Source organism: Microtus oregoni, unplaced genomic scaffold (genome assembly GCF_018167655.1).
Source record: "Microtus oregoni isolate MIOR12 unplaced genomic scaffold, Mior012 000012F_ref0000307, whole genome shotgun sequence".
NCBI classification, from domain to species: domain Eukaryota; kingdom Metazoa; phylum Chordata; class Mammalia; order Rodentia; family Cricetidae; genus Microtus; species Microtus oregoni.
Window position 1 is genome coordinate 26,543,711 of NW_024543071.1, and position 123,165 is coordinate 26,666,875.

At 42.3% G+C, this 123,165-nt stretch overlaps 2 protein-coding genes and 1 pseudogene across 2 annotated transcripts; 1 reads left to right on the forward strand and 2 right to left on the reverse strand.

The window, feature by feature from the left end:
• The first annotated feature begins 34,842 nt into the window (after positions 1 to 34,842).
• Positions 34,843 to 47,982, forward strand: Acta2 (actin alpha 2, smooth muscle). Its single transcript, XM_041660990.1, has 9 exons — positions 34,843 to 34,886; positions 37,624 to 37,775; positions 38,426 to 38,554; positions 41,044 to 41,154; positions 42,679 to 42,763; positions 43,180 to 43,341; positions 44,557 to 44,748; positions 46,100 to 46,281; positions 47,699 to 47,982. The coding sequence occupies exons 2-9, from the start codon at positions 37,647 to 37,649 to the stop codon at positions 47,840 to 47,842; spliced, it is 1,134 nt and encodes a 377-aa protein (XP_041516924.1). The 5' UTR covers positions 34,843 to 34,886; positions 37,624 to 37,646; the 3' UTR covers positions 47,843 to 47,982.
• Positions 47,983 to 49,140: 1,158 nt separating this feature from the next.
• Stambpl1 (STAM binding protein like 1) lies at positions 49,141 to 95,010 on the reverse strand. The gene is made up of 11 exons (XM_041661509.1): positions 94,587 to 95,010; positions 70,954 to 71,041; positions 64,133 to 64,350; positions 60,408 to 60,483; positions 59,031 to 59,126; positions 56,806 to 57,163; positions 55,766 to 55,890; positions 54,696 to 54,833; positions 51,134 to 51,246; positions 49,789 to 49,888; positions 49,141 to 49,453 (listed from the first exon to the last, which is right to left on the reverse strand). Exons 2-11 carry the CDS (start codon positions 70,981 to 70,983, stop codon positions 49,397 to 49,399), a joined length of 1,311 nt encoding a protein of 436 aa, XP_041517443.1. The 5' UTR covers positions 70,984 to 71,041; positions 94,587 to 95,010; the 3' UTR covers positions 49,141 to 49,396.
• A 15,151-nt stretch (positions 95,011 to 110,161) lies between these two features.
• Positions 110,162 to 110,598, reverse strand: LOC121454791 (annotated as a pseudogene).
• Positions 110,599 to 123,165: the final 12,567 nt, after the last annotated feature.

Consider the following 123,165-nt stretch of genomic DNA (forward strand, 5'->3'; position numbering starts at 1 on the left):
GGAGTGACAATCACCATATAGAAGGTAGAGATACTGGGCTGTGGGATCATGAGGGAAAGCCCATCTTGGTTGCATTTCCCAAGTGGAGAACAAACCTAGATGACTGATGGTCAATCACACAGCTGTGATTAAGACAATGATAACCAAACTGGAAGCCGTAGAGCCGCAGAGGTTAGGTATAGAGTGAGGGACTGGAGGCCAGGGGAGGGAGGATAGATCTTATCAGGAAAGAGAAATAGAACAGATAGTTATGGCTGGGCGGAGAGGGATCAAGTTGGGAGGGGAGAGAAGGAGAACTGAGGAAATAGAGAGGGAGACAGCTAAAATGAACTGCTATTTGGGAAGTGATATGAAAACTGGTAACAGAGGAAGCATCCTAACATATATATGCATATATAGATATAGCTATATAGACATACAAAATGGTGTTCTGCCTGCAAGATATACTGGTGGCACAAAGTTTGTGAGATTAACTAACCACTACCTGATTCAACTTTCGGCCCCTTCCACAAAATGAAACACGTATCTGACATTGCTTGGGTGACCAAGAGTCAGAGGCTAGACAGCCCAAGGACCTAGGGTAAAACCAAATACACAAATACACTGCTTTAAAAAAAGAAAGAAACGCTTCAATAAAATGACTCCCAACGCTATTCTGCTACACTCGTAGATCAGGGCCTTACTCAGTCATCATCAGAGAAGCTTCCTCCTGCAGCAGATGGGAGCAAATACAGAGCCCCACAGCCACAAGTGAAAGACCCAGGAACACTCATCTCTACATGAGCTGTCTCCACCAAGTCCCTCTCCTCAGAGCTCAGGGAACCCAGTGGAAGGGGAGGAAGAAGAGCCAGAAGGGATGGAGGACACAAAGAAAAGAAGATTCTCTAAGTCAACATGAGCAAAGCTCATATGCGCTCAGAGACAGAGGCCACATGCTCAGGGCCTGCTCGGGTCTGCATCAGGTCCTCTGCATACGGCTTCCAGTTTAGTGTCTGTATGGGTTTCCTGAGTGTGCAAATGACTTGGGCCTTTTCTTGGGGATTCTCTTAGGCCTTTTTCCTTCTGTTTGATTGTTTTGTTCAATTTCAGTGTGTTAGGTTTTGTTTTATCTTGTATTTCATTTTCTTATTATCCATTAGAACTCTGTTTGTTTTCTAATGATAGAAAGGGAGTGCCTGAATGGAAGGGGAGTTGGGGAGCAACTGAGGGAGGAGGAGACAAGGACTGGGGGGGATGGGCTGTAATCAGGATTAAGAGGGGAAAAAACCTCATACAGCTAGCTGTAGTACACATTGCTATTACTTCCTCATTTTGTCATTGATTATTTCCTGACAAATTTTCTTTGAAAAAAAATCAATTCTTGCCATTCTTTATTGTTCTAGTTAATTAACACAGCTCAAAGTCACTATTATTTTGGAAACATAGATAGCACTTTAGTGTTGTGTGAATGTTCTAGAACAGTAGTTCTCAAACTTCCTAATGCTTCTCGACCTTGTAATACAGTTCCTCACCTTGTGGTGACCTCCCAATCATCAAATTATTTCACTGCTACTTCATAACTGTAATTTTGCTACTGTTACATATTGTAATGTAAATACCTGATATGCAGGATATCTGCTATGTGACCCCACGGGGTCTCGACCCACAGTTATAAAGTAAGTTTGTTCAAGGGCAGCACGCAAAGGTCCTGGTCAGGAAGTGGTTCCTGGACCCCACTTCTACTGGTCAGAATGTTTGCAAAATCCCCTGAGTGCTCACCTCATATTTCCACCTCTTCTCTGGAGGATTCATTTAATTAAGAACACACACACACAAACGCACACGCACGCACACACACACACACACACACGTATACACGCACACGCAGACACACATGCATGTACGTACGCATGCACACACACACACACACGCATGCACACATGCATACATTGAGAGGAGGTGGGGGAAAACATCCTGCGGCATTTTCTTCTTAATTTGTTTTAGTGCTCTGAATCTGGGTTGCCAACCTCCTTCCTGTCTGTGTTCCTTCATTCTCTTTAGCAGGTGTCTCAGCATTCATACCCACACCCTACCCCTCCTCCCCCATCTTGCATCATCTTCCTGGAGGTTATCAATGCCCTGAAGATGCCTTAGGCTGTGCCCGCCTACCACTATTCTGAAAATGGAAGGAGGGAGAGAGCATTTGAAATAAAGCATTCCCTACAAAAACAAACGGGAAAGAGGAAAGAAGGGGAAGGGGAGAGGAAGGAGGAGAAGTAGAGGGGGTAACAGGGACGGGGTGGGTGGGGGTACGGCACGCTTTGTAAACTGGCACTTAATAAAACCACAGCCCTTGAGTATCAGTCAGCAACTTTCACTTTCGATTCCGTTTTTCTTAATACTTTACAGCTGGGCAGGGTGAGTGATTATAGAATTACTTTAAAGGTGCTGGCCAGGAAGGACAGACAACCTGAGGTTTATCCTCAGAACCCACACCTGAAGGTGAAAAGTAACTCTCAAAGGGTGTCATCAGACCTCCACATTTGGGAACCCTGACACTCAGATCATGCAAACACACAAAATAATAGTAAGGTAAAAAGGTGTTGAGAGTTTCTTAATCTGTGATTTCTCATAGTCTTTAATATTTTAATATATATCGTTATTGTCTAAGGAGTGATCATACCTTCTGTGCCCCAAGTTCTTCCTTATGGAACTTTTGAGGAGTATACATTAAATGAGTAATTCTTGAATGTTGATGTTCTGGGTGGAGTATTTTGGATATTTGCACTGGTTAATTTTTGTCAACTTGACACAAATAGAGTAACCTGGGAAAAGAGAGTCTCCTTTGAGGAACTGTCTCCATTAGATATCCTGTGGGCATGTCTGTGGGAGCACCTTCTTCATTGCTGACTGACATGGAGGGCCTAGCCCAATGTGGGCAGTGCCACCCTAGGCAGATGGCTCTGAGTTGTATAAGAAAGCAAACTAAGAAAGCCAGTAAGTAGTGCTCTTTCCTGGCCTCATAGGTTCTTGAACCGACTTACCCCACCGATGGATTGTGATTTGTGAGTGCAATATGTAAGATGAAGTAAACCCTATTCTCCCTAAATTGCTGTTGATCAACGTTTTATTTCAGCAACCGAAAGCAAGCTAAGACAGTCTTTCTAAAGGTTATTTCTATTCTGCCAGTACATTTTGGAGAGTCACCATGCCTTCAAGTGAAAAAAAAAAAAGGAATAAATAAATGATTTATGTGTATACAAATGTTACCCATGCATGTCACAGTGTCCTCTTTTACTCTCTGCCTTATTCCCCGAGACAGGTTGTCTCATTGATCCCGGAGCTTGATGTTCTATCACCTAGCCTGACTGGAGGCTCAGAAAAACCAAGAAATCTTATTTCTGTCCCCACCTCAACAAATCTGGAGTTACAGGAGGATGGCTATACTTGACTTTTCTGGTGGATGCTGGCGATCTAAACTTAGGGATTCATGCTTGCATTGCAAGCAATCTTACCCACTGAACTTTGTCCATACCTCTAACAAATGCACTCTGTAATATGGTTTCAGGCACTCTAGTGGATGTGGGGAGCATTTTGTACACTCATAGTGTCTTACTTGAGCCATGCCATGCAAGTTAAAGTACATTTTTACTGTAAGAATAACTGCTTCTAAATATTTTACATATCACTCACATATACATCTGCCTCCATAAAAAAACTTAATAGATAAAAACCCATCAGCTTTTACTGTGGGCAATATTTTTGTTCTCTCTTCAATGGAGAAAGTTTTAAAATTTTGTTGTTAGCCAAACTGCTTTGACTAATTAGCAATACATTGATTTAATAGTTTCCAACCATAGTGAACATCCTTGCCTATTTTTTTTTTCTTTTTTCACCCTACATCTCTTCTCCTCATTCCTAGTAACAGGATTTCCAAGGTGGTTCTGGAAAAGCTGCCCATCTCCCCTCTCTATGACTATCTAATAGGAGTGGTTGTTTCAGTCAGAGTCAGTGCTTTCCAGGGAGTGAGAAACAGAATCAACAGAATAGAGGATGGATGCATGGATGCATGGGTGCATGGATGCACAGGTGCATGGATGCATGGGTGCATGGATGGATGGATGCATGGATGGATGGATGCATGAATGCATGGACAGGTGAATAGACAGGTGATAAACGTATGATAGATCTTTAGTAATTAGTTCACATGATTGCAGGATCTGGTATGTCTAGAGTCTATAGTGTATGTCAGCCAGATTGAGACCCATGAAAGAGTTGTAGTTCAAATCCAAAGGCAGCCTGCTGGTGGGCTTCCCACTTTTTCAAACATGATCAATCTTTTTCATAAAACATTGAGCTTCTTGGCTAAGGCCTAGTCACAGTGTAAAGGGCTATAATTTTATTTTTTTAAAAAAAACCTATGGATTTTGATTTGAATTTTATCCAAAATAGAGTGTCTCAAAACATAAATATTATTTGACTAAATATATGGGTACCACAGTCTAGTCAGCAGGACAAAAAATATCAACCATCAAAGAAGAGCTGTCACCGGCTCTGGAATCAGGGCACATATGTGTGTTAGAAACTCCACTTGGCCAAAGAAAACACTGTATCATATTCAGTTGGAGTAAACCTTGGGGTCATTGGCTGGGAACAACTGAGCCACAAACTCTTTCTCACTGGCTTTGAAATGAAAATGAAGACATCTGTGAGATGTGCTATTGGTAGAGTTGGTTGTGGGAACAAACGTTCATAGTTTGACAGAACTAAAAGTGGAGTGCTCACACTGAAAGGAAGCCCTGGGGTTCCCCGGACTCCTGGATGACTTATCCTTAGGACTGAAACTTGGTTTCCCCACAACCGCTACCCTGTCAATTCTCAATTTAAATGTATGCCAAATTCTTGCAACTCTCAGGTTCTTCAGGTACCATTAAAGCTTAAAGTCAATATAAGAAATCCTTTCTTACCGATAATAATTGCTCAACATTAGCTATTCTGTTTTCAAACTTTAAAGAGAAAGATTACCTCCACACTCCCTTAGAGACCACCTGACATCCAAGGAGATGCTTCCTCTACTTCCTGTCACTAGAGGGCATCAGAGCTTACACTTACCAAATAACTGATCAAATTTTCTATCAACCAATAAAAATGTATTTCGGTTCGTAGACAGGGAAAAGGAAGAACTTTTAAGTTCACAAGTTACATGCAGTGCTGGTCATACAGAGATTTTCATGCCCCTAAACTATTTCTTACGGGTCGAGACTATGTTTACAAAATGCTTAGCACTCACAGAAGGCAGCTCCAAAGTACACATCGCTAGTCCCTAAGTGGTTTTGTTAGAGTCACAGACAAGATGAAAAGGAAGATCAACTATCTGGTATCTATTGTCCTTTCCTGAACTACATCCTGTACAAGCACGGACACATGCCTGAAGGAACAGCACTAAGAAAAAAGCCCCAGAGTCTAACTGATGAGGGTTGAATGCCTGGTCCCTGAGATGTGGAAGAAACTATAATCTTCAAAGTCTCCCACTATGAAAACTGGTATGCCACCAACATCCCTCTTGACCAATCACATGGAGATGATGATGTATTGAAGAGTATCCAGAAACTGTGAAGTTTTTTTGGCCTAATAATCCTCTCCGCCAATGCAATAATCCAAATCAAACCACATTAGAAAAAGGCCACGTTTAATGGATGCCAGTGCTCCCGGGTGGCCCTTCAAATACCGCTCCCCCCCCCCCCCCAAGAAAGACAGGGAAACCAGGAAGAGGGGAACGGAGAAACGGAAAACCACATGTTTGTTCTTTGGGGGGCAGTTTAAATAGCCTGTGGGAGTGATCTTGACCCTCTCTGGGGAGGGGTCACCATTTGTCAGGCTTTCTCGGAGGTGAAGTTTGAACTGAGGCAACTCCCAGGGGAGAAGGCATGAAATGGAGCTTTCCACCCAACATTCCAAAATGGATGCCAGGGTCTGGGGTGAAGCCCCCAGGCAAACATTCCGTACTTTTTTTGGTTAAAGATGTTAGGGGATGAGGGGACGCTTTCAACCAAACACTGAGATGCATTTATGGGGACCCGGATGGGGGGGGGGTGGGGACACTGGCGGCAGGTAGGTGGGGAAAATAGCTGATCAACAAACCCAGACATCGGGCTGGAGAGATGGCTCAGTGGTTAAGAGCATTGCCTGCTCTTCCAAAGGTCCTGAGTTCAATTCCCAGCAACCACATGGTGGCTCACAACCATCTGTAATGAGGTCTGGTGCCCTCTTCTGGCCATACACACAGACAGAATATTGTATACATAATAAATAAATAAATATTTTTAAAAAAAACAAACCCAGACATCAACACCCAAGTGAGCGTCCTTCCGCTGCCATTTCTGCATGTAGGGCTGCACCAAGTAGAGCCATTCCAGGACTGCAAGCATGACAAGCACACTTACAGCCAGGTTCTCAGAACTGACACACAGAGGGAACTTGTCTTCGGAAGTGTCAGAAGTGCTGACCTGGTGGTTGATGGGGTTTAGACTCAAGTGGGCTCCACTTAAGACAGTATTAGACATGATGAACTTGTACCATTTCTACACGGGGAAAGATGAGTAAGGGGCTGTAAATTACTCAGCATATCTCATCCTACTTCTGGGTGTGCCCGTCTGACAAGTGTGTCATTTTTCTATAATCAACAGGACACCTGGCTAAAACCGACCTCTGTGTTTGGGTGGAAGCACCACCCCAGCCCCTGGCATCTATATGTCCAAAGTGTTTGGAATGTTCGGGTAGATGCTCCACCCCAAGCCCCCTCCCCTGGAGTTGCCTCAGTCCGGACTCCGCCCCTGTGGAGTCACAATTAGTGACTCCACCCCCACCCCCCACCCCTGCAGGGTATTAAAAGCCCCCATCTCATAGTTTCCCCTCGTGGTCTTCTCAACTTTCCCTGGGGCCACCCAGGAATGCTGTGCTCAGAATAAACCTGAATTTATTGACTCAGTTTGATTGGCTTATTGCATTAGCAGTGACGGACTCCCATTAACCAGAAATTTAGCAATCTGCCCAACTCATGGCCAAATCAAAAATTCAACATCACTTAGATGATTATTATCACAGTGTGTTAGTCATTTCTTTCTTTTTTCTTTTTAGATTTGCTTTTTTTAAGTGTATGAGTGTTTTGTCTGAATATATATTCTGCATGTGGTTGCTGGAAACTGAACTCAGGACCTTAGGAAGACCGCTAAAGCATCTCTCCAGCCCCCTTCTGGATGTATATTCACCACGTGAGTGATACATATATATATATATATATATATATATATATATCACACATATATGTGTGTGTGTGTGTTTAAGCAAAATGTATTTTTAAAAATCAACTTACTTTGTTTCTTCAATCATTTTATTTTTAAAACAAGACATTACATGATAGTAAAAAATGGAAAATCAACATTCCTTACCAGAAATAGAAAATATCTATAAAAATAAATATCAAGTAAAATATTTGCCTGCATGCCACTAAAATTATTTCCCAGGTCATTACCAGTTAGAACCTTATAGCTCTGGAAGGGTTGGGATCAGGCAGGGTAGTGCCTACTCTCGGCCTTGTCCTGAGACTTGCCCCCCAAATGACAAACTAAGACTCTCAAACATGGCCTTTGGTTCTGGCAGAGAGATGATGTGAAAGAAAATACTGGGTCAGTGGGGTGCGAGTGGGTGGGGGTGGGTGAAGGAGTTTATCTCTGAAGGCCCATCTAGTTCTAGTGGAGTGGGATCAGAACCTCTGCTTGCAAGGCCCTTCCCTGTCGGCAGATGCTTTGGGGCAGTTAGAGGGAGACTATGTATAGGAAGACAGGAAGACCACAGTGAGCCCTGTGGAGCTAGAGAAAAATCATGAAGCTGAAGTTGGGAGAGAGAGGACAAGAGAGCCCAGGCTTCATTTAGAGTCTAGGGTGCTTGAGTCAAAGCAGCGCTAGGTGCATGGATGATTTCCTGGAAATGGGAGCTTTAGTCATTTATAGAGTAGAACTGCTGGCTGATACACTGCCAGCAAGGAAAAAGAATCTAGAAGGGCTGGTTTGTTAGACTGTGTCCCTGCTCAGGGAAGCTTTTCCTTTCTTGGGAAACTCCCCACTCGAGCAACTTACTGTGAAGAGCAGATGCCAGGGACTCATGCGTGCTCCAGTTCAGTTACTTCACCAGCTAAGCAGAATTTGACTCTTTCTCAGCCTGTTTTCTTGCTCAGTAAACAGAAGCCTACTAATAAAACTGACTTGCATGAGAATTTTCCTTATGTTCTGCCGTTTAATTATCATTTAACAAATGGCTTTCTCAGGACCTAGCCCTTTCTAGGTTACCTATAGTTACCAACACTGATACTAGCATTTAAATTTGTAGTTCAATTTTTTTCCAGTGCATGATCTTGGGGGACACATTCAAAACCCGAGCAAGAAGTGAAAAGAATCATTGGGTCAGGATCTTCATTCCCATGAGAATCTGTTGTTGCCTCTTATTACATCTCAAGATGAAATAAATCTCAATATCTTTCTTTCTCTCTCTCTCTCTCTCTCTCTCTCTCCCATTTCTTTGGCATTTAGCCAAGCAAAAATAACTGAACACAAGAACAAGATATTTTTTTTAGGTTGAGAGAATTTGGGCCACGTGGACTTTTGAAGTTCTTAGTATATTAAAGAACAACTATCAATAAAATTACTGAAATGGGATATCTTTAATGCTTCCATATGGCCCACTGATGCTTTTAATACTTAAAACTTAAATTCAGAATTTCATCTGTGTCACAATGCCATCTGACATTTAACATGTCAATATCCTGGTATCACTTGAGACTCTTTCTGACCTATGTAGTCAGAAAGTTGGAGAGAGCTGGTGGGTAGAGAAACTTGGAATCACGAAATTAATATTCAGCATTTCAAACCTGATTCTCCTTCCTATACTTCTGGGACCTGAGCGCCACTCTTGGCTTAAGTTTCCTCGCTAATAGAGGACCTTCCAGTGTTTAGAAATCTGCCTTGATTCTGTAACTTACTGTAGGTTGACAAAGTTTTGCTTGACATTCACAGTGCAAAGAGCAATACTTGTAAGCAAAGCTAAAATTGTTCCATATCAAAAATTGGTGATAGGGGAGTGGCAAGGAGGCTCAGTAGGTAAAGGCACAAGCCTGACAATCTGAGTAAAGCCACAGGACCCAGGTGGTGGGAGAGAAATGTAAGTCTGATATTCCCCCGACACACACACATGCACACACACATACGCACACACGCACACACATACACACGAGAGAGAGAGAGAGAGAGGGAGCTCCCTTTAACATGCACAATCCTGCACCTTAAGAATTTTTCATCCAGGCAAAAAGAACAACGAGGCAGCCTGACTTTCTAATTATAGTAAACTGGGGATAGCGGGAGCAATGGATATTCTTATAGCAGCTTCCACACTGAGTAAAGACCCTGCGACAGTATTCCTCAAGCTGGCAAGTCAACCAATGGATTTGAGTAGTTGGATTATATGTTGCGGAAGGGTGGTTTAAGGTGTCACTTTTATTCATGGCGTGTGACACTGACCTTGGCTTGACTGTGTGTGGAAGCTTTCCACAGTATCAGTCCTCTTAAGTTTCTCCTTTCCCTGGGAGGTCAGTCCTTGTCCAGGGTAATTCAGTGACTAGATGGGCTATAGCCGTGAACTTGTAAAGCCCAATTCCTTACAGCCCTGTTCTGTTGGTGTCCCCATGACCACGGACCTGCAAAACCTGGTTGTTTTGTTGTTTAGTCAAATACTTGGCTTCCTGCTGATTCATAGCATACCTTTGCCATATTCTTTTCTTAAATCTTCAACTTGCTTGGACTGCAAAGATGGCTCAGTGGTTAAGAGCATTGGCTGCTCTTTCAGAGGTCCTGAGTTCAATTCCCAGCACCCACGTGGTGAGTGCATCTACAGCTGTAGTCTCATGGAGTCAGACGACCTCTTCTACTGTGCAGAAAAATGTACACGCAGACAAAACATCCACATATGTAAAATAAATCAAACTTTCAAAAAGTGCTAGGCTTTGTTGACTAACATCGTAATATAGTGAACTAAGAACCTCTTCATTGCATTGAGTAAGACCTAGAGAAGGAAATTAGCTGTTTGTAACGATTCTTCTCTGTAAGAATGATAGCTTACAAAGCCACACAAACTAGATGGAAATACAGAATAATTAAGATGGTATGACCATAACTTCACACTCGAACTTCCTGATTTTCAAGTCTCAGCATAGAATAAACCACCTATAGCATTATTAAATGCAATCATACCTAGTGGTGCAGGCCTGGAATTCCAGCTACATAGAAGCTGAGGCAGGGGAACCACACCCAGCTTCTTAGGAGACTGAGCCCAGGGATCCCAAGTTCAAGGCTTTTTTGAGAAAATTGACAAGATGCCATTTCAAATTCAAAAAGGGTACAGAAGGCAGGAGATATAGCTCAGTGGTAGAGTGTGTATTTAGGGCATGTCGTGAGACCCTGAATTCCTTCCCCAGTACCACAAACATCATTGTTAAATTTGAAGCCTACTCCATTAAAGTCTGAGAAGGGTAAGTGGCTGGAGTCCCCCAGGCAGAAGGGATACAATGACCTGAAAGGACCCAAGACGTGGCAGGAGTGTAGCCAGTTCAGTCCATCAGTACGTGAGAACAAAGCCGCCTTTTCCTGCCTGGAACATTTTTTCAGTTGTATTATTTGACCATCTTCACAGTTGTGTTAGGGGAGAGGTGCAGGAAAGTTAGTGAACTCGATAGTCTCCTGCCAGGCCTGTTACTTAATTCTATTTACGATGGCTCCATATCGTAAAATGTGTCTCTGCTCCAGACACAAGTTTGCCTTGAATGCATAAACACATATTTTTCCTATCAAGAAAAAAAAAAAAAAGACCTTAGTTCCTTTCAAGCACACTGAGCTTTTCTGTGAACCGAAGGAAAATTGGCTGGATATCTGCTGTGTCCCTCGGCCAATCAGGAGAATGTGACCATAAATGTCCATGAATTGCCCCTTCTGGGAATCTCTGCTTTTTTTATTTCTGTCCTGGGGACTTGTATCTTACAGTTCTGAGCCACACCCTCTGCCTTTTAGTTCTGACCTTTTTTTTCGCTTCTGAAAAGATGTTTAAGTTCAGTGTGATTGCTCATTGAAAAATCCACTGCTTCTTACATGAAAAGTCCTTAACTTACTCGTGCAAAGGCGTTTCTTCTTCTTCTTCTTCTTCTTCTTCTTCTTCTTCTTCTTCTTCTTCTTCTTCTTCTTCTTCTTCTTCTTCATAATCATAACTAACCCAATAGGATCACTCAGTATGAAATAGGCACAATTGTAAGGGTTTTGTAAATATGGTTATTTTTCAGGGTCACAGAAGTTCCCATAATGCCCTGCTGCACAAGGAAAGTAGCAAAACAACCCAGTAGGAAGGCTCATGCATCCATCACAGAGAGTAAGTTACAGAGCTAGGATTTGAACAAAGGCAGTTGTTCCCAGAATTCTGCAATATGCTACCTTTATATGTCTTAGTTAATAATTGAGAATTCAAAAATATTCCAGACCCTTTCAGATATATATATTTTTAATTCTCAGGCTCATCTGATTCATATAAATGGGACAAATTCACATTCAGGTACATCTGAATAGGTACATCTAAATAAACTCTGTGGTTTGTACAACAGCAGGGCATCTCTTGTCTTATGGTGAATGAGACCATTTGCCTCATGTTTTGTTTTACTTTTTTTTTTTAAGAAAGAGTTGATCTTAAACTTTCCAATAGCCCATGCTCAGGCTAAAATACATAGTACTGGGGCCTGAGACACTTTTTCTGGAATGATCATTGCCTAGCATCCTCTCCACCTCTTTCTCATCTCTACTTCTCTATTTTCCTACTGATCTCAACACTCTCTCTTTATTGGGCATCATCCACCCATCTAGCTCTTTGTAACACTATTAGCAAAGTAGATATCAGAGGGCTGGAGGAAGGGCCGTAGTCAACCTTATCTTCACCCTTCCTTTTGTCTGAGGAACAGATTTCTCCATTTTGCATTCCTACCCTTGAATGCTAGTATAGTTCTCACTCAGTTCAGAGTTTATTCCCTGATTCTCACGTCGTGAACACAGCTAAAACCTGAAACGCCATAGCCCACCAGTGTTGGAGTGTAAGACATCCGCCAGTCCCCTTACAAGTAGGCATTCCTCTGTCTGCCCTGTGATTAATATGGGGTTAATACTTATCAAGAGCTTGATGGCACCAAACAATTGATATATACGCAGCCTTATCTCATCTTAACTTTATCTTAGTGTCTGTTCATGGATACGCAGCCTTATCTGATCTTAACGTTTGGTGTCTGTTCTTATTCTTGTTCTTCATATGGAGAAACCAAAGTCTGATTCAGTCTGTAGAATGAAAGTAAAATGGACATGGCTGGCTTGTACTAAAGCCTCCTCAGTTCACATTATCAAATGAGTCACTTCCTCTTTGATGTTACCATTCCCTAATTCTGAATTCCTAGCAGCTGGCCTCCCTGGGTTCTGTCCCCACCCTGTCACCCAAATATCTCTGCTAAAAGGACCCTCATTGAGCCTCACTCACTTCCCATATAAGGCAACCTTAAAGACTTGTAGCCTCTCCTGACTCACATTACCCAATCCTGACCTTTCCCAACTTAGAGCTTCCTTGGCGTGATTGAGGAACAAGTGAGAAGGTAGCAGTGAGGACTACAACTGTAGCTTCCTGTCTTTTAAAATGAATACTTGAAATCAATCTAGATTCCCCTGGAATTGCATTATTGTTCTTTTATTTATCAGTAGCTACTCGATCTTTCATGGTGCGTGACATGCTCCTCATTAGAATACAAGTACCTGAAAAGATGCTTTTTCGCCCTGTTTCTTTTCTAAAAATATTTTTCATTTTTGAGATTATAATATAATTATATCATTTCTACCTTCTCTTTCCTCCCTCAAGCCTTCCTGTTTATTTCCATGGAGACTTTGAGCTTAAATTTGGATTCCCAAGTCTTTCCCTAATTCTACAATTTCTAATAAGGGCCAACCTACTGTGGAGGTCCCACAGAACTTCAGGAGGCAGGCAGGATAAGGATGGTCCCAGGTTCATTTCACAGTCCTGCTCTGTAAGAATGGATGAGGATGACACATTCAAGGACATGTCATAGTCATCCGTGGCCTATCTGCACCTGTTTAGGGTCGATAGGACGCTTCAGTTCTCATCCTGCTCTGGATGTTGCTTTTCCTCTCACTGATATTGAGTTATGGCATCCTTCTGCAGCCTCTGGTACCTTCAGTTCTAATGTGAAACACCAACAGTCTCCTCTCTTAAGGATGTGCAAATCTATACCCAGCACTCTGGCTTCTTAACTTTATATTTCAAGTGTATTGTGCGCCATTTCCACTTATTTTTCTGCCCATTCTCTCACATTCTTCCTGTGCCTAAACTACACTCTTTCATTTACACCTAGGCCAGGAAACCAGAAGATTGTACACAGTAAAGCAAATAACTAAATCAACAATAAAATTCCTAAAGCAAAGAAGTTCGTTGACAGGTCTTTCAAAACACAATTTTCTCTTATAGACTTGGCTTCCTTTGTCTGTTGGCATCCAAAATTAGCTTGGTAGGGTCTTGACAACAGGCTATGTAGCCTAGGCTGGCTTTGAATTCACTCTAAAGCTCAGACTGGCCTCTTGCATGCCAGGATAACTGGCGTGCGCCATCACACCTGACCTCACATAGCCTGCTTTATGATAATGGTTTTAATGCTGCTTCTGATTTATTGATTACTAGCCACAGAGGAAAACACAACATGACTCTGTGACTACACATCAACACCATCGAATCAAAAGACGAAAGAGGAGCCACTGTGAAGCCCAGAACCTTCTGTACTTTCCTTTTTCTTTCTGAGATTTTAGTTTTCTGATCTATGAACTGAATGACAACAGAATGAACTTCCATTTACTATGAAGGTTAAAGGTGATGTTTCACATAAGTTATGTTTCACAGTGCCAGCTGTGCAGTAAGCCCTTAGGTAAAATTCTAGACATTAGAAAGGAGGGAGGGAGTGGGGCCGTGGTGATGCATGCCTTTAATCCCAGCACTCAGGAGGCAGAGGCAGGCGGATCTCTGTGAGTGAGTTTGTGTTCAGTCTGGTCTACAGAGGGAGTTCCAGGTCAGTCTGAGCTACACAGAGAGACCCTGCCTCGACAAACAACAAACAAAACAAAAATAAAAAAAGGAAGGGTCATATCTATCTTTGGGCATTACAGGAAACCTTTAAAGTAATCTTGCTTAGCTCTAACATGGGTTAGCAGCAGAGAAGATTGAGTTTAATAGCCCCCCCCCCTGCCCTTGGTATGTTCAGACAAAGAACCTCCCTTCCTTGGCGGGACCATGTATTGAGGATCTGGTGTCAATGGAGTTCCTTCTCTTGCATGGGCCTGCCTAATTGGCCTTTCTTCCTTTTCTTGAGATTGAGTTCGCATTGAGTAGAGCATCTTCCTACTCTTACCCTTTTCTTGAGAGGGAAGAGTAGGTGTGGTAGGCATTTGTGCTCAAAACAGGTACGTTAGTGTGTGGCTGAAACCCCATTGCAGAAGCCAGCAAACTCATGCGGAGATGCAGAGATGTTTCCTGCATTTTCTATGCTTGTGTGAAAAGAGGTAGCCAAGAGCTTATCCTGGCTTTTAAAATATTTGAACAGTTCTTGACAAGAGCAATAATTCATTAGGTACCAGAAGGGCAACCAACCAACCAATCAATCAGCTTCTATAACAGATCTCCAAGAGTTTTCTTTGGAGTTACACAAAGAAATATGGAGTGCACAGGCAAAAATCTCCTTATCCAGAGGGAAGCATTTCAAGCCCAGTGAAACTCCACTATAGGTATTGATTTTGGGTTAAGCCTCTGTGACAATTCAGTTACATTCAATGAAGGAATTATTGAATTCCGTTTGCAAACCTCATCTCTACCCAAACCCATACATTCATGCTTTGGTTTACTTAATGAAAAAACTTCCAACCCTCTGTTCGGCATTTTATTTCTTTCATGGCTTCAGATTGATTAGAAGTGCCATCGCTCTCAATACTCAGTGTGTTTTTTTTTTCTAAATCAACACTATCATTAGAGATCTACTCATATTCAAGACATATAACTGACATGTTAGTCATTTGCAAGTCACTGATGGGGAAGGAGGTTTAAATTCAAGAAATTTGAGATCAAATTATTTAAACTAGGTCAATGCAATATAATGGCTATTTAAATATGATGAACATCTTTCTCCATTTTACGTGATCTTTATGATGGACCAACATATTGTCCTTCATTCTCTCAATCTGTGTATTTGTGAATACATATTGTCTCTTGCTTTTACTGTCATGTGTGGTAGTGTAATTTGTTAATACATTATACATTATATAAGTGAAGATGAAGATTTTTCTCTGTCCTACCCACTCCACTGTACTGGTTTCTCTCCACCCACCTGGTCCCCACAGTTGCTTATAAAATAAGCACTCTGAGGTTTAATAACAGTTACAACTGTTTGGCAAATGGCCTCGACTTCTTACGGCTAGCTCTTTCTTCTAAATTAACCCATTTCTGTTACTCTATGTATCATCACATGGTAGTGGCTTACCCATGATGCCCTGGTATCTTGCTTCCCCGGTGGTTACATGGCATCTCCCTGACTTCACCTTTTCTTTCTCCTTATCTTTGTTTCAGTTTCCCAGCTATGTCTATATTCTGCCTGGCCATTGGCTGAAGCAGCTTTATTCATCAACCAATAAGAGAAACATATAGTCACAGCATACAGAAGGACATACCACATCATTTAATTGTTATAACTAATTAAGGATGATAGTCTGTAGTAGGATACTCATATAAAAGGAAATGTAAGATTCAGTGGTGGGACAATTCAATAAGGACTTTAAGTCTGAGGGGGAATTTGGATTTGGGTGGTAATTGATTGGGGAATCTTATGAAGTGGCTCCTGCTGAGACCTGCATCATAACATGCAAAGTTAAACCCCCAACTCCAGTTGTGTGACCCTGTGATTCAGACCAGCAGTCCTGTGTAGTAATTAGGGGCGGCGGGGCTGCGTTCCCAGCACCCCAGCCGCCTGCTCGGCTAGCTTATGCCCGAAATAACAACACACAAACTGTATTCATTTAAACACTGCTTGGCCCTTTAGCCCTAGCCCTTACTGGCTAATTCTGTTATCCCGATCAACCCATCTCTAATAATCGGTGAGCACCGGTCTTACCGGGAAAGGTTCAGCATGTCTAACCTGGCGGCTTGCTTCATGGCGTGTATCTGCCCGGGAGCCAGGAGCATGGCGTCTCCCTCAGGCGTCTGCTCCCTCACTTCCTCTTCCTCCCAGCGTTCTGTTCTGTTTACTCCTCCCACCTATCCTCTAACCAATAAAATGGGCCAAGGCAGTTCCTTTATTAGCCAATGACCTTCCTCCATCAGTCCTGGTCCAACATGCTAATTCTGCACTGCACACACCTCAAGGCTAAGGGAAAATGACAACTCCCACATACTTGAGGCTCCAAAGTTGTGGACTTCCAAGGAATTGCCCAGTCTTTTTCTACTCGGAGAGGATATTGTACCAGATTTTGACCATTCTTTGTTTGAGAATATTTATCAAGCACCCATTACATAGTGGCCCATCATGAGACTACAGCAATGAAGAAAAAAAAAGAGAGAAAAGTGTGTGAGATGGATCAGCCAACAAAGAACTTGCCAGCCACTTGAGTTCAATCCCAGGGTCTTACAAGGTGCTAGGAAAAAATGGAACTCTGCATGTTCTTCACACATGTGCTGTAGAATTCACATTGCTACACACACACACACACACACACGCACACACACAAATGTGTTGGGTTTTGTTTTGTTTTGCTTTAATTTCTTACCCCCATAGAATTTATAGTTTAGGAGAAAATCAGTCCAGGCCTGATTGGCTCATTCCAGAGTTCAAAGATATGCTTACTGGAAGTTCCTTCTGTCTGTCTCTAGATCCCTTCTTTTCTGGGCTTTTTTTCTTTGCATATTAAATTTCTGACCTATTAAGACACAGAGAATGGAGAAAGGGCAGAGATGTTATTTCTTCTGTCTGTTCTGCAACAAACACAACATAAATTCTTCTGGCAGTGTGTGTGTGTGTGTGTGTGTGTGTGTGTGTGTGTGTGTGTCAGAGAGAAAGAGAGCAAGCTTTTAAAAGATAATGGCTTCTGGGGGCAGAGACTCAGTTTTCTCCAAGGATGTGGCCCGTGATGCAGTGAGTGGCCCTTCAACCTCAGCCCTCCAGCTGTGTTACAGTGGGGTCCAGTGAAAAAGAAGATGTGAGTTAGGAAGCAGATAACGGAGTCTGAGAGAAGTTGGACATGGGAAGGGAGGCGTGATAAAAATACATTGCACACAAGTATACAATTCTCAGAATAAATAAATAAAATAATTTGGAAAACAGCAACATATTTCCTACTCTTTGGATTCCTAGCCTTTAATAGTTCCTGTTTTCGGTCCAGTGGAATGCCCTTTACCTGTTTCTGTCAATAACTGCAAACATTACTTAAACAGGGGACCACATGCCACAGATTTCCTGACCCCAGAACATTAGTACACTTGTCAAGTTCCAAAAACTGCTTCCTAATTAGGAGAAAAGAGATTTATTTTTACCAAACAAAGCTTAAAGTGACTTTGCCAAGGTCAATGGTCAGATGGAATTCGCAGAAATATTTTTATTACTTACTAACCATCAGCTGATCTATCTAGGTACTCAAGAAGAATGGCCCTTAATAAATTGTGTTCTGTGATGGGACTGCTTCACCCAAAATTTTCAACCCAATGGATAGGGCTTTGGTTTTGGTCTTCCCTTTAAAGCATGAAGCATGAATTTAAGGCGCAAGCCCTCCAAACATCTCTCTATGGAGAACTAGAATGGTCTTCTGTTTGCATTGGTTTCCTAGCAAAGGCTTAAGAACTTAATTGAATTCCCAGGTGACTAATTAAGTCCTGGGAACTTACTCCTTTGTCAAGTAGCCAAGCTGCCTTTTATCATTTTTTAAAAAAATCATTTATGATTCATCTCCGTGTTTGAGCTCTAATTTTAAAGTTTAATAGCTTGAGGCTCTGGGGCTGGTGATATGAGTCAGTGGTAAAAGCTCTTGCCTAGCAAGCCTGGGGTCCTGGGTTCAATCCCTGGGACCCTCTCAGCATTTTCAGGGTAAGATGGGAGGCAGAGACAGGACACAATCTCCACATCTTGCCAGCCAGTAGCATGCAGTATGCATGAAGGCAGAAACAAGGTCCTTTCTTAACAAGCTGCAAAGGGAGAGGTGACTCCTCAACGTGGCCCTCTGATCTCCACACACATACCATGGCACATGTGCAATGGTATTTACACATACACACCATACACATCATACAAATATCCCACATGTGATGATAATGATTAAAAATGAATGCTCTGAAGCCATATATGCTACTCTGCAACTGGCATCCACAGAGCAGCGTTTTGAGGGGCTTGCTCCCTAGCATCTTGTGTGATTTTGATGGCATCAGAGCCTCTAGGAGGTGAGACTTGGTGACAGAATAAGGGGAGGTCTTTGAAGCTTATGCCTGCCTCTGGTCTTGGATTTTTTTTTTTTTTTGATTATATAAGGAGCAGCTTTTTCTCAAGCCCCTAGTGATCTTTTTTTTTTTTGAAAAAAAATTTCTGACTCCTCCCAGCCTCCCATTTTCCTCCCCCTCCTCCCGCCCCTCTCCCCCTACCCCCACTCTACTCCACTCCCCCTCCCTCTCCAGTCCAAAGAGCTGTCAGGGTTCCCTGCCCTGTGGAAAGCCCAAGGTCCTTCCCCCTCCATCCAGGTCTAGGAAAGTGAACATCCAAACTGGCTAGGCTCCCACAAAGCCAGAACATGAAGTAGGAACAAAACCCCATGCCATTGTCCTGGCTTCTCATCAGCCCTCATTGTCTGCCATGTTCAGAGAGTCCGGTTTTATCCCATGCTTTTTCAGTCACAGTCCAGCTGGCCTTGGTGAGCTACTGAGACAGTGGTCTTGGATTTTTGTTTCAGGTCTGCTGTATGGGAAGCATCTCCACCACAAGCTCCTGTTGCTGGGAATTCCACCATGCCTTCTGGACCATGAGAGACGGCTCTCTAAAACCGTGGGCTAGAGATGATGGCTTAGCATTTGAGAATGCATACTGTTCTTGCAGGGGACCTAAGTTTGCTTCCCAGGACCGGCCCATGAAGATCTGACACCTTCTTCAGTTTACTTGGGCATCTGCATGTGTATGCAGTCAGCCACACACACAGACAGCAAGCATTTACATAATTCGGTGTTTTTAATTTTAAAAGATGTGAGCCAAACTGTTTCTCTTCCCTTGGACTGTGTCTGCTAGGTGTTCTGCCATTGTGATGCAAAAGTTATGAGTTCAGTACCCCATCCAGGGCTCTCTGTCAGTGCCTGGCCTTGATAAACTAATTGACAACCGAGGATGATGCAATTTAGCAAGGGGAAGGAAGGGACTATGACTAGTGAATTGTTTTCTTCATTGTGAATTGCATAGAAGGGTTTCACAGTTGTTGCCCTGGAAACTTCCGAGATTGCCCAATCACTTTCTCCATTAGTTCCTGCTTCTCTTCAAGACTTTCAGACAGGGCTCAGCACTTAAGAGAGCTGGCTGCTCTTTCAGAGAACCCCACCATAGTCCCTAGCACCCACACGGCAGCTCAAAACTGTTTGTAACTCCAGTTATGATTCTCGAGGTTCCACATGTGAAAGGAGGGGAGGCAAAGGACATGCCATGAGCGCTATGGCAAAATGACAGTAGAGAAATCAAACATAGAAATTAAAATCACTTTTAGAAAGACTAAGGATTTACAAGTTTGGGTTTTAAAATTCCATATCAGTTCAACTTTGATTTTATATTATTCAATGTTTTTTACCCTTAGGAACTCAATCCTGTATATAATTGTATGCACCTTCAGGCTTACAATTGTTAGACTGTCATCCAAAATACCTGAGACTGTTTCAGAACTACTTTTAGGATTCTCAGTTAGACAGCCCTTGGGTAACCAAATCAGAAACTCATTAAAGGGTAAATGTGCTTGCTTAGATGGTGTAGATGCAATATTGGAACCAATGGAGAGAATACTAAAGGAAAAGCTGTGTCACTGTGTGGGCTTGCTAGCAGTTTCTACATGAAGGAACATGTGGGCTAGCCTCTCAAGGGTTTTAATTATTCCTATCAGTAGGTAGTATTAACTCCAACCAGCGGTGACTGTTTAAACATGTATATTACAATCCTCCGAATAACTCCTTCAAAATTACAGAAGACACACGTAACAGGGTGATTCACAAATTAGTAAATATAGAAAATATTCAAATGCTATAAAAGAAGGTGGGGAGGAGAGAACAAAATAACAAAGGCAGCATATATGAGCTTGTCATAAAATGGCTGAGCTAATTTGATCATTTCAAATATTTTATTATTTGTTAATAGGCTAATTATAACAGAATATCAATCAGTTTCCTAAGCTTCTTTTGTGACATGTCATTACTGTACAAACAGTAACTCCTCTCTCACACTTTTGCAGTCCAAAGCCCAGACAACAACTAATTTTAAACTGATCTGTTCTTTTATTGGTGAGGACTTGGAGATTTTGTTTCATCTCATTTAAGATGGTCAATTAACAAGCATCCCCACGAGCTAGCAGTATTAAGGTTTTCTACCCTTTTCATGCACAGGCTGCCAAGAAACCAGGTGTGTTTGTGAACGCTCTATCAGAGCCCCATCCTGTGACCATTGGTTCTTGGCTGCTTTCTCAAGGAGAAGATGCTGCTGGCGCACATTATACAAATCGCCATGGTCACCCTCTCCTCATTCATATTCTAGATTTGCACTTTCAAATGGCATATCTTACTATCTTTGGAAATAAAAAGCAACTGTTCAAGTGATTGGCATTCATTTCTGGCAAACTAATAAGGAGGGAAAACCAAATTCAAATATTGAGAGAGGAGTTAGATGAGTAATACTTGGGTCTAGTCTTCATCAAGTGGTGTCTGAGAAATACAACTGCCACCATTCTTAGTTTATTTTATTTAATACTTCACACTTGGATCCTGACATGAATTTAAGTGTGTTGTGTAGACCAGGAGTGAGACAGCATCAGTTGGCTCCCTTTCACTGACACGTCTCACCAAACATCTTGCATGGACTTTGGGCATTGAAATTTATTTTAATTAATTAATTCTACATCTGTTATTAGTACTGTTGTTATATATTGTGATGTGTGTGTGTGAGTGTAAGCACGCACATACTACAGGGCACACACTAGAGTACAACATTGAAGTCAAATCTCTTCCACAGTGGATTCCACAGGTCAAAGTCAAATCATCAGGCTTGCATGAGAAGTACTTTTTCCTACTATACCATGTCCCTGGCTTGTGATTTGCCTGTTCTGTGATTATATTTGTCCTTAACTGTATTTATTTCATCAAGTTATGCTTTTGAAAATGGAAAATAAATACATTATCTATTATCATACCCGCTTGGTGTTGAGACACCCATTAAGTAGTGGAAATGTTGAACATCTGAAAAAGAAAAGCCAATGATATGCTCCCTCTTGTCCAATTCAGAAAAAATGCTTTCCAGTTCAAATCCACAACTGACTAAACAAGGCTTGAAGATTAGATTCTATTATTCAAGATGTCTCTTCAGCATGTTTCTTGTGGATTAAGGAAGAGGGAACAAACTGTTGCTGAGTGGTAGAATCCTAATGTCAGACAAGAGCACAGATGTATCTTTTTGCCATATTTTAGATGCATAACTATCAAGATGGGAATTTTATAGTTATGCTGACTGATTTCTGGACTTTCCCGATGTAACAGTAACACTCCGGTTTTTGCCATTCCTTGGCACTAACATGAACTGTGCTTAACTGGGCAAAGACTCCTTAAATGGTTCCAGGACTTCTCCACAGGTGCTCTCACTGGTGTTGCTCACCTGAGGAGCAGCAAGGGTGGAGGGAGATGGAGCTGGAAGTTGGAAAAAGGCTGAGCCCTTTTTACACTCAAAGAGAAGCAACAAAAAGGAAAGTTAGCTCAATCACACTGCCTGCTCATATCCTGAGGGAGGAAACTAATACTGGGGAGAGTTTTCTTGAAGAAACAAAGTCACATGAACATGGCAAAGACATTCCCTTGGGTAAAGAATGAATAGGTAGGTGCTTTGATGTGGGAACATAAAAACGAGTCGTTCCTAAGTATAAAAGCGTGAATTTCAGCATTAACCACAGGTTATATAGTGTCTGGATATCGAAAAGTATTCTTTTCTAGAAGCTTGTAAATTCGTGTTTCCTTCCAGTTTCAATCCAACTGTATATGAAGCTAATATCAGCACACTTTCCAAAGAGCACCTGTTTGTCACGCACTCATCATTAAAAGTCCAGGTAGAGTTTATAATTAAACAACATCTATGTGACCAATATTTACTGAGGACCTCCTATGCCAACACTGTGATAGACACTGGCATCTTATGCAGAATTAACATCTGTCAGAGTCCTTGATTTGGCTCAGGTAGGAAGGTGGATATTAATAAAGTCACATCATGCATAGATCTGCTGTTAGACTGTAGTAAGTACATGAGGAAAAGACAGTATACTGTTAAGCCTATAAGATGACCTAAACTTGGTATGGCAACATATATTGGAAATCCCAGCTAGTCGGGAAACTGAGGCAGGAGGATATCCTTGAGACTAGGTATATCCTTAGAATGTCGCCTCAACAGCATTATAAGATCAACTGTTTCTCAAAAACTAAAAGTGAAAAGATCTTATAGAGAGGATGAAAGGGATCACACACACACACCTGTAACTGGAAGTTTCTCTTTTGCCTGCCAGTCCCCAATTAACCACTCTAAGGCTTAATATTAACTACAAATTGTTGGGCCTATTAGCCCAGGCTTATTATTAACTAGATCCCAACTTAAATGGACCCATTTTTATCATTCTATATTTTACCACGAGGCTTGTGGCTTGTTACCTAATATCTTGCTTCCCCGATGGCCCCTGGTGTCTCTCAGACTCTGTCTTCTTTCTCCTTGTATCTCTATTTGGATTTCCAACCTGGCTCTATTTTTCCTGGCTTTTGGCTGAATCATCATCTTTATTAACCAATGGTAATAAAACATATTCATAGCATGCAGAGGGACATCCAACATCATACATCCTGCATCCCTCACACACATATACAAACACACTCGTTCACACAAACACATATATACACACACACATAAAATAAAACAAAATATTTATGAAATTTATTCAAAATGGGTCATCTGAGACCAAAGCTCCAAAACTCTTCTTGTGTCATGCAGGACATTCATGCTTTTTCTATGATTTTCAGGCTCTTTCAAAGAGAGATATCAAAGCTGAACAACTCATAGGTCTTATGAACATAGGTTTGGGCACATCTGATACCCAAGGCATAGCAGCAAGTGGAAATACTAATTTCTTTCAAAGAAGTTTGTATGTGGACTATTAATATCAAAATTATTTTTGAGAAATAAGACAAATAGCATTAGCTAGGCAGTAGAAGAATCAAGGCTAGCCATAAGAGAAAAGAATCTGGGTCCCCAATGCCCATCATTTAAGTAATGATCAATATCTTTGGTTCACCAATAAATATCTTATTTATAAAGATTCTTGTCATGAGTAGTATTTAAAATAGAAGAGGAGAAAAATGAAAAAAGTTCTCTTACAACCCAGAACAAAGCTTTCTACACATTCTACCCCCTACATCTTCCCAAGAACCTTTCCCTCAGGAAGATTTTCTTTCCAGGTGTATTTCTCATCTCTAGTCTGGAGCATCAGAATCAAAGCAGGCAATACTAAAACTCAGAGTTCCAGCAGAAAGTTCTAATTCTGGGAACTCCCCACCTAAATCTACTTTCCAAGAAGACCCGCAGAAGGGTGAGTGAGGTCTAAGGAACCTGGAGCATTCTTTCGGAACACACACATATAAGTTAGTAGAAAAGAAGAGAGAAATGTCTAAGTCAACAGTTGCCTGGGACATTTTTAGCAGAGGCTCATTCCAGGCCAGCCAGTGAGAACGGAGCAGCAAAGGCCTGTGACTCAGAAGCTGCCTTCCCTTATAAGGTCAAGGTTCTCCCGGGTGGTATTTTGACTACTTAGGGAGGAGGCATTCGCTTCTCTGAAGAAGCCAGAAATTTCTGTTCCTCTCTACCAAAAAAGTATGCCACTGACAAATCTGTGTTAAAAATGCAAAGCGTGCCTGCATTCTTTCAGGTTGGGGCAGTGCCCTTACTACCAACATTCACGGCAGAGTTTGGGGCTAAGTTATTGTTGTCATGGCTTCAGGAAAACAAACAGTTTTCAGTTGTTCCATCGTGAGTTTTAAATTCAAAACTGAACAAAAGCCGAACGAAGATTCATCAGGATTTTATCACTGAAAGGAATATTTTTATGACAAATCTCTGCTGTGAAGTAAGAGCATGCGCCGAGGCCATAGCTAGGACTACTTAGAAACATCGTACATGTTCTCATTAGTCAAATATTCTCATTAAATGAGAGCAGCTACACATAATTTGAAAAACTTCAATCCACATTAGTGTACAAAAATGCAAGATAAGTACAGATAATTATAACACAGTTATTCCTGAATTAGTTTACTTCTGAAAAAAAAGGTACACTCATGACGTACCTAACTCACAAGAAAAATTATTGTTGTCACAACTCCAATTATTGTTGCATGCAACAGCAAAAAATTTTTTATCTGAATAATATTGTTTGAATTATAGATAAAATATAACTGTAAAGCATGAGTATCATACTAGTACTCTCCAAAGATTTTATTCATGTGAAGGTTTAGATCTGTGAGAGATGACAGGGTGTTTTGTCTTGGTGTTTGACCATGCCTGGCAGTTTGCAGTTTCTTCACTTTCTTAACAGCTCAAAATGCCGATTTTCATGAAGACCCTGACTGGCAAGTGCATCACCCAGAGGTGGAGCCCAATGACATCTCCAGAATGTGAAAGCTAAGATCTATGATGCAGAAGGACGACAATCCCCAGACCAACTGAGGATCATCGTTGCAGCAGCTGGAGCATGGCCACATGTTTCTAATTATAATACCCAGAAAGAGTCAACCCTGCATCTGGATCTCCATCCGAGGGGGGTGGATAATTATTCTTCAGTCTGCATCCCTAGTGGGCCATGATGATATTGCCCTGCATTGTAGTCCTTTCACCAGATTTAAGTTTAAAAATCATAAGTTTCAGTAATAACTGTCTCTCTGTTAAAAATATTAATAAAAGTCTCGTTAAATGGGTAAAAAATAATAATAGATTTGTGCTTATTCCAACTTGCATCCTCAGAGGTGGGGAAAGGCAATGACTTCATTATCCACCCTCGAGTGAAACGGATTCCTGGGTGTGAACCATCATTGCTCCTGAACTGATGGAAGCCTCAAGTCTCAGCCTGCTTTTTTATTTTAATTGACCTTCTCAGGATTCAAATTTCAGAAAGAAAGAAAATCATAAAGCAAAATGTGGTGCTTCATCTGCTCATTCTTCATCTCAGGTGGCTTAGGAAATGACGGCCCTTGTTCTGAGTCTTGCTGCTGTTTGAAAGTTGTTGCCAGGTGTGCTCAAGTTAGCAGTGTGGACTGTCACAAAATACATGCAAGAGTGGAACAGTCCCAAGGATCATAATATTGTTACCAGAACCCAGCATTTCACCACACTGTTTGTCTTCCTGGCCATCCGCAAGAGAAAGAGCTGTGCCATTTCTGTTTCGCAGACAACAAAGCCAAGGAGATTCCAGGCCAGCAGGTTTGAAAGACTGATGAACCAATGATGCTTGATTCTAACCTAATTCCAAAGGCCCCACTTCAGCCTCTGTTTCATTTGTCATTTCTCATAGATAATAAGCATCTTGCCTGGCTCTAGCTATCTCAGTTTCCAGTCACACTTTCAAAGCAGGGGGGAGCTTGGCAGTATGGAATTACCCTATGGGGTCTCAAAGCTGTAGGCAAGGAAGGAAGATGTCTCAGATTTCAAGTTACAGCTTCTGACATTCTTGAAGCATCCAGAGATAGCTCACAGGGTCTTAACTGGCTGCTTTCTTTTCTGGGCCATAAAGTGTGTCTGATGCAGAGTTGCGTGAACTCCCAGAACGATCTTGGCTCAAAGCCATCTCTGTACTATTCAGGCCACTTTGCTCTTCCGGGAATGATCAAGTCTCAAGGTTCTCCGATGGAAACTTAAGTGTCTGCCTCTTCCTACATTACTCAACAACAAATACTTAGGTACCACCCAACAGCAAATCCTAAGCTTGAACAGCTTAGGTGACAACAGACAAAAGACTCCACAAATTGACATTTGACATTTTCCACAATTCTTGACCAGGACTGACAGTAGAGCCCAGTGGTCAGGGCTCTTATTTGGATTCCTCATGTGTGAAGTTTGAGGATAGTCCCCAGTACTGCAGACTTCACCAAAGCCGCTTAGCCATACTCTTGACCTAGCAGGCGTGCGTGGCTGTGGTGAAAACTGACCAGGAGGTGAGTTGCTGCTCTACTGAGAAGGGACAGCTTCTGCCTGTTAGTGATCGTATAGTGATGGTATCTGAGTTCCACTTCCCTTTTACGACGGTATCAGCTTCACTGGTAGATATCACGGATAAATAGAAGAATCCACACTTTCTCTTTAGCTTTTTCAAATTCGAAATTTGGATCAAAGATTATTAGAGGCAGAAATAGCGAAATAGCAGCAAGCAGTATAGCAGTAAGCATGAGACCAAAAGGCCTGAGCGTTCTGTGAACTGTTCAAAACCATACAGACAACTATCAGTCGCAAAACCTGACAGGAAATATTAGCTACTCATCTCCTTTCTGCTGTGCTGTCCTGTGGGCTTGTGCCTGCGGTGTGGCAGTCTCACAGGAGACTCTTACAGTACTGATATTATCATTATTTTTGTGTGCTTTTTTGTTTTGTTTTGGTTTGGTTTGGTTTGATTTGGTTTTTTGAGAGAAGGTTTCTCTGTAGCTTTGGAGTTTACACTGGAACTCACTTCATAGACCAAATTGATGTCAAGCTCACAGAGATCCAGCTGTGTCTGCCTCCCCAGTGCTGGGGTTAAAGGCGTGCGCCACCACCTCCTGACTGTATGCTTTGGTGTCACCCTCTCCTCCTGTTCTATGTCTCCGGCCTATTGAGTGGCTCTTGCTTTAATGCAGATCTGCATAAAAGACTCCACGTCAGAGAACCTGGCTCAAGGGAGGCCTAGGATGAAGGTGATAGGATAATATATGATATATCTTAATCTGCTGCCCAGTGATTTTGTTGATTATGGTTCTGGAAGTTTAGGCCATACTTTAGAAAATTTTGCTCACAGCGTTTGCAGGGACCCGGGTGGAAAAAATGATGGCAAATTATATTTAATAAGCAATTTGCTTTTTGGAAGGGCTGTCCCCAAATGAGCCATAATGTTCAGTTAACAGCAAATGTATTGCCAAGCCGATCCTTGAGGAAGGGTTTGTCTGAAGCTAAGGGATCTTGGGGAAAATCTGTGCCGTGTAGAAGAGGTGCAGAAGAGGCCTGACAGCCAGTGTTGGCCACTTTGCCTAATGACCTGATAGGCTAGTCTCTGTTCTCTGTGTGAGCTTTTGGTTATTTGATAATACTATTGTACCCAATGTTCTCAAACTCCTGAGCAAGAATTCTGGGCAGACACACCTTACATGTGGAAAACAGGGCCAAGCTCTCAGGTTGTAATAAATATGAAATTATACAAAAAAAAAAAAGCCTAGAATCACAGAACTCCTCTTATCTTATACATCTTATCTACTCTTTTCTTTAAATGAATTAGGTTACTGAAGATAAGTGTCTGAGATGTTCAGTATAGCTCTTTGAAAGCTGTGGAAAACAGGAAGTTGTGTAACTGCATTCCTGAGCAGGCTGGCCCAAGGGAATAACCAGCACACTGGTTCTCTTCAAATGTTTGCAACCCAATGGTTGAGTGTAGAAAAATGTGTCGAAAAGGTAAGAGTTGACAGAAGTTAATTATGTTGAGTGTGTCACTGCAATAATGGGAGCATTATATGAAGCTGTGGGGACAGGGTGCAGTTAGAGGAAGTAGGTCCTTGGAGGCACGCCCTTGGGGCTGTGTCTTGCCCAGACTCCTTGAGTTTCTGTCTCTACTTCCTAACCACCTGCTGTACTGTAACTGCTCTGCCCTTCCCTTCCCATGGTGGTGGATTGACGTCTTTAAACTGCATGCCAAAGTAAACCTGTGTCCCTTTAAGCTGTCTGTGTCCTATTTTGTCATGGTGGTGAGGACAGAAAATACCATACATCGGTACCAGGAAGGACAAGGATTCATTACCAGAGATGATCACAGTCACCTGCCTGAAGGCTGACATGGAGACAGCTAGGAAATAATTTACTACCAGCACCTGTTTGCCTTCTAATTGTTACACACTTTTACTTTTCCACAATTTGACACCGCTAGGGAAACAAACACATTTTTTACGTCTTTAAACCTCCAAACATTATTATTTAGAGTATTCATTTCTTTGTTGTTTCCCATGTGGATATAAAGTGTGTTTCTTAATAAACTTCCATTAGCTTTTCTGTTATTCAGCTCTTTTGTTGCAGTGATTTGAGAGCGGCACTCAGAAGGAAAGCGAGATTATTCTTTTTCTGCTGTATGATGCAAAAATATATGTGTCTGTGGTATATGAGTCCCAAGATGGGGCCTAGGCAATATAATGAGAATCAGAAATAAAGAGTTTGGTTAAATGAGCCGTTTAGGGTGAGCTAGAAGGTAACTAGAAATTGTAGCATTGTAATAAAGTATGGATATGCAGAGAAGGGAGAATAAGGGGGAACCTGCAAAAAGCTGGGGGCAGTGCTTCACACTTACAACCCTGCGCTTACAGGCTAAGGCCAGAAAATCACCATGAAATTAAAGCCAACCTGGTCCTCAAAAAGTTCCAGGGAAGTCTCAGAAAGAAAGAAACAGAGAGAGAAGGGCAGAGGGAGATGGCAAGAGGGAGGAAAGAATGAAGGAAGAAAAGGAAGGGTTAAAAAAAGAAAGCAAATTTGTGCAAATGTTTAGTTAAGAGTGTTTGCACAATTTAGTTCTTTACAAACTGGGTAAGGATATCAGTTTAACTGCTCTAGAATTACCTTCCTTTTTTATCTAGAATATCATTCTCCAAGTTAACCCTGTCACCTTCTTTATTGGCCTTTGATTAAAAAAAAATGGTGTTTTGCATCAGGTAGGTGATTTGCCAGCACTGAAGAAATCCAAAAGAATTTGCTGTTGTCTTAATCCATAGGTCCAGAGGACATGGAAAAGAAAATTCTAGAAATTCTAAGAGAATTTCTAGAGCGAGGTAACAGTAACTTGGCTATCTAAAGTCAGTTGACTGTAAAAAAAATTAAAATCCTTGGGTACTAATCATAATCCTCTAAGAATGTCAGAGGTGCTGTTTAAATCATTTACTGCCAAAGAAAGAAACTCATTCACCACACTACCCACACAGTAAGCACTATCCTTGGAGACATATTCAAGTCTTTCTCTTTTGTGAATTATTGGAAATGAAGACAGAACATTTAGGACATTACCAGGCCTTTGTTACAAATGTTGCATTCCTCAAAGGCTGATCAGATAGGTCTATGACAATAAAAGCTGTTTGAAGGGCTGGAGGCACGCTGAGTGGTTAGGAGAGCCTGATGTTCTTCTAGAAGACCTGATTTCAATCCTGGCTTGGATTCCAGCACCCAGGGAAGCATACATACATGTTCTCACTCTCTCTCTCTCTCTCTCTCTCTCTCTCTCTCTCTCTCTCTCTCTCTCACACACACACACACACACACACACACACAAACGTGCACACATTCACATGCACTAAAAATAAAAGTACTTTCCTTTTGGGAAGCTAGCTTCAGAAGCAGTCGACGGTATTCAGTAGCAACAAATGAATACCCTTTGTACCATACGCTCCGAGAAGTTGATCATGATAATAGTTGCCCCTTCTACTTCCTTACCTATACTTTTTCTCTAAAGTCAGTGACTTAGGGATGGTATCCTTTCCTACATTGCACAGCATGAGCCGGGGGCTTCTTTTCTGTTTCATACACCGTGCATCCTTCGGATATTGTTGGTGATGAACCACTCTTCTGTGAATTCAGCCAGCCTTTTTCTTTTCTTCAGCTATTTGTCCTCCAAATTGTATAGAACCAGGTCTAGCTCCTGTGCCTAGCTCATCGTGACTAAGTGTGATTAGGAAAAAGGTCCTCTAACACTGTCAGTCTTGGGTATTTACTTTATAAACTGGATCTACAGAAATTATGCTCAGTGCTGAGTGTAGGCTGTCCGTTTCACACTAACTGCATAGCTTGCCAATGTTGTGAATTATAACATGTGGCTCTACTGTGCTGTGCACTATGTGCTATGAATCGCTCATGGCTGTGGAGGTCCTCTGCACACTCTCTTATTTGCAGATATTCTCGGATCCTTCCCTTGGTCACATACCCTTTTCGTCAGCTGAAACTTAACTCTTCTTCACGTTTCTTCCAAGGTTCAAAGTTCTCTTTCTCTCTCCGTCTGTCTGCCTCTCTCTGTCTCTCTTTCTCTCTCTCTCTCTCTCTCTCTCTCTCTCTCTCTCTGTGTGTGTGTGTCTGTCTCTGTCTATCTCTCCCCTTGATATGCTTCCTTTCTTCTAGGGACCTAACTGCAAAACACACAATGGTGAAAACATCAACAATTCTGTTTTTGTTTGCTGTTTGGTGTCTATAAGAGCCATTTAGTTTGTGGACTAAACTGACTATTAACTAGTCCTGTTAAAACACACCCATCTGAGTGTCAGCCACACTCAGAGAATCAGAATCAGCTGGAAGAAACCCCAGGATTTCATTTGGTTTTTACCCTTTCAGCCATTTGTATGAACAATTCTTAAAGTTGAAGATGTTTACAAAATCAAATTTCTGTCTGGATACTCTATCCTAAGGAGGTAGAGTGTAGCCCTCCGTTCATTAAGCATGGTTTCTTATAATGGAACCCATGCAAAAAGTGCTGTTAAGAGTGGCTTAATGACAGGGTACCTTTACAGCAGAGAAGCCTAACAGATGCCAAGCAGGTGAAGAGATCAACACCAATAGTGCCAATCCATCTTGACATGAAGTAACAAGGGTACTTTGTCTAGCTATCCTTCTAAAATACAACCTGACTTAATCAGGAAAAACATGAGACAAATCTTAAGTGGTATTTTGCAAAGCATCTTACTTGTCTTCAAAGCTATCAAGGTCTTTAAAGTTGTTTCTTAGACTGTGGCATCTGAAAGGATCTTCAGATAACAGAACCAACTGCACTGTGAAGCTTGGTGGCATTGGATGTATGGCATGGGTTCCTAAAGCAGAAAGGTGGGCAATGAATCAAGTCTTCCTTTGCTTTCTATTGCTATGATAAACACCATGACCAAAGGCAATCTGGAAGTAAAGAGTTTATTTCAGTTTATTGCAGTCCATTATGAAGGAAGTTAGAGCAGGAGCTCAAGGCAGGAACCTGGAGGCAGGAACTGAAGACTACAGAGTAATGCTGCTTACTGGCTTGCTCCCCATGACTTGCTCAGCCTGCTTTTGAATACAATCCCGAACCACAAGGCCAGGGATGGTACTGCCTGCAGTGGGCTGGTTTCTCTCACATTAATCAGTAATTAAGAATGCCCCTTGAGCTTGCCGTCAGTTCAATCTGATGGAGTTATTTTCTCAGTTGAGGTTCCTTCTTTCCCTAAGTTGACAAAAAAAAACCCAATAAGCACAGGAAAGAGCTAAAGAAATGCTAGTGAAGGGTGGCCTTAGTTAATACTCCTGTGTCAACACTGGTTCAGCAATGTGATGAACGTACAAAAGCGCTGAAAGATGTCAATAGTGGAGACCACTTATAGGGCAGGCAGGAAAACTCTTCATTATTCTCTAAATCACAAAAGATATAGTATTTTCAACTGAAAAGTTTAAGAACGTTGAGGCCAGGGGTTATGGTTCAGGAGGTGATTGGGATGAGGGGCTCCAGTTTTGTAAATCACTAACATGGTGTCCTGTGGACTCTGATAAAGACAGGCCATGGGGTTTCCTCAGAGGAACCTTGGCTACTGTGAACATTCTCATCCTTGGTGATGGATTAGAACATGGGCCCTTGGATAAACCTTCTCTTTTACCCAATCTAGAAGTAGCCCAGACACTGGAATTTTCTAAGGCTTTTGCACAGCTTAGTGGTAAACTCACTATATCTGGGAATTCTAATATGGCAGTCTATGTGAACAGAAATTTAGCTAAGATTAAATGAAATAAGAGCAAGAGAGATGCTCCAAATGAGTAAAATGAATGCTGTACAAACATCAGGACTGGAATTCTGATCCCCAGCACCCATGTAAAATCCTGGTGGGTATGGGCTACCTAGAGCAAGCCAGCCAGTGAGTCAAGCGGGGTCAGTGAGTTCTGGGTTCAAGTTAGAGAGCCTGTCTAATAAATCATGTGGAAACAATCAAGGAATACATACACTATCAACCTCTGGCTTTCACAGACACACAAATGCACACACATGTGCCCACTCACATGGAAATATGTATACACAAAAGCATGCACACCCTACACACACACACCAAAACAAAGATTAAATGAAAATGTCAATTCTACACACTTCAGTGGTCAATAGTTGCATGTGGTTAGTGACTATTGCATCAGCATTGTTGATACTAAACATTCTCCTCAATGTTAGTGAGTACCATGCTAACTCAGCTCTGGATTGGTTCCCAGTGAGGAGGAATATGGTCTCCCATTCTCAAGAGTTGTACAGTAAATCATCACTAGGTCACATTACCAAGATGCCATGTGATGTCTGTAGAGTAATACAGCTAGAGAAAACTCTTGGGTGTGTGCCTATAGCTTGGATATATTTTATAGTTTCCCTGAACTGCATCCAAGTGGCCGGATGTTACTCTTTCCCTAAGCAGTCCATAACTCCCAGAATTCATGGCTGTCAACCCCGGGAGTTATCTAAGCTCTCTAGTAGAACTCCCCTTGTATACAGCTCACACACTGGTCCAGGGAGCTTTTTCTCACGTTAGAGGCTTGAGTTGGATATAAAATCTCAAACTCACCCAGTGAGACCATCGATTGCTTGCTCAGAAATTGATTTCCAGTTCCAGATCCTTTTTGGTTACTTCAGATTGTGTGTGTGTTTTTTAAAATTTTTAAAAATAAAGCTAAACCTTGAGTTATATTATAATTTCTCTTTTTTATGTCATAATATTCTGATTACTGACAAATACAACCACCATAAACAAAAAAAATATAAGATTATCAAAGCTTTTTTTTTCTTCGCCTTTAAAGGAGTGGCTGTCTCATAAAGTAATCAAGACACCATTCACTCATGAAACTAAACATCATCACAGACATCCATGTCAGGGAGTAAACTAGAGAAAATGTAGAAAATGTAAGCTTTCTGTGATGCCTGTGATGAAAGCCATCGGGTTGATCCTAAGTGTCCCATGCCGAGTCACATGATACGGTCTCTATACTTGAGCAGTCTGACAATTGTATTCCCTAGTTGATAGGGACAAGAAACAGGGTAGAAATCTCTCAAGCAACACAGAGGCATCCCATCATTATCTAGCAACTATGCAAACTCTTCTAAGAACCAGCAGCGCAGTTTCTCAAAGACAAATATGCATGCATGCATGTGGACAGCATAAATCAAACACACAAGACCTGGTTGTCTGAGAGGACAGTCGCTGTCATTCACCCTGGAGATTTCCTAATATGTGAACAGTTCGGAAGCACTCATAGAATCCATAAAAAATATTTTTATCATGAATGGAATTAGAATTTTGGCTTGAGGGGGGCGGGATACAGAAACGTAAAATGATTGACTCTGTCCATTGAAGCCCAAGAGCTGATGTCCCTAAAGAATGGAAGGGTCACCTGATCTCTACTTCTGTCCAATGGGCTCAGAGGCAGGGAGGAAGATCAGCAGGCTTCATTTCAACGTTTCAACTTTCTTTTACAAGTGATTTTGTATGACAGGGTGACAGGCCACCTCCACAGCCAAAGGACTGTTCTTATTCAGGCAGTCAAGGGCCAGTGACAAAGCAGCAGCCTGGACTGCACCTGAGGGCTAAAGCAGTTTGAGTGATGCTGACTTCTCAGCTCCTCTTTAGGCAACACAGACAGGCTCATCCTGTCTACATCCTGTCTTCACCTCCTCTTTTCCTTAGTGCTACACGCAGCCTCAATGGATAAACTGTGACTACCATAAAATGATCGCCCCTCTCCATATTTAGGAGTGCCCACTGTGTCTTTTGTGAGAGTGTTGCTGTAAACTCCCAGCTAGTCAGAGGCAGGCCCTTCCTGATCTCAGTTCCTTAGCAAATGGTCCAGAAAGGCCAGCTTAACAGTAGGCTGGTTTCTTCTGAGGAATGTGCAAACCATGCCTGCATCTGTTGCAGGACACTAACCCACTGTCTGGGCGGTTCAGCAGTTGTTCTGAGGGCTCAGGATGCTTATGCCCCCCCCCCCCCCCCCAAGAGCAGCTGAGCTGCCTCCTGTCGCAGGAGCAGAGCAGAGGAATGCTGTGGAAGAGACCCAGGCCTCTGGCCACCCAGATTAGAGAGTTTTGTGCTGAGGTCCCTATATGGTTGTGTTAGAGTGAACGGCCAGCTCCAGCCTGTCTCTGCTCCTTGTTTGGGAAGCAAGTGGGAGGGGATCGGACTAAGGGGCTATATAACCCTTCAGCATCCAGCTTCCCCAGACACCACCCACCCAGAGTGGAGAAGCCCAGCCAGTCACTATCAGGGTAAGTGGCACCAGCCCAGGGGTGTGACTGAGAGATTTCTTGGACTCTTAAGGCTCAGTGTAACCAGACAGTGTCTGTGCCCCTCTGGACGACTCTCACATTCTGCAGTTTTTGAATGAACATTTATACTATTAAAGTGGGTGTAGCTTTTGAGCTTGCATGAGTTTACATTCGAATTGAGCTAAAATGAAATTTGATTTAGTGGAGGAGTTTATGGAGAGAACTGAAATTTTGTTTATGCATGTCACCTGAAAAACCTGTTTATACTAAACTGATTGACTGTCCAGGTACTGCCGCCTACTCAAGCGGTGAAGTCTAGCTGAATATGGCAAATTATGTGTTTATTTCTGCTGGGATTGGAAGCTTGGATTTGTCTATGGTTCCTACTTAGATGGGAGACTGTACTTCTAGTGCAACTGGGGTAACTGGAAGTGGTTGTCAGGAGTGAACTGGGGCGTCCAGCCCTCTGGTTTCTGCTGAACGTATTCACTGCTTCTGGGTCTCCGTGGCTCTAACGTGGCGTCGTGTGTTGGAAATGTGTATCTTGTGAGTGTGCTGGTGTCCTTGCTGTTCAGACCTGTGTCATTGCTCATTTGTAGCCTAGCACAGCTTCTGTACTCTCTGCAAAGAAAGGAGGAAGTGTCTCATCCAGGGGAGGACTGCTTTGCATCTCTCTGCCCCAAGGGTCCCTCTGCCTTGGCAAGCAGCACCTCTGTGGAGTCAGCCTTGCCACCCGAGGCGAACCCCTGTAACTCGGGGTTTGATAGCTAAAGCCGGGAATGCGGTTTTCTCAGTAAGATTTTCCTCCCATTTTATGATTCATGACTAAATATGGTTTGTGTCTTGAGACCCACCAGCCGGGAATGGTACTGTCCTTGCCTCCTCCCCTCCCCACCCCTCCCTGACAATTCAGTTTTGGCACGAGATGCACTCCACTGTGCTGCACCGAACTCCCTGACCCGGGTGCAGTTCCAAAAGCAGTCGCTGAAGCCTGTGTGTTTTACCTAATTAGGAAATGCTCGGCTTCGCCCTGAGCCACTCATTCAGGTTAGATAAGAGCTGTAAATCACTGCAGCAGTTTCTCTGGGAACGCGCTGACTTCTTTTCTAGTGACAGTGCTCCTTTCGGGATTTATTAAGAAAGATTTTCTGCACATTTTTGGGTGAAACATAAATACATCTTTCCTGAATTTATGTAGTATTTTTTTTTCCATTTTTTTGGGGGGAGGTGCCAAGCAACTTATTTTTCTGATTATATTAAAGTCATCTCTATCCGACAAAAAGTTTAGGTGGTTTATCCTTCCTCATTTTGAGAGAGCTTCCTAATTCTAAGTGGTTTATCTTATTTGTAGACCTGCTGCTCAGTGGGGAAAACAGGCTTAGTATATGCACAGACCCCCTGCTGGTCCTTGCTGGTGGCTGCCTCTGTTAGTCAAGGCACTTCGACCTGGGTCTCTTTGTATTTACAAACTGTCTTCCAACTCCTCATTGACTACCAAAAAGGTAGCATCTGAAAGAAAAGGAGAAAGCAAGAAAGAAATCTTGAACAAGTCCTGTTTTCCATTCTCACGAGGGGAATCCACGCTGAGAATCTCATTCCAATCCTGAGGGCAGTGTTAAGGAACACAAAATGACAAACAACACTTCTGGATAATGGCAATAGTTCCATAATGGTATCCATCTGCAAAATTCTGAATATCCTTCCAAGCTTTCAAAAACCCAAGCTTAAATGCCAGTTACTTAAAATTTTGTTTTAAAACCAAGGGAGTATATTCTCAATTGATCAAATTTAGAAGATAGGCCAGAACTCAGGGAAGAAAATAAAGACTTCTACAAAACTACAAAATCCACTTCAAAAGAATCCCAGTAAACACCTTGGTGAGAATAAGTAAGCTTTCTGCAAACAAACAAACAAAACCCCACATCTTATTGTGGTCATATTATGCTACTTTCCCTAGCTTATTATTCTTACGTAAAATTAGCTGTTAGCATACTGTTAAATTTTCAACTTAACAATGACTTTAATTAAGGAAGAAATGCTGTAACTCCTTAAATTTCAAACACCCTCTTGGTGTTTCTATATCAGAGTTTCTAAATTCAGATTTCTATATTAGAGCAGTTCCTGTTGGCCTCAAATGTGTGATCCACCTTCCTCAGCTCCCAAGTGCATCGCCTCACACAGCTTGTTTGTGTTTAATGTCTCCCCGAAATGTGCAAAGCTTCAGAGCCAAAAGAACTGTCTTTTAAACATTTAAAATGAGCAAATAGTTTAACATTTTCAAATTGACAAATATTGTCCTTTCTGTAAAAATCTACCTTTTTAAAAAAAATAGCATATTTAGAAAAAACTGTGAGTTTGGTTTGATATAGACAAATAAAACTGGCTATTTTTCCAGCATGTGCTAAACCCCGGGGAACCCCGTTCTCTTACTCCGGAGCTCTATCTGTGCAGTTTGTCCTCTCTTTATGTGTCCTGGCCAGCTTGAGAGTGTTAGAGGAGCCTGTGACACGCCAGTCCTTGTGCTGAGGGCCTGTACTGTTAACCTGGAAGTCAGAGTTGGAGCTCATCAAAGGCTTTACAGCCTAGTGAAAGCATTTCAAGATAAAGGGTGTGTTAGCTGAGATTTGGGGAGAGCTTCCAGCTAGAATAACACAAAAGGGCCAAGAACCCTGTCTGAGGGCCGGAGTGATGGTGAGCTCCGGATACAGCAAGGGCTGCTTCCTCCCTGTCTCTGTAGAACCCTGTGAAGCTGCTCCAGCTATGTGTGAAGAGGAGGACAGCACCGCTCTGGTGTGTGACAATGGTTCTGGGCTCTGCAAAGCTGGCTTTGCTGGTGACGACGCTCCCAGGGCTGTTTTCCCATCCATCGTGGGACGTCCCAGGCATCAGGTGAGACAAATTCTCATCGAATAGGGAGAGAACAGGACTATAGATAGGCTCGATCTCTCTGTCTCTACATGTATCCAACAGTTGTCAGACCTGTCTGTGTCTACATGTATCCATTGATTCCCAGGTGCTTTCTGTCCAGAGTTTACACCACCTTGTGAAAAGACTGGGATATAACCTAGTGGTGTAAGGCGGTCTCTCTCTCTCTCTCTCTCTCTCTCTCTCTCTCTCTCTCTCGTTCCTGCCCTTGTCCCTGTACTGGTGATGATTGATGTCCAGGAATAGATGTCAACTTCACATATCAAGCAGAAAGATTATCTGGCATATTATATATATTTTATTATATATACATTTATTATATATATTATACATATAATACGTATAATATGTAATGTCCAGTTATCTGTTGTATGTTATATATAATATATAATTATAATATAGTTTTAAAAGTCTTTTATTTTCTCATGTACACTATCGAAATACAGCCGCCATGACTATTGTCCTTCCTGCAGTAGCGGCAGCAGCAGAAATCCTATTAGATGAAAGGGAACACTGTTACTAAGTATAACTTTATATCCCGTTCGCTGTCAGAGAAATCGTCAGGTTACATGTTTCGGGAAGGCACTGACTTGTGGTGTGTTGAACCGTTTTAGGGAGTGATGGTGGGAATGGGACAGAAAGACAGCTACGTGGGCGATGAAGCACAGAGCAAAAGAGGGATCCTGACCTTGAAGTACCCGATAGAGCACGGAATCATCACCAACTGGGATGACATGGAAAAGGTACCGAAACCTTTCTGCAGGCTGCCGCACAGGGCTGCTGTGGAAGACAGCTGGCCAGCATAGCTCGGCTGCGATGCTGTTTGCTATTGTTTAACTTTTGGATTATTAGTCATTGAAAAGAATCTTGATGTACTTCATTCTGAAAATGAATTTCTTGGCTATTGCTGTTCAAAAACCGGTGGGAGACGGTTCTGTAGGTGGGAGCAGCCCTTTGCTAACGTGGGACTGATTTTCTTCCATACTCTTTGGATGGCCTGTGAGGACAGGTGTCCCCAGAGCGACAGGTGTCTAGAGCTAGAATTCTGGGAAGACCCTTAGGCAGCCCATTCTTGAAAGTTTATTGTTAACTGTCCTTAGGCAGCTTTTTTTTTAATTTTCAAAATTGAAAAGAGGAGATCAGAGTACATTTGGTACATTCCTGAATTTCCCTGAACATATTTAAGTGCAATCGTGACAGAAAATTTTTTTAAATGAATATTTTAAAGTTCTCGTTCTGTGTCACATTGAGCAAGACCTTAGCTCCCAGACCATTGTGAAAGTGAATGGGAAGCAAGTCAAATACAAGGATTATAAAGATTGTTATTAGACATTTTAGAAATACTAGTAGCAAAAAAAGCAAAAGGAACAATAAGAAGGGAACATAATTTTTAAAATACAGCAGAACGTATTAGAACTGCAATTTCTGCTTCTTATTTATGTATTTATTAGCTTCTCGAACCCCCAAACACATATACTCACACACACATGCTCACATGTATCATTTAAAAATAAATCCTACACATAATGCTGCTAAAGTGTCTTGCTTATTATGTGTACACGTTCCTTTCTTTGCAAGGGCGGCATCCTTAGCTTTTCTCTTGATTGTGGACTTGGTGCAATTGCAGTTTGTACCATGCAGGCGGCAGTGTCACCAGTGGAAAAGGGTCCTTCGGGCATCTCTTCACGGAGCCAAGAGCAAGGCAGCAGGGATGACCTGGGAAAGAGAGTATTGGAATGGGAAAACAAAAACAAAACAAACAAACAAACAAACAAAACCCAAATCTCTGCATTCCTGGCATTTAAAGTCAGAGCTTTCTCTGGAGAAAGGGAGTGAGAAAGGATGGATTTTTTTTACAACCAGTTTAACCATGGTGTGTTATAGAAGACCAAGATTCTTGAGCACTCTGTTTTTCCTTTCATTTTCAATTGATTATCTATTGGGTAGAATGAAGTGAAGGGAATAAGGAATAGTCGCCCACTGATCTTTACTGTACTGATGAATTATGAAGATGGTTTTCCAAACTTACTCAACCCTGCCCTTTCTTCCTTTCATCCTCATCCCCCCCCCCCCCCCCCCCCCCCCCCGCCCGCCAAGGGACAGGACTTGCCAGAGTCCCTTTCTTCGCTGGAAACCACAAAACCAAAAGCAGGAAACTTGAATCGTGACAAGGTCTTTCAAGTTGGTTTTACTTTCGTTGGTCTGCAAACTGTCATCAGCCATGCTTGTTTACCCTTGGGTAAATCTTATGTTCCCAAGGCTGGTGGACAGCAACCCTTCCTTAAAAGGCAAATTATTTTAGCCCTTTCCATAATAATGCATTCTTTCTAAAATCCGGAAATTAAAGACATTGCTTAACTATAAAGCCAATGAACTTTTGTCAAAAATACATTCATGCAAAAACACTATATACAGGTTGGTGTAGGGTCCTGGGGAAATGCCTAAGGCTTTTGTCTGCCCCCGGAAAGGAAAGTCTAGACTGTTCCTGCAGAGGCTGCTTTACGGTCCCTGGAAGGTGAAGATGCTGAGGGAAACAGAGGTGAAGCCCTTTTCTCTACCTGCACACACCTGCACACACCTACACACAACTGCACACACACACACACACACACACACACACACACGCCAAGAACAGTCTCTAAAAGCATTAGAGATGGTAATTGGGTTTTCAGGTGAGTCGCCTTCATCTATATGCACAGTTATTTGTCCTTTTCTTTATTATCCTAAATCAATTCCCCATGAATAAACTAAAGGAAGTCATGGGTAAAGACAATGTAGCTGAATAATGAATGAACCTGTTTAGCCTCTGGGCTGACTAGTTACTCTAGTGTTATCTTATGCAGCTCACAACAGAACCAGTGAAGTACATGCTGTTTATTTTCTCCTTCACTTACCAGTGGAGCTGGGAACTTGCTAGTTCACACAAACAGGAAGTGGCCCAGCTGCGGTCTGAATCTTCCCTTGACTACAGAGCCTATGTACTTGACCACAACACCCTCCTGTCACACACACACACACACACACACCCCTGGTTTTGAGTAGTCCCTTAATTGGTGTGCAGCCTTGTGCATTCGGTTCATACCGTCTGGGCCTCCGAGTCTTCACAGATAGATGAGGTCTTGCTCATTTCACCCGATGCTAGTTTTGGTCTGCACATTCCGCTTCCTTTTGAGGAAGGCCCTTCAGTGGCCCACTACAGCACCCCACTCTTTATCCTACCCCTCCTCTCTAGATCTGGCACCACTCCTTCTATAATGAACTTCGTGTGGCCCCTGAAGAGCACCCCACCCTGCTGACGGAGGCACCACTGAACCCCAAGGCCAACCGCGAGAAAATGACCCAGGTAATATTTGTTCCAGAACACAACACTGTTGGATTGGGGATAAGGCTAACTAGAATAAAACTTGAGCATGGCAGATAAAAGGCCCTAGCTGGCAGTTCACAGACTGACCACCTGGAGACCCCCCCCCCAAGGCCAGGGGTCATGACAATGCTTACATCCTTACTGCACAAAATCTAGACCATTTTGTCTCAAATGGCAAGAAAAAAAAAGTTTAAAGGTTTAATTAAGAAGGGAACATATTTAGGGTTAGAATCTTCTGAAAAGCCATTTCAAAATGCAATATAATATAGTAGGAACTGAATTTGCCACTGAAAGCCACTGAAAGTAATTTCTGAGAGCCCCAGCTTCTTTGTTTGTTGGGAATATTAATTATTTTTCAAGGGATAGATATGCAGACTAATGATGCAAAAAGATACGTATCATGGTGGGTGGCATGATAAACATCCAACAGGTAGCGGGAGTTACTGTCGCTATTGTCTGTGTGACACTTGAGAGCCTACAGCATGAGACCGCCCAGGGAACTAGCTCTCGAGAGTTCTGGTGTGGATGCGCTGTAAAATGAGAGCATCTAATGTCCGTTCCATCCAGGCCCTGGCCAAGCACGGGGGTGTTTCACATGCGCTCTAACCCCTCATGAAGCAGGAGCTTTCATCCCAATAACTTCAATGACGAAATTAAGGCAAGAGGTGCACTGAGTGATTTTCCTAACGTCACCATGTTAGGAGCGGCAGTGCCTGGAGTTGACCCATGGCTTTTCCTGCCGAGAAATCATAAGCCCATACAGCCCAGGGCCTCCCTTTTTGTAAGAGCACTTGGTGTGCACACCAGGACATCAGCTGCTCTGAGAATCACACTACCTGTCTAGAAGCCGTAGTTTTAGGAAAGTTACCATCTCGTGAATTATGTTGAGGCACAGAAATGACTGAAAACTATAGGTTTCTAGAAACTTCGGACATTCCTTCAGGTTCATGCACTAGAGAGTGTTACTAAAATGGAGGCTGAGGACTTCTGAACAGGAGGTGCCTAGGGAGTTCTGATTTTAATTTTGACCCCAAACCACATGGACTAATGAGTAGCCAAGATCATGGCATCTCCTATTCTATCCATGGGGTCTCATTTCCAGGGCTGGCACTGACCCACAGTTGCATAAAAATTAGAGTCTCTCTCAGTGCTCAGTTATTCCACAACCCTCCTCCCTTTATGTTTGAGAAATAAGGAAAGAGTGAACACTTAGTAAATCCTGTCCTATCTAATTCAGGACCAAGACTAGAGCCTGCCACTCCCCACCATGCCTGGTCTTGTGTTCATCCTGCTGGTTCTTTCCTGTCTCATTGGGTCACCAGTGTGATGGTCCTGTCTATTGCCACCTTCATTTTTCTTACTTGTGGAACCAGCTCTGCCTTGGCCTTTTTTCCTTCGGTCTTATGTGTCTAGAGGATCTGTATCAGGCAAGGGGGTATGCCCTGACATGCTCTTTGTAAGACTAATGGCATCATCTACTTAACTGTTTGGATTCCTTTGCAGATTATGTTTGAGACCTTCAATGTCCCTGCCATGTATGTGGCTATTCAGGCTGTGCTGTCCCTCTACGCCTCTGGACGTACAACTGGTAGGTAGCCAGGGGAATGGGAACCTTAGTCCAGTGAATCCACCAGAAAAGGTGAGATTTGATGGTTACAACCTCCGGGTTGTGATGGATGAGAAGTAAATAAACATGGACAGAGATGGTCCCTGCTCTAAAATCAAAACAAAACAACAACAAGAAAAAACACTTTGTTTTTTTTTTTTTCAAAATCAGCCCTAGGCCCCACTTCTTTAGCAAGAAGTGTTTAGGGGCTTCCTCCTTCCTCTTCCTATCTTCCCCAAGCACTCTCTAATCTTACCTCACCATTACCATGTTCTTTCTTCCTCTCATATAAGAGGCTAAGGAATTACTGCTTCTTGTAGTCTTCTGTGTAGTAGAACAGCAAGTAACAGCACACCAGCTGCGGCAGTGACTTAACAGCACCGTCAATGATCCCCTAGGTATTGTGCTGGACTCTGGAGATGGTGTTACTCACAACGTCCCCATCTATGAGGGCTATGCTCTGCCCCATGCCATCATGCGTTTGGACTTGGCTGGCCGAGATCTCACTGACTACCTCATGAAGATCCTGACCGAACGTGGCTATTCCTTTGTGACTACTGGTGAGGCCCAGGGGACATCAAGGCAAGAGGGTGGGAGGCAGCATGCTGCTCACAGTCACTTAGTGGAACAAGTGCTGTCACTCAAAAGGGGTCATGGAGCTAGAGAGACGGCTCAGCTGGTAAGACCGCTTGTTGTGCCAACGTGACAACCTAAGGACAATTGCTGGAGCCGCAGGGAAAGGAGATAACTGGTCAGCAAGAGTTACTTGCCTTCTGCCATCCACACAGGTGCACCTGAATGCACAGACTTCTTACCCTCTAGCCATGTGACCTTGAACTCTAATCAGCTTTGCCAAGCTGTTGTCCTCTTATCTGTGAAATGTCAGAGATTCTGCCTCCAGTGACTGCTAAGAATACGAAATTCTGCAATGCCCGCAGAACGCTCGGCCAAGAGTCAGTGCTCAATAATTATTCGCTATTTTTAGCACAGGCCTAGCAGGCAGTGAGTGTATGTGTGTGTTGCACAAAAGCTGGTGCTGCACACTCCCTTCACAAGAGGCCAGAGCTGGGACAGCGAGAACTACTAGCATGCTCTAAGTGACCATGTCTCTCTAATTGCATGAATCTTTACAAATTGGGACCTGTCCAAATTTAAGGTTTCTGGACTACTTGCAGCCAATTCTAGGCTCCATGTTTGAACCCTGACAGACATTGTAATCTTCTTTTCCAATGTGATGTTGAATTCAGTCTATTCTTGTCCCCCAAAACACCACTCAGACTCCCAGGAAACAGGTGGAACTGGGGCCTTGGAAGCTTAAGGCACTGGAGCCTGAGTAGTAGGCAGCCTCCTTTTCCATATTTTTTTCCGTACGTCCCACCGGAACTAGAGCTGGCTTGAGCTACCATCCACTTCATTTTTGTTTGTTTGTTTGTTTTTCGAGACAGGGTTTCTCTGTAGCTTTGGAGCTTGTCCTGGAACTAGCTCTTGTAGACCAGGCTGGCCTTGAATTCATAGAGATCCGCCTGCTTCTGCCTCCCGAGTGCTGGGATTAAAGGTGTCCACCACCACCGCCCGGCTCTGCTTCATTTTCAAAAGTAAAGAATGTGTCAAAGATTGAGCCATTACAGAACTGGGAAGGGAAGCAAAGATCTTTGAGGCATTTCGAAAACCCTGAGTCTTCTAAGGAGCTGGTTCAGCAAAGAGTGACAGGGGGTGGGTAGGTTTTAGCCCCCGTGCAAACCCTAACATGTACAGTGTTTGTGTGTGTTTCACAGCTGAGCGTGAGATTGTCCGTGACATCAAGGAGAAGTTGTGCTATGTAGCTCTAGACTTTGAAAACGAGATGGCCACTGCCGCCTCCTCCTCTTCCCTGGAGAAGAGCTACGAACTGCCTGATGGGCAGGTCATCACCATTGGGAATGAACGCTTCCGTTGCCCGGAGACCCTCTTCCAGCCATCTTTCATTGGTAGGCACTGGGGGCGTGGAGCCTTCCTGTTCTGTACTCAGCCAGCCCTGGCTACCAGTACCCATTTGCAGCTAGAAATGAATCAATCAGGGCTTCAGAAACAGAAGCAGTTCCACAGGAAGGAAAGTGCCACATTTCCAAAATGAAAAGACCACAGGGTCCAAGAAAGCACTTGACTGCCTCGGAAAGCTCTCTTAAGTCATGGTTCCCACAAACATGCTCTCCGCATGCAGTGTAAAAGATGAACGGTATCTGTGTTTAGGATGTAGTGGAGCACAGGGATGGTTGGGGCTCTGAGTTTGGGAATGCTGGGGTGGGGCAGAACAACTAGAGGGAACCTATTCCATACAGGCAAGACACAGTCACCAGAGGGTTTTGCAGAGGCATCCTCTTTGGAGGCTGGGGGCCAGGTGCTTGAGACTAGGCTCTATTTTCAGGATTTTGAGAATGTCACTTAACCTCTCTGAGACTCAGTTTCCTCCTAGTAGGGTAGCTGGAATTTTTATAGCAGAGTTGGATAGGACCCTCTTCCCAGTGCCTGTTCAAAACAAGCCTTCAACAATTAGCTACAATCAGTAAGGAATAATTAATTAGGTGGTGTTGCTACTTTTGTAACCAGATGACAGTGCTAAGAAGGATGAGGGGGCCACCTAGAGGTTTATTACAAAAAAAGCACACATCAGAAGTCAAGACAATCAGCCCTCTCTCAAAACAGATCTATACAAAGATTACCATAAAACGCATCTTGGTAGCTGGGCATGGAAGTACTGCCTTTAATCCCAGTGTTGGAGAGGAAAAAGCAAATGGATCTCTATGGGCTTGAGGCCAACTTGTTCTATAACAAGTTCTGGACCAGTTAAGGACACCTAGGAAGACCAGGTTTTGTTTTGTTTTGTTTTTTCAAAAGACAAAACAAAAAAATTATCTAAGTAGGAGAAATACTTTTCCAGTTGAATGATCCCACCATTCACCATTCAATCTTGGGTGTTAGAGGTCCAAAATAACAGCTGGGGAGGGATGGGGCTGCTCTGATCAATGGCTCTGGCCCTCCCTTTTATGGAACATCTGAAGGCCTAACCCCTTGTTCAAGCCATGTGTAGCAGAATCCCTGCGGAGACACTGATGTTAGCATGTTGTAACCTCACCCTTGAAGTGCTGCAGCTGAGCCTCCTCTTGGGAGGAGGCAGGAGGGCATGGAACATAGCAAGGTCTCTTGGATGGTAGTTTCTAGTTCCTGATGCCAGCCAGCCTCACCCAAGAGAAGATTAGTCAGTTGTGCCAACCCGGTTTTCCATGTTCAACCCAAGTTTTTCTCAGAACCCAAGGACTATGATCTGTGTCTCTTTTCCAGGGATGGAGTCGGCTGGTATCCATGAAACCACCTATAACAGCATCATGAAGTGTGATATCGACATCAGGAAGGACCTCTATGCTAACAACGTCCTTTCAGGAGGCACCACCATGTACCCGGGCATTGCTGACCGGATGCAGAAGGAGATCACGGCTCTTGCACCCAGCACCATGAAGATCAAGGTACCACACGAGGACCCTCTGACTCGGAAGGCAGGGGGAGAAAAAGTTCTAGAGCAGCCACCAGCTTGTGAGGCAGCCTAACAAGTTCTTTGTTGTTTCCAAGGGTGATGAGGCTGAGTTGGGAGTGATTTGGATTTAAACACATGCCCCTTAAAACAGGCTCCGAGAAAGCCTTTCTGGTGGACAGCATGGTGAGAGGGAGCCACTGCTTCCTGGGGCTTGTGCTTCTTGGATGTCTGTCTGACCAGCTAGAATCCCCCCACCCTCCGATGGCTGAGCGGCTGAGTGTGCTGCAGAAACTACTTAGTTGGGGTTTGAGACTAGGCAGGCTGCATGCAACAGGACTTGAGACAAGCCTCAATTCTCTAACCTTAAAATGGAAATGGATGTGAAACTTGGGGGCCTCGTATGGTCAGAGGCAATATAATTGGGGACACCAAGATGATGAGTTCACGGAATGAGCCTGAGTAATGTCAGGAAGTCCCTGTACCATCTGTGTAACTTCCTGGAAATCTTAAATTATCACCAAATCCCCCCACCATGGGGAAGAAAATCTGTAGCTTCAAAACAAAACTCCTGTTGGGGCCAATTTTAAAAATAAACCTGATACTGACCCAGCCACTTGTGGCCATTACCAGCAGTCCCTCAGCCTATTTCTTTGTATGTAACGTGAGAATCACTAGATACCTAGCCTTCAGAATCGCTATAGGAATCAAATAAGCTAATTCCTGTAAAACACTTAGCATGGGGCTGTCAGTGAGAGCTCAGTGAATAAGAAAAAACAAATGGATGTTGAAGCAGAGCTTGTGGGCAAACAGAAAGAAAACCCACACCCAGAATTTCAGGACACTTCTTTCACCAAGCAGCTAAGACCGGAGTGCAGCTCTGGGTTTGAGTTGCTGTGGCCTATCACACCCTGGCCTGAAACCCTGAATAAAGACAGCCCCTGCAGGAAGCACTCAGAAGGGGGACTTGGAGCCCTCTCTGTGTTGGTGCCTTTGGTAGGGATTTTATAAAGCAGTGGTCAATTTAATCAGGTGTAGACCACTTGCACGAAAGTTCTGGAACATTTGCAAGGTCCCTGCACACAGCACTAGGACTTCTACAGTAAGTGCAGGTTCTGCTGAGCTCTTAGGCGCAGCCTCCCCTCCCCCCCCCAACCTCCCCTGGAGACTGTCAGGACTTTTATGCAAAGGCCTCACTCTATCTAAGGCCAGTTCGCTTTTACCCTATGAAAGAATAAAGGAATTAGGTTAGGCATAGGTAGCATGAAAACAAAACAAACAAACAAAAATCAATGAGCTCACCGGGGAATCACTCTTTCCCCAGCTGGAGAAGAATGCCCCTATTTTGCTGGAAGGGCCAGCCCAAGGCACTAGCTCCTGGCACTGACCCTCTCCTTTTCTTATCCTGACAGATCATTGCCCCTCCAGAACGCAAGTACTCCGTCTGGATCGGCGGCTCCATTCTGGCGTCTCTATCTACCTTCCAGCAGATGTGGATCAGCAAACAGGAATACGACGAAGCTGGTCCCTCCATCGTGCACCGCAAATGCTTCTAAGCCACCTCCCTGCTCTGTCTCTAGCGCACGACTGTGAATGTTTTGTGGATCAGCGCCTTTGGTTCCTTTCTAAATCATTCCTACCCAAAGCTTCGACTTGTTACTCGTGTTTTTTTAAATAAATCAGACATGTGCTACCCTAATTCCTAGCACTGGCCTATCATCAACACTGTGAATTGTTTCTATTAGATGGGAGGTAGTTATATGGAGTGCCTCCCTCTAGTGGTCAAGAAACGACATGACACAATTAGAATGGCTAGTTCCCAGGCAGTGGATAAAAATCACTTCAACAGGAGGAAGCCCCACTTAAATGATATAAACAGGATGCATTTGAGAGTGCATAGGACATGCATACATTAAATATAATAATATATATTAGGGCCAATATGAAAATATACACTGACCTCATGACTGGTTGAGTGATTATATTACTTTATACATATAATGGCAGCTTGATAGGTGAAAACAAAAACAATTTTACATGCATTTAAAACTTGACAAGCAATACTGTTTTACTAAAATGATATATTTTGTTTTAAACCTTACACTTACGCATGGCTATGCATGTGTGACTTTTAACTTGCATCAAGCCTTGTCTATTATTTGATTTTAATGCATATCAAACCATATGTATTTAAGAAAGTGTAATTTTTGAGTTTGTTTTTAATAAGAAACTACTTTGTAAAACCCTGAGAAACTTCTTTAAAAGCTTCATAATGCACCTGGGTCATCTTTCCCTCTTCCTTTGACCAGTATCTGTCTCGGAAAAACATGCAGTAGACGTATTTACACTAAAAGGAAGAAGGACCAGTCATGTCACCCATCATACACAGGGCTTTCCCATGTCACCACTATTTTTTCTTGAAGACCATGTGTAGATAAGTGTTATCACCAGTCATCAGAGGAAGAGATCAAGTGTCTCAGACACGTAGCTGCTTCCGGGTGAACTGCCCACTTCACCTTTCCTGCCAGCGTGGGAAGTCAATGACTTTAAAAAAAAAATACCAGACATATTGGGGCTGGAGAGTTGGCTCCATTAAGAATACTCATTGGTTTTGCAGGGAACCCCAGGCTCAATTCCTAGCACCCACATGATGGCTTCCAGCCAACTGACTCAAGTCCCAGAGGATCCAAAGCCCTGCTCTGACCTTGGTTGGCACCAGGCATGCACATGGTGCACATGGTACACACACACACACACACACACACACACACACACATATATATATGTGGGTAAATCATTAATACATATAAAAATAAAATCTAAATAAAATTTTACAAATAGGTATATTGTTATTTGCAACCCAATTTATTTTCTGAGGATATTATTTGGGTACATTAATAGGTATAGATTGAACAGCATGTGACCTCCTTTGAGACACAGCAACCCAAAAAGGAAACTTCAAAATGTGCAAGAACAATAAATATCAAAGTTTTGGTCTAAAATATATAAATATAAAATATCAGTCACTTCTGGAAACGTCATAGGAAATTCAGCAGTCACACACATCCATGGCAGGTATCGGGTGCAGATGCTCGTGTATCTGGAGCACGTCACCTCAGGTCCAACACAGTTGTTTTGATGTCTTTTACTAACACATGGTTGCATATCTAGAAAAGAAAAAAAAAGTGTTACATAATAATGTTTAATGTATGGTTTTCTTTAGGAAAGGTATATAGAATTCCTTACTTATTTTTTCTCTGAATTTTATAAACGTTGCTGAATTGGGGTAGGGTAAACCTAACATAAACATCTGTGAGAATAATCCCTGCTGCTGAGCCAGACATTGTGGTGCACGTCTTCATCTCAGCTCTCAGGAGGCAGAGGCAGGGGGATCTTTCTGAGTTTGAGGGCAGCCTGGTCTGCACAGTGAGTTTCAAAGCTACACAGATGGACCCTGTCTCAACAACAATAACAACAACCATCATCCAGGATGTCTACTCACACTGAACAGCCTGGGGTCCTTGGTGTGAGGATGAAAGCCCTTCTTTTTACAAGTGGAGACCTCAAGCATGCCGGCATTGGTGAGCCTGAAAATGCCCGTGCTAAACATGAAGGGGAAAAGAGGCACAAAGTTAAAAACCAACCAGGAAGACGCAAACACACACATTCCTCAAATGGGATGGAGGAAAAAAATCACCAACCAGGAATCCCCCGTGACTGTCACAATTAGCCACACCATGACTACTGTTAGATACATTGATCTCCAAGTAAGTACCCACAGGAACCCAATGGGACCAAAAGGAAACTGCCGAGACCCCATGGGAAAGGTCATCCACATGTTCTCCACCCTAGCAGATAGTTCTAATTTCTGTAAAGTTAGTGTTCTTTATGTCAATGATCAGGCAGGTAGGTGGCAGTGGTGGGCACTGTGATAAACACATCATAGACACTCTCTAGTGTCCTTCACACCCATCCAGGACAGGCGAGGATGAAGGATGAAGAAGCTGGATCTCTGTGCTCAGGGATCCAACAGCTTGCAGGTAGAGGCAGGCTTCAAACAATGTCTTATTCTTATGATTATAACTACTTTTAAGCTGAATCCCCAGAAAATGAAAAGTCATTCCCATGTTAACAGATCTGCAATACAAGCCCAGTTGACTGGACTCCTTGGTGTGGAGGGTTAGAATGCTGTAGATGAGAGGCAGGTTATCTAGAGCTATTTTCAGTCTCCTTCAAAACTCTTCCCTGCCCACTTTTGTGCTGACGACTATGACAGTTTTAGAAAATATTCTCCATAGGCCTTTGAGAAGTTACAAATGTCCTCAGACAACATCTGATCCTGACAGTACAGTTGCCTGCCCGCTTTGCTAGACCCATTCTACCTGCTGTTTCTGCCAATGTGTTTGGTACATGTCTTGATTTTAACTAGCTTTGTTCTGTAAACAACAGAATTGAATGCAATCACTTCTGTGGCGGAGTATGTTTCTCAGGGCAACTTGAATCCATGTTCCTGGGCCATGGCCACTCACATCTGGCTCAAGAATAAAGTCCTTCTTTCCCAGATAACATTTGTATTCCAAACTTGGAAAGCTTTGGAGGTAACTGGGGAAGGCTAGTCAATTTTTTTTCATAGAACACAGAACAGTAGAAACATGATGTCAATGGCAACTGTTATCACACTAGGCGAAGGGAGACTAGCAGGCTCACTTTTGCAAAGACTTAAGATAACAACAACAGATCGTGGAGCTACAGGTGTACAGGAACTAGCCCCAGCCCGTCTCTTGCTGAAGGGCCTCACATCCAAGCACCGCAGCATGGTGGACTCGGAAGCCCGCTCGTACACTTACTCTTTATGCTTTGGGGAGCACACGATGGCGACCGCCTCCGGCAACATCAGCTGATAGGAGCAGTGAGTGTGAAGATCCACACTGGACAGGAATGCAGTTTGCGTGGGGTGCGTCTGCAAATGGGAAGAGTCTCATGAGGGAAGCCCAGGCTTCACTTAAACCTTGCCCTGCAATTTTCACGAAGCATGTGAGAAGCATGCTTTGCTGTGGGTCGGTGAGACGGCTCGTGGGTAACAGAGTTTGCCATGCATGCCTGATTGATGACCTGGACTCGATTTCTGGGACCCACGGTGGGAGAGAACTGACTCCCTGAAATAGGTCCTCTGACTTCCACATGTGTGCCATGGCACCTGCACGCTTGCACCTGTACCCATCACACACTATGCTAGTAATAATGCATAAATAAAGAGGAATTAGGTGGGGCTGATAGAATCCCTCCGTTTCTGCCATGCTATTGCTTATTTGTTTGGAATAACGGTGCCTTAGAGACAAAATTCCTACGAGTGTATGTACTTTTCTTGTGGGAAAGGCGTAGATGGCTTCACTTACCAGAATAGATCCTCCATTAATCTAATGAAGTAATAATCTGACTATCTCAGCCTATATCCAAGGATCTCCAGACTAAGGAAGATGAAGCAACATGGCTGTAGAAATCAGAAACCTGGAGTCTTGGACACTTTTTGCATTCTGACAGAATTAAATATAGCACTGTCTATGCCTCTTCATCCTCATGAACAGGAAGGGGGGTCTCCAAGTTGCTGAAGGTGTTTGAGACTCATAAGGCTTATCCATTGAAAATGCACAAAGAGAAAGGAGACTATGAACAAAATCCTGTCTGTGAACACCCACCCTTCCGTGGAGTCATGCACCGAGTATGCTCATAGTTCAAACGCAAAGATTTAGTAGAGAAATGAGTGAGAGGACTTGACACTGCTCCTCTGCCAGGGAATACCTTCTCTGAGAAAACCAGAGCTTTCTCTGCCATGGCAGAATGGAAGATGTGTTCTAAGGAAACTGTGAGCTATGGAGACAGTAAGCAAGTTTTCACATAGAAAAGTTACTATGCCCATCAATTGACTTCAGGCTGAATGTACCCATGTAAACACCTGAGCCCTTCATTTCTGCCTCAAAGAGCTGGTTCTCTGCTCAGGAGAATATCTCTCCCATGGGAGCATGGTACTCCCATTGCAAAGGAAAATGATGATGGTGGTGTTGGTGGTGACAGCAACAGCAAATGCCATTTATTACAAAAGAATGAAGAACTGGGCTGAAAATAAATCGCTTTCCATGAATTAAGACATAGAGTTCTCACGAAGGTTAGTGTTGTTATTATCCCCGTTCTATAGGCAAGGAGACGACCGAGATAAACAACAAAGTATTTCTAGGAGTCAAAAGAGCCAGTCAAGCTAAGACATGTAAAATTCGACCCCAGGTCTGCCAGATCCAGTCAGAGTTTCTTCCTGATGACGAGTTTATATAGCTCTAGCCCGGGATCGACTGCTGTTATCGTGTTCTGTGAAAACCAGCAGTTCCTCGAGCTTTAGAGATATAACTAACAGCCGTGCGTTTTCATTCAGTCACAACAGCTTGACTCAGGAAAATCTAGATCTTAGAAGTCTGGAGTGATGACAAATCCTTTTATTTAAACACCCTAACTTCACTAGAGCATACACAACAGACACAGCACATCGTAGGAAAACCTTTGATTCTGGTTTGGGAATTGTTCATCAAGATGAACACTGACTGGCCTACATAGGCATTTTTAAAACTACCACTTTTAGTTTGCTGTAATTCTCTTGCTATGGCTTGCGTATGTGCATAAATGCATGTGTGTATGATACAGTGGTGTCTGTACATGTTTATGTGTGTACGTGCATGTGTTAGCCAAAGGATAATATCAGGTGTATTTCTCTATGGCTCTCCACCTTATGGGGGGGCGGGGTCGGTTTTTCCCATTGAACCTGGCGCTCACTAATTTGGCTAGGTTGGCTGCCTTCCTGGCAATCACCAATGATCTGCCTGTCTCTAACCTCAGTTCTGGGACTCTAGGCTCATGTGGCAGCACCCAGCTTTTTAGGTAGGTACTGTGGTTCTGAACTCAGGTCCTCATTTTTTCATGGCAAATACTTGTACCAACTGGCCCATCTTCCCAGGTCTCTGTGCGATAGTTTATTTTGCTTTAAAATGTATTCTAGATAAATTCTGTTAGGCTAAAAAAAGACTTTAAAACAGCAATTTCCAGCCAAGCGGTGGTGGTGTTTGTCTTTAATCCCAGCACTCGGGAGGCAGAGGCGGGTGAATCCCTGTGAGTTCGAGGCCAGACTTGTCTACAAGAGCTAGCTCCAGGACAGTTAGAACTGTTACACAGGGAAACCCTATCTTGAAAAAACAAAACAACAACAACAACAACAACAACAAAAAAAAAAACCCCAAACCAAATAAAACTCAGCAATTTCCATCCACCCAGTAGTAAAGTGTATTATTTATTATTAAATAAGCCAAATAAACGAGTAGCAAGTTTTGTTGCTCTTTTTTTTTTAAACAAATAAACTCCCACGTTCGAGGCATGGTTTATATTTTTCAAAGGGCTTTCATATGCCATCTTATTTGCTGCTCACATCAAATCAGTGAGAGAAACTCATTAGCTTCCCTGTCAGTGAGAGAACTTGAAAACAAGGAGCTAGTGGTCCTAAGAGGACAGAGGGACTCAAAGGCCGAGAGGGAGTGACGGCTCTTCCACCCTCCTGAACTATATCATAATAACACTTAGCAGGTATGTGTGTGTAAGTCCACATGGCTCCCTCCCCCCACACCCCCAGCTCTTTTGTACAAACAAATAAAAAGCAAACCAACCCCTGCTCATTCTTTAGGTCTCTTGCAGGCGTTATTTCATTTAACACTCAGTATCATAGGAAGTCAATTATTAAGGCTCCCACTTTGTGGACGATGAAGATGCCGTTACAGTCACCTGTCAATGTTCCTACCATGAGCTCTCAGTGGAGCTGATATTTGTTAAACTCATGTCTATTTGATGTATAAATCCAGTTTCAAACCTATAGTGGCCCAACAGATGTTAGAATCCAATATTCTGGCCCTAGTTGTTTGTTCAATTCCCCAGCCATTTTATGCAGGCACTTCTGCTCTGTGGAGCAGGGCACTGAATGTGTGGACCCCCTTAGGTACACGCATGCACTGTTTAAAAGAAGTGTCATCAAAAAAGATGTATAAACTATTTAGACCCACAGCCAAAGAAAGGAGACCACCACACAGTCTAGACTCTGGCCATTTCTCTGAGATTATCTGAACCCATCAGAGAAAGGCCTACTGTCATGTGTTACCTTTCTTAGCTCTGGTGAAACAGAAAAGTAGAGGCTACCCCTTTCGAATCCAGATGTGACAGACTCCTACACAGCCTGGCACTAAAGAAACTGCTTTAAATCAGTGTACTTATTACCTCCGGGAAAATATAAAGACAAAATCTATTTAAACTCAGCTAAATTCCTGTTTGAAGAAAACAACACACCACACAAAAATAAACCAAAACCCCTAAGGCCAGACGTACATGAATCCATCCCAGCGTGAGGAGACCATGTTGATCTTGGACATTGAATAATTCCTCTACGTTCTCCATGTCGCAATAGTCTGGGCCTGCAGACTGCTTTGGCACGATCACATGGGTAATAGTGAACTCATTATGTGTCTGGAAAACAATCATCCACAAACAGTAACAAGTCTCTGAAGAGGATGTGGGATGCTTCGCTATCGGCCAGCAGACCTTACCACTTGTACTACGGCACTATCACAATTCAAAAACAAACAGAAAAGTTGACTCTACTGAAAGTTTCGGGCATCCGCTGCTTGGGGCTTGAAACCCATTTCTGTGGTAGAAAATACAGATGGAATTAGCATCAAAAAGAGCAATGGGGAACGGAGTTATTGGTTAATAAATAATGTGTTGGCATATTAGACCTACAAAGGAAAATGTCTCCGCGCAGCAAGGCCGGTTTCTGTGAAGGGACAAAGACTAAGTTGGCAAATGGGTGGCGTTACTCAAAGGCAGTCCTATGAGTTGTAGGGATTGCTGTCTTGTTTTTTATCAGTTATATGTAATTATGAAAAAGTTAGGATTTTCCTCTAAGAGTCACCAGTGTTTTCCAAAATTAAAAAAAGATGGCTCTTACAATTAAGTAAAAAGAAAGAAGAAACACATTGGGCTCTTCTTGGGGAAAAGGTGGGCATGGGAAAGAAAGGGTCCTGAAGTAAAGATCGGGAGGTCCTGGCTGGGCTGTGATGGGGTGCCATCTCCGGGCCCACTGGCCTTCCCATCCTTCTACAGCTCCGCTCTCTCCAGCCTCAGGGCCTCCCTACCCATTGAGCACGATTCCTTACATCTTGACTTGTAATCAACCAGTTTTCTAAATGTTCTGTTTCTAGTGTTTGATGGTGTTTCTGAAATTTTAGTGTTCATTTTTTAAGAATGCTGAGTTCATGAACAATAACAGCTATTTAAGGAAGTGCGGGTATATAAGGTTAATTTCGGAATACTTACAGCCCCTCCCCCAATGCTTTCACCCTGCTCTTCCAATCACTGCGACTGAAAGGGACCCACTGAGAGATGAAACAAGACCGTACCAGTTTGCCACAGAGGATTCCACAGGTCTCTATTCCTCTTACTGTGTTTGATTCAGCCAGCAGCAGAAATTTATGGCAAAGGTCTCTTGATAAAACCACACCCCGCAGGCCTTCAACCACTAAATCTAAGACAGAGAAAAGAGAAACATGACAGAAAACAAAGCTTTGGTCTCATTCTTCAGCACTGAATCTTGGCAAGCAACTAAAGCACAAATTTCAACACTATCAGCTGTTTCACTTTTCATAGCTCATTTAAAAAAAAAACGCTGGAAAGTAAATGCTGATTAGAAGGAGGGTAAACTGATATGTACATTTCATATGCAAATCATTTTCTAAGAAAGTTTATAAAGGGCCAGCACTCTTACACAACCGCCTTCTGGAACAACTCTCGCAGGCGCGTTTTCTTTCTGCACATCGGAAATACGCCAACGAGCCCACAGACCGAGCACAGTTCACTTTCCATGAGACACAGGATGAATACTCCTTATTGTGCATGTTATGGGCAACTTCTAGCCTAATGAAAGTGGGCGAGCCGTAAACAAAAGCACATTTTTCTCTGGAAACAATTACCAGCCAAGTAGCATGGCTTCCTACCGTGACTTTTAAATAGGAGCCTATGCCAAAGAGAACTGCCTACTTACTCCATTTGGGAAACTTGCTAGAGAAGACGAGACGGTACTTAAAACGAACACCAGGAACTGCTGGTGGAAACCCACACGGTTCACAGCTATCTGTTGATGAGACTGACACTCCACTGGTCCATGCTGATGCTAAACACTGCCCTTTACTATCTTTCTATTGAGCTAGGGCCCCAGCAACTCATTTCTCAGTATCTTCTTTCGGAAGTCCCCAGTATGTTTCCCTTTAAGACGTACGTGCGTCTTGAATAAAACACCAAGAAGGAAAAGAAATGCTTGGACTTCTCATTCAAAATCTCTATCCAGTAACAAACTATGTCTGCTCTGTAATCGGACAAGTTAGTTGGGCTGGATTGTAAAGTTAGAGACAGAAGGCGGTGCGCCTGCCTCCTAGTGACTTACTCTGAACGGCGCTCAGAGTGGCCGCAGGCTTTAAGGCCCTGTTCACGGGAGGAGAGTGATCAGCGAAATCGCTGCCATCACTTTTACGGGGCTGATCGGCAAACGCATTCCATGGAGAGTTGTTCTGGTGGGTGGAAAAGCAGGACAGTCCGCTTCCATCAGTCTGCTCAGACAGCACCGGGGAGTCTTGACCTCGCGTCTGGCCGCGGGCCAACTCTTGCTTCTTGAGCTGATCTTCGAAAAACAGGAACTGTTCTGACTCTAGTTGCTGCTGGCGCATCTGAGCTATCCGCTTGCGCTCCGCCTCTATCAGCCTCTGATGTTCCAACTTTTTAAGAATTTCGGCTTTGTATTTGTTCTGAGGAGATGGTTGCCAGGAAAATAAAAGTGTTAGTTTCCAAGCCAAAAACATCAAACTGAAATTATTAGATTCTTTAGTCTTCTGGGGGTTTGGGGGTGGGGAGACAGAGAGAAAGGAGAGAAATTCATAGGAAAATAGAAAAGTAAACACCATAGCAAAAATGCAGAATTTGATAAAGAAAGTCGTTTCTAAATCCGTCACATTTCATGAGATGAAGCACAGAATTCATGCTCTACATTCCCCCGTGGTTCTAAATACTGAAATATCAATGTCTTGTCCTCCTGACCCCTCAGGCAGTTTCAAACAAAGGATCTTGTTCCTTAAACAACACTGTTCAATCTGGCAGCTAGTTGCCAGAAGCTACTATTTAAATTCAAACTGAGATGAAATAAAACCACCAGGCACCCGGGTCACATTCTAAGTACCCAGCAGCCTCCTGTGCTGGTGGCTGCAGTATTCGAAATGACAGATAGAGTATGTCCGCTGTTCTAAGCTCTTTGGCGTGGGGCTCCTCAGAGCCTTTCTGTCTTTGTCTACATGTAGAATGCATTCATATGTTATGGGAATCACAGGGAAGTGGTTCCCAAAAGTGTTTCTATTTCTTCTAATCAAAAGTAGTGTTAAAAATTAAGAATGCCAACACCCAGTCCTAACAAAATATGTGGGCATTACTATAGTAGAGGGATACCAAGGGAATAGTAAGTTCCCCAACTGCTGTTGAAAGAAGCTTAGTGGAGAGCTACTGAAAGGTGCAGGGAGCAGAGTGGATTCACCTTATAGCCATGCTTCACAGCGCGAATCACTCTGAACTTTGTTAGCATTAGCAATTCTGATTGGGCACGGATTCTACAGTTCTAACAAGCACCCAGGCAGGCAGGTGTTGCCCACAGTCAGAGCCTTCAGGTAGATTTAACCCTCTTTCTAGCCTTGGCTGCTTCCGCTCTACCTCTCTGGAAACCTGCACGTGAGGTAAGACTGTAGACAGTGTGAGGGCACTTTCATGACCACGGCAGCATGGGGCACAGCTGTCCCATACGCTCCTCACAGGGACACCCTGAAGGAGTGCCATCCTCGCTCCCTCTTTAGTTTAGCTAACCAGCCTTCCAGCGATGCCCCCAAAACTCTGGGACTGTTAGCAGAGGTAATGAGATGGAAGAGACGCCAAGAGGCGGTGGAGCTGGTGACCTCAAAAACAAATGGTCACCCAACCACAAGGAAGCAAAGCGACACCTCTAATAATCTCTTAAGACCTAAGAATTTGTATATGGAATCTGAGAACCCCCTAGATTTACTGTGTAATCTCCCCTTTCAATGCCCGTTGGTCTCCTTTCACTGTGTAGTAAAAATCCAGAAACTAGCATCCATTGGAACTAGGATTATGTTTCACCCACAAGGTTAACTGTTCTATCTTGAGGAAATGTTGGACTGAACTATTTAAGAACTAAATTTAAATTTCCAAGGCCTACATAATTAAATACATCAAAGACATGCTTTTTTTTTTGGTCTACTGTCTGCCGCTTCTATTCATCTGGAAAAATAAATGTATCAGCCATCTGGCTCAAGGTTATGCTGGAATGACTTCGTCAGAGGCTCCATTGAAACCACTGTAGGAAGTCTACTTCCTAATGCACTCTTTATTAGATGTTTTAGGAAGTGAAAATACCGCATCCTTAGAGCACATGCTCAATCTGGACAGCTGCATGAATCTTTTATTAGCTTCACATCCTTACATCTTTAATTTTTAATTTAAATGCATATATTTCAAAAACTCATACAGAAATGAAATTCAAAAACCATTTTCACACACACACACACACACACACACACAAAACAGTGGATAAATAAATGTGCCGATTGAACTTACTTTGCTTTGCAAATACTCTTGGTATTCTATGTTATATTTCCTTATCAGGTCCTTTTTCAATTCATCTGTCCTTGGGAAGGCAATCTCCTTCAGTTTCTTTCAAAAAGATAGACACATATCAATTAGTGGGAATTTCAGTATACACTTTCCGAACATCAGCTGAGAAAGAAACAGCTGGGATGTATATTAGAAACCAAGTTAGAAGAAGCAAAGATAGCCTCAGAAAAACAATCTATTCTAGGATTTCAAAATACAGCTTCTAGCAATGAAGAAAATAAACTGTGAACTGTGTTTGTGTGTATGTGTTCCCTTTGTAAGATCTCCGTTGATTCTACAGGTTAGATAAGCATTTTGTTTAGGAAGGTAGCAATAGAATTTCATATTTGCATTTGGAGGTCACTTATTCTTGGCATGACAAGGGAGACAACAGGGTTGATAGTGGAGAGACATTCCTACACATGTCAGATGTAAAAAGCAGCTGAGGGACCTTTCATGAGAATTCAGAGTCCCAGGCTAGTCCCTGGATTCACATCTCCAGGGACGAGTGAGGGAGTCGGGAGCTCAGACAACTTCTTTAGCAGTTCTTAATGACAGGAAAGACCCAGGGAACTGGATAGAGCTCTATCACACCCTCCCTTGTGTGAGAGGAAGGAAAAAACCTAATGAAATTGGTTCACACAGGGAGCTGATGGTCCAGTTAGGACTAGTTCCCAAGTTTCCTCTCTTATCTCTAGCTAAACTCTCCCGGGAAAACTTCTTTCTAGGAGGCAAATGGTTACAAACCACTTAGTAACAAAGCTATGTCCTAAGAAACTTATGTTTCAGTGATTTTGTTACTATGGAAAAATCAAAGTATACACTTACTTAAAGTAAGACAGTAATGATGTCACTAGGCAATAGAAGTTAATGGAACCACTGTCATCTCTAGGGTTCAGGGATTGAAACATTGTCATGCATACAGCTCAGGCCTGTAGCTAAAATGTGGGGCTACTGCAAAAATCAGGACTGATTTCCAAAGAGTTATTCCATCCTGTGGAGAATAATGCAGCAGCTAAAACAGCTGAAGTGCATGGGAACAACCGGTCTCTCAGTTCTCTCCGACTCCGGGAGAAGCTGTAAAGGAATTCCTGCCTTACATCCGAAGTTAACGGAGCACATTCTCTTCTCTCCCTCTTCTTTTCCCCAGTGTAAATTAGACACCTTGAATGGCCACCATCACAGCCACTAAATGCATTAGGGGAAAATCAAAATGTCACGGCTGATGAAATGGGGTTTGAGAGTTACATTCATTAGAGGACAAGCCAAGGAGGAAGCTATGAATCAATCTCATATACTTAAGGGCATCTGAGCCCACAGGGAAGGCTCAACCACGTGTACCTTCATGATATCCTGCTTCTCCGGAACTTCACACTGCTGGTAATCTCGATGGCCAGGAAGCTTTTCTACAAACAATCTAGAGAAGAAGAAAACACAGCATTAGCATGCCGTGACAGCGAAAGGCCAGTGTCAGTTTCTAATGAGCATTCTTTTAAAAAATAATTACACTCAACAACATCCCCACCCCCCTCCAACCGAGACAGGGTTTCTTTGTATATTTGTGTGCTGTCCTGGAACTCCCTCTGTAGACCAGGCTGGCCTGGCTGGCCTCAAACTCACAGAGATCTGCCTGTTTCTGCCTCCCTGAGGGATGGAATTAAAGGCATGTGCCACCACCACCTGGCAACAACTTTTATTTAACTATGGTCTTTTCATCCACCCACTATTTCGATAAAGGTTGGCGTGTATATTATTCTGACTCTACACTATACTTATACTAAACAAAAAATAGCAGGGCTGTGCTGGTTACTTGTTTTGTTTTTCTCAACTTCATGGAAGCTCAAATTATCTGGGAAAGACAAACCTCAACAGAAAAAATGCCACCTCCAGACTGGCCTGTAGGCCAATCTGTAGGACTTTTATTTGATTAATAACCAATGTGGGGAAGCTCAATCTACTATGGCAGTTGGTCCTGGATTGTTTAAGAAAGCAGGTTGAGCAAGCCATGAGGAGCAAACCCATAAGCAGTGTTCCTCCATGGCTTCTGCATGAGTTTCTGCGTCCAGGTACTTGCCTTGACTTCACTTTGTGATGAACTGTGATCAGAAACATTTGTTGGAATATAAACCCTTCCCTCCTCAAGCTACTTTTGGTCATGGCCCTTATCACAGCAATAGAAAGCAAACTCAGACAAGGGATTAGGTCAGGATCTCTAGAGGCTCCCTCCGTGCTCTAGGCCTTCTTGGGCCTTGCATACTTGAACCCACCACAGCACCATCTTACATATGTGTAAGATTTTCAAACAGGGGTATAAATCCCTTTCATCCCTGAAAAAGACCCTAACCACCTTTCCTGAATTAGCATCACTGTCATGTGTTTGTAAAAACTCATAATTGAAAATTCATAGCTAACAGAACCTCTAGCGGACATGGTAAACAGAAGTTATTTTCCAGTCATCTGGGAGGAAAAAGATTCAGCAGAGGTGAAGAGAAAACCATACAAGGCAGGTGCCTTGCTCCCAGGGAAGGGAAGAAGATGGCTTGTCTGCAGGGGCAGATGTTTTTCCTTCTTATTCTAGGATGCATCCCTGGCATGAAGCCTGTAAGTGATCAATACGGATTTGGAAAATGAATGCCTAGCCTTTCCTTAATAGATCATGGTGGAATATAGATCATTTAATATGGGTACTTTGCAATTACTGGTTCACTTAATTTCTCCTCACGGCAGGGTGACATGTCACACCTAAACACAAATATAACTTCCATTTCTGATATGAGACAACTAAAGCTGGCAGAAACTAAACAAAAGATATTAGTTGCCCAAGACTTCAGAAACAGTAAAATCATAGACCCTGTGGTAGTTTGAATGTATTTGGCCCCCAGAAGTTCACAGGGAGTGGCACTGTTAGGAAGTGTGGCCTTGTTGGAGGAAGTGTGTTCTTCTTGGAAAAGACTGGGTGACACACACCTTTAATCCAGACCTTGAGGCTGGAGGGTACACCTTTTATCTGGGCCACACCTTTTATTGGGAGTGTGTCACACTGTGGGGGTGGGCTTTAAGGTCTTTTTCTCAAACTTTCCTGAGTATGACAGGTAGCCAACTTGTTGTTGCCGCAAGATGTATGACTCTTAGCTCCAGCACCCCATCTGCCTACATGCTGCCATGCTTCCCTTCATGATCAGAATGAACTGAACCTCTGAAACTGTAAGTGAAACACCCTCAATTAAATGTTTTCTTTATAAGACTTGCCATGGTCACGGTATCTTCCCAGCAATAAAAACCTTAACTGGGACAGACGCTCAGAACTTTCTCCTTCTTGAGGAGAGTGCTGGGGGAGTTTACACATTGGACCTGAAGGTGGAAAATACATGACCTATTAAAAATACAATTCATAAACTAAAACTTTTGCAGCATTTTGGCCATAAACTGTGGTTGACAGCCCACAGTTTCATATTTATTGTGCAACTTTCTGATAACCATTACTTTTTCCCAGTCAGGGTAAAGTTAGTCATTAATTCTTTAAATTTCCACTTTAATTTTCCACGCTTACTAACTTGGGAATTAAATACGTAAATTGTTTTTACTTTCTTCTTTAGTGGAATCATTAAAAAACCAGTTTTTTTTAAAAAATGTTTTATTCTTTCAACTTGAATGTTTTCAGAATAACATCCTCCCATGTGAACTACTGTAATCATAAATAAAATAAACAAAATATAGAATATGAGTATTTCATGATCTCAGTTGGGATTTTTAAAAGACAAAGGCTATGCCACACACAGTGATGCACGCTTGCAATCCTCAAGACTTGGGAAGTAGAGGCAAGAAGAACAAGCATTTAACTCCATCCTTTCCCCGGTACATGGTATCTTTCCGTCAGTCTGACCTACGTGAAACACTGACTTCAGACAAGGTGGAGGAAGAGACTGACACATGAGGATGCTTTCTGAACTCCGTGTGTGTATGTTGTGGTATGCATGCACCTGCATTCATATATACAAATGTACATGTATGTATAGCCATCAGAAACATATACACATACATGTGCGTGCACACACACATACATGTGCGTGCACACACACAGTTTTTTTAAAACAGTAGCAGTTCAAAATTTCAGATGGATGAATAAGTTTAGGGATCTGCTGTACAACATGGTATCCATAAATAATGAACTATACACTAGAAAGTTGCCAAGACAACAAATTTTTAAATATTATCATGACGAAAATCAGCAAGTGGGTGATATAAAAAGCTAATTAGCTTGATTTAGCCACACAGGCAAATAAAAACATAAATATGTCCAACTATTTTCCAACTAAAAACAAATTATTGAAACTAATTAACACGTGGCTTTAAACTAAAACAATGAAAGGCTTAGCTTAGAGTCCATCATTATTGTTAAGAAGGGATCCTCTAGGCAGTGAAATTACCAAACTTGTAACAGAAGTCCAAAATCACCTTCGCTAACTCTAAAGTTAGGATCCATTACTAACACACATCTGAGGATCCATTACTAACACACATGCGATAGTTTCTGATGGATATTGTGGTGTAGCCACTCTTGCTCAATATTCTGAAAGTTCTTTTGTAGATTAACTTCTTGTGTAAACAAGCAAATGCTTCTCAAAGGCAGCTGCTGGATTCTGTGTGAAATGGACTGCTGTGGCCTCGTCAGGAATCACACCTCTCCTATGCTCCACAAGGTGTCCCTGCTCTCAAACCTTCAGATCAAATCTTTAAATATCAATGGCAGACTCTACATGCTCTAAATGAAGCAATATGGCGCCTGCTCTCAGAAGGCTCTCTTGCTACGGGAGGAAAATGGTATCAAGTATGAAACTTATAGATGTGAAAAGAGCCTCCACCCCTCCTGACCCTCTCATCCCTGAGGCTCGTGGAGGGTATCTCGATGTGTTTCAATGCGTATCGACATACATATTCTGTTTTTAGAAAATGGTCAAACTGGTCTGAATATGAAAACTCTCGTGGTATCCAAACTGCCATGTCAAAATATCACATAAATATTGTTTCAATGTTCTCATTCTAAAGACCTCTAAAACAAGACTTACGTTATAAATTTGTTATAAAGAACAAAGGCATTTTCCAGGTTCCCTTCTTCCAAATATACAGATGCCATCCTTTCCATTTCTACTCCGGACCTGAAGTAACGGCGTGGGGTGATGTCTTCGTTAATGGAGATATTACATCCAAGCTTGCTTAGAGCCCGGACCCGCTCCTCTGGACTTAGAGAAACATCTGTATGATCAGGCATTGCAGCCAACTTTTTCTGCAATGAAACATTTAAATATCTGATTATAGGTTTTTAAAAATTACATAGCTATTTAATTCATGTAATTTCTGCACCACAAACCCAATATTAGTACCTCCGAAAATCCTTTTATAAGAGTTAATGATAGGACCAATGTAAGACCTATTTGCACAGTCACACCCGAGACACACATCCAGGAAAAGATAAACACTTTTATTGGTCTAAGACCTCTTCATAGGTTTCAAAGTATAATCGTGTGGCATTTCCTGGGTCTGCAAGTGTTTTAGGTATAAGCATCATGTAAGTCGTAATGTTAACCATTCTGGATCATTCTTGTCACAGGAGGGCTCACGTCAAGGGACTCTGAGGTTCTCCAGAAAGTTGCTTACATGAAGTTATTGTTAGGATTTGGTTCTATCCCACAACATATCTAGTTTAATCGGGAGTTTCTAGGGTCTCCCTCCATTGCCACTATACAAAAGAAATGACAAAAAAAAACCACTGGTAACTCCTGGAGAAGCCCTTTCAGAGAAAAAGAACACTCTCCAAGCCCCACCCCTGCCCCGTTACTTTTCTTTTAACACAAATCTAATCAACTTCCATCTAACAATAATTGCTGTCAGTTAGTTCTCAAGTGAGAAAATGGTAATACATTATGGAGAAAAGTAATTTCTATTTCTATCTTTGAATTTTACTAATAATGCCATTATGTGTACTCTCAGATATGCACAAAGCCTACACAGTCAGGATAACTGAGATGGGCTCTGTGCTTCAGAAATGCCAGACTCGAAGAATGGCTTGTTTTGGTTTGTTTTTCCATTTATTGAGGGCACAGTAGTAGATATTTTATGTTCTTTACAACTTGACTCCAGGTCTCCACATGTAAGAGCAGCTGTAAGCGATGTGGATGTGAACAGCCCTGGCTGCTTGCCAAGGCGGTGAATACAGCACTCAGACCACAGCTTGATTTCCCATCAGTTCAGACTTGTCTGTCTCAAGAGTACGGTCCAGGCACCTGCAGCATCAGCAGCAAGACAGCTGTTCTCAAAAAATGCAAATTCCTAACTGGCTCCACTGAAGATCTACAAACTCAGGATCTCTGGAGGTGGCTGGAAAATTGCTGCTTCAGTTAGTGTTCGCAGAAGGACTTAGTGCGTTCTCCAGCTTTAGAGCATTTGACCAGTATTTCACAGTCCAAGAATGAGGCTCAGCATCTTGGAGCCTTCCTTAATCAAATATGGGTAACTTGTAAACCCAACTACAGTGAAGGCAAAATGTTTGAATAAAGTTCATAGAAAGCTCTGAAAAAAAATTAAATCAGATACAGCTTTATTCTGTCATGAATAACTGAGCCACTGGGCAGAGTGCAGGAGATTATGTACATAAGAGTTTTTCTTATGTAACTTGATTTACTTTATTTCCAACTTTATAGCAAGTAAAATACTAGAAATCTGAAATGATTCTTGTTTCTAAAGGTTTAATATATAACAGAAGCCATAAGACTTTTCTTAAGGTTCCATTATGCTGAAGGCAGCCACTTCCTGTGCCTGATGGTACTTTTGGTTGGACCTGTTAGCAATGGACATGAAAGCTCTTTCCTGCTAATTCTTACCCAAGGAAGTGCCAGGCAAGGTCTCCAGGTAACTTTCCTGCAGATTGATGGGCATACCTGGGCCAATTACATTCCAAGAAATAGTAATATTTAGTCTTCTACATTCCCAAAGAAAAGAAGTTTCTGGTCCAAGTGACCACCATAAAAGGATACACAAAATTTTGATTCTCACCTTACACTTTCTGATCTATTTTCTCTTGGTCAGGAATTCCAAAACTAGAGATAGATGATGAGCAGCAATGCAATATATGCTCTTCTTACCTTAGTTTATGCCAAAGTAAAACACATTTCTTCCATTAGACATTAGGAACCAAAATAGAGCTGGCAGGAGGAATTAGTTTAAAGTTCTAAAGCACAATAGAATAACAAAAGACAAATTATATAATAATGTGAAAGTTTCTAATACAGAGGCCTGGAAATGACAACTGCCCTGTTTCAATCCTTGTAGAGTGTGTGTGTATGTGTGAGTGTGTGTGTGTGTATTTAACATCCTATATCCTATAAATATTTTTTTTTAATTTGCTGGAATTTGTCAAAGGAATTTTCTGACAAAGTCCAACATCTGCTCATGATAAAATTCCTGTAGAAATAAGGGATGGAAAAAAGAGATCTCAATGAACAAGGTATGTATGAGAAACCAAAAGCCAACAATCACATTAAACAGAAAAACTTGAAGCATTCCCACTAACATCAGGGTAAGCATGTTATATAAAATACCATGCTATAAGATGAGAAAACGAAATAAGAGATACAAATAGGAACAGAAGAGGCCAAGGTATCCCTATTTGCAAATAATTCCATATATGAGATACCCCAAGGACTCCAACAGGAAACTTTTACAGAAGGTAATCACTTTCAGAAGAGTGGCAGGCTATAAAATGAACAGCCTTCCTATTATACTGACAAAAAAACAGACTGAGAAAGAAACCTGGAAATCCCATTCACAGTAGCTAAAAAAAAACCTTGAAATCAACTTATAGGATGAAAACTTTAAAACACTGAAGAAAAAAGCCAAGAGGACACCAGAGGATGGAGAGAACTTTCTGGCAAGTAGGATTACAATGGTGAAAATGGTCATCCTACCAGAAGCCATCTGCAGAGTCAATGAAATCTTCATCAAAATTCTGATGCAATTCTTCAAAGAAATTAAAAAAGAAATTTTAAAATTCATATGAAAGCACAAAAGACTCGAGTGAACCAAGACAACCCTGAACAAGAGAAACACTGCCAGGAGAATCTTCATTTCTGATTTCAAGTTATACTACAAAGCTAGAGTAGTTTTTAAAAAGTTCAAAAACAGTCAACATGATTGGCTGAATAGAATCAAGAACCCAGATATAAGCTCATGCATGTTACAGTCACTGGTTTTTGAAAAAAATGGAATATATATATATATATATATATATATATACATCAGAGAAAAGAGCATCTCTAACAGAAAGTTGTTACCTGTCTACATGTAGAAGAATGTAAATGGAACCTTTCTTTTTATCCTGCAAAAGAAATCAGTTACAAATGGATCACAGATTCCAATGCTAGACCTAAAACTTCTAGAAGAAAGAACAGGATACAGGCTCAAGTAAGAACTTTTTGAGAGGACCCTGGTTTCCCAGGAAACAGGATTAACAATCAACAAGTGAGACTTCATGCAACTGAAAAGTTCCTATACTGCAAAGGAACCTGTTAACTAACTAAGGAAGTAGCCTACAGAAATGCATTAAAAAGAAAAATATTCGCCAGCTATATATCTGGGAGAGGACTAACATCTCTAATATAGAAAGAACTCAATAATATAAATATGAACAAAACAACCCAATTAAACAATATGCAGAGAGTTCTCAGAAAAAGCAATACAGATGGCCAAGGGATATTTTTAAAGTATCCACCATCCTTAGCCATCAGGAAATTACAGATAGAAGCTACTTTGAGATTTCACTGTATTCCAGTCAGAATGGCTAGATTTAGAACACAAAAGAATACAAATCCTGACAAAGATGTAGGGAGAAAAGAACCCTTATGCACTGTTGGTCAGAGTACAAACTGGTGCAACCGCTATGGGAATAAGTGTGGGAGTTCTTCAAAAACTACAAATAGATGTACCATATGATCCAGATACATCACTGCTCAGCGTATACCCAAACCATTCTCTTTCCTGTGTAGGAGACACATGGTCAACTTTGTTCATCATTGCTCTATTTATAATAGCTAGGGCATGGAAACAATCGAGATGCCATCAGCTGCACAAAGGGTGATGAAGATAAGGTCCCTAGATACAATCGAATTTTATTCAGTTGCAAAGAAAAAATTTAAAGAATGAAAATTTCAGGTAAATGGACAAGATTGGGAAACATTATCCTGAGTGAGGTATCCAAAGACCCAGAAAGACAAATGGAGCGTGCTCTTAGCCAAATGTAAATCTTAGCATTAAATCTTTAGATTTGCGTATCTAACTTGGAATACCTGTAGAAGCCAGGAAATGGGAAAGGGGTCATTGGTGGGATGGGAAGGGTTAAAACAAAAGATCTTAAGGTAACAAGAGACAGTAGGGCTCAGGTGATATAAAGGGAGGAGAATAATGGGTAAAGAGGCATAAATAGGGAGGGGATTAGGGGCAAGGGCAGAGAATGGGGCAAGAAGAGAAAACTAACACTAAGGATGTTTGAGAAAACCATATGGAAACCTGTTTTATAAGCTTCCTAAATATCTGTCTATCAAAAGAGAGAGAGAGTCATAAAACATATAATTATAGTTATCTTATCCAGGTAATAATGCTTCTTCCAATTATCGGAGAGTGAGAGATACAAAGCACAGTGCCAGGTGTATGATACCTCCTCTCACACTATTTTATGAGGGGTGTGCTGGAGACCTCCTACGCAATACAGGCTATCACCATTGCTCTTGTTTTTTCACTAGAACTTGGTAGTAAGACTTTATTGCTGAAGGCATTACATACTTTGTTAACAATACATGGAGAAATCAAGTTAGTACTGACCAGGAAGTTCCTCCCTGTTGGCAAAGAAGCTATTTAGGCTGCTGACAAAAAAAGGTTATCAGCAGTCTTATCCAACTATGGCCCCTGTGAGATACAATAATGACTAATATGGTGAGATATGCCCTTGGGTGCAATAGTGGCATGAATGTTGTGGAGGTAACCAACTGCTTTTCTCCTTGAATTTAAGGTCATAAGGAAATGCATGCTTGGTGCTAGCCAAGAACCCATGTTTGGGAGCTCATAGGACTTACTACCGTTATTTTGCTAAACAGACAGAATATGAAACTGCTCTCTAAATACCCATAAATTTATGCAGCTCTTGGACCATATCAAAGAAGTTTATTTTTACAGTGGATGACAGTTAATACAGAAACTCACAACTGGTCAAAGTACAGAGAATAATTAAGCGTCTATGCAGTGCTCAGCCACAAAAGGGACATCTATATTACAGACCCTCCAAGGTTCGGGAACCATAATGGAAGAGGGGATAGAAAGAGATAAGAATCAGAGGTCAAGGAGGTGTAAAAGACTGTCTTCCTGACATGTCAGATGCACGCATGAATTCAGACAGTCTGTTTGACTGCACAAGATCTATACAAGATGAAGTCAGTCAACACTCCAACATAATTGGGAAGAGACTCATGAGCCCCCACTTCTAGTTGAGGGGCTCTTGACAGTTGATGGATTCTTGGAGAGGGAGATTTGGTTTTCCTTGAAGGTGTGGCCCTCTGGTAGGTTAATCATGCTTTAGTACCCCATGTCCATGAGTTCACAGGCAGCACAAATTGGACTCTGTGGACTACATAAAAAGAGAAGGCATAACGTTGGGAGGGAGAGTGGGTAGCCACAGCTCTGAGAAGTGTAAGGGGAGGAGTAGGCAGCTAATATGATCAAAATACATTGTACGAATGTATAGAATTCTCTAAAAATTGAAAAAACATTTAAAAATATTCCATCAATTAAAAAATAAAGTACTAAGTCACATAGAAAAACACACTTTCACACATTCTTGCTTTGACCCACACCTTACGGTACTGTTCTTGTAGCTTTCTGAATAATTTTATAATTTCAGAGAAGCTGCTGAGGACTTCCCTACAGAGGGATAGGGATGGGAGCTTGTGCCCCTTGGGATCAGGAAGTTCAAGGTTTCTGCAGTACCTCCTTCTCAAGGAGTCTACGAAAGTCATTCTTGATCAGGATTAAAGCATTCTTGCTACAACCCACTTCAGTTCAAGGGACTTCTAATTCTTTATGCTCTTTATGTGTTCAGGGTCTGTGTTTTGTGTAGACATGGTATTCAGACCACTGTTGTTCTCAGGGTCACCGTTACCGTGAGTTCCATCTGGAGGAAAAATTTAACAGCCTCCATTTATCAAGTCCCCTCAATAGTCTGAGAGCACAGCACAAAGGAGGGCCAAAGAGATGGCATAGCATCCTGTATTCACATTGAGGGACTGAGCTGGGGCACCAAACAAGCACATTGCGTTCTCAAAGTCCTGGTTCCTTCCTTTCCAACACAATGCACTTCAGGGGATGCAGCTAGAAAAGGTGTGAACTCTGCAGGGCTGTAGAGGGAAAGTGAGAAGAGCGAGAGTTTCAAAACTGCAGGCACACAAGGAGGATGCACAAGCAACACTGCCAGCGCCATGCTGAGCACCTGACTCTTTTCCAGTTACTGCCACCCAAAGCAAACCTCCAGCTTCTATCAGTAGAGAAGCTGAGATTGAAGCAATCAAGGTGATGTCCATGCTGAAATCCCCTCCAGTATTTCTCGAAAGGATCTACACTCTTAGAATCTAGCCACACAGATTAAAATTTCACAGGTGTGTCAGTAAAATGATATTTTTGTCTGGCAAAGATGGCTTTATTAGTCACTTCCCCAAAGGACACAGCTGCACACAAAGCTGTAAGGAAGTGCTATGCTTCTTGAAGTGGCTGTGATTCTCTTCATGGTCGGTCCTTTCTGCTCTTTTGGAGCTTTCCAATCATAGACAAAGTGTCAGTTGGGAGAACTTACCAGCGAGTTCACAGTGAACGGCTGCTCCATGCTGTCCCGGCTGCAAAGGCAAGGTGCTCAGCTCGTGCTTCCTTCTCAATCACTTCATCTGTTTCAAAGACACAGAGCAAAGCTGAAGTTACTCTGTGAGAACTCGTCTCAATCCCCAAGTTCTAAACTCAAAAGGACGTGAACACTGAAAAAGTTACACAACCAGAGTGCCTAAAGAGTTCTTCCCTAGAAAACCATGGGTGGTTGTGGGTTCTTGAAATTGACCCTCAAAGGCAGAGGGATGCAGAGAATTAATATTTGATGAGCAGAGCATGTGAAGCTGCTGTATTAGTTTATTGGGAATCCTATTGAAGGCTTACTTCCTTCAAAAAGAAAATGAAGAACATAATTACTATGATCAAGAATGCTGGGGTCACTGACTGGAGAGGAGCCTGGAGCCAGGCTGGGTTTCAGGAAGTATAAGACAACTCCATGAGTCCTGCCATTATGAACCAGTTTGTGGAGTCCCCTCCCCTTGAGAAGGGACAAGACCAGTTTTAGTGGGCCTTCTGCCTACCAAACATGATAAATGAAGGTTGCTCCCATGATTATGTTCCATTATACACTAAAGATGAGGATTTATGACATATATTGCAGCCCCTTAAGCAGTTAGTATTAAGCGAATTAAAACCCAGGCTACCACCTGGTCCTCACCAAAGGAAGTGAGACTTTGAACAGAAGCAGGTGCTTTGCTTGTTTTGAGATCCAGATGCCAAGAGTTCTGCAGCTGCGAGAAAGCCAATTCTACCAAAACCCACAAGCACTTCAAGGAGGAGCCACAGCCACAGCTGAGCCCCTACTCACCAACACCCAAGTTACAGATCCCTAGTCTGTCCTACTAGGTCAAAGGTTTGACTGCAACCTTAAGATAGCATGCAGAGAATCTAGGTAGGCTATGCTCAGACACATGCCCATAAAAATCTGGGATGGGTACAGCCATTAAACCCAAGGAAATGAATAGAAAGCCAGCCAGCTGTGTGACTACAGATAAGTTACAGTGTTGGAACATCTGAAAACTGGAGAAGTAACAGTACCAATGACATGGCTGTAACAAGGATTAAATGAGTTAGCAAGTAGACTATAAAGAGTTCCTATCCCATAGCCAATATTATAAGCATTACAATTATCAGAATCTTTCATTTTCAGCTGAGGAAACTAGATTTCAACAGTGCTAAATCATAACCATTGCTAGCCTTTTCTCTGGACATCAGTGAGGACATCCTCTCCATCCCCACTTTCCACCTCTAACCCCGTCACATCTGGACATCCATCTTCTCACTTAGGAGCCTGTGGCAGGTGGCAGTCTCTTAAGTTGCAACATTCTGTGATTTCAGAAAGCTCCAATCAGGTCAGTCAACTCATCTTGATGTCAGTTTTCATTCCAAACCCACAGAAACCCTTCAAAGAAAAAATGACTGTGCCACTAGGTTCTGGCTTTTTCCTTCTTGTCTCCAGATAACCATAGAGTAAATACTGAGCAGTATGCCGAGTTACAAAGATGTCAGAAAAGAAACTGCCTTGGAGAACTGGAGCATGATAAATAAAAAAACCAGAGACAGAAATTAGGGTTCAACCTGAAAGTCAGAAAAGCAAAACAGCCAGGCACTGGCTCTTACCTCAACCTCAGTCTGAAATGGCGATCCTGCCTTCAGGAATCTCAGGAGATTGTCTGAGAGCTGTCTCCTCCCGTCTTACATTCCTCTAGTACTGGGATTAAAGGTGTGCTATCACCACTGCCTGGTCTGTAAGGCTGGCCAGTGGAGCTGTTTGGCTCTCTGATCTTCAGGCAGGCTTTATTTATAAAAATACAAATGAAATGCCACTACAGAGAGCTACAGTCACAAGTCACAGTGTGAACTGATCACTCCGGCACTGTGGCTGACGTAGAATGCAGGCCACTCTCACTGGGTAATTGCCACTTCTCAGTTCTCAGAAAACAACAAAACTGAAGAGCTGAAGAGACTCCCTGTCTGATGCAGCTGCACGTTGTCTGTAACCTCCGCACTAATGGGGCAGAGTCAGTAGGATCAGGAGTTCAAAGTCAGTTTCAGCTACAGAGAGAGCTAGAGCTATACAGAAAATTGAAGGCCAGCCTGGGCTAAGTGAGACCCTGATCCTGTCTCAAACATCAAAGAGGGTAAAGGGGGAGTTAAAGAAAGAACCAGGACAGTGTGAATGGGTGGGGGAGGGCGCATGGGAACAAAGAAATTCTAGTTGGTCATTGGGCTTTGGGAAAGTAGGGTTAATTCTGGACAGGTGGCGACAAGAGGGTCAGGTTTCTGTTCAAGGTCATACTGAGCTACACATCAGTTCAAGGCACCCTCGGATTTATGAAACTATATTTTAAATTAATTAATTAAAACACAGAGCCTTAGAACTCATCCACAAAGCTTCTAAGCCCAGAAACAGGCATTTTAGAAGGAAGCCCGGGATTTCCACACACGCACTTCTGGAAGTGACGGTGAACAGATCTGCACTAACTGCGCCTGCAAATGCATCATGCAGGATTCTTAGCTGCGGGCAAAGCCCCCGACTCTCTTGAATTCTGAGAATAACGGAGAGATCATGGATTTCCAGGAAATCGGTCTCTGTGGCTGCATTTCCAGGAACACCACCCAAACCTCACAGAAGTCTAACAGACCAGAACGCCACCTTGCCATCTGCTACAACGCCAACAGTCTCGACCAGAGACTCTGGCAACGAATTGTTGCCGTGGAAACTATGTGCAGTTTCCTGAGGGGGTTTCTATAAGTTTGCAGTTTCCATACCACAGCGTGAAACATAGATGTTCATCAATTATGCCTAGGTCACATGCCTGCAGCCTGGCTATAAAGAGGCCTGGCCTATTCAGCATTTCAATTCCTATAGAAAGCAATAAATGTGCCAAGTAAGAAACGATGTGTTTAGGTTGGTTGGCCGATCACAGCAGTAAGTGTACAAAACTGAATGAGCAAAATTTTCTTTGTAATGTGTTTCTATTTTTGTGAAATGTTTAGTTTGTATGTCCTAAATGCCAGAATTAATTAGTTTGACTAACTAATTAATTAATTAAGCACTGCGACCTTTCACATGTAAGTTTATTATTCAGTGGCAGAAGCCAGCCTCTCCCAAATAGAAGATGAAAGAAGTTCATGGACTGGTTGGCCTTTCTTTTGGACTGTCCATTGCTGGACGGCACTGTTCCTAGAGGAGTTCTTCTATTTGGAAGTTCCTTGTTCTGGGTCTTACAACTGCTAAGGAATCACAAAGTGGTAGGCTGTTTAGGTTGGCTCTCAATGTGTAGACCAGGTATCCCAAGGTACTTTCCAGGGGCATTCACGGTCAGTACTATTTTCATGACATGACTACACAGCATTTGCTTTCTGGAACACGTGTGGGTGAGCATGTATGTGGGTGTGCGATGAATGTGCACGCGTCCCCACAGGTGTGGAGGCCAGAGGTGAATGTCAGCTGTCTTCCTTAGTCACTTCTCCACCCGATGTTTTTGAGACAGGCTCTCTCACTGAGTGTGAAGCTCACTAGGTGGCTATGCAGGCTGGCCAGCTGTGGCTGGGTCCTAAGGACTCCCTCTGGGGGGGGGGTGAGAGGGCACAGAGTCAAGGGCACAGACTCTGGGAGTCAGGCAAGCCAAAGCAAACTCCGTTTATTCAGCAATGGGGAGAGCCTTCTACACCCTTTTCCCAGCACCCAGGCTGGGTTCTGACATTGTCTTCCTGCAGTCAGCAAGCCGAAGGGATTACCTGTTATTGCCTCCCCAGGGCTAGAGTTACAGTCAAGCCCAGAAATTCTGGCTGAGCTTTCCATGAGGATCTAACCTTAGTCCTCAAAATTTCACTGCAAGCCACTATATCAATCAAGCCATCTCCCAAGCTTTTTTTTTTGTTGTTGTTGTTGTTGTTTTTTGGTATCTATCTCTTACAATTGTGTTTTAGAGGGTGCCAAAATGGGTGAAGTAATTCACAGAATCTCCACTTCAATATTCTTAATGTCTGTTTCAATATTTAAGAGTGGAAATAACCAACCTTAAACCTTTTAACTCTTTAGTAATGTTTTAGACCAAAAAGTTTAAGTATTGCTTTTCTAAGGCAACCAAGCAAACAAACAGCATAAAAACTCACCACACTATGCAGTGCAATCAGAAATAAAGCAAGCCATAAGGATCTAACCCAGGACAAAAGTCAATGGCAAGGCTGCCTTTCATCTGTGCTGCTGGAGCCTTGCTGAAAAGAATAGAAAGAGACGCTCAGTTTCAGAGAACTGAGGCCCACAAGTACAAATACAGCAGCCTAGCAAACACCTCACAAAGCCAATCTCTTCCTGATATACGTATGTTATTCCCAGTAGATACAGAGCGCCCAGCTCAGACCCACAATTTTCTACCTTTGTGGCCATGTCACCAGGTCACAGACTACAGACACAGAAGTGAGGCAGCCAACATCTGGACCCTGAAAAGGAATGATAGGAATGATCAAGGATGAGCGGAAAACATCCTTGGCCCTGGGTTTGCAGGACCCGGGGGCTTAGGGCAGCAGAAATTCAGGGGTCACCAAAGGCAACCTGAGAGAGTGGTGCTCAGGTTGGTGGTCTCGCTCTGGTGACGATTAAAGACAGGGAACTTGTAGGAGAAAGGAACACGGAATTAATTCTCTCAATGAAGAGACATTAATGGAACGTGAGGGATAGAGCAAAGTGAAGTTCCCAAGAACAGGGAGGGACTTCCAAGAGACAGGAAAAAGTTAACCTGTTTCCTCTGGGGGGGTGGGGGGTAACAGTATTCATTGTGGAAACTGATAAAAACTGAGGTATTTCTACCCAGACTGGTTAGCACTCTGGGAATAATATCACAGGTTTGGCCATTTGGGGTGACATCTGTCTGTGTTCTGGCTCAGTCGGGAGCTACCCATCACAACCCTGTCACACACACGCGCACACACGCACCCATCTTTCTCTGACTTCTGATTTGTTAGCTGCTGACTCGGACCGTCTGCTAGCTCTTGAATCTGGCTGGCATTGTTACTCCTGGCCTTGCAGGTGTTCTAGGCAGCTGATTAGTCGGTGCCCTTTGTTCTCACATTTATGTGACCGGCTTGTAGTGTCACCATGGAGCTAATGCCTATCATAGCTCCCAAGATACAGCCATGATACAATGTAGACACAGCTGTTCTCGGTCACCTCACATTTAACTCCTTGTCTGTGTTTTCAGAAGTCTCTTTCCTAAAATGAGTGGAGGTTTCTAGAAACTGTTCTTACCCACTTATGATTCAGTCTTTTGCAATTGGCTGCACTAGGGGCAAGAATACGTGAAGAGGACAGCAGCGTCCTGCACATGTCCCTCAAGGCATGGTGCTTCAAAGCGGGCAGCGGGCCTGTGAATGCTGGCCCACACCTCTCCCTTCCCTACATGGCCAGCTCGATTACATGATGCCTAACCGCAAGCTCTTTAGTTTTTCCTTTCATGTTCCCACACTAACTGCTTTAACCCCAACACATCTGTTCTCACCCTAATATTTGTGATAACATATAGTTTTTAATAGGATTCCTTTTTCCCTGTGTACCCATGGTGAGCTAGCTTCCATCTCACAAGGATGTATATGACATGTTCCACCCACCCCTCCCTCTCTTGCCAGCTGAAGTCTCATGCAGGTGAGGTGTGTCATAAGGATGGGTAAAACAAGAAAAGATGAGAACATCTTAGTTTGCTCATACTCAGACAATTTAGAGCTGCTGTGGAATAATGCTTTCACATACTAAGAAGACGTGTTCCTTTCATTGTTAATAAAAGGCTGATTGGCCGATGGCTAGGCAGGATTTTTGGTCAGAGAGAATGCTGGGCAAAAGAAGGGTGGAGTTGGGAAGATGTCATGAGAGGCAGAACGAGCAGGATGGGAAGTATGCTTAGGAGGTAGATGAGCCTCGGGAAAGCACATAGGTTAATAGAATACGTTGCTTTAAGTTACAAGAGGTAGCTAAAAACAAGCTTAAACTATCGGCCGAGCACTTAATAAATAATATTAAGTCTCAGTGTAGTTATTTGGGAGTAACTGCTGGAACACAGAAAAACTCTGCCTGCATAGAACAGGGGTTTTCAACCTGTGGGTTACGACCCCTTTAGGGAGTTGCATATCAGACATCCTGCATATCAGATATTTACACTACAATTCAGAACAGCAGCAAAATTACCTGAAATAGCAACAAAAATAATTTTACGGTTGGGGGGGCGTCACCTCAACATCAGGAACTGTATTAAAGGGTTGCAGCACTAGGAAAGCTGAGAATCACTGACTCAAATGCAGACAGCTTTGAGTGGTTGTGTAGGCAGCTGGACCAGGCAGGCATAGGGACTATGTCCATGCTATACAAAAACCTAAGCCTGTCTTTGCCCTTCTTTCCCTAGCCTTAGTGTCTGTCTGGTTGGCTTCTACCATTCCCCTATCTCCCATCAGCCCCCCTAGAAATGGCTCAGATTGTAACATTGCATTTACCCATCCAGAAGTTTCAGGCTTCCCCAGAATCAATTCCACACAACCCTCAGGGCTACAGTGAGCTACAGTCCCAAATGCTACCTGTGGTTGTCATAAAGAGTAAATTTGGTGGTTTGCGGTAAACTTTAAGTTTTAAGTCAGTTATCACAATTTAAAACTGGGAAGGTTTCATATAAAAACCATGTGTGTGTTGTATGCATCTATACCTGTTCACATGTGTGTATGTGCATGTGCAGGTGTGAATGTGTATGTAGACAGCAGAGGTCAGTGTAAAGTTCTCTTCCTCTATTGTTCTCTGGCTTACATTCGACAAGGTCCCTCCACTGAACCCAAGATCTTTAATGTAGTAAGTCCAGCTGGCCAGCCAGTCTCAGAGATGTGCCTGTCTCTGTTCCTACTGCTGGAACAGTATGCAAGCATGCATCATCATACCCAGCTTTGGAGTGTGTGCTGGGGACACTAACACGTCTTAACATTTGAGTGGCAAGCTGGTCGCCAACCAAGCCATCTTCCTAGTCCCAGATTTCCTCTGTGACTTGGGATCAGAGAAAGAGAAGCAAGGCTTTGATGAGGAAACCAAAGCCATTTTCATTTATTTATTGCCCAATGGGAAAAAAGACAAACAACTTTTAAGTGCTAAGAAGATTAGCAAATGGCACTTCATAGAAAGAAGACATTCATGTAGCATGAACTCCACAGGAGAGCGGGCTGGAGGCTGTCGGTTAACGCTCACACTTCCACAGCTCACACAGGCAAGACAGGTCGACCATTTCAAGTGCTAGAGACAAGCACTGCAGCTCGGAGAATGAGAAATACACTGAAGCAGAATGTCAGTGGCCACACAGAAGTATTGCATGTCGTGCAAGAAGAAAATATAACTGCTTGTTCGAAGTAAAGGTATGGTGTGGCGCAACCTGGTTCTGACATCTGCTTGTTAGCTCCCAATGTGTCCCTCCACATTCACAATGGCACTCACAATCGGCCTGACCTGGTCCCACTGCGCTCACACCTAAAGCTGTTTGAGAACACCCATCAGCAACGTTTGGTTTAGTCTCAGCTTGCTCCTTAACCTTGGCCCCAGTACAGCCCACATTCTTCAGGTTTGATACCATCGGAGTTACAGCCATGAGGCATTTAACCTGGAAGACTCCCTCCGGAAGTCTCTTTTGCTCTGTAATTTTCTGCATTCTTGAGTTTATCCTCAAGCCCTCTCCTCCACAGCCTCTAGGAAATGTAATCATTCCCTTGAAACTGACCTCTTACAGAGGGGCAGTGAGCCTCAGTTTCTTGCTGATCCTGACATAAGGTTTGGGAACGTGAGTGCCCAGAAGTGCATGTTTCAGCTAACCCCTGTTCCAGAGGACCAGTTGGCAGCAGTCCAGTGAAGGGAGAGAGCCACCAACTACCCAATGTATGTCTATGACAAAAGTGAGACATCCACGAACCTTCTCCAAATGACAGTCCACACTCTGTGCTCAGAACACCAGGCCATCTTTCCAACCAACAGTAGCAGCTTCTTGTCATTTGATGCCCATCTCATTTTCTCTAAGTCTTAACTGCCCCCAAAGTCTGGAAAGCACTGTGTTTTTGTCTTTTAATATATGTAGCACGTAATAACAAGAATGGACAGAAGAAAGCATCTGGCTGGTGTTTTGTGATTTCTTTTAGTCTTAATATTTTTTCTTTCCTTGCCTTCTTTGTCCTCCCTTCCCACCCCTCTTGGCTCCCCCTCTCCTCCAACACCTCCCTCTCCCCTACCCCTCCACCAGCCCCTCCCCCACCTTCTGAAGAGCAGAGAATGTTCAGAATCTAAGGTCTCACACGTTGGACAAGTACTCCGGAACTAAGTTACATATTCAGAACAATTTTGTGTTGTTGTTAATGTTGTTTTTGCTTCTTTTTTCAGTGTCAGATTACTTAATTTTTTATTTAAAAATATACTTTGGATTTTTTGTTTGGTTTTGCTTTTTCAAGGAGATGTACTTAAGCTCAGAATTCTGACCTACTTTCATCCATAAAAGCAGTATTTTCCAGAATACAGAAAGGAATCTACCAGACAGTGAGCAGTCTCCTTGGAGACCTCACACTCAGGGAAGAGCTGGGGACGTCTTTACCCAGTTGTCTCCTTTCCTCCCCGAGTGCCACAGTGGCCTGGATAAGTAGGTGAGGTGCTGTCAGGTGAGAGGGGACAGACTCTCGTGCCACCTGCCTCGGTTCTCACTGGCCAAATCCACAGCTTTTCTTGGTCCCCACTGGGTTAGAGTTCAATTTCCAGGAAGAAAAAATGCAATTTACTTAACTGGAGACACGTGAAGGAAATTATTGAGCTGCAAAGGTCAAATCTGATTTAGATAACCGGAGAGGCCTACTCTAGTGCCTTCAGTGACAGAAGCACAAAGAACAACTTCTTGAGTCATACTCTTAAAGATGGGGACCTGCTTTAGGGGGGTAATGAGCTAGGCACAGCCCCTCGACCCATTTTTAAAGATTCTGAGAACAGAACACTTTGTGTAAAATATTCATCTATACTAATCACAGGAAATGTGCCAGGACCCAGATGACATCATATCTATACCCAAATATGGGTAAGGTAAAGATAGCATGCACAACTAGAATTTGCCAATTACTAATTGACTATTAAAGTTCTTTAAAGTTGCTAAGACTTAGAAATTCCCCCAAACACTACTGAAGAACGCATTTCCCAAAGACAAAATAAAGCTCTGGGGAAACGAAAGTATATGAATGGAGACGAAGAGGCAAGACCGTGGGAACCAGCCTCCATTGAGGGCTTTTTTTCCTTCCTGTTAACAACTATACTTAAGATACATACTGGGCACCAGGTTTCTATGTCATCCCCGCAGGTATGTCCTAAGTAAATGTTCTACACAGAGAGCTTTGAAGCTGATCAGTCAGCAAGACTGAAGAGAATTAACCACATCACTCTTGGAGAGAGGTTCCATTTTTTATATAGATTTACTTATTTTATTTTGATGTATATGAGTGTTTTCCTGCACATGTGTATGTGTGCCACATGAGTGTCTGGTGACTTTAGGTGTCAGAAAAGGGCATTATATAGTTACAGATGGTTGGGAACCAGTATGTGGATGCTAGGAACCAAACCCATGTCCTCTGCAAGAGCAGCAGGTGTCATTAACTACTAAGTTAATACACTAATGATGGTGATGAAAATGAATTTGTAAGGCTTAACTATTTTGATGGAAATAGTTCTGGCATAGATTATTTCTTCCTAGGTGTAAGACAAACATCGGCTTGTAGCAACGCTTCCTTCTCTTCAATCTAAACCCTTTAGCCTGTCATGGGATTAAAAGACCTCCCGCCAGGATGTGGTGGCAGGCAGTACTTGGGAGACAGAGGCAGGAGAATCTCTGAGTCTGAGGCCAACCTTGTCTACAAAGTGAGTTCCAGAACAGCGAGGTTTCAGTTACAGAGAGGAACCCTGTCTCAAAAACAAACAAACAAACCCAAACAAACAAACAAAAATTCCACAAAAAAAGAACAAAAAGAGATCTTTAACTTCTCACTGAAAGCTTTAACTTCAGTCCCTCTCTCTTTTAACTAGTTTCATATCACTGAAATCTTTGCCAAATATAGCCGGAGTATAGCTTTGTAGCAGGCATTCACCTATGAATGGGCTACAAGCTGACTGACTACTCAGTATGGACCCCATGAATTCCAATCTTTTTACCCCTTTAAAGTGTACTATTTTCTTCCTTTCTCTTTATTGCGGTGGTTCTCAACCTTCCTAATGCTGTGACCCTTTACTACAGTTCCTCCTGTTGTGCTCACCTCACCCAACCAGAAAATTATTCTGTAGCTCCTTCATAACTGAAATTTTGCTATTGTTATGAATCGTAGTGTAGATATCTGCTATGCGACCCCTGTGAAAGAGGTTGAGAACGGCTGCTCTACTGCCTTCTAGGTAGGAGCCAGTGGGGTTCTAGGCTGAGGAGGCACTAGTACAGCGCTAGCTGTCTCCTTTAACATAACACACAATAGCAAGACAGCTGCCATCATGGCAATAAGTACTGCTAATAGGTACCTCCCTTTCCTAATGGAATCCAACATCAACACACGTGATCCAGACTGCCATGAAGAGGGCCTGGTCAGAGCTTAACAGACAACACAAGCTTACACACGAGACGTGTAGCCCACAGTCAGAACACCTGAGTTCAAATTCCAAGCCTTCTAGAGTGAGGTCAGGCTTGACAAACATACAGCACAAAGCTCACTACCATTCCCCATCCATTTCATGCATGAGGAAACAGAAGCTTCTAGAAGAGGCAATAAAATTGAGCAATGCTGGAGGAAGTAAAACAAGGAGCCCAGAGTTCTGTCATAGTCCTGCCATGATAGCAGTCATCCATTAACCTTTGAAAGTTAACAGTGAGGTCCAGAGGAAGGTCAAATCTGTGGGCCTCAGGCAAGACCAACAGAATTGACTATAGAAAGGGAGACTCTCGTCTAGCATCACAAATATGACTCATAATCTTTGTGCCCAAGATATAAGATGGGCATTTATTTACATTTTTTTTCATAGGCAGAATGAATCGGTGTCTGTACCTGGCCACCTGGTACCTGTAAATAAAGAAATCTAAATGAACAATTATTCTAATAGGGCATGGTTCAATTCAAAGTATTCATTAGCTTTTAAGATAAATTCTAAATTTTGCGGTATTCAAAAGACATTTCATAAACTCACAAAGAGATTTACTAGTAGGAGAACAACATTGTCATCTTGAATATATGGTGATTCTGAGCTTTTTAAATATGATAATTAATATGCAATATAAAATGTTTGGTAAATAAATTTAAGGTGTCAGGAAGATACTTGGATTTAAACGCATTTTTCTCATCATAAATTCAGGATGATAATTTTACTTTCCTGTTGGCAAATCCAGAAAAAAATTCTGAAACTATTCACTTCAAATATAAACCATTAACTTGTTATTGTAATATGCTTCCCTTTATTCCAAACTGCTTTTCTAAAAATACCATCCAAAGGTACTTAGAGTTCAATGAACCCATTTTTAAATGATATCTTTTTTGTTTGTTTGTTTGCCAAGATGACTGAAGCTCTGAGATAAATAGGACCAGTCCTTGGCCATGACTAATTTTATTTAATTTTCATAAATTTCCTAAGGAGAATCAGAGGTTAGTTTGACATTGCTATTCGAAAGCAAACAAAACAAAACCAAACAAAGGTCAGATATCAGGAGCATCTGCCCAGTGCTTCTCCAGGGTTCCAGACATCCTGGAGCATCTGCCCACTGCTTCCCCAGGGTTCCAGATATCAGGAGCATCTGCGCACTGCTTCCCCAGGGTTCCAGATATCCTGGAGCATATGCCCACTGTTTCCCCAGAGTTCCAGACATCCTGAAGCATCTGCCCACTGCTTCCCCAGGGTTCCAGGTATCCTGGAGCATCTGCACACGGCTTCCCCAGAGTTCCAGACATCCTGGAGCATCTGCGCACTGCTTCCCCAGGGTTCCAGATGTCCTGGAGCATCTGCCCACTGCTTCCCCAGGGTTCCAGGTATCCTGGAGCATCTGCACATGGCTTCCCCAGAGTTCCAGACATCCTGGAGCATCTGCACACTGCTTCCCCAGGGTTCCAGACATCCTGGAGCATCTGCACACTGCTTCCCCAGGGTTCTGGGTATCCTGGATCATCTGCGCATTGCTTCCCCAGGGTTCTCCAGCCACAGGCCTCTGCACTGTTCAGTGTGCTCCTGTGAGCAGTTGCACAGATGTTTGATTGTTCAGTAGATGAACTCTTCAGTGCAGAAGAACAAGAGGCTGTTGAATGAATGTGACTACAGGGTGGCAGGTTGGGGTACTGAGAATGAACACAGGGTTACCCATGTGCCCTTTCATGACACTTTCTATTAACATACCAAACACTTCTCAAGAGGTCCTTATGTCAATGGAGTGAGAGCTTAAAATGTAACGATTGCCTGGTCCTGTTCTTATCTCTCCATCCCTGCCTTCCGCCCCTGTAGGTGACATCTCTCTCATGCTAATGTAATGTTTATTCTGACTGTAGTTACTGGACTACCTGGACCATAGTAACATGGTGGAGGAGGGAAATGCTGGCAATGGCAGGTAATTAGGTCCTAAATGGGTCAGAATTTCTGGGAAGGATCTCCCTGGCATCTCTCTCTCTGTCTCTTTTTTTTTTTTTCTGATTCAACAGGCCAAGATATGTTTATGTGCATCAAAACTGGAGACACTTAATCAAGTAAAATTCTTCTAAGACAGTAACAGATAACCCTCTGAAAATGCCTACGCTTCACTCAGCTGACATTGCTTTAGAACAAGCTTATGGTTCCCATGACTCAGTGGTATCTCTCCTATTCCTCACCCCTCCTCAATCTGCATCCCAAATACTGATCTTTCCATCTCTGCAGTTAACATGTCTTTGTCCTATGGGATGCAGTGTTTTTCCATGGCTACCATTTAATCTGAGCTGCAGCTGTATTCCTCATTCCACCGGGGCATCCATCCAACTGTGATTTCTCACTCAATATCATCTAAGGAAAAATATACCTTTCCTACAAAGACTTCCTTTTCCAAATAAATTTATTTTCTGTTTACTTAGTCATTATGACTTCTTAAGCTCTGACTATGAAATAGAAGGTATTGACACAATGGAGAACAGGAACCTGTGGGAGCTTTCTGGACTTACAGTATCCTGGTGACAAGGGCTATGGTAGAAAGGTAAAAATGTTGATCAATTGGCTAATAAAAGATCATGGAACGTACTTCAAAATCAACATAAATAATCAATAAGAGGTTATCACTTTTTAAGCAAAAATATTTGAGAAGTGATGATATGTCCCTGGTGCATCCCAAAACATAGCATTGGTTTGATTATTGGAGAGTGAACTTTGATAATTTAGACTATGTCAGTTTTTCCTCTATATGGAAACCATTTTCTGAAATGCAATTAAAAAAGTATTTTGTAAGCAGTTATGTTAGGAGTATGCAAATATTCTGTTACCAGCTAACGTGAGCAACTAAAGATGATTTTTTTTTTTCTGAAACAGTCATTGAAACGTTTGAAAAGGGTTGTTATGAATTAGGTCGGTCTGCTAAATAACCAGGCCAGCTCAAGAATAACAATTATATTTTAATGGTTATACGGGGAAACTCACGCTACAAGAGTGGGAGGTCCAACTCCTTATCTTCCCGGCTGGCGCAGCTCAGAGAGAGTGCGCACCTGGGTCCTCCCAGCTTTTCTTTCTGGGCCCCAGGTAGCCACACCTTAACTAGATGTGATTGGTTGACAGCTTAACTTATAAGTTAGACATACAAATACTTAAAATAATTAATGGAAAATTATAGAATTTTTCTAACAATATATAAAAGATTGGCTGGGTAGAGTAAGGAGGGTGCACCTGGGAGGAGTTGGGGGGTATTAAATATGACCAAAATACATTATAAAATTCTCAAACAAAATACAGTATAAAATTCTCAAACAACTAATAAAAAAATTAAAGAGCGATTCACAAATCTCTCAAAATGTTGTATTTTACTCACTTTTTTTTCCTTCTTGGTCACAGGTAACTGAAACCAAAGAACTCAAGGACATGCATGAAAAGGGACAACTGAGTATCTATGGTAGGTTCTGCAAAGGTCATTCTGACCCAGTTGCCTCTTTACTAGCCTATATTCGCATACTTGTTCCACACATCAACATATTCACTTATGGAGAGGTGTCATGCAAAGTCAATGCAAATACCCCCACAAGCAGTCAACACTTGTCGATAACCCACCATCCCGGTGAGGGCTTAAACAGCTCTTCTTCAAGCAGCTGTGGTGGTTTAAAAGAAAATGGCCTCCAAAGGGCCATTAACGGAAGCCTCCAAAGGGCCATTAACGGAAGCCGTGGCCTTGTTGCAATAAGTGTGGTCTTAATGAAGGAAGTGTGTGTGAGTCACTGTGGAGGCAGGCTTTGAGGTTTCACATAGGCTCAAACCATGCCCAGTGAGTCAGTCTACTTCCTGCTGCCTTCTGACCAAGATGTAGCCAGCACTATGTCTGCCTGCATGCTGCCATGTTGAACCATGATGACAGTGGACTAAATCTCTGAAACTATAAGCTACCACCTCCATTAAATGTTTTCCTTTATGAGAGTGGTCGTGGTGTCTCTTCACAGCAATAGAAACCCTAACTAAGACACTAACAGACTAGTTTATACTCTTGATTATATAGGATTGAATATACATCAAATAGGCCAGAATCAATAGACTTATTACAAAAAAAATAAAACAAAATAAACAACAACAACAACAACAATAAAAAGCCGGCAATTATTTTCAAATTAGATATTTTAAATATTTGTATTAGCTCTGAAAATTGCATACTCAGTCCTTAAAATCCTCCCGTAGCCATCTTCTGCACTTTCACCTCCCTACCCACCCAACTAAATCACAAACCTGCCTTTTGTGTCACCTTCTCACTGCTCTTGGGGGCGAGGCCTGCCCTGGAGTGTAGTTGGCTGACCAGGGGTCACATCATTAAAGAAAGCCGACTCTCCATTTGCCAGCAGCTGCCACATGCTTATAGATGTTCAGGTAGTGCCTGCCATTGCCCCTCCATGCAGGGACTTTTGTCTGGCTTTAGCTTGTGTTGAAATGAAGTATTTTTAAAGCATCTAAATAGCATCTCTGAAAGTCAATGAGTGATATGTTAGCAAAGTAAAATAATATTTGCATCACTTGCAGCTCCTATAATATCCATGATCACTACATCAGATGAAAATTTGCAGAGCAGTAGTAAGGGGACAGACATGAATAAAAATGAGCAAATGGCAAGAACAAGTTTTTAGGCAAACGTAAACAGTTACGTATAATATGAAAAGGTATTTACGCTCACTAGTAATTTTAAAAAATACTGAATTTCGAGTCTAGGCAGTTTGGATGCTCACCTTACTAAACCTGGATGGAGGTGGGCGGTCCTTGGACTTCCCACAGGTCAGGGAACCCTGATTGCTCTTCCAGCAGATGAGGGAGAGGGACTTGATCGGGGGAGGGGGAGGGAAATGGGAGGCGGTGGCGGGGAGGAGGCAGAAATCCTTAATAAATAAATAAATTTTAAAAAAATACTGAATTTCAGCACAGGGCTATAGGTCAGTAACTGCCCATTCTTTAGCCACAATGCTCCCAGGTACAGGTTTTGGATCTTTGGCACCACCAAAACAAACTTCGGATTTAAACTAGGTCATTTCATTTACTGGACGGATAAAAATCACCTAACTGATCAGACCCAATACTGATCATTCTGAAAAACATATTCCTGTTGACCAAAAAGGTCTAATTTGAAAATTGTTCTTTAGATTCCTTGACTAAATAAGCACACACACACACACACACACACACACACAGACCTCAGCATGTTTTAAAAGTATTAAAATATTGAAATAAAAGAAGTCATCAAAAGAGAAACATTTAAAAGAATCTGACAGATGAAGCTGTTAAAGATTTAAATGCTTGCAGCTGGACCATGACTGTCCATGTTAGAGCCTTCTGTGAAAAGAGCAAGTGATTAAAAGCACCATGCCTGTCGCGTGTGTACATGAACTTGTATGAGCACTGGGAGTTAAAACACCTGGTACAGAGCTGAATTTTCCTTAAATGTTCCCTCAATGATGACCTCACCAGGGACTTTCAATGCTTTTCTTGTATCATTTGCTACAGTTGAAAATGGACTATGTACGTTGTTAGAACATGGAAGTTCTATTTCTTTCAACACTTTGATAGTTTACTAATTGGAAAGGCAAGCTTCCTCGCAAGTTGAGAACCACTATTCTAAGACAACATAAAACACTATATGGGTCCCTGTTGACCTGTTTCTTCCAGCATCCTGAATGTGACCTATCCACTGGGCTGTGCTGAGGGCATATTCAGCAAGTGATTCCAATGAGTACATCCACCTGATTCCAAGCTAATTTTACGTTTATTTACGTACTTGAGTTCTGCATCGATTCAGTGAGCAGTTTCCCTGAACCACAGAAACACCCACACAGGCAGGGCCCTTTCCAGGCCTTTCCAACCCCATTTTATCTCCTGGTTCTGCTCTTTTAATGTTAGAGAGAGAAAATGGACAGTTTAGAACAAACCTTTTGGGGAACAAAACAGATAGAAACGAGAACTAGAGCCGATCCATTATTAGAATGGAACATGGCCCTGTGGACAAGGAAGAGTTCTTTGGGTTTCATTTTAGCCACAGAAATGCACAGTACTAATGTTAAGGGATACAGCCTTAGAGGTAGGACACAGAACAGAAAAAATGAAATCACAGGGTCAGCAGATAAGAGCAATTCAACCACAATCCCATTACTAAATGTAGTTTTTTTTTTCTTTTAATTAGAGGTGCATGGCTGATTACTGTTCAGTCATTTGAGCTTGAAATAGTGTTCTAAAAGAGATCTGTACCAAGGGTTCTTTTTGAGTATAAGCAAATGGAAAACAGGAAGTCAGTACAAAGAGAGCCAGAAAGGGTTAAAATGAGTCATCCTAACCTCCTGTTTCCAAATTAACCCAATGAATCACCAAGTCAACTCATCAGTGACTGATCGGTGATGGCTACTTAAAGTTACCTCCCATAGGAACCTTTGCCAAATCTCTTGGCTCAACTGAGATGCCATTAAAGCATTAGTTATGGCAAGTATTTAAAAACCAAAACACCAAATCTGTCATCTGTAGTCAAGCCAAAACTCAAGAAATTGAAGAGTTTCTTTAGGGTAGAATGAAATTTTGGTTAAATAGAGAAACATCCAAATCAAAGAATGCAGATGTTACTTGAAGTGCCTTCAAGAAAATAATGCATGGTTTATGGAAAAGCTTTACCCAAGACCAAGAGAAGCTCTCTCATGCTGAATGAGACATAATATTGGAACTGGAGGTGTATAGATCAATGGTCTAGTCTTTGCTTAATATGTGTGTCCATGAATTAAATCCCAGCACTAAAATAGAGAGAAACTGAAAACCAGGTCCCAGTTATAGATTTCTCAAAGTTACTTACAGAAAAAAAACTCATAAGGCTTTACTATAACATTGTGAAAACAACCCACATACATCAGTGATGGCAGACTAGATCCACCTGGAAAAGACCTGAAGGAACTGACTATAGCGATTTGCGTTGGTATGGATCCTGGTTTAGTAATACAAATTTAAGGTCAATTTTGTTATTCTGTGTATATATCGTTCTGCTCTTGATTAAGATATTGTGATTGTGCAGCTCATTGAAAAGTGTAATGTATAATTAAGAAATATAGGTAAATAGAGTGTCATCTATAATAGTCAAGCTTGTAGTCATGTTAGTTAGGTTTTCTAGATATATAGAGATACATTTCAGTTAGATAGATATTCTTCAAATCTTTTGGAGACCTACAGAATATGGCATTTAAAATGTTTTAAGAATTTAGGACTTTTCCTGACAGAGACACATCTGCTCCTGGCAGCACCAATTACTTCAAAAGGAAGATGGGCATCAAAGAGGCTCCTTATAGAGTTGGTTAGCCATTTGGGCAAGAAACTGCTCTTGCCTGGACTGCTTGATGAACTGGACATGCAGAGAAATGACTGTTGAACTTGCCTAAAGGTGAGATGATCCTTCAGGATTCCTGTTTCATGAAAGAGTCTGCTAGATATTCTTCAGGACACAGAAGAAAGTGTCTGAAAACTGCCAATATATATGGAACTGTCTTTGAAATTTTTTGCTTCATAGAAAAGTCTGCCAAATACTATCGGCCTATAGGCTGAAGATGGGTGCCCCAACAATACAGATAAACTTTGGGTGCCTGTCCAGGCAGCGAGATGTCTCTGTCAATTTGAAAGTTTTGGAAGTTGCTTACAATGCACTTCCTGTTTACTTAGATAATATTATATCCTTCTGGAGTCTTTGATGGAGTTGAAGATAAAAGATAAAGTATATATAAACATTGTAACTGTAATTCTTGCTTGATAACTGTTTTGTTATATGTAATTTTACTATGTTAAAGTTAAAGCAGTTCCCTACAACACCAGATTGTGTGCCAGTTTGTTGGAGGAGGGCTGCTTGTTCATTCCAGCCACCTGGAACTGAAATAATTACACAGAAACTATATTATTCAAATCACTGCTTGGCTCATTAGCTCTAGCTTCTTACTGGCTAACTTTTATATATTAATTTAACCCATCTCCATTAATCTCACAGCATTCCATTTAGTTTTCCCCACCTAGCTCTGCTCCCCTATAGCTTTGCTATAGTCCCAAAGCAGTTCCTTTATTAACCAATAATATTTACAGCATACAGAGGGGAATCCCACATCAACTGATAACTTCCACTCTTCACCATTTTGGGGGAGTCTCCCCAGCAATAATTAAAATCTGGACTCTGAAAACTAGGTGCAGTTAGTTAAGTAAGCCAAGGAACAGCTGTAATTTACTTTGCCCGTGCTCTCTACAACCTTCTGAACAAGATAGATAAATAAATAAATAAAACAGAGATAACAATTATTACTGCATTGTGCTTGGAGAGTGGAAGCTGCATGAGACCCTGGGCCATGGGGAGAGGTAGATAGCACAGAGGTCCTCAGAATACCGATAGCCAATACTAAACCCGAAACCTGCTGCAGTTTTTCAAACAGCATATCCTCCTTATTTCAAGCACAGTCGTTGTTACATATGTTAACGGCACTGGGCACAGAACTCAAAAAGAACTCATTCTTAAGGCAAATGTAAAAAGACAAGTTAGATGGCTCAGTTGGTAAAAGTTCTTGCCACTGCATCTACCAACTTAACTTTGATTTCCAAGACCTACAAGGTGGAAGAAGAGAACCAAAACCAATTTTGCATTATTGTCAAAAGATACAATATTAATGAATAGGTCAATTCTGGTAGCTTTCTAACTTCCAGACTGAGACCAGATTCCAAGACAGAATTGCTAATGACTGGAAATGGAAAGTCAGAACTACCGCAAAAAGAAGATAAACTTCTAATTGTTGGGAATGTTATGTTAAGGTGTGTTACTTTTGTTTATGCCGCATTTGTTTAACTCTGTGAAGTTGTGATACCTTGTTGGTCTAGAACACCTTATGATCTAATAAAGGGCAATAGCGAGGTGGGAGAAAGGATAGAGAAAGCTGAAAGGCAGACAGAATATATAGGAGAAATCTGGGCAGTTTGGAGGAGTAACCAGAGAAGGAGGAGGAGATCAGGGGTGAGCCATCCAGCTACAGAGTAAGAGTAAGAATTACAGAAGAGAACGGGTAAAGCCCAGAGACAAAAGGTAAATGGGATAATATAAGAAAGCTGGCAAGAGACAAGCCAAGTTAAGGCTGGGCATTTGTAACTAAGAACAAACCTCTGTGAGACTTATTTGGGAGCTGGGTGGCAGACCCCATAAAAGAGCAAAAAGAGCAAAACTGTCACACTACTAGTACACCTAACATTCCAAAAGAGTTCCTCAGACAAATCACAGAACTCATGTGTGTTTGGATTAAGGGACTGCTTTTCATAAATAAGGGTTAGGAAGGAACCACCCATCTGAATTTAATGTCTCTAGGACAAGTGCTTCAATAGACAAAATTAACACTGACTTAATTTAAAAATTAGAAAGAGAATCAAACGAGCTATGGTTTAAAGACTAAGCAGCTTTGCCAAATGTTAAACTTAACTCTCTACTTGGCTAAAGAGGCAGGAGGACTGTACTCTCTAGCCAGCGGATTTGCTTAGAAAAGCAAATAATTTCTGACAAAAGCCACACCCAGATGTAGTTCCATCCAGATTATTCCTGAATGGAACTCTGTGCTGTCAGCTCAGGACTTTTGAATATGCCCTCACCGCAGTCCAGTGGACACTTCCTGTGTTCAGGAAGCTGGGAGAAGCGGGTCAATAGGTACCAATATTGTGTTTTATGTTGTTATAGAATAGTGGTTCTCAACTTGTGAGTCATGACTCCTCTGGTGTTAAAGGACTTTTTCACAGGGGTCACATATCAGATATTTACATTGCCATTCATAATAGTGGCAAAATTGCAGTTATGGAGTAGCAATGGAGTAGCAACCATAAAATCATTTTATGGTTGGGGGTCAACATAACTCGAGGAACTTTACTAAAGGGTAGCAGCATTAAGAACATTGAGAACCACTATTTTATTGGTCTTTCCATTGACGAAAGTGATCTTCTTCATTGAATATTTTGACTGTGCTTTGATTTGATGATTTGTTTGGTGATTCATATAAAGTTCTGTCCAAAAAGAGAATCAATATCAGAAGAGTCAACGTAGGTTAGGTTTGAGGACAAAGACATTCTAGAACCAGTTAACTCTCTTGAACAGCTGAAACCCATCAGCCCTAAGGGATGGAAAACTGACTTTGGTATTTTTAACAGTGACTATGAGTCATTTCTCATAGTTTCCTTAGAAATACCTTATAAATTGTGAAGGAGGATAGGAAAAAAAATTACTAGATTAAACAGAAACACACAGAGATACCCACTGGGTTGATTAAAATGTTAACTGGCAAGACTTGAGACTGGGCTCAGTGTGTGAAGCTGCTTGTACCGAGCCTGAGTTGGATCCCCAGGAAACGGATGGTTGAAAAAGATACCCAACAGCCGAGATTATCCTCCGACCTCCATATAGTAGTGAGCATGGGCACACACTATAAATAAACGAGTGAAAATAATGTCTCTAACTTGAAAACACAATGGCCAGGGGGACTCGGGGGTATCTGCATTACTTCTCATAATTTTGAGTAAAAATTAGCAGCCTAGATGTCCATCAATACATAAATGTCTAAAGTGTAGTGAACCTATAGTTTTATTTTATCCAGCTGTAAAGAAACATGAAATTATAACATTAAAAAAAATGGGTCACCATGTTAAGTGAAATGAGCCAGCCAGACTCAAAGACAAATTGCATTTTCTCCTGTGTGTGGAGTCTACATTTCAGTTTACACACACACACACACACACACACACACACAGAGAGAGAGAGAGAGAGAGAGAGAGAGAGAGAGAGAGAGGATATGAAAGCGGAAAGGGAACCTGAGAGGGAGAAGTCTATGTAAAGGGAAGGGGGAGGAAGGAACACAAGAATAGAAAGGGAAGTATGGGGGAGAATGGAGGGATTACAGAACGAATCAGGAAGGGCAGTGTGGGGAGCTAATAAGAACAGTATAATGACATACAGATGTGAATGTATTTCTTTCTTAAAAATTAATTTAAGGATAATCAAACTTTCTTTCTTTTTTTTTTCTTTTCTTTTTTCTTATTTTGAGACAGGGTTTCGCTGTAAAGCTGTCCTGGAACTAGCTCTGTAGACCAGGCTGGCCTCAAACTCACAGAGCTCTGCCTTGCCTCTGCCTCCTGATTGCTGGGATTAAAGGCGTGCACCACCACCGTAAAAATATTCCTGAGAAGAACCCTTAAAGTAAGGGTCTCGACCAACGAAAAGTGTTAACTATTTTAACAGTTCTTTAACGTTTCATCCACCCCTTCAGCGACCTTCCCGGAGACACCATTCAGACAGAGCACATTCTGCTGCTGAGCACACCCACAGAACATGGGACCCCTCACCGTTCCCTCCAAATCACTATCCCTTGCAAATGGGTAAAGGACTGAGAATGATGTATATTTTACACAAACAAGAAGATAAAATGCTTCTTAAAATTCCCAAGAAACAACTAATGCACACATTACAGCTGAGGGGTACTTAACGGTGGATCCCCATGAACTAAATACTCTGCTATATGGGCAGATGGAACAGATAACTTACATCCAGTTAATTTTCCTGGACTCCAATAGCTGCCCCTGTCTTTAGGTAAAGAGGCTCTATCAGGGCGGTTCTCAACCTGTGGGTCCAGACCGTTGGGGTCCAGCGACCCAGGGGTAGCCAAGACCATCAAAAAAAAAAAAAAAAAACAGATATTTGAAAAACAATTTGTAACAGGAGCAAAATTACAGCCATAAAGTAACAACGAAAATAATTTTATAGTTGGGGGTCACCACAACATGAGGACCTGTATTAAAGGGGCGCAGCGTTCGGAAGGTGGAGAACCACTGCTCTAACGGGATCAGCGTACTACTCAGACTTTAACGTGTTTAAAACGGTCTAAAAGACATGTCCAGCAGAGTCTGCTTACAGAACACATTTGTCAAGTTCAATTTAGCATCCACCAGGAACACACACAAAAAATGCCCATTCGTAACACTACTTAAAAATTGAAACCGGAAGTCAAACATTCAAGTGTTAATTTGTCTGCTCTCGCAGTCCGTGTTGACCTTGACGGAAGCTCAAATTAACCTCATTTCTGGAAACACTTAAAACTCACGACTTTGTTTGATTTACAGCGGCTAGCTGGACGTCTGGTAAGCAGCGTGCTTACTAGCTACTAAACACTCATTCGGGGAAGGCAGATCAGCCCCTCCCCCTCACACTAACCCAGAGTGGTTGGGTTTTTTGTTGTTGTTGTTGTTGTTTGTTTGTTTGTCTTTATCAGTCCTCTAAATCCGATTCTATTTCTTGAATTGCTGCTTCATTGTGAAATTTTAAACTTCAGTTATTCACTTATTCACAGTACTTCGGGCTCTAGACTCCTGGCAGGTTGGGTTGTTGTGGGGAGTTCTGGAAAATTATGTTTTCATGGCATTGTACATTTTTTTGTGCATTTCCCTTGAGGCTTTTAGCGAACACTCAAGTTACTCCAATCAGAGAATATGTCTAAAGAGGCTAAGTGGCATCAATGCAACATTTAGAAAGCCCTCTCCTCCCCCACCCTCCCGTGTGAAGGTGTTTTACCAGTTCTCGCCCCTCCCTCCTTGACATCCCGCGCAGCCAACGTGAAGCCCCACGCAAAACGAGCGAGGTGGGCTCTCAATATTCTGACATCATCAGCAAGGATGCATCCTAAGTCTGAACCAGAAAAGGACGCGCATCCGGGTCCAGGTCACCGCCCAGAGGCCAGGAGCCACCGTCCCCTCCTTCCCCAGCAAGAAGAAAGTAACCCTAGGGCAGGAGAGGGGCGCATGGGGAGCGGGACCGCAGGGTGACGGGAAGCCAGCAGTCATCTCCACGCACCTCCGGGGCCAACGAGTACACGTACGCGGCCACTCACCAGCAGTCGTGCGTGTCGGGTGTTCGCGTGGGACGGCGACTGTGGCGGCTGCCCCTGCGCGGGCCGCGTGGCTCGGGCATCCGTGTGGCCGCTGCAGCAGGGGCGGCGGTGGCTGCTCCGCAAGGCACCGGTGCTTGGGGACTGTGGCACCAGGCTGGGAGGCGCCCGCGAGCTGGTCCGGGCCGTGCCTCCTCTTGGTTCTCTGCTCGTGGTCTGACGAGCTCTGCTGCCTTCCGTGGCTTGGGCTCGCTCTTGGGGGCGGGACAGCCCCAATGCCTTTGCAAATCCACTCACGGCCGTGACCTCCGAATCTGTGGCGGCTTTCTCTGCGGCAGCAACGTGGGGAAAGAAATCCTCGCTGCTACGGTCCCGGCCTCCCCTACCCCGGCCCCTGGGTGCCGCCTCCGCCTCTGCCTCCACCCCCTCCTCCGTAGACACAGCCTCCCACGTGCTTCAGAAAAACCTCCGGGGTGGCGGGTCCCTGCGGATTTCTTAGGGCCAGAGTGAAACGGTTGCCTGTGCTTTATCCCCTAGATAACCTGCACGCTCGCTGCCCAAGGTTGGAAGGTCCAGCGAACCACCAGCGACTCTAAGAAGCAGGGGACTAACTGGGCGATTTCAAAACTGCAGAACACACAAGCCATGATGATGCAGCCGGATTTGCCGGTGGAATGGCTCCGGATATAGGATTACAACTTATGTAGAAATCCCATTTTGAGATTTGTCTGTGACTAAGCGCTCCCGCCAGGAAGCACTCTCTGTCTCTCCCCGCCTTCTTGAGATAGTAAAATACTCATTATTACTATAGTTAATCATCATATGCAGCGTCTTTAATAGGGCCATCCACCTGTGCCAGACACACGCTACGCGCATTCTGATATATTTGCTACAGCCCCGTGAATAAAAATTGCATCTTATACTATTTCCTTGAATAAGACATAAAGTTAAATTATTTATCTACGATTTTTTTTTCTCAGCTGCAAAGTAGTAGAAGATGTATTTTAAATCTGAGAGTATGGAAGGAGGAGAAGGGAATGAAGGAGTCTGGAGAAGCCACTGTGATTTGGCATCTGTGCTGCCTAGTTTTATGGCAACTTGGCACAAGCTAGAGTTATCTGAGTTATCAGAGTTCCTCTGAATTGAGGAAATGCCTCCTTAAGACAGGGCTGCAGGCAGGCCTATAGGGCATTTTCATAGTGATCCACGTACAAAGGCCCAGCCGACTGCAGGTGGAGCCATCTTCGGGCAGATGGCTTTAAATTCTACAAGAAAGCTTAGCGAGCAAGCCATGAGAAGCATGGCCTTAAGCAGCGTGACCCCCTATTGCTGCTGTGTTTGAGTTGCTGCTATGACTTCCTTCGGGACTGCGCAGTGGCAGCGAAATAAACCCTTTCCTCCCCAAGTTGATTTGGTCATGGGGCATTATCACAGAGATGGAAACCCTAAGACTTCATCAAAAACTGCTTCATTGAGGGAGCAGAACCTACCAACTCGCCAACATATTAGGAACTGGCTGTTACCCATGAGACTGGGGGCCTTTTCTTCAATTTAGCTGGGAGGAAAGACCACAGGCAGGGCAAGGCACACTGGCTTTCTTGGTTGCTTTTCCTTTGGAAACCAAACTTGCAACCCTGACTCTGTCACCTTCTGAACTGTTTGGCTCACCCTTGCCACCTTCTAAGGGGGCACCACCCTACTGTGGTATAAAAGCAGCTTCCACCCTCAGAGGCAGTTTGCAGCCTTGGTTTTGAAGAGAAAATGGCGTTGGTTTTTGTTGTTTTGCTTTGTTCCAAATATCAAAACCAGAAAATTCCCTAGATTTCACATTTTAAATTCTATCGTTTAGTTTTTGCTGTGGGAGGAATTAAACCAGGAGCGTCAAGAGGACTAAGGATGAGTTCTATCTATCCTTGAGCAATAGCTCCAGCACCCCAAAATTCAAATTTGTAGAGTTTTTCAAAAAAAGTTTTAAGATGGTCCACCAGCTGTAGCTGAGTAGCGTGTGGCTTCTTCACATTCTTCAGCTTTCCACAGCGTGGAGGCCATCAGTCCTGCGGATGTACGCACTTCAATGGCATTTGAAGACTTCGTAGACATTGGCGTAGAGAATATTCTTCTCTACTACACAATATGCATCCTGGTGATAATAATGCGAAAATAATCACATTCTGTAACTCTACCTATGTATTTATAACAGTGACTGGTCATGTGACTGACTTACCGCCTAGTCACATGCAGACGCAGAGTAGGGGGGCACAGGCCTGTAGTTCCACATAATCAGAGTCTGAGGTGGGAGGACTCACTTGACTTGAGAGCTCTGGGTCAGCGTAGCCAGCAGGGAAAAAAAAAAAAAAACTGTCTCAAAGCAAAAACAGCATTTGGGACAAGGAGGTTCAGAGGGTAAAGATGTTTGCTGTCGTGTTTACAGACCTGAGTTTGGTCCCTCCTACATGGTAGAAGGAGGACCAGCTCTTAGAAACTGTCTTCTCATGTGCACGGGCATATGTGTGTGCTCGCCTGTGTGCACGCATGCACACAAAATAAATGAGTAAATAAATGTTGAATTAAATTTTTTTGGTAAAAATCAAAATGAGCCGCTATGCTCTGTCCTCATACTCTCTTTTTGGCAGGCAGGACTCTGTTATCTGACTTAAATTCAACTAGTCAGAGGCTCCTAGCTGGCTGTGGATCAAGATTTTGTTATTTAAAAACTTTAGAAAAAGTTCCATTATCTGCGAAGGGGCGCCCCAAGGTGACAGTGATACCGTTCTATAGAGGCTGTGCCAGTGCTGTCTAAGTGGGCTGTTGGAGTAGTAAAACCTATTCTGATTTCAAACAGCCAGCTTCCATGCCTGTCTGATATGCAGCTTGATGACTTTCCTATACCTTTCCAGTTAAGTTAGGTGGAAATAGTTTGAATTTGCCACAACCATTTGGAGGCGATGTAAGCACTTTATGAAGAGGTAGTACAAGAGTCTGGAAATTTTATCTTAGATTTCAAATTTTAATCCATGTTATAGTTTTTTATTTCATTTTTAAAGACCCAGTTTCAAGATTAGCCCAAAATCTACAAATCTAAGGGGAAATTGAAGAGAGATCAAAAGAGAGAGAGAGACAGAGACAGAGAGAGACAGAGAGGAACCTATAACCCCAGCTATTCAGGAAATTGGGAGTGGAGGGTCTCTAGCTGAAGGCTAGGCTGGGCTGCAAAGTTCAAAGCCAGGGGACCAAATTCGTGAGATCCTTTCTCCAAATAAATGATAAAAAGTGGTAAAGCAGTGGTTTAATATGCACGAGGCCCGAGATTCAGCCTCTAGTGGCACATTACATTTTAAAAAATAAAAATGTAATAAATCATGTCGGCAGAGTTGCTTGTTTATAGATAACCATTTCTGTATTGCTGGCTAGGGCACAATTAAGGAGCTCCCTCATCTGGGGTGCCATTCTTATACGATTGATGGGAAATGAGTTTTTCTGTATGTTAACAAAAAGTCGAAAATGCGCATGCTCCTCTCCCCTGTAATGCCATTTCTGAGAAGGGATGTATCCAGGAGGAGTCTGATGTGAGGAGTGAGAGTTTCCCACTGAGCTATTTACCAGCAACTGTGGGAATCACAAGGTTTATGGTGCTCTTTAAGGACGTTGGAACTGATGCTGAGACTATGTTGATCAAACGGGGTCACAGAATTGCTATCCATATATAAAAATAATTCCTTGAGAGCCGGGCAGCGGTGTCACACGCTCTTAATCCCAGCACTTGGGAGGCAGAGGCAGGTGGATCTCTGTGAGTTCAAGTACAACCTGGTCTACAGAGTGAGTGCCAGGACAGACAGGTATGTTACACAGAGAAACCCTGTCTGAGAAACAAAAAACAAACAAATAGCAACAACAAAAAACACAGAAAAACAAAAAACAAAAAAAAAATTAAAACCTCCTAGATATTAGTTAGGGCAGTTATTGTCTCCTTTATATCAAATCATATTTTCAATTTTTCTATAAAGCTCATGATTTTCTTTTATTTAGGAAGGAGAATTTAATAGTTAAGAAGTAAATTAGATTGGTAGCCAGATGTTGGTGAGACTATTCTTGTCACGGTCCCTGATTTATAAGAGGTGCATCACAAATATATGGGAAAGGAACAAAAGAAATGAAGGGAAGGAGAAAGGAAGGGAGAAGGAAAGAAACAAACATTGTATAACAAAGAGCCGTGAATTAGGGATGCGACTCCTTGTCCTTTGCTTAGTTGCTGGCACTCATAGAAACAGGGCAGTGCACTCCAAATTGCTTCGTTGAGCAACACCACACTCCAGTATTTCCCAACTGATGACAAATGAGTCCCTCTGGATGCGCAACGCAGCCAGATGCAGATTTTTCCTGCCCCACAACATCAGAGATGATCTGTCCTGAGATGTGGAACAGCCCCAGCATGCTGGTTCTCAAAGCCAAATGATCTCTTCCAGCCTCCGGTTATAACCCAGAGATCTGCACGCTAGTTAAGAAACCGGGATGCCAAGAATTTGAAGTGGTCACTAAGTTCCCTGTTTGTTGGGATCTTGTCTCTGGGAATTGGCAGTACGAAGTATGCTGGGCTAAATTTGCCTTAGTCGGGATGCTAAACTGTTTGTGTCCCACTCCACCAGTTTGAGGTATGTACAGAAAGTGGTGGTCTCTTGGCTCAGCCCTATGCAGTGGCTCCAGACTGGCTGGAGTCCTTGTACTTGATTGTAGATTTAGAATTTCCTGGTTCTGGCTTGTGTTTAATGTCAAATTTCAGGAAAAAGGCAAGCGCCAAAACACCCAACTGACCCTACTTGAAGGCTTGTACTTGGAAGTAAGGTTAAGACTTGAGAATACTTTGTACTTGGAAGTAAGAAGAACCTTCTAGAAAGCACTCATTCCTATAGTTCTGCTTTTGCAGTCATTTAGACCAGGCCTCCAGAGTTCATGAAACCGTTTCAGTCAACAAACTCAAAAGGGTTTTCATGAAAACACAAAGGCATTAATTGACAGTTTCTCTCTCATTCTCTCACGAGTTTGCAATAGAGAGCTCCGGATCTGTATGTGTGCTGTTGACCCAACTTGAATGCAGATACAGATAGAACAATCGGGTCATCTCTCAAGCTGGGCAGCAAAGAGAGAGAAAACAGAGTTGGGTGTATAGCTTGTTGCTAGTATACTCATTTAGGTCATGTAAGGTCTTGGGTTTGTCTCCACCCTGGCATTGTCAAGAAAAATAAAACCCTAAAGAAATTCGGAGATTAAAAACTTTGAGAGTCACTGGTATGTGCTAAAAAGAATATTTTCCATTTTCAGTTATAGCTAAGGTTGGTTAGCCTGAGCCTCTTAACACAGGAAGAAGCATTCAGATCGGAAACCGTGGGCATACTCGACATTTTCCACATGTGAGCTTTATCTGGGTGTTCCCCCCCCCCACACACACACACTTTAAACTCAGATGGTTTTATATTCCTTTGTGCTAGGATTAGGGGCCTGTGCCATCACACCCAGTTTTATGTGTTTGTGTAACCTAGAGAAGCACTCTACCAAATGAACTATATCCCTAGGCCCTGCCACTTTTCTCAGATCGCCTTAGCCTGAACTTGCCCTTGAGTGGCCAGAGAGAGACAGACAGGTATTTGCTAAGGTGCAGTGCTTGATGTCTTCTACTCCATTCCGACTCCTTCAGGATCACACCTATTACCTGGGTTCTGCCTGCTAACACTGGGCAGGTATTCTCCCAAATCTATACTAAGAAGTTAATTTCTCAAGACTGCTGATGCTTCTCCTTTGTTCATCCCAAACACATCATCATTTTACTTTGTTATATTGATTTTATTCTTTCCATGTCCAACACTGACAACATTTGCAGTCAAGGTTCAAGTCCTCCCTGGCATCCCCACAAAGAGTCCTAGATGCTTTATAGATGGGATTTCAGTTAATCCTCGTAACGGTTGTATTTACTGAAGAAACTGAAACTTGGAAGTCAGCCATTTAGTCAATACACCTGAGTCAATTCTTTGTTTTTCTGTAACACAGAGAGCAAAAGGGTTTTTAGGACTGGTATCCCCAGAGCTGGTGCCTGACTTAGGGTTAATTTTAGGGACTATCAGTCCTCTTGCATCTCAGGGGTCCTTTCTAATAGTCTAGCCCCAGGACCCTAGTAATCATATAAAAGCCATTATGCTAACATGCAGCAACCAACCCTAAAACAATCCTGCCTTTCACCCCAAAGGACCCAAAATGTTGTTAGTGTTTGGAGAGGCAAAGTGCCAGAGAGTATGCTGTGATTGGGAATGGACTGTTTCAGAGCAGGGTTTGGGCCTTTTTCTTCGACACTGTGTATCTCCTTGAAGCTAGAAATTTAAGGGCTTTATGGTATTTCTATTAGAAATCTCTAGGCTAGGACTGAAGATATAAGCAGGTCATCCAAGGTTGAGTTCTCTGAAGCCCCTTCCTGAGCTCTTGAAAATAGATGAGGACTATTTCTGAACTGCCCAGGGCAACAGAGTCTGTGTGTGCTGTTTCTAGTAATGGCAGCAAGAGGCTCACCTCCAAAAGGAAGCAGGGATTGAGAGTCAGGGTGAGGCGGCGTTGAGGAAAAAAAAAAAGGCATTTCTAAGGCTCAGAACTGAAAACCACTGGGTACCTCCTAGAATTTGACTTAAGAGAAATGAGGACTAAGTAGGAGGATGTGGGTGGGTCTTGGGAATAGGAGGAGGATAAGAGAAGATCCAGGGATGAGTATGACCAGAACATATTATAGACATGCTTGAAGTTGTCAAAAATAAATTAAAAAATAGTGAGAATGTTATTATCTTTTTGTTTGTGTGTCGATTCAATAAAAACAATTCTTTTAATGTGTGAGTTAAGTCACAGAAAATAATGCATGACCTTTAATAATATCATTAAGTTCATTTGGACAGTATCTTTGTGTATACATGTATGAGTAAATATGCGTGTGTTTGTATCTATGTGTGTGTCAATGCAAAAGTACAGCTCTCACCTCAGAGGAGATATGAGGTAGTTTATGCTGGAGACAAATATGAGTTCCATGGGCTGGAAACACAAAGCCAGGTTCCCCCAAATTTCAGGGGCCAATGTGTGAGCAGTCTGAAGTCTTTATACCAGAACAAAGAATGTCACAGGTTAAGACACTTTTCAAATACACTGGTGGAAGCATCATGTGGTGGCTAAAGTAGGTGGAGAAATCCGTTACAGGCCTCAGCTGCTCCCTGACACTGCATTAGCCTTTTGTCAGGTGAGAGTGTCTGCTACTACATTCCAGAAATATGTTACCTGTTAGTCTCAGGAACACTAGGTCGGAGAGAAGGGTAGGCATGGCTACCACAGGGGCTGAAGATAACCCACGAAAAATGGTTTTAGCTTCTGGACCTGTAACTCTTCACAGTCTGAGCCTTGCAGAAGGTTCAAAAGCTCAATGTAAGGTGGGGATCTTTCCAAGAACTCCCATTTCTCTCTGTGTGTGTGTGTGTGTCTTGTGTGTGCATGTGATATATATGTGTGTGCGTGTGGTATATGTGTGTGCGTGTGGTGTATGTGCATATACGCATATGTTTGTATATGTGCATATGTATGCTTGTGTGGTATATATGTGTGTACGCACATCTGTATAAATGTCTGTGTTATACATGTGGTATGCATGTGTATATGTGTATATGTATGTTTGTGTGGTATATATGTGTGTGTATACATGTGTAGGTATATTTGTGTTGTGTGTGTATGTATGTGTGGTATATATGTGTGTATATACATGTATATATATTTGTGTTGTGTGTATGGTATGCATGTGTACACGTGTGTGTGCAGTGTGGTGTGTTTTCTGTATGTGTGTGCATATAGACTGAGGTAGAAGAGTGTTAGCCCTCACCTTCCGATTTGTTTGAAGCCAGGTCTGTTGATCTCTGCTGCACACTCTAGGCTAGCTGGCCTGGGAGCTTTCTGTAATTCTCTCGTCTCCACTTCCAATCTTCCCATAGGTGTGCTTGCATTAAACCGCACCAGGCTTTAACACAGTTTCTGGGGATCTAAACTTGGGTACTTTCGCTTGCATGGAAAGCTCTTTATCTCTGGAGTCATCTCTCCATCCCTTGGCCCTGCCCTTTGAGGACAATTGTCATCTTGACCCGGCAGGGCTTGTCTGTTTCCTAGTAGAAACGCCCACCTGTTTTCTCAAGGACTCGGATAGTGCTCGGCACATTAACAACTTGTTGGTCTTTAAACTGCTGGCCTACCGTCACTACTAGTGAGGACACAGAAATCATACTTTGCATTTTACTTTAGCCAAATATTCTCTAGCTGCCACAGTCTCATACAAACCTAAGAAATCCCATTAACTCAAAACTACTTCTTAGGAAGGAGGTATAGGCTACCAGTATTAAAATGAAAAATAAACTGACTAACTGTTCCATAAGACTTCTTTATTAAATGGCTCACTTTTCTCACTATTTGAGGAGAGAGAAGCTTCAGGGTTACTTGCATTTGAAGTTTGGGTTGGTTTTTGTCCTTAAGACAGGATCTCGTTTGGGGCTGGAGAGCTGGCTCAGTAGTGAAGAGCACTGACTGCCCTTGCAGGGGACCCAGATTTAATTCCTAGCACCCACACGCTGGTTCATAACCCATCTGTAATTCCAGTTCAGGAAATTTGATACCCTCTTTGACCTTCTTGGGAACCATGCATACAGGTGATGCATAGACATTCATGTAGGCAAAACACCTCCACACAATAAATAAATAAATAAATAAATAAATAAATAAATAAATAGAACAGCTCCCCTACATCCTAGGCTGGATTTGGACTCACTTTGTAGCTTAGGATGAAGATCTTTAACTTCTGATTTTCCTTTATCCACCTCTAAAATGTTAGGATTTTAAGCATGAACCACCATGTAGCTTACGTGCTACTTCCCATCCAACCCAAGGCCTTGTGTGTACTAAACAAGCATTCTATCAACTGAGCTGTGCTCCCAGGACAGGTATTTGAAAAAGAAAACCTTATGTGCTACATAGTGGGAAAAATACATGATGCATCAATGAAGAGCTACGTGTGTCAGCACGGTTCTATATCCCCAGCACCTTTAGGCTGAGGCAGGAAGGTTGAGTTCTAGGCCAGCTACTGGAACTTTATATCTAGAATCTGTTGCCCCCGTTTGCTAAAAACATATGAATATGAAATGCACTTTTTAAATATAAACCAGAAAATCGAGTGATCAGGAAATGGCACATGGATGAAAACAATGAATTATTTATGATTAAAAGGATTTCTTTATTGTTCACTCAAAGCAGTGAATATTAAAGTTGAAGAGGTGGTTCATTGGCTAAGAGCTCTTTACTCTTGCACAAGACCCAAGTTCAGTTCCTAGCATCCACCTTAGGTAGGTCAAAATCATCTATAGCTCTAGCTCCAGGGGATTTACCACCTTCTTCTGTCCTCCACAGGCCCTGTGTTCACCTGCACATTTTCTTACACAGACACATACACATAAAATAAATCTTTAATAAACAAACAAGTACTATTCACTTGCCTAAAATAAGATCTCACAAAGAGCGTGTTTTCTGAAGAAGAGTACTATAACTGACCGCATGTGGATATCCTGCCTCCATTCATTTTTTTTATTTTTTTATTTTTTTTAAAGATTTATTTATTATGTATATAACAGTCTGCCTCGATGTATGCCCGCACACCAGAGGAGGGCGCCAGATCTCAGTACAGGTGGTTGTCAGCTACCATGTGGTTGCTGAGAATTGAACTCAGGACCTCTGGAAGAGCAGCCAGTGCTCTTAACCTCTGAGCCATCTCTCCAGCACCCTCATTCATTTTTTAACAGGTTATTTTATTTTGTGGTTTGTTCACGTGTATGTTTGTGTAGCACATGTGTAGTTGGTACTCACTGAGGCTAGAGAGGACATCAAACCTGCTGAAACTGGAGTTACAGGTGGCCATGAGTCACCATATAGGTTCTGGGTATTGGACCCAGGGTCTCTATAAAAGCAACAAACGCTCTAAACCACTGAGTCTTCTCTCTTAAGCTCTCTCATTTCTTTTTTTTTAATTGGGCAGCAAACCATAAGATGATTGGTAGGACCCCTTATTCTGTAGGTGGAGTTTTCCCATCCTGGGGGCCCCTTCCAAATTACCACATAGAGGCTCATATTAATTGTAAATGCTTGGTTAATAGCTCAGACTTATTACTAGCTAAGTCTTTACACTTAAAGAAACCCATATTTCTCATTTATGCTCTGTCACATGACTCATGGCTTGTAACCTCATTTTCTACACATCCTGTTTCCTCAGTGACTGGCTGACATCTCCTCTGACTCTGCCTTGCTTCCCCTCCAGCATTCTCAGTTTGGCTGTTCCACCTTCCTGGCAACCCATCAATCAGCTCTTTCTTTATTAACTAGCGAGAGTAATATATGTTCACAGTATACAGAGGCTTATTTCAACAGCTGAAGGAGACTGCAGCTTGACATTTAATTAATGTGCAATGCAGAAATGGAAAGATAAAATAGCTTATCTTAGAGGTATCAGGATACTGTACATGTAAGTCACCTTGAAAAATTATGAGAAGGAACTTCGTTGTAAGGACAGTGTGAAAGGTTTTTAGAGATTGAAACCAATATTAACTGTTAAGCCAATATTAATTCAAGAGGCAATCCCTCAAGTATAACACTTTTTTATGAGTTTTAGCACTAAAGTAGATAAAGGGAATATTAACACAGTAATAACTGTCTGATTAATGTTCATTCTTGTACAAAGCAAGGAACAAAAGCTCTCTTTCAAGAACTGAGAAATGGTTTTCTAGGAGGCGTCTGTTGTAGAGTAAGCAGTCAACACACGGTCAAACTCATGGATGTCCTTTGGAAGCTGAGTTTCTTTATGTAGATGGTGACAGAATCCCCTCAAGTTTCTAGAAACCCAAAGTCTTGAAATCTAATCCTTCAGAAACTGTTCCTAAGGGCATTTTATTCCACATCCAGACTCTGAGTGACTCATCCACTTATCTTCTATTTCTTAGGACTGAAGACCGCAGAGATCTTACACCTGGCTGTAATAGTCTGGAAGGCAGCTGACTTACCTAAGATGCTAAATGAGCCAAGGAAAACAAAAGGCAGGAAGTGGTTTTGAACAGGAGTTTTCAAGTAAAGGCTCACCACTTCTTTAGAGTATTAGTCATGATCAATAGTTGTGATGGAAATAAATGGAGGCTAGTGCTCCCAAACTCCAGAGGGGTCTGAGAATGCATCCTGGAAGACAATGCTCCCATATCCCTACCTAGGATTATGCTGCAGAACTTGTTGGATGGAGGGCCACTTGTTGGGTCCTGGCTGCCCGGCTAGCTTAGGCCCAAAATAATCCCCCAGAAACCATATAATTTAAATCACTGCTTGGTCCATTAACTCTAACTTCTTATTGGCTAACTCTTACATCTTAATTTAACCCATTTCTAGTAATCTGTGCAATAACTAGTTTGGGGAAGATACCACTTACACCATTATCAAGAAGAGTCACTACAACTAGTTCTTCAACATTGAATCCTGTCTTTGGAAAGAATTTTCTATTGGTGAATTTCATTGCTGCCTTTCTTTCAATTTGGAGTACTTGTTGCCTTTGTTCTAAGGTTATCTTTTTTTTTCCAATATGTTTACATAAAAATAGAAGAACAGGGACAACATTTCTCTATAGAGCCAGTGTGTGTATGCCTGCTCCATCTCTGTATCACAGCCACCTTACATCCAGACATGACTACAGCCCGTCCACACCTGTCCCATCAAAGGCATGCTCAAGGTGGGGAATAGGTACTCACATTGATGGATGGCATAGTCTTTTGACCCACAAGTGTTATATCACCTGCCAGTATCTAAAGCTACTTACTAACTTTACCAGCTACTTACTTGCCCAGAACCAGTAAAAACAAACAAACCCAAACAAGAAACCTCAATCCTTTTAGATTTAGCAGAATTTTTGACTACATTTTTGCCTACTGCTTTTAGAAACTAGAAGTAGACACCAGAAGACAAAGGGCACAGCCTCCACTCTGATGCCTATGTTGGGAAGTGGAGAGGAATCTGAAAACTCTTTCCTCTTTTTGGTTCCATTTTTTTTATTTGATTTTTAATTTTTGACAGTTTGGCAATGGAAAAGTCTCCAAATACGTATTTTTCAGGATTGCAGCCAAGACAATAGGTAAAACGTCTATTTCATTAGTAATCATTTTGTATTTGTAGAATTGAAACCATTTAAGGATATTAAGGACTCTGGCAAAGGTCTATAGCACACCAGTCAATTCCAGGTGTTTAGCAGAACTGTTTGTGCCACCAGGAAGTCACTCTTAAGTAGTAATTATTCTTCTGGGTTCTCTTTTTTCACCTGAGGGAAGGAGAGAAGGAGAGAAGAAGAAGAAGAAGAAGAAGAAGAAGAAGAAGAGGAAGAGGAAGAGGAAGAGGAAGAGGAAGAGGAAGAAGAAGAAGAAGAAGAAGAAGAAGAAGAAGAAGAAGAAGAAGAAGAAGAAGAGAGAATATCCAGGACAATTAGAGATAAGCAGACACACAGATGCCAGTTTTTCCTGTTATATTTCTCAAATAATATGGAACCAAGACGTCACATATGACTCAGGGTTAAGACGAAGCATGAATATGGCCAAGCCCTTGCATCACCTTAAGAGGGAACAGTCATCTTCATCCGGAAAAGCAAGATGGAGGGTGGGAATTCTAAGAGGATGGTGAGTGAGTAGCAGTGGAAAACGGGGACAGTCTTCTAGAAAACACTTGAGAACTGACTGCATGTTTAAGTCCCCTTGTCCTAAGGAAAGGAGAAGGGGTCAGGGAAGGAGGGAAGAGAGGGTATTTGTAATATAAAGACCCTGGATTTATACAGATTATATGTTCAATTAATTACCCTAAAACATATAAATGTGCTGGTGAAATTACAACCCAGGCAAAGAAATAGGTACTTCCAACCCCTCAGAAATTCCCTGAAGTTTCCTCTAAGGTAAACTGCACAACCACGACTCAAAGTCGAGCATCGTTAGTGTCCCACTTTGAAATGCTGTTCTTAAAGCAGGGCACAAGGGCTGCTTAGTGGTTATTATATTCGGGGGCCTCATCCCAGCCCCTGGCATCCTTCTTTGGAATGATCAGGAAGCTCTATTTCAAACCTCCTCCCCTGGGAGTGCCTTGGTCCAGATTCGACCTCTAGGAAAGCCGGACAAATGGTGATCCCTCCCTAGGGACCACTCCACAGACTATTTAGGCTGCCCCCACAGAATGAACACGTGGTCTCCGGGCTTTGTGTGGTCTCCCCTTCTCTTTCTTCCCTTTGCCATGCTTTCCTGGTGCTACCCGGGAGCACTGCATTAAACACGGGCATCTTTTATTCGGTCTGATTTGGTGTGATTGGAATTATTTGCGTCGGTGGAGAGGCTCGTCTAAGAAATATTTCTAATAGTGGTCAAGAGCTTGCCTAGCATGCATAAGGCCCTGGATGTGATTGCTACCACTGATATTTGTACAAGTAGAATTATATACATATATCATTTTGTATCAGACTTCTTTGCTCTATATTTTGTGTACCTTATTTATGATTTCCTGTAGCTAAAATAAATTTCTTAAAATCTTACTGCTCTGTAGTGTTCAGTTTATTAATATATTAACTATTATATATTCATTCTGCCTTTGAGGGGATTCTGGTTGGTTCTCATATTTGTCTGCAGCAAATGACACTGAATATTTCTGGACATCATAGTGCGAACATTTGGGTTTGGGATTATACCTAAGATTTGAATAGTATGTTTCTAAGTAATTTTCCAGAGTAATTGCATTAGTTAATCCTTCTGAAGGGGATCAGCTTCTGAGATGTGTGGAATTTCCTGTGTTGGATCTCCCTTGTATAGATAGCTTAGGTGTAGGGATAGGATGCTGCCCAATACCCTAATGTCGACTAAGTGGCCCCTTTATCTTTCAGTGGTTCCCCAGCCTAATGTTTCCTTACTGCTGAAACTCCTGACTGTTTCTCTTTAATGGTCATAACTATGAGCCAAGGGTCAAAATTAGATTAGATTCAAACAAAGATCAAAAGCTCATGGGTAAGACTACTTAAAATTTACTAAGATGACGTGTGGAGGTGATTGCTTGGTTCTTTTGAGATTAAGATAGCTCATTCTAGTAAGTTCATGTCATCCTGACAGATGGTCAGAATAAGTAAATGTACTTCTGCTCTTTCTTTAGTAACTGTGAGGTCTGCCTCCCGTGATGTAGAGCACTTTCACTTAGACAACAGAATGCTAATGATTTGATGTCTCAGAGTGATAAAGCCATTGACGGTGTGAGTTATCCTTTAGTATCATGTTAATAAAGTCTTTTGTTACCTTTTCCTCCCCCCATTTATGTTCCGTATAAAAGCTATGGAAAAATAAATGAGGGCAAATTTCCGAATTTCAGTCACTGGAATGCTCTCCCCATACTTTCTATATTTTCTGTCTTATTATTTTTATCCATCTTCACATTCTTTACTTATATATTTCTTCAATTCCCATGCCCCTACCCTGGTAAGAAGTATTTTTGTCGAGGCTGGTCCTTGATAAAGGTGGGTTTACCTATTTCTAAATTTTTCTTACAGTTTCTGAGACATGTATTGACATAAGACAGTGAGAGAGCAATGTTTTATTATCTTTTCCTCAGAGGTATAGAATAAGACTATATCTAAAGAAGGAGATTTTTATTATCAATTTCATACATTTTTACATTTTTATTTTGAAATTTTTTATAAAATATAGCCAAAGAAATATGAAGCATGCAGAATGCTTCAACTATGTAGTCTATGACATATGCTTAAATCTACATTTATTTATTGCATTCATTTCATTTTTATTTTATAAATTTACAAATCAAAGTAATGCACCCAAGGTTCTATGGCAATGGACACAATTTTCTGGGCCTGGAGAACATGCTAGGGCTGTAACATTGAAAGGATGAATACTGCTAGGTGGTGGTGCACACCTTTAATCCCAGCACTTGGGAGGCAGAGGCATGCAGATTTCTTAGTTTAAGGCCAGCCTGGTCTACAGAGTAAGTTCCAGGACACTCAGTGCTACATAGAGCAACAAAACAAAACAAAAAAAGAGAGGAATACTCTATTTAGCTCCTTCACAGAATAATGAGACTACACCAAGAGCAAGACCCCTAAGAGCTCTCAGACCACCTATAAATGGAGTCTGTAAGGAGGTAAGATCCAGTCAAAGGGAAATGCAAATGTTTCCTGGGCTTTCTGGATCTCTGGTGTGACTATGAAAATATATATATGCAAACAAACAAATGTGACCCAATGTTTAATATCCCGAATACACCACCATATAACTAATACAGCTCTAAACCCAAGGGATCACGAGTTTTAAGAAGCATCAAGGGAACACACCCCTTCTTCATGAATGCAGGCTTAGCCCGTATCTCAGTCCAGAGAGTTTATTTGCTCTTATATTTGGAAAGATACCCTGAATATATGTCGCAATCAGATTTTTTTTTTTTGAATGAGGCAATTTACTAACCCAGCATCCTTTGTTCTATTGCTTCTTGTTGGCAGCTGCCACCTGTCCGGCAATCCTGTCCAGATTTCTCTGTCCCTGAGGTGTTGGCTTGCGGCCCCCATCTTGGTCCTTTCCCACCATTTTCAGCCCCTCCAGGGCTTGCAGAATGCGGCGGGCCACACTCTTGGAGCCTCTGCAGAAATGGCCGGGCCTGACACCGTTTCTCTGCCATCCTCCATAGATCTTGGTCAGGGAGCCAACCCCTGCACCACCACGCAGGTACAGGTGCCATGCTCTAGAAGCAGCTCATGTCTAGAACCAGCTCTCATCATAGGGGCAAGCTCTTTATGTTTGGCCAGCTTTACTGTGTCCATCCATTCGGGGACTTTCAGCTTCCCGGACTTTTTGAGGAAGGCTGCCAGAGCTCTGACGAACTGCTGTTGGTTAATGTCTTTTACAGTAACTCCAGGCATCATGCGGCCTCCGTGCTGCTAGCCAGGGGAAAGGGCTCACAGTCAGATCTTTATGCATTGGTAGTGTGAGCATTCAGAGAAAAGTGCTCTGTCAGGGAATTAGTGCCCCTCAACATTGAACGGTCTTTACTTGGCAGGTAAATCTCAAGCACAGGTGAAAAGGACGACAGTCTGGGGCCGGAGAGATGGCTCAGAGGTTAAGAGCGCCTCTTCCAGAGGTCCTGAGTTCAATTCCCAGCAACCACATGGTGGATCAAAACCATCTGTAATAAGATCTGGCGCCCTCTTCTGGTGGGCAGCGGTACATGCAGGCAGGACACTATACAACAATAAATAAATAAATAAATAAATAAATAAATAAATAATCTTTTAAAAATAAGACTACAGTCCTCTTAGTCTGATATAGGATGGAGCATGTGTGAAAGCCCATCACATGGTTATTCCTGGAGCAGCACACAGGCACGGGGAAGGGAGGAAATATCGACAGCTGTTTTTGGAGACAGTTTCCTATATACTTTATGTTTAGATATCTCAAGTTGTTAACTCATTTGATGTTCTATTTCACTTTTTTTTTGTGAGACAAAGTCTTTTCCTATGTGGTTCAGGTTGGCCTCGAACTCACGATCCTCTTGTTTTAGCCTTCCGGCTGCTGGGATGGCAGGCATAAACCACCCTGCTCAGCAGCTCGTTTAATTCTGTAAGTAGTCTGTTTTCCAGATGGAGATAGTGATGTTCACATTGGGCAGAGTGAGCGGTCATGCACACCTGTGATCCCTGTGCTCAACACGTTGTGGGAAACTTGCCGTCAAGGAACCAAGCAGCTCTTGGAGACCTGGAGAACTCGGGTGTACTTAATGCTAGTGGGCCTAAACTTTTAAAGCACAGCAAGTAGTCTCGCTATATTGGGTACACATTAACAGTAATAAATGTATAGCATATGTTTCTCTTTCTTCTTTAAGAAGGCTGGGGCAGGGGGATAGCCAGTTCAAAAGCAGTCTGAGATATGCTAGAACACTTTATCTGGAAAGGCAGAAGAAGTGACAGGAGACAATAACCAGGAAAGGAAAAGAATGTTCAGAGATCTGCAGTTGGCCTGGGTTGAGCCAAGATTGCTGCTCTGTCAGCAGAGACTCTTATTTTCAGGCACGCTGCAACGTTTCTTGGTTTTGTTTGCAACATTTGATCAGGACATGATCGTGATATCTTTTTAAACAGGGGTGAGGCCATGGGCCTATCGGTTCAAAAATGATGAAAGGGAAGCTGATGTTGATTGGAATTCACACAGGACACCAGGTGAGCACTCTGAAACCCCATGACCTATGTGACATATTGAGCTAAGGTCTCATTGGAGCATAGTCTCAAACCCCAGACCATCCCTGCTCCATTGTTCATCATCCACAGCTGTGCTTGCAAGACTTTCCACTCTCTTGCCTGAGCATAATAACTGGCTAGCTGCTGGTCCTGGTAAACACTCTCTGCCATTCAGTAGACAAGAAGGACTATTGTGAGGTGTAACTCTAATAATAAAAACCCAGAGTCAGATATTGGGGTTCAACCTGAAAACCAGAAAAGGAAAGCAGCCAAGTCACTAGAGAGGTCTTACCTCTACCAAAGCTGGGCAACCACAAACTAAGAAGACTAGAACTCTTTCTCCTCCCTTTTTATATTCCCTCTAGTGCAGGATCAAAGGCATGTGACTCCCTAGTACTGGGATTAAAGGTATAGGCCACCACCATCTTGTATAGCCCAGCGTGGCCTTCAACTAACATAGATCCATCTGCCTCTGTCCTCCCAAATCCTGGGATTAAAGGTATGTGTCACCATTACCTGACCTCTAATGGCTTTAGCATTGCCTCCAGTCTTCAAGCAAGATTTATTAAAATACAAATAATATAACACTATAGAAGAACGTCTACATGTTCTGTGCCATCAAGAGCCATCAAGGGAAATGAAGTCCTCAGGGAAGGACCAAGACAATGTGCAGATCTTCTGACATCGGCTTCTAATTCATCTGGCCTTCTTTGACCACTGGCAAGAGTGTCACCTCCTGCTGTTTGTCTCTGTGGCTATCAGGAGAGCTTCGCTCTCAGAGGAGGCTGCAGTGCGGCAATTTCCTCTGAGAGTAAGACTGTGGAAGGAAGCTTGTTAAGACACAGGATGCTAATGGGGAGGTGAAACAGCCGGATGGGCTGAGAGGAGGTGAAACTTCCCATCTCGCAGGGAAGCATCAGGAAATAAATAAGTCAATAGCTTGAGGGAATTGCTGAAACTGACCGGATTCACTAGCCCCCTTTATTTTGGAAGCATATCTAAGACACAGGGACTGACTGCTAAAGGATACTTCCGGACAAGGTAAGCTTCCTGGAAGAACCAGATCAGCCAAGATGCCTGGAGAGGACACCTGTTGAGCTGTCTGTAGGGGGTGAGGTGCGCTCCAGGTTTCCAGATTCCTTGAATGGTCACATGGTTAGGTGCCTGACTTTGAGTCATTTCTGCTCCTGCAAATAACTCCTGACCCGTAGACCTATAAGAAATCCTATGTTAGTTTTTTGGTCAACTAGACACAAACTAGAGTCACCTTTGAAGAAGGAAGGTCAGTTAAGGAATTACTTCCATCTGATTGGCCTGTGGGTCTGTTTTCTTGATGGATGGTTGCTGTGGGAAAGCCTTGCTCGCTATAGGCAACTTCACACCAAGGCAAATAGCCCAGGGTTTTATAAGAAAACAAGCTAAGCAAGCCATAGTGAACAAGCCAGTGAGTAATACTCCCCTATGATACCTGCTTCAGTCCTTGCCATGAATCCTTGCCCTGACTACCTTCAGTGATGAACTGTGACTTGGGAGTTGTAAGATGAAATAAAATAAACCCTTTCCTTTTGAAATTGCTTTCGATCAAGGTATTCATCACAGCAATAGAAAACAAACTAAGACAAATCTCAAGAAACTCACTGGTTCATCTTGTTGGACTTCAGTGGTATCCATCCTTTCTTTGGTTTGTTGTCTGTTCCCTGTCTGGAATAAGTAGACATTTGTTCATATCTCCCCCAAAGTAGTGTCACAAAATAGAAGCATTCTGAGCAGTACTTATTTATCATCTATGGCATTTGGGTGGCCAGAGTTAGTAAGGCCAGGACAACAGTTGGTCTGATGGACTTATAGAAGAACTTAAGAAATCCATATCAGAAACATTAACATGGAATATCAGTGGTCTACCCATGCTTAGGATAGTGCAATGAGGCATGATCAAGAAGCGATGAAGCCATCACAGCAGGGCGTGTACTGGCCACCAGGAGTAAAAATGGCCCATTGAGATAAAATGAATGGCATTGTCTTCTGGGTAGCTGGACCGCACAGCCATACATACAGAGGAGGACCACAGAGGTGGAGCTGGATTTGGGTCTGGGTTTTGCCTCTTGGTGACTGTTATCTTGAGAGGAAATATTTACCTCTCAGAGGCTCAGTTTTCTTATCAGTGGGATGGGGATAATAATAGCAGCAATCTCATGAGGTTATTGTAAACATGCACTGAATGAGGTCATGTGGGTTAAGTTCTTATGCTGCATCGTCCATGGACAGTAGCAGGTTTCATTAGCATCTCAAGGAACAATTATGTCTAAACTAGAAAAAATATGTGATGTGCTTTGCTCGTGGTAGAAGGTTCTGGTATGCTAAATATATGAAAGTTATTGCTTATAGCAAGGAAATGCCAGGCAGCTAAAAATGGCACTGAAGAAATCTGTTTTATAGCATGAAAAGGTCTAGCTTTGGACTGTGCTAATAAGTTAGTTACGTACGTGTTGATGGACTGAAGAAATAAGATCACACCTTGAAACCGAAGATTCTGAAGCTGAATCTCCTGGCTTTCCTTTCTTGTGTTACCACTTATTGTGTAGCCCTGGGCAAGTTGTTTCAGATCTCTGTATCTCAAAGTCCTCATCCTTCAAAAAATAGTAAGTACCTCATATGTGAAAATGGTAATGTGAATTGTGTTAATACAAATAAAGGGCCTGGTTATTGCCTGGCACAGCAAATGCAACATATATATTTAAGGACTTTATGAGCCACCTAGGTGTAGTAAGGACAGCCTCAGAACTTGTCCTTAATATGCTGTCTACCTCTTTTAATCTTTGACACAAAGTCTCTTACTGTTTTGAGGGTCAACAGGTAGGTAAGACTGGCTGGTCACCAACCCTAGAGATCTGCCCTTCTCTGCCTCTCTAGTGCTAGGATTACAAGTATGTGGCCCAGGCCTTTGGATATGTTTTTCTTTGGTTTTCATGTGGATTCGGAGAATCCAACTCAGGTCTTTGTGTTTTCAAGGCAAGCACTTCAGCAACTGAGCTACACCTCCAGCCACACAGGAAACTTGTTCTTAAGTATCCTTCCTCTTAATCCTTATAGATCTACAGATATATTCTGTATCAAGTTAGGTAAATGAAACGGACAAGAACACATCACTCCAAATGTACCAAATTTTTATGAAGATTATTTTAAGCAAAAGTCTTCAAGAGTTCACAGATTCACAAGGCATGGTCGTGTAAAACATGGCACGTCTTCCCTCTTCTGAGTAAAACAGCTAACTCCTGGAAGGCAAGAGAGCTGCGAATGCTCTTCAGGATCAATCTGCTTCCACAGAGGAAATGGCATCCACCCTAAATCCCTGCTCCAGGGGAGCGTTATTAGCACCAAAGCGATAAAACATATTTTCACAAACTTCCATCAATTCTCTTGACAGCCTACTTACCTTTCCAAAAAGCCATTCATTTCCCATTAGTGCCCTATTCTCTCCAATACTTCAGTGATCTAAAGCAGATGTTCTTAACATATGGGTCTTGGCCCCTTTAGGGGTGGAAGGACCCTTTCCCAGGGGTCAACAAAGACCAACAGAAAGCACAGCTATTTACATTATGATTCTTAACAGTAGAAAAATTACAGTTATGAAGTAACAATAAAAATAACTTTATGGTCGGGGGTCACCACAACATGAGGAACTGTATTAAACATCATAGCATTAGAAAGGTTGGGAACCACTGCTCTAAACGCTCCAATTCTACCTGCCCTCAAGTTACATGTCACTGAGATCTCATAGGTACTCTGTCACACAGTAAATGAACTGTCTTCTTTTTCTTCCTGCCCATTTTCAGCCTGGGGGAGCAACATCATTTACACTGAGAAGATATGAATCAAAATAAGAAAAATAATTTTTAAAAAGATACAGTAGTGTCTAGGAAATTTAGTAGGTCAAAGTCCATGTTCCATAACCTGTTCTGATTTCACAGGTTATAGATCATAGAGGATCACATGGCTTCTTCATGCCTGGATCTAGATGAGATAGTAGCCCTGGCTCAAAGACATCCCTTCAAGGCTAGCTGTTTGGAGTTGGACAAGAAGGTAATGGGTGTTTGTAGTGATATTTCACTTGTATTTTAATAAATCCCAGTAGCCACACTAGTTTGCCATAGAAACCAGGCGGTAGTGGTGCAAGCCTATAATCCCAGCCCTAGAGAGAAATATAAGACGGGAGGAGACAGCTCTCAGATACAGTCTCATTCTAAGATTCCTGGAGGTAGGATCACCATTTCAGGCTGAGGTTGAGGTAAGAGCCAGTGGCTGGCTGTTTTACTTTTCTGACCTGCAGGCTGAACCCCAATATCTGTCTCTGGATTTTTATTAATTGTGCTACAGGTATTACTCATTCATGGTTCACTTTTGTTTTATTTGAAGTATTTTCAGAATCTTAAACTCCAGCACATTTAGATACAAATGCAAAACTACGTTTGAAGCCAGGTAAACTGTTAGGATTATCACTGGGCTCCCTCCTTCCAGACTTTACTGTAAGAAAGAAGAAAATAAAGATTGCCTGCCCCGAACCCCAAGTTGCCCAATCCTAGTTTTATGTCTCCATGACCTAGCTCAGAGACTGATGCATCACCTCTGATGTGGGTGGAGGGATTTTCATTTTACCAACTCTGGGGTTATTCATAGGCACATTGCATAATGACAAGGATGATGATGATGATGATAAAGGGATAAAGATATTAAAAGTTCTTGTATTTCTCCAGTGTAAGAAACATTAAATATTAGTGTTTTTTTTGTCGAACACTGAAATGTTTGCTTAAAACAAAGCAATTCAAATCTTTTCATCTTCACTACTTTGTAAGACTTTAATGAAAATCTTTTTATCTCCCCTATCTTTAAACTCTTTATAAAATATTTATATCTTTCTACCTGGTAAAATGTATGTTTACACAAAGGCCCTGATGCATTCTTTGAATTTAAGAGCCTCTCCACTTTATCCCTTTCTTTCATTTCCTTTGCATCAACTCATGAAATGATCGGGAAAAACTGTGAGCTGGACTCTAGCCAATGGGGGAAAGGCACAGTTGCCACCTTCATCAGTACAAAATCGAAATTCATTTCCTGCCTCTGTGTGCTTGCACCTCCCATTTTAAAATATCGTAGCCTTTTGATCATGCTTTGCCTTTCTCTTGGTTGGTATGTCCCTTTGTGGGAAACCCAGATAAATACAAGTCTCAAAATACTTGTTTAGGGTTGGAAAGAAGACTCATAGGTAGAAACATTATCTTTTTAAGCCTGCCAATCTGAGTTCAATTCCAAGAACCCATATGAGAGGTCTCATACAATGGCAAGCATCTGTGGTTCAGCATCCCTATGATGAGATGGGAGATGGAGATGGGGGAATCACCCAGAGGCTGGGGAACATCTTGCCTGGAGTGTGCAGCACAGAGCTGGAAACAAAAGGAGGGACCCTGTGTCAGCAACTCCTAAGGGTTGTCCTCCGACCTCCACATGTTGGTTCTGCTGTGGAAAGAAACAGCTGTCTTCTCAAAGGCATACAAGATACGACTTATTCAGGAGGAATATGAGTGACCATGGCCTGGTCACATACATCTTGGTGTCCCCAGAATATAACCTTCTGATGTGGAAGCAGTTTTCTAACAACAGGCTAAAGAGTTGTAAACCAAGGCTTCTCAAAGTACGCTGGTGGAAACATCAGCGAGGTAGGAGTGGGTGGGGGCATCTCTCCTATAAAATGATGACATTCTTAGCTTTGGGGGGATGTAAATTAGTAGTATGCTAAGTTAACAGATTACAAAAGATTGTTTTATTTGTCAGTTACATAATGTTAGCCTGACACGGAAGTGGCCAAGGAGTGGCTGTCAGGGGGGCTAAAGCTGGCACAAGATAAGGTGAGTTAGACTATGGACCTGCAACATCCCAACCTCTTTCTTTCAGTCAACCAGTTGTTACAGACACAGCTTCTTTCCAGGAATTCTTGCTCACAGTTCACACCCATATTTCACACACACACACACACACACACACACACACACACACCCCAGCACTCACAAATAAAAATTTAAATAAAACATCTGCCCAAAAAATAAAGGTGTGTGTTTTTATTCTTCAGGTGTCATGTAGATTTCCGTTCTGCCACAGTTTCAGCAGCCTGTTTAAACTCTTCATCACACACTGAGCTCCAGTCAGATTTGTAATGACAAGAAATGTAAACTTCAGAAGAAAGGGAGAGAGATTAAGGACACCAAAGAAAGCTTCTAGATAGACACAGAGGTTCACATTTGCAAGCCCAGCACTCAGGAAGGTTGAGGCAGGTTGGATTTGTGAATTCAAGGCTAACCTGAGCTAGAGTAAGACTCTGTGTCAAAGCAACTAATCAATCAATAAAAACAAAAGAAAATTTCTATGAATTGTTGGACCCAGGAATGACAAGCTCAATAGAGGCCCGAGTCTCAGTAGTTTACCCTAAGTTAATCCCTGGTTCCAAGAAAGATCACAAACTGAGACCATTCAGGTACCACCCAGAACAGACCATCCAAAGGAAATTCCTAAAATTTTCCAACCATTGTACTTAGGATCACCTGCCAGCACACACCCATCGCTTTTCACCAGAGCACACTTAGACAAATATCAGCCAATTAGGGGTCCTGAACCTTAGAATTCCCTCACCCCAACCTCCCAACTGAGCTTGGGGTTCTCTGATTGCACCAATACATTGGACACATGGAGAGTCCAAGTTCAAACTTGAATAAGAATAAAGACTTGGTCTTTCAGTTGGTTTGGGGGGCACTCTAGGATCTGGGCACAACATGAGTCAGTAGGCTAAGCTCCTTATAAAATGGAGGCCATTGATCAAGAACTGGCTTATGTTCTTCAAATATTTCAGATGCTTTATTGCTCAGCACAGTGAAAGCAATTTTTCTGAACATGATAAAATGCTTTATTGTGAGTCAGCGAATAAGTTTGTTCACCTGATGAATTAGCGAATGATAAAGGAGAAGAAAAGGCCTGCTGATTGGATAGAATAATTCAGGACACCACTTCTTACTTTGTAGTTAGTTGAGAAGATTTAGGCTTTGCCAAGGACTGAAAGTAGATCAGAGTCAAGAGAGCAAAGTGAGAAACCTGCACAAAACTAACAGCTTTAACCTTAGTGAGCCAAGTTTTAAAAAGCAACCCTCTTTCTCCCCAAATCTCTAAATAATTCTTTATTCTAAAGTAACAGACAGTGTAAACAATGACCACTGAGCCCCTGTCAGGCCATTGAGTTAGATCACCCCCTTTTCAAATGTAGGGGACACCAGAAGTGAGAAAAAACTATCATGCAACAAATACAGTAGACAGTTCTCTCTTCCCCTTGTCTGAGCTGGTAAACTCATGCTGAGTGTCATGCTGTGGAACTCACTTTCCCAGGAAACAGGCTTTAGGTGTTAGGTCATCTAACTAACTCCTGAGACACAAGAGGAGAAAATGGCATTTGTAGGTAACTATCTCCAGAAAGCGCCATCTGGTAAAAAAAAACTGATCATTAATAGTTACTTCCTAGTATTGCTCTATCTATCTATCTATCTATCTATCTATCTATCTATCTATCTTTTTTTTTCTAGTTTTTTTGAGTCAGACTCTTCAGTATCTCAGACTGGCCTTGAACTCTTGATTGTCCTTCCTCAGTCTCCCAAGTGCTGGGATTCTAGGTATGGTGTGATGCCTGGCTCCTTTTTCCTTCTATTTCTTGCCTCAGCTACGGTGACATCTCACAAATTAGGATATACAAATCATAAATTCCAATGAGCAGGGGCCTTTAAATATGAATGTCCTTTTTGTGTTTCCCTGAGCGCACATGACCATGATTGGTACTGAGAATACTCAGGAGATTGTGACACAGAATAAAACACACCACAGGGCCAAGTAAATGTTGCTTAAGTGCTAAACCCTGCTGTGACCTACTTCAGATGTAAACACACAATGTTGATATTGCCTGATTTAAGTGCTGGTTAACAACTGTTAATTCTCCATTTCCCCCACTTCCTTATTTAGCTGGAAATTTTTAAGTTAATTTAAATATTAGCAAGGCTTTTAAAATTGGAAACATTTAAAATATGACATTAAAATGTAGGCCAGCACTGATGAATGCCTTAATAGAAATAGCCTGCGAACCTCTTAAGTAGTGATAACCTTATTTGAAGGTTATCACAGAAATAACATTTAGATTGGGATACGTCTTATAAATTCTAACTGTAAAGAAAAGCAAAATTGAAGGCCAGCTCCATTGGAAATGGCTAAATGCATTATTTAACCGTAGACTTTCCCCACAGGACAGACCACATGGCAGTTGTATGATTGCCACCAATCACTACTTTATCATCTCTCTGTGTGCAGCAGGAATGCTTCCCCCTGGAATGTCCTGCAAGGGCTCCTTGAACCATTTCTGACTTGTAGCTGCCTAGCTTAGCAAGCACTGTTGACAGAAACGATTCCCGCCCTCTTCTTTTTGTAGGGGATTTAAACCTAAGCCCTGTGTGTGCTAATCCAGAAGCAAACATTCTACCACTGAACCACAGCCCTTGCTTTATTGATTTTTTTTTAACTTTTCATCTTATTGAGAGAAGGTCTAAGTCTTTTGTACAGGATGACCTGAATTCACTTTGCAGCCGAGTGAGGCTGGCTTTGAACTTACCTTTTTCCTACCTCAGTCTCCTCCTGAGAACCTGGGCTTACTTTCCTGTACCACCAGGCTCAGTGTTTAAATGAAGTCTTTAAAACTGCATTGTGTCTCTGTTTGCTTTTTTTTTTTTTTAAGATTTCTTTATTTTTTGTTCACTGGTGTTTTACCTGCAAGTATGTCTGTGCAAAATTGCAAGATCTTCTGGAGCTCAAGTTACAGACAGTTGTGAGCCGCCACATGGTTGCTGGGAATTGAACCCAGGTTCTCTGGAAGAGCAGTTAGTGCTCATAAACACTGAGAAATCCCTTCAGCCCCTCAGTTTGCCTATCTTTTTTTTTGTTGTTGTTGTTGTATTTTTGGTTTTGTTTTTCAAAATAGGGTTTCTCTGTGTAGCTTTGAAACCTGTCCTGGAACTCGCTCTGTAGAACAGGTTGGCCTTGAACTCACAGAGCTCCTCTAGCCTCTGTTTCCAGTGCTGGGATTAAGGGTGTGGCTTCAGTTGGCTTTTTAAAATGAGGCCAATCAGTGTTTGTTATTGTAATTTGGCCTCTGGATCTTGTACTTAATTTTCAGTTAAATGACAAAATATAGATCATCCATAAGAAAGAGAATTGCAGAAAGAAGTGGCCTTGCAGTCACCCTGACACGGTAGTCACTTTAGACTTTACTGATATGACTAATTTTTGATCAGCACATTCCTGTACTTAATCCGATCTAGTGCGAGTCATTAGACAATGCTGGAGAACTCGTGACAATCACGTGTGTCTGTGAGCGCTCTACTAAACTTCTCTTGTGGGTCTGTGCCATACAGCCTGGGGAGGGGGGTTTGCGTCTGTACCACAGGAGCCTGTTTTTCCTCATGGGAAGTTGGTTGCTGGGCAGCCAAGTTTGTCCTCTTCTATAGACAGAATCAGATGGGAGCTTCAAACTTTAAGACCTTAGTGTCTGATTCAGACAAGACTTCTAGACAGAAAATATTTCTGGAACTTCTTTTTCTCACGAGATTTTGTACTAATGGGTTCAGCTTGGCAAAGTGAAGCCCACCTGCTTCTTTAATAGCTGTGATTTTATCAGGCTTTATTCTGACATCGGTTTCTATATTGTATTCTAACCCTATCACTGTTCAGATCCTTTTCCTTCCCCTCTGACTCATTAGCTTAGACCTTGATTGTTTTACCTGACCACCATTGTGGACTGGACAGATGTCGCAGTGTGGAGCTGTCTCATGTGCTGCGGGATGTTTAGCAAAGTCCTTAGCCTCCACCTGCCATACAGTCACCTCGCAGGCCCTAGGTGTGACATCAAAACATCTTAAAGCATTACCAAAAGTCCTTAGCTTTTTAATGAAACAACACAGTTCCTTTTAGCATAAAACCTTCCGTGTAATTTCAGAAACAGTTGAAGCTTAAATTTAACTTAGTGGGCCTGGTAGTCCTTTTGTTGGGATCTAGTGTCCTAGTGTTCATGAGTTTTACAAATTATAGTGGATCACTGTCTTTTTATTGTTTTGTTTCAAAGTTAATCCCACACTGAAATGGTTACTTTGTTCACAGTTGTAAAACGTGTCAGGTTCCTTTCACACAAGATGGCATTAACAAGGCATGGAGACTCCAACTAGATAAATTGTGGTGCTCGTAGGAAACCACTTAATTAAACCTTTAATGCTCAGTTAGGGAGGAAAGCCAGGAACAGCTGCAACAGTGGGCCAGGGAAATTAAGAGTTCTTCCTTCACAGATCAGTAGAAAGAATCCACAAGGAGTTGTTACAGGGTTACAAAAGACTTGCTTCGGAGAAGAAATTTCCCAGGGGAGACAGGGCAAAAGCTTTTTCTAAGCCCATGATAAGATACTTAAACGTTTCGGAAATAAAGGAGAGTAGCAAGGAAGCTACAAACTGGGTCCTTACAGGGTTACAAAACGCTTTGCCTCAGAGAATTACTTTTCCGGTGGGGAAAGGGTGAGTGAAGATGCTTGAGAGTATTAGGCAACAACAGCAACACAAAATCAGACCACACTGGAGAGGAAGTCAGCAGCAATCACTAGTGGGTATGGAAGGCATCTGTTTTCTGAACGTCTTGGGAGGCTGGCTTCAAAGGTAACTCCATAGCAGAGGAATGTAATTCTTATCACAATCATTAAGATAACTCAAGAGGGCTAAGGATATAGTGCAGTGGTGGAGCGCTTGCCTAGCATGCAGGAAGCACTGGTTTGTATCCACTGGCTCTGCAGAAACAAAAAAACAAAACAAACAAAACCTCTCCTCTTCAAGTTGCAATATATCCACCAATGGAGTCAAAGAGTTTCCCTAAATAGGTATAGGCACAGACCCCCTTGACCTCTATATACCCTCAGCTGATTGGGAAAACCATATGAACCTGCTTGAGCTTGTTGCACTGTCTCTTACATGGGTATGTGGGGAAGTGTGGAAAGGGGCGTTTAATTCTGTAAAAGTCTGAAGCAGTACTTCTAAGAGAAATGTGAATAACTGATACTATTCACAGCACATAAAATGTTTATGATATTTAAGGAATTTGGCATATTAGCATATTTAGCAAAATAATTGATGAGTCAATTTTTAGATG

What these genes read in the sequence shown, in the direction of transcription:
- Acta2 (XM_041660990.1), top strand. Translation starts at nt 37,647, where the DNA reads ATGTGTGAAGAGGAGGACAGCACCGCTCTGGTGTGTGACAATGGTTCT. An exon ending in ACCGCGAGAAAATGACCCAG is followed by an intron (nt 41,155 to 42,678) that starts GTAATATTTGTT and finishes ATTCCTTTGCAG; the next exon opens with ATTATGTTTGAGACCTTCAA. An exon ending in CTATTCCTTTGTGACTACTG is followed by an intron (nt 43,342 to 44,556) that starts GTGAGGCCCAGG and finishes TGTGTTTCACAG; the next exon opens with CTGAGCGTGAGATTGTCCGT.
- Stambpl1 (XM_041661509.1), bottom strand. Translation starts at nt 70,983, where the DNA reads ATGGAGCAGCCGTTCACTGTGAACTCGCTG. An exon ending in CACTCTGAGCGCCGTTCAGA is followed by an intron (nt 55,891 to 56,805) that starts GTAAGTCACTAG and finishes TCTCTGTCTTAG; the next exon opens with ATTTAGTGGTTGAAGGCCTG. An exon ending in TGCTCCCCAAAGCATAAAGA is followed by an intron (nt 49,889 to 51,133) that starts GTAAGTGTACGA and finishes CTTCATGTTTAG; the next exon opens with CACGGGCATTTTCAGGCTCA.